General features: G+C 38.7%; 1 protein-coding gene across 14 annotated transcripts; it reads right to left on the reverse strand.

The window, feature by feature from the left end:
• Positions 1–4,461: 4,461 nt before the first annotated feature.
• Positions 4,462–82,420, reverse strand: MTX2 (metaxin 2). 14 transcript variants are annotated; one of them, XM_069577130.1, is made up of 15 exons: positions 82,008–82,242; positions 67,669–67,741; positions 64,833–64,916; positions 58,337–58,497; positions 57,049–57,110; positions 56,336–56,487; positions 49,091–49,138; positions 47,837–47,883; positions 19,914–19,986; positions 17,098–17,174; positions 15,374–15,466; positions 14,849–14,887; positions 14,353–14,478; positions 13,256–13,332; positions 4,462–4,923 (listed from the first exon to the last, which is right to left on the reverse strand). In XM_069577130.1, the coding sequence occupies exons 9-15, from the start codon at positions 19,972–19,974 to the stop codon at positions 4,749–4,751; spliced, it is 648 nt and encodes a 215-aa protein (XP_069433231.1). In that variant the 5' UTR covers positions 19,975–19,986; positions 47,837–47,883; positions 49,091–49,138; positions 56,336–56,487; positions 57,049–57,110; positions 58,337–58,497; positions 64,833–64,916; positions 67,669–67,741; positions 82,008–82,242; the 3' UTR covers positions 4,462–4,748. The 14 variants fall into 14 exon arrangements, with proteins under 14 accessions (XP_069433231.1, XP_069433233.1, XP_069433228.1 ...); XM_069577132.1 differs by lacking the exon at positions 57,049–57,110 and having other exon boundaries at positions 67,664–67,741; positions 82,008–82,240; XM_069577127.1 differs by lacking the exons at positions 64,833–64,916; positions 67,669–67,741 and having other exon boundaries at positions 82,008–82,265.
• Positions 82,421–144,179: the final 61,759 nt, after the last annotated feature.

Consider the following 144,179-nt stretch of genomic DNA (forward strand, 5'->3'; position numbering starts at 1 on the left):
TTTACAAAAACTAAACTGAATGTGCTTAGGAATTTCACAAAGTGTTCTTTTGGTGTTACTTTGACATATTGTTTTCTAAGGTCTCCCCCTCTGTTGATATAAGTAGGCAAGAACTTACAAGGGGAACACTAAAGTAAGTTCACAGAAATATTTTGCTTAACATCAGACAATGGGTAGGTATAGTTTTCAGTTACCTGCTCCGTGACACTGAGATATACCATAACCACACTGGTTCCCAAGACTGCATCCACTGGATTGATTAAAATACAGAAAAAAAAATCCAGCACAGGGACTTAGGAGTCACTCCCATGGAAAGGAAATAAGGCCGTATTTTGGAGTCCCATGAATGACAGGACTGTAACACTGAAGCCTGACTCATATATAATGATTGGGAAGGATGTTCTGCATAAACACAGGACAAAAAGCTCAAATCATGAAGGTAAAGATTGATCATCACTGACTATATAAAAATTAAGAACTTCTGTACATTAAAATACATCATAAAGGGAGTGAAAAGACAACAAGCTAGGAGATATCTGTAACATTTATAGTCAAGTAGACATTAATATCAATGATACAAATAGGATTCTGATAAGTTGTAAGAGTAGCAAACAACCCAACAGAAAAAGTCTCCAAAACTTTGGCTCCCTGATGCAAAGAGCCAACTCACTGGAAAAGACCCTGATGCCGGGAAGGATGGAGAGCAGAAGAAGGGGATGACAGACGATGAGCTGGTTGCATGGCACCACCGACTTGATGGGCATGAATTTGAGCAACCCTCAGAGAGATGGTGAAGGACAGGGAAGCCTGGCATGCTGCAGTCCATGGGGTCACAAAGAGTCAGACACGACTGGGTGACTGAACAGCAAGTAGTCACTTCAAAAAAAAAAAAAAAAGAAGAAGAAGAAAATGGCCAATAAACATAAATGTAGGGGCTTCACTGCTGGCTCAGGGGCAAAGAATCCACCTGCCAATGCAGGAGACACAGGTTCGTTCCCTGATCCAGGAAGATTCCACATGCCTCGTAACAACTAAGCCTGTGCACAACTACTGAGCCTGTGCTCTAAAGCCTGGGAGCAGCAACTGCTGAGCCCATGTGCCAAAATGACCACCGTCCGTGAGCCCTAGAGCCTGTGCTCCACGAAAGAGAAGCCACAGCAACAAGAAGCCCACACGCTGCAACTAGAGAGGAGCCCTCACGGCCAGGAAGACCCAGAACAGCTAAGAACAGATCAATAAACATAAACGTTTCAACTCATTGGCGTCACCTGGAAAATACTAATTAAAAACCAATGAGCGAAAAAAACTAATCATTCCAAATGTTTGCAAAGTAGCTAAGTGTAAGAGTGTAAACTGGCACAAATATTTAGGAAGACCATCTGGAATTACCTAGAGAAGTTAAACAGACACATACCTGACAACCCAGAGATTATACGCCGAAGTATATACCCTGGAAAACTTCATACATATTTATATCAGGACATACGTACAGAATTGTTTATAAGCAGCATTTTTTATATCAGCAAATTTCTGTAACAACCAAAATGTCTGACTAGAGTACAGAGAAAAGAAGTGCTATGTTTGCATATAAAAGAATACTACGTAAAAAAGTTGGCTTAAAGCTCAACATTCAGAAAACTAGGATCATGGCATCCAGCCCCATCAGTTCATGGCAAATAGGTGGGGAAACAGTGGAAACAGTGCCTGACTTTATTTTTGGAGGCTCCAAAATCACTGCAGATCGTGATTGCAGCCATGAAATTAAAAGACGCTTACTCCTTGGAAGGAAAGTTACGACTAACCTAGAAAGCATATTAGAAAGCAGAGACATTACTTTGCCAACAAAGGTTCGCCTAGTCAAGGCTATGGTTTTTCCAGTGGTCATGTATGGATGTGAGAGTAGGACTATAAAGAAAGCTGAGCGCAGAAGAATTGATGCTTTTGAACTGTGGTGTTGGAGAAGACTCTTGAGAGTCCTTTGGACAGCAAGGAGATCCAACCAGTCCACCCTAAAGGAGACCAGCCCCAGGTGTTCTTTGGAAGGAATGATGCTAAAGCTGAAACTCCAGTACTTTGGCCACCTCATGAGAAGAGCTGACTCATCTGAAAAGACCCTGATGCTGGGAAAGATTGAGGGCAGTAGGAGAAGGGGACAACAGAGGTTGAGATGGTTGGATGGCATCATCAACTCAATGGACATGGGTTTGGGTAGACTCTGGCAGTTGGTGATGGACAGGGAGGGCTGGCGTGCTGTGCTTCATCGGGTCGCAGAGTCAGACATGACTGAGCAACTGAACTGAACTGAACTGAACTGAACCATTGCTAGGTACAACAAAACGAATGAAATTCTTAAATGTAATATTGTGTGAAAGAAACAAAACAGAAGATGCATAGATTGTGATTCCATTTATATAAACATCAAAAGCAAAAAGGTAAATCATGGGAATGGTTAACACAAAATTCACTCTAATGGCAACTCCCAGTGGTAGAAAGGGACTGGGATTAGATGAAAATAGTGTGAAATAACAAGAAAATATTTTTAAGAATATGTTTCTATATTACATCTTCAAAAGCAGACTTATGTGAACTTTTATGCAACATATATTATAAAGCATATTGAAAAAAGGGGGGAGGGACAGACCTCCCTGAGTTGCTAACTGTTGAAATGAGGTAGGTTCATAGGTACATGGGAATTCTTTTTCTCTTCTTGTTTGAAATTTTTCATAAAGCCACTTTAAAAATTCAGCACTTTTAATTCTTAGTGAGCATTTCTTTACCTCAAGAATAAAAAGCAACCCAGATTCCCAGATTCCCCATTTCAGAATGTAAAGAAAAGCATTGCTCCCTATCTTGTAATAATGATAAACACCATACAAAATTCATTCTGGTTCTTGAACCCAGCTGAAAGCTGAGGTTGCAGGCCAAATCTAAGGAGAGAAGGGACATGAGCACCAGTTTACCTGAAAAAGATACTACTGGACAATAGTAAGAACTTAGCTAATATTTTAATGACTAAAGGTGGAGTGTGAGCTAACAAAAGACCATCAAAACCTTGGAGGCCACAAACCAAGAGGAATTCATATTTACTCACAGGATTTTCTCGAAGGACCTCACAGGAATTTCACCAAAAAAAAGGAAAAAGAAAACAAAAAACAGGGGACATGGGAGGAAACTTAGAAACTGTCCCTTATGGTTTCTTGAAGAGAACAGCAGAATTTACAAGAATGTATTAATTTCCTTTAATAATGGTATTATTAAAAGAAAAGAATCTTATCCAGTATCAAAAAAATATAAAAATACAGAGCCAAAAATACCTGTCATAAAAATTATACAAAAGCATACATAAATTGGAATTTTTAAAAATAATACAAATTACAAAATTAGTTCAGGAAAGCTATAACAAATAATACTAAAGTCAAAAGGAAGAACCCAATGTTTATGTGGGACTTGGGTTAAGGAGAACCTAAAAAGTATAAATTCCTTAAAAAGTATAAATCTATCATCTTAAAAAAATTATAGTGTTCTTTAAAAAAGCCAAACAGATGCCAAGACCGCCTGGGTTTGAATTCCAATTCTACCACTTACTAACTCCATGACTTTATTATTCTTTTTGTGTCTCTATTTCCTCTTGTGTGAACTGGGAATAATAACCTTCATGGTTTTTGTAAGGATTAAATGAGTTAATATGTCTGGTACATAAATAAACATAAAAGTACTACTATTCTAGACTATTTTAAGAAATTATTTTTACATCTGATTCTTATAGCATCCCTGGTTTTCCATAAAATATTCAAAAAACTGAAAGACAGCGTATAATCCTAGTGTCTAGGTATAAATAAATACTTCTGTGAAAACTATCCTGAGAAAATAAAAGCGTAAACAGTGTTAGTCTCTCAGTTGTGTCCAATTCTTTCCAACCAGATGGACTGTAGCCACCAGGCCCCTCTGTTCATGGAATTCTCCAGACAAGAATACTTCAGTGGGTTGCCACTTCCCACTGCAGGGGATCTTCCCGACCCAGAGATCAAATCTGGGTCTCCTGCATTGCAGGCAGACTCTTTACCATCTAAGCCTACAGGGAAGCCTCAACTTCCCCACAAAAGGAATAAAACAGCAATATTCTATTCCAAAAGAAATTTTTAAAAAGTTAAGTTCTTAAAACTATCTTTTTATCAAATGTAAATTATAGCTGCTCTGATGAAATGTTTTTAAGTTCAATAAAGTTGAGATCAGAAAAATGCTCTGAAATCTGTTCCAGGTTTTAAATGCTTTGTAATTATTTGCATTTTCTAAGTACACTGTTAAGAATGTATTTCCCATGACCAGGTTCATCATGTATCTAGTAATCTTGGGAGTATGGAACACAAATTACTGCCTTAGAGAAAACACTGCCTATTACACGTATAAAGCTCAAAGAGCAGCTTTCAGAAAGATGGAAAGTATTAATAAATACACCAGCCATTTAGTTGTTTGAGCTTTATTTTTATATGCATACATGTGCCAAAAAAACAAAAATTTCAAAGATATGGGGTACAACATACCAAATGAAATCATTTAAAATTATTTTAACGTATACACAAGTAACAGTATAAAGTACATGTATATGATACATTATATAATTTGTTCTGAGGTTTTGAAAAGCAGTATTTTGAGCTTTGAATTCTGATACTATTATCTATTACATCATTCAAGTAACACATATTTCAAAAGTTTAAATTTTTTAATAATAACTAAATTAACACATAATTCTAAGACAATCTGATAGATGAGCTGCCTTTGCCAAAATAGTGTTGTTCAATTCTTCTGCAGAAAGCAAGGAGGTTGCTGTAGTTTTTCACCTTCTCAGAAAGTTCATCATTGGTCATTTGCGTAGTAAGAATGGTATACAGATGGCCAAATACCAGTGCATCTAGTTCAGTAGGCCTAAGACAAAAGCAGAAACGAGAGCAACATGAACAGCATTTAACTTACAAGGTAGACTATACACAATAAAAAAAAAAAAAACACTTTATTATTCTATTTAAAAGGAAAAACTAACTTAAGACATAAATCCTACCCCAATCTGATAGAATTTATTCTATTTTACTGGAGTTTCTGTTAAAAAATATGAAAACTTTTGAACCATGATTTGCTAGTTATGTGACTTGCTTTCTTAAATAGTGTGTGTGTGTGCATGTGTTAGTTGCTCAGTTGTGTCCAACTCTGCGATCCCATGGACTGTAGCCCACCAGACTCCTCTGTCCATGAAATTCTCCAGGCAAGAACACTGCAGTGGGTTGCCATTCCCTTCTCCAGATCTTCCCAACCCAGTGATTGAACCCAGGTCTCCCATATTGTGGGAAGATTCTTTACCGTCTGAGCCACCAGGGAAGCCCAAAGTCACTCAGTCGTGTTCAACTCTTTACAACTTCATAGACTACACAATCCATGGAAATCTCTAGGCCAGAATACTGCAGTGGGTAGCCTTTTCCTTCTCCAGGGGATCTTCCCAACAAAGGGATCAAATCCAGGTCTCCCACACTGCAGGGGGTTCTTTACCAGCTGAGCCACAAGGGAAACCCAAGAATAATGGAGTGGGTAGCCTATCCCTTCTCCAGTGGATCTTCCTGACCCAGGAATCAAACTGGGGTCTCCCGTATTACAGGCAGATTCTTTACCAACTGAGCTATCAGGGAAGCCCTTCTTAAATAGTAGTATCACTTAAATGTGTTAAAATAATATTAGTGTAAATAATCACGTTCATTTTATTAAGTTATTCACTAAATATACAACAGGTCTCCAATGAGCCAGTAACTGTGCCAGATGCTAAAGATATAAAAGTAAGAAAGCAAGTTTACTTACCCTTTTTAAAGTAAACTTAGCTTTCTGAAGGATATACAAGAATGGCTTCAAGAAAAATTTTTCTAGAGTTTTTATTTTCCCCTTTAATTAAATATCACTAACAAAAAGATGAAATTTATCTACCTTGCTACCAATGGTCTATATATGGGATATCACGAATTTACATTATATTAAAATAATTACAATAGACCTGTGAACAACACTGGCTGGAATTGTTAAGGTCCACTTATATGCCAAGTTTTTTTTCAATAAACAGATACTACATTACTACACAATCCATGGTTGATTGAATCTGTTTGTGGATGCGGAGCCACAGACACAAAGGTCTGATTCTAAAGTTATACATGTATTTTCAACTGTAGCTGAGGGTCAGCACCCTGAACCCTCTCATTATACTGCATTAGCACAATACTTGGCTTCCCTGGTGGCTCAGATGGTAAAGAATCCGCCTGCAATGGGGAAGACATGGGTACAATCCCTGGATCAGGAAGATTTCCTGGAGGAGGGCATGGCAACCCACTCCAGTATTCTTGCCTGGAGAATCCCCATGGACAGAGGAGCCTGGAGGGCTACAGTCCATGGGGTTGCACAGAGTCAAACACAACTGAGTGACTAAGCACAGCACAATATTACTAAAAGGAGAAAATACATCATTATATGCCATCAGTAATTATTGCTGTCAATCCTACAGTGGTAGTCCTAAATTACAGAGAAAACATCTTAATCCACCTGAAATGTAAAAATATGTTGCAGTAACCTGGTTTGGCAAAATAGACCTTTTCAGTTCAGTTCAGTCGCTCAGTCATGTCCGACTCTTTGAGACCCAGTGGACTGCAGCACACTGGCCCTCCCTGTCCATCACCAACTCCTAGAGTTTACTCAAACTCATGTCCATTGAGTTGGTGATCCCAACTCTGCCGTCACCTTCTATCTTTTCGATCTTTCCCAGCATTAGGGTCGTTTCAAATGAGTCAATTCTTCACATCAGGTGGCCAAAGTATTGGAGTTTCAACTTCAGCATCAGTCGTCCCAGTTAATATTCAGGACTGATCTCCTTTAGGATGGATTAGTTGGATCTCCTTGCTGTCCAAGGGACTCTCAAGAGTCTTCTCCAACACCACAGCTCAAAAGCATCAATTCTTCAGTGCTCACCTTTCTTTATAGTCCAACTCTCACATCCATACATGACCACAGGAAAAACCATAGCCTTGACTAGACGGACCTTTGCTGGCAAAGTAACATCTCTGCTTTTTAATATGCTGTCTAGGTTGGTCATAACTTTTCTTCCAAGGAGCAAGCATCTTTTAATTTCATGGCTGCAGTCACCATCTGTAGTGATTTTGGAGTCCAAAAAAATAAAGTCTGTCACTGTCTCCACTGTTTCCCCATCTATTTCCCATGAAGTGATGGGACCGGATGCCATGATCTTCATTTTCTGAATGTTGAGTTTTAAGCCAACTTCCTCACTCTCCTCTTTCACTTTCATCAAGAGGCTCTTTAGTTCTTCTTCGCTTTCTGCCATAAGGGTTATGTCATCTGCATATCTGAGGTTATTGATATTTCTCCTGGCAATGGGGTTCTGTCAAATCCTAATTCTGCCACTAACTTACTAGCTATGCAGCCTTGATCGCCACTCATGAATGACCTCTTGTGGTTGCATGGCCTTATATGTCTTCATGTCACTAATTCCTAAGTATTTATCTCCAGCCTGAGTCTCTCCCCTGAAGTCCAGAATAATACGTTCAAATATCTCCACATGAATGTTCAATAAGGATCTCAAATCAGCTTGTCTCCTCATCTTCTCAAAACAAAAGTCTATATGCACCTATATGCACCACCTGTTCAAGCCAAAAATGTGAGTTCCGCCTGAGTCTTCTCTTATCCTCTCACATCTATTAGAAAGCCGGGTGAGACACAACCACCAAAATGTCCTGAATACCAGCACTTACCTGTTATTACCTCCTCATCTGAGCCACCATCATCTCACCAAGACCGCTGTACTGCCTTCCTACTGTATCTCCCTGCTTCTACTTAACTGCTCTGCTACTTTTTAAAAAATATCACCAGCTCACACCACGCCAAGCATAAAACATTCCAGTGAATTTCCATTCTACTTACACTAACATGCAAACTCCTTACCCAAAGCATACAAGTCTCAGATGATCTGGCTCTGGCTTACCTCTTCAGCCGTACCTCCTACCATTTTCAACACACAACCATAGATGGCTTTGCTTCTTCCATCTGAACATAAACTAGCCAATCTTAGGGCCTTGACCCAACTATTCCTGCTACCTGGAACACTCTTCTCTTGATTTTACATTGCTGGCTCCTCCTTGTCTTTCAGAATACAGCTTAAACGTCACATCTGAAAGTCTCCCCTGACCATGCCAACTAAAGTGGGCATATAGTTACTTACTGTGATGTGATCCTATTTTAATTCTCTATATGGCACTTAAAACTTTCTCATATTTATTTTTAATCGTCTGTCTCCTTCCACCAGGTCACTGTCTACTTGTTTCCTGTTATGTCCCCATTATCTAGAACAACCCTGGCCCAAAGTAAGTTCTCAATAAGTATGTGTTTAAATGAATCAATAAAAAGGTGAAGTACTTTTCATACCACATTATAACTATTTACTTAATGTTTCCCTCTTATACTCTAAGTTCTTTAAAGGTAACAAAGCATATATCTTTATACCCCCAGTTCTTAGCAAGGAATCTAAGGAACTGAATGGTTATATGTTGAATCAATAATGCAACAAAAAAGAAAGCATCCTAAGCTGTATAGGATATTTAATTTTTCAACAGTAGTTATTCACATTCTTCCAAAGCCTTCCCTCTTTTGACACATTCATGAACTATTAATCAAAGTCAAATGTGCAATTTATGGTCATGTTTAAGAAGCTAGTCAACAGGATAGTTTAAAAAAAAAAAATCACAAGTGTCCTGGGACTTAATAGCACTATGATCCTAGCATCACAGATTAAGAATTAATAACAAATGAACACCTGGAAAAAACCAAAGATGCAGAAGGTAGATAAACGTAGAGCTGAGGCACTCTATGAGAAGTAATACGAACATCAATCCTTCCAGATCCCTAAACATATTTCTTAAAACGTGTATCTTATCAATTTAGGATTTATTTTTCTAATCTTTACTTAGGATTAACCACCCTCTGTTTCTTGTACTAGAGCCTAAAAGAGGTGAATATATTCTGTGATGCAACTTCTAGTAGCAGGGCATCTTTTATCAATAAATGAAGGCTCTGAATGAGCTTGGGTATGAAGGCATGTTTAAACCAGAGTTGTGTAGTAGTACCCCTGAAGTGGTCAAAATGTTGTCTGCTGCAAATGTAATCTATATAACTCAAAAGGTGCTGAATTATATACAGGTAACAAGCATATAAAAATTGATCTGATGTTTCCTAAAGACAGCAACTTCATGACCAATTACTTTTAGAACATCTAACAAGAAGTAGGACACACTATACTAAATCAAAACACACAGATGACTTCCAATGCATATTTTCTGCAATCCTTCCGCAACTGCTTACATTAGCTGACTCTGACATATAAGTTATCAATTCCCACAATACTCTTTTTAAAAAGTACACTGTGTATGTGCTGTTACTCTTCTCTATTGTTTCTATTTCTCTCTCCTTTTATGACTGTATAATTGAAATATTGATATTGTTAAAAAATAGAATACACTGTGGTAGTGGGACACAACTATATACCACTGTTATAACTCACAAAACTGTATACACATAAAAGCGCCAATTTTACTTTTTGTAAATTATACCACAAACTTGACTTTTTTAAAAAAAGCAATATACTCAGAAAAATGTTTGCAACTCCTATAAGAGACCCAGTATTTCTATTGAATCATGTAATCAAGCCAAGATTTCATGTACCTCCAGCTTTAATTACCTTTTCTATATAATATGGAGAGAAAACCACCCTTCTGCCCACTAAGTAGTTTGTGGATTATAATTTGGATATAAATAGCAACTCCCCTCCTAAGATCTTTAACATCTTTCATAATGTTGCCTTCTCATCTTGCATTATCATTCTTTCTACTTTTCTGTTGGTTATCCATTATTCTTTTTTTCCAGTTTTATTGAAAAATAATTAACATACATCGCTGTGTAAGTTTAAAGTTTACAGCATAATAGCTTGACTTACATATATTATAAAATTGCTATCAATAGGTTCAGCTAACATCCATCAGTTACCTACTAGTCTTTCATTTGCATATAAAAACAGTACCATAAAACATGAATGTTTTCCTAACCTTTCCCATTAAAAATTTTTGCACTCATCCTTTTCATCTTCTTCAATTGTTATGGTTCCACATTTCTTTCTTTCTGATACCTTTCATGGCCTAGTTTCAAAAACATTAATTTTGTCTGAGTGTTCTTTAATTTTTCTTTCCAAAAACATTAATTTTGTCTAAGTATTCCCTTATTTTTCTTTCCTGTTATACTATTAATTTGTCATTTCTTCATACTAACAGAAATAATTTACATATCCTTTCTTTATATCAATCACTGATCTTTAGGACTATCACTCAAATTTGTAAATCAAGCTTCTTGCCATTAACTTTGCTATATTTTGCCTTTGAGTATTTTGCCTGTGGGTATTTTTGAGCAATTTCTCCTTAATTTTCTTAATTGGTGATTTCTTAATTTAAAAAAGCTCAATGAAATCCTACTCCCCCCTGAAATTTTTCTTAAGGTTCCCAAGTATAATTTTTACATTTCCAATCTGTATATGAAGGTATAATTTTCAAATTTTACCATTTACTTAATGGTTAACAGCAGTATTTTTTCTTTTCCAAATCTAACTCTTTTTTAATTTATCATTCAATTTAATCTAGTTTTAACCAACATCTACTGAGCTTCCTCTAACAGATTTTATTTGGAAACACTTAGACCTGCAAGGAGCTCATAAATGCTTTAGAGTAGTATAACTCTTACTATCCTGATTACATTTCTAAGAACTACTTTTTTTCTACTTCTTCCTCTTTATTAAAAAGTAACAGGAAAATATCACTTTAAGAAAATGTTTAGGTTTTTATTTCAAATCCACTCACCAGGTGAAAGGGAACAAATGACTCAGTCTTTGTATAGGTGTCTTAACAAGTATCACATCAGCAAGGTTACGTGTACACAACAGATAGCACAGATTTTGACTTTCATTTTAGAAATATGAATTTCCCTGGTGGCTCAGATGGTAAAGAATCTGCCTGCAATGCAGGAGACCTGGGTTCGATCTCTGGGTTGGGAAGATCCCCTGGAGGAGGGCATGGCAACCCATTCCAGTTTTCTTGCCTAGGGAATCGCCATGGACAAAGGGGCCTGCGGGGCTACAGTCCATGGGGTCCAAAGAGTCGGAAACACCAACACTATGCATCATGAAGGATAAAAAGGCCAACAATCATTAGTATCTACTTTGTATTATTTCTCATTTGTTTTCAAGTTCACTTTCCTTTTTCCTTTCCACCACTGAGCTTCTTTGTCTCCTTTTTCCCAATTACTATTCTTGCTGCAGGGCTTCCCTGGTAGGTCCACGGTAAAGAATCCGTCTGCAATGCATGAGACGCAGGTTCAGTCCCTGGGTCAGGAGGATCCCCTGGAGAAGGAAACGGCAACCCAGTCCAGTATTCTTGCCTGGAGAATCCCATGAACCAGAGGAGCCTGATGGGCTACAGTCCATGGGGTCGCAAGAATCAGATACAACCTAGCACTAAACAGCAACAACAAATTCTCACAAGAGCTCCCTCAACCCTCTTTCTCTTTCTTCTCAGGAGTGACTAAGTTTCTTTCATGAGGCCTCTCAACATGTCTAGTAAGTAAGCTAGAAGAAAAGCTGATTCTAAGTTTAGAGGGTAAGCAGAGGATTCACAGGGAAATAAATTTTAATATTATTAAACAATTGCATAAAATTAAATTAAACCTATTCTATACTTCAAAAACAAAAATGTTTAAGTCTCATATAAGATAAAATTATTTCAAAAACCTACATCTTAATACCAGTTAAACAGTTTCTCAGTTACAAACCTTATTTTTACACCTATTCTAAACTTTGAATTTTCAATTACAAGTTTAAAAATAATTACACGCAAGTAACACTCAAAATTCTCCAAGCCAGGATTCAACATTACGTGAACTGTGAACTTCCAGATGTTCAAGCTGGATTAATTAAATATACCCTTTTTGAGCTTTTCAGCTCCTATGAATTCCTATATCAGAAAGAAAAGGAACTACACAACAGAAACATTTTGATACATTTCTTCTGTATTAGAGACTAAACAACTAGCATCAGTGTAGCAAACATCACTAAAAGTAAGAACATATAGCTATAGAAGCTTCACCTACCAGGATTTCATGGTTTGAACTCTATGACATTTTCTGCTTCAAAGATCAACAGACTCCAATTTTATTTGAATATCAACTGTATAGCACATACATTAATATAACTTACATATTTCCAAGCTATCATCATTGTCATTTTTGCTACAAATATTAATATCTCTACCAAAAGATGTTTGATATAGCTACAGATGAATGCCTATGAAGATATAATAAATAATAGCAAATAAATCTTTTTTAAAATTATCAATCTAAAAGTCAAGAGATTTTTATTAAAGCTAAAAAAAGATTCGATTCCAAGCAAACCACTGAGGCTAAAATGCTTATTTAAACCCATCTTAAACTAGATCACAGGAAAATTGATTCTGATATAGTAAAATAGTAACTTCAAAAAAAAAAAAAAGGAAAAATTCATTCTTTGCCTACATTAGATATTATTTTCCAAATTACAAAAAATTCTATCTTAATGAAACATGAAATACTCAATTCACATATATACATACATATTTTGAATCTATATCCTTCACAATCATTTCTATGCTTTACAAATATTTTCATTAAATTTTAAAAAGAAAAGTTTCTAATAGTGCTTGTCCATCCAACAATATTTTTTACTGTTTAGTTTTATTCACTTTTCTAGTCCTCAGGGAATTAGCCTATACAGACAATGGCTACACTTCATGTTTTAATAGTACTTTGCAAGCTCAGAATTTTAAGATGTCATAGTTCCATATAAAGCATCTTGACGTATTTCTAGTAGAACCTCTATATCATAGTATAATGATGGGTTTACATGTCTGCCTTCAGGAGAAAATTCTTAATGGCTAGCACCAAATTTTAGAAATCTTAGTCTCCCAGAAGCTAGTGCTGTGCCTGATACCCAAGAAATTAAATGTTTAATGAATGCAAAAATAAATTTTAATGTAACTATTTTCATAAATACTTCTTGATAAAACAATTCCTCTATGACAAAATATTATATACATGATAAAATAACAATATAGAAAAGAAACTAATTCATTAAAATGAATAAAATCCTTACTGTTTATTGAAGAAATATGGTTGTGTTCCCAGTCTTTGAGAAAGAGCTTGACAGCACTGGTCTACATCTTCTAAGACCTAACACAAGCAACAGACCCCAAAGAAAAACATTTAAATTAGCAAGCAATACAATGTGTCTAAAACTTCATTTGCAACATAGCTTATAATAAATTTAGGTAACCTTTTAGGTTTGTAAATCAGACAAGAGACCACAGAGAGAGCATAAGTAATACTTTCTATATAAGAAATACGAAAATTTGAGAACAAATTTCCTTTAAATGCAAGTACATTTAAGTTACTCATAAGGATTATGATCAAGAAAGTTTTTATCTCAATACTCTACTCCCTATAAAAGTTTTCCTGAATCCGAATAATCAAATGATTTCACATATATTTAAAAATCTGCTTCATAAGGATGACACTACTGATCTACCATGAATAAGCAGCATTTGGATTGTTTTCCACTAGTGGAAACATTTTATTTACTCTGCTCCTTTCAATTACCCAATCCTCCTCATGGCCAGTGGTACAAATCAATGGTTGGCTTGCTAGGACTAGGGGTATCCTGCTTAATGATACTCAAACTCATATTTTTATAATTTTTCTACTTCAGTAATGTAAGACCAAAGAAAAGTAGGAATTTTAAGCACTGCATTTAACAGGGTTTTGTTTTTTTTTAAAGCCCTGATGCTGCAGATCTATATTTACTGGCACAAAAAATGCCCACAATGTATTGTTGAATGGAAAAAATATTAGGTTAGAGAGTGGCAAGTATAATACGATTCCACTTTTTAAAAATGTTATTAAGAGACATCTAGAAGAATGTTCTTCACATAGTTAACAGTGGCAATTTCTAGGTGGCAGGATCCAAGGCAATTTTTATTCCCTTTTTGAAGTTTTCTGTATTACATAATTTGTCTTACAATAAGCATGTGTGATTTTTATAAAACAGTAAACTACTTCATGTCAGAGAAAGTAAGAACAAATGTTTTGTTAATTTTATTATGTTGGGATTTTTTTTAAAGGACTATGAATTTAAAAATTCTTTTTCTTTATGCATTAAAGTTGAGGGTTTTATCAACTTCAACCTGAACTGACCTGGTCCAGAGTCTTGTTACCCCATCCAATAGCTTTCATCTTACGTTTGACTTCCCACTGTTTCTGATAGGCCAAAATATGATTCAGAGGCCAAGGGTAGGGAGATCCATACCTAGCATGAGTGATCTAAAGCAAAAAGATTATGTTAAAATTGAGATCCTAAAAATAAAGTATTTTCACAAATAGATTTCTAAAGGAAATATATTTTCAGAGAAACAAAAACATAGCATCTCAAAAACATAGCAATCTTAAAATTAAAATTTTAAATGATTCCCTTCATAAATATATAAACTTTTACGCACTTTGCAACCAGTTATATCAAACAACACATAGCTTCCCTAAAATGTATGTGCAAGCAAAATTAAAGTTAAGTGAAAAACTATATCACTAATGGTACAAACCACAATGTTTCATTTATGAGCAGGGACTTATGATTCTGAGCAAAAGTGTTTTTTCATTAAATTTTAATTAAGATAAATGCTGCAGAACCACTCACCTCTCCTACAGTAGCATCATCACACCACTGAAGATACAGCTAGGAAAAAAAAACAGTCACCAAAACTTCAGCATATCAAAGAGAAAATGGATAAAGTAAGTTATTTCTTGCCAGAGTAAGTTTTATAAACCAATATCATTGAAGTCACATATGTGAACATTTTTTCCCCCCTTGGCTAATGTTCTACATGGAATTATTAAGCTTAATGATGGTACCTAAAAAAATACTTTTTATTCATAAACTATATCTCTAAATGCCATTAGAGTATTTTACGGATATTATTTAAGAAAACTTCACAAGACCAAAATAAAATGATCACTCCTGTTTACAAAAAGAAAAAACTAGACATGAAAAAACAGGTAACTTATTCAAATATAATGATTAAATAATCTGGATAACCATACTAGCCCTAGAGTTTACTTGACTGTTTTCCTTTATTTCAGTAACTTTAAAATAAGCCACAAGAAAGATAATCTTTTATGAGAGAAAAAGCTTATTTTCAAGGACTATTATCTTCTGTTATACCTCTGCAGTCAACAGCATATTGTTGACTAATTCCATGTAGGCTTTCATTTCTGCTTTTTGGACTTCATCCAGCCCATCACTAAGAGAATGGCCCTAAAGGGAATTTAAAAAAATTTTAAAGAGCATCATATTAAACATACAAAAACTTTCAGTTATCTTACTACCAAGTAATACAACATCAATGTTTTACTGCAGATGTCCAAAGGATTAGTTTTCAAAATGTCCCTAAAACATAATTATTTTATGTGAAAATTATGAAAAAATAATACTTTGCTATGACTATAAAATATTATAAGAAGTATTTACTCATCATTATAAAAATGTATCATCCAAGAGATAAAATTTATTATTTCACCAAAGAAGAAAACAAGGATGGTCAGTAAACTGTGTTTTTTTAAGACACTAAACCTTAGTAATAAAATAAATTCCAAAAGATTGACATGTGTTACTTATAAAGTGGTCAAAGATTTTTTTGAAGTGTTATTAGTAAAGGATAGGGAAAAAGACACTAATTTTTAAATGCTAATACACTACAGTAATGAGTAGACTTATAAAATAGTATAAACTTTAGTTCAATCTGATGATCTGTTGTAAAATTTTTAAAATGTATACCCTATAACACTGTAATATCACTCTTAGGAATTTATGCTAAGGAGATAGTTTAACAAGTGTACAAAGGTGTACATAAAAGAATATTTATCTTAGCACTCAATAACAGCAAAAAGTTGCCAACAACTTATGTGTCCATCAATAAAGAATTAAGTAAAAAAATTCTAATACAAAAGATGCTTTTGAACTGCGGTGTTGGAGAAGACTCTTGAGAGTTCCTTGGACTGGAAGGAGATCCAACCAGTCCATCCTAAAGGAAATCAGTTATGAATATTCACTGGAAGGACTGATGCTGAAGCTGAAACTCCAATCCTTTGGCCACCTGATGGGAAGAAATGACTCACTGGAAAAGAACCTGACGCTGGAAAAGATTGAAGGCAGAGAAAAAGGGGACAACAGATGGTGATATGGTTGCATGGCATCACCAACTCAATGGACATGGATTTGAGCAGACTCCGGGAGTTGGTAATGGACACGGAGGCCTGATGTGCTGCGGTCTACGGGGTTGCAAAGAGTCAGACGCGACCGAGAGACTGAACTGAACTGAATACATAAGAATACTATACAACAATCTAAAAGGATAATACATATCTATAGTCATTAACATGGAAGAATTTCTAAACATATTGATGATTTTAAAAGGCAGGTTTCAAAATAAGACTAATAGTATTACTTATATTTTTCTACATATGCAAAAAAAATTCTGGATGGATGTCCCCCAAAATGTTAACGGAGGTTGTTCTTTGATAACTATTAAAATCTAAACTGAATAATGGGTAAAGGAGTACATTCAACCTGTAAACATTCTATAACTCCTTTCTCAAAAGTTAACCTGACATTTTACAACAACCTAATAGTTTTCATTTGTGACCAAAATTCTCATAACATGAATGAGAAAATTATCTCTCATATTGTAAAGATCAAATGGCCTCTTTTGCCATTGATTTACATTATAAAAGGAAAAAAAAACTCTTCAGAATATTTCTCCAATAGTTTATATCAGCATTGTATAAAACTAGGTTAAAATCAATGTAAATGCTACGACACACTAAAGAGGATGAATGACCTATTTAAGAGTAACTGTGATCAAATCCATTTAATATCTTCTTTATTACCTTGGCTTTAACGAATTGGACTATTGGACCAAGTTCTGATACTACTTGATTTCCTACATGAATAAAAGGTACTTTACCTGTGGAAGGGGAAAAACAATGTGAGAACATGACCAGTAAATTAAAATTTATGCTGAAAAGGAAATCAACACAATACTTGGTTATATCTGATTAATACAGAGTTTTGTAACATTATGACTTTTTAGAATTACAGTTAAGCATGTATATTAAATTCTAATAATTTTCTAACATCAATTGCTAATTTTAAAATAAAAGAAAGAGACAAGATTCATTTTGAGAGCTCTCACTCACATATAATAACGTAACGCTCCCTTTTCAGAGCTAACACTAACAAATCAGTATGCAGCAGTGAATACTAATTATTTGAACTGTATGAACGAAGCCTGGACATTGTTTCATGACTGACGGATTGTTAAACCTTTAACTAGGCCTTCCCTTCAGATTACAATAGATCAACCCATATTTAAACAATATTTACAAAGACTTTTTTTTTTTTTACATTACTACTTTCATATCTCAGACAACCATTGAGGTCAATTGTTTAGCACATAATGGTACATTAATAAATGTATCTGACTCAAAAAATATCAGGAATTAAGTGAATAATAATCTTTGAAAGTATGCTAGCTTATGAATTATATTACAAAGTTTGCTCCCAACACATGTGGGGAAAAAAAGAAGAAATAGTATGCTTATAAAAACTGGCTTCTCCACTGTTTACAATAGCCAGGACATGGAAGCAACCTAGATGTCCATTGGCAGACGAATGGATAAGAAAGCTGTGGTACATATACACAATGGAATATTATTCAGCTATTAAAAAGAATGCATTTGAATCAGTTCTAATGAGGTGGATGAAACTGGAGCCTATTATACAGAGTGAAGTAAGTCAAAAAGAAAAACACTAACATAGTATATTAACGCATATATATGGAATTTAGAAAGATGGTAGCAATGACCATATATGTGAGACAGCAAAAGAGACACAGATGTAAAGAACAGACTTTTGGACTCTGTGGGAGAAGGCAAGAGTGGGATGATTTGGGAGAAGAGCACTGAAACATGTATATTATCATATGTGAAACACATCGCCAGTCCAGGTTCGATGCTTGAGACAGGGTGCTCAGGGCTGGTACACTGGGATGACCCAGAGGGATGGGATGGGGAGGGAGGTGGGAGGGGGGTTCAGGATGGGGAAAACATGTACACCCATGGCTGATTCATGTCAATGTATGGCAAAAACCACCACAATATTGTAAAGTAATTAGCCTCCAATTAAAATAATTAATTTAACTTAGAGAAAAATTGGCGTCTCTAAGTAAATATCACATTAAAAAGTAATATTTTAATTTTATAAATACTAATAACTGGTGAAATTATCAGAGATGACAATCTCCAAACAGTAATAAAGTCTACCTAAAATGCTAGAGGATGAAACTCTGTCAGACCTAGTTCAAACAGAGTTCGCACTAACAGCAGGCTTCTTCATGGTCCTTTTCAATAGATTCACTCCTCTCCGGCTCAGACAGACTGAGGGTCATGGATGAGGTGCACTGCACCAACAAAAGCATCATCTGCATCCATAGGATAACAGTACAAAGGAAACGCAGGCCTTTTGGAATACAACTCAGCAAATGAATTTAGAAGACATTTCCATTTACCAATATAAAAACACTGAATTCTGCATTCTTTTTTTCTACTGCTTTATAAATCTTGCAAAAGAGAAAAAAAAATCTTATCTGCACAAGCATTAGATCACATTCTTTTTTTAACTTGGGATAAAATCTTTGCAACTACTATACTGCTAGAAATAGTACAGGTCCTCTGAGATAATATGATTACAGAATGAAAACTACCTGTGAATGAATGTGCAGACTGAAGAGTATTTTGGGGTGGCACATTTTGAGGGCAAAGTGTATTTCTCATTTCCAATATCCAGTTTGGAGTTCTTGGAACAAAGAGCTTATATATACCTCATCTTACTGCACTTTGCTTTATTGTGCTTTGCAAATATTGAGCACTGTTACAAACTGAAGGTTTGCGGCAACCCTGCATTGACTAAGTATATTGGTGCCATTTTTCCAACAGCATTTGCTTACTTTATGTCTCTGTATCATATTTTAGTAATTTTCACAATAATTCATTTTTACAATAACATTTTTATTATTATTCTGTTATAAAACCTTGAAGGATGAAGAGTTGCTGCTTATAGATGAGCAAAGAAAGTGGTTTCTTGAAATGGAATGTACTCTTAGTGAAGATGTTGTTTAGACTGTTGAAATGACAATAAAGGAGTAAGAATATTACATAAACTTAGTTTATAAAAGAACACCAGGATTTGAGAAGACTGACTCCAGTTCTGAAAGAAGCTCTACTGTGGGGTAAAATGCTATCAAATAGCACTACATGCTACAGAGAAATCATTTGTGAAAGGAAGAGTCAATCAATGAGGCAAACTTCAGTGTTATCTTACTTTAAGAAACGGACACAGCCACCCCAGCCTTCAGCAACCACCACCCTGATCAGTTAGCAGCCATCAACATGGAGGAAAGATCCTCCACCAGCAAAAAGGTTTTGACTCATGGAAGGCTCAGATAATGGTTAGCATTTTTTTCAGCAATAAAGTATTTCTAATTGAAATATGTATATTGTTTCTCTTAGCCACAATGCTATTATACGATTAATGGACTGCAGTATAATGTAGGCATTTTTTAAAAATCTAGGTACAAACTAGACTATCACTGCAATTCTATCAATGCAGAGTATTAAAAGAGGAGGGGGGAAAAAAAAACACTTACCAGATGGAGACATATATTCTGCATTTGCCCTGCAGACCACTTTGATAGGCAGATTACACATTTGCAAAAAGGCCTGTCAATCAAAAGAAATCTATAGTAAGTCTAATGAAAGTATATGCATATTAGAACACATTTTATTTCTTTTCTAAACTTATGTAAAGCTCAGGAAAAGGAAAAGAATAAATCAATTTAAAGTGAAAGATTTGTACTCTAAAACAAAAATAAAATGTCATTTCAATACTAACAGATCAATACATATGACTCAGACTCAAGTAAATGTATGAAGCTTAAAGCATTTATATACTCAAATGTAAGTTATCCACATTTTACTGCATTAGTTGAGTCAGCAATACTGTGTATTTCTTTAATTTTCTACAACAGATGACTGAAAGTCCAAACTTTATACGTTATCACTTAATTCCACTACTCTCAGGATTCTTATCTTCGTCTTAGGCGGAAACTCTCAAACTGTTTTTTTTTATTACTTCAAATTTCTCTCCAACAATACTCAACATCCTAACATGCAGCTTTTATGCTCACTAATTCACTTTTTAAAGATAGAGAATTGTTTATTTTTACTTTGTTTATAGCAACAAAAATTTTATAAGGGACTTTATTTTCTTGGGCTCCAAAATCACTGTGGAGAGTGACTGCCGCCATGAATGTAAAAGGTGCTTGCTCCTTGGAAGAAAAGTTATGACAAACCCAGACAGTGTATTAAAAAGCAGAGACATCACTTTGCAGACAAAGGTCCATAAAGTCAAAGCTATGGTTTTTCCAGTAGTCATGTACGGATGTGAGAGCTGGATCATAAAGAAGACTGAGCACCAAAGAATTGATGCCTTTGAACTGTGGTTCTGGAGAAGACTCTTGAGAGTCCCTTGGACTGCAAGGAGATCAAACCAGTCAATCCTAAGGGCAATCAAGCCTGAATACTCATTGCAAGGACTGATGCTGAAACTGACATCGACTCAGTGGACGTGAGTCTGAGCAAACTCCAGGAGACAGTGAAGGACAGGGAAGCCTGGCATGCTGCAGTCCATGGGGTTGCAAGGAGCAGGAGATATGACCGAGCAACTGAACAACAAAAATAGCCACAAAACTTTATAAGCAACTTAACTGTCTAACAATAGGGAACGGGTAAATCATTTATGGTAAACACAAACCACATAATGCTATACAATTTTTTAAATCACTAATTATATTTTCACACAAGGCTGCGTGAAGTAACAACTTTATTTCCAAAGCTTCCTTACAACTGGGTGTGACCAGTGTCTAAATTCTGGCTCATGGGACTTAAAGTTTGGGCAACTGCTTGTGAAGTGTCTTTAAAAAGAAGAGATAAGACCGCTCCTCTTTTTCCTTCATGCTGACTAGAATGTGAAAGGGCTGATTATATAGCTACAGTAGCCAAACTGAATCACACCAGAAGCTGAGTGTTGAAGGTGTTAGAGCAACAATTAGAGCAAAGAAGCTTAAGTCTTTGAAAATCATGCAGTCACCAAACCTGGATTAGTTGTATTAAAAAAGAGAGAGAAAGAGAAAGAAAGAAAGAATCCTCTTTTTTAAGCCATTGCTATTTGGGGTTTTCCAAAACTAACAGCCAAACCTAATCCTACCTAATTGACCAACAATAACTATTTACAGGTTTAAAGAACAACTCATTCAACCATAGACTCTCTATGTCTGTGTAAGTATACATTAACAGTCCTCTAAAAACTATAACCTACGCTCCCAATTTACAACAACAATAGTGAGTTTCTTGGTTAATCCACAAGTATGGACTGCAGGCAGTGGTTCTCAAGCTTCAGTGTGTATCAGAATCATGCGGAAGGCTTGTTAAAACACAGACTGCTAAGGAAAGAATTAAAATAAGTATAAAGAGATCTTTCGAGAAGACTGAGAAGAAAAGGGAGAAAGGAATTAAGAAGGATCAATTCTCTTCATTGCATATGTATCTGTACCCGATGATAAGAAAAAAGTTGAGCTCATTAAACCATATATAGTGGGAAAAAATAGTGGAAATAGGCTGAAATGACACGAACCAGGTAATAACTAATATACAAGTAACAGAAGATAAAAAGTAATGAATTAAGAGAATAGGTGGAAGCATATTTTTTTCCCCCTAGGAAACAGGACACTTTTTCAGTGTACTTGCAAGGGGTGGTCAGAATCAGTGATGATGACTATAAGCTGATAAGTGAGGATGGGAAAATGAGGGAGTGCCACATTCTGTGAAATGGGAGGAGAAACTGTCTGAGAATGAAGGACGTGGAGGGGTTTTAGGCTTCAGAAGAAAAAGAATTGGAAAGAACCGCTTGAAGTATCTTCTTGAAGATCATAATAAATACTCAGTTGTGACTGAAGTCATGAAAGGGAGACTTGCTCAGTCATGTCCGACTCCCTGCAACCCCATGGACTATACGGCCCATGGAGTTCTCCAGGCCAGAACACTGGAGTGGGTAGCCTTTCCCTTCTCCAGGGGATCTCCTCAACCCAGGCATCGAACCCAGGTCTCCTGCACTGCAGGCAGATTCTTTACCAGCTGAGCCACAAGCCACAGTCATAATACTACATAAAATAGCAAATACAATATATTTTGCTAACCTCCATGTATTATATTGGTAACTATACTAATCATTATTCCAAAAAGCTCTGTTTCACTAAAAAAGGTTAAGTAAAATTTTAATGCTCTACAATCAAAGCCATGTTTTCAGCTTTATGAAATTTTTACTTCTTTACTAAAAAAAAACTGACTTAATTTTGACCAATTTAACAATATTCAACTTACCACAGACCTCAACTGATGCCACAATTCTACTTAGCCAAAGATTAATGTTATAGCATTCAGTGCAATTATTCTTCATCCCTGATTCAAAAGAAATTTTCTGAATTAATCTGAATTAATCATAAAGACATCTGAGGTCACAAACACAGTATTTTCATCCAAACATTAAAAATGCAAAACAAAACATTGCCATGACTGTCTTTAAGAATATAAAAACTCTAAATCCAAACCAGACTTTAATTCTGCAGTATTTCTCCTTTCTCTTGTAGGCTAGGAGAAAAATCTCTGAGGTTTCAAAACAGTACTTTCACCTTTCACTTGCATTTTCAATCTCTTATCTGCATCTCAAATACTCCAAATAAAACAAGCATGATACACCAACCTAAAACACATTTTATTTTCAACTCTGAAATAGCAATCTGGATATTTTTATTCTTATGTAAATCCAAAGAAAAATGTAGTTCCAATAATAATAAGGAAAGTCAGGATAACTCAGTCAACTCCTATTCCTCTGTTGGATACATTATTCCAAACTAATTCAAGTGACTGACAACATAAAATAACTTAAATCAAAAAGTTAGCACATCCTATAAGAACAATGACTTATAACTGCTGTTTAATATGGAAGCCACTCGTCACCTGTGGCTATTTAACATAAATTTAAATTGACAAAAGTTGAAAAGTCTATTTCAGCTCCTCAACTGTACTAGCCATTTCATGTGCTCAACAGCCACATGTGGCTAGTGGCTATCACATTTATTGAACAGTATAAATAACAGAACATTTCCATCATCAGAGAAAGTTCTATTGGACAGCATGGGTCTTTTGCAACGGCAATCAGTGCATAAAAGACATCTAAGCAAAAGAGGCTGACATCATCTGAAAGAGATTAGGCTAAATATTATAAAAACAGCCTGCCTAGTATTACAGTGTCCACAAATCCTGCAAGTGATCAATCACCTTTTGATGACAGTGACACATTAAATACCATAATATTTTCAATTTCAGAAAGACCTAGGATAGGGTTTACTCATTTGCTGAGCAATCCGAATTGACAAAATGGTCAGGTAAGTTTATTAAAAAGTGAAAACTAAGACTTTAGAATTAATAAATTAAATAAAACCACAGCTATTAAATGTATTAATTCTTTGAATATAAATTCACTGACTGTCTAAATACATGACATGGTAGGAATTTTTTAACACACACACACACACACACACACAGAACATAATACCCAGCACCTAACTGCTGAGACCCTGAAATTTAATAAACTTGATGTAGTTTCAACATATTGAATGAATTAATTAAATTCATAGCACACAAAAAAATTCATTGAAGGGGTAGAGTGTTGGTATATTTTTTTTTTATTTCTGAAAAAAAACTCAAAGGAAAAAGTAACATTAGATCATCGACAACCAGTTAAATATGAAGGATTGAAGTTCTATATTTATATTTATATTTAAGTTTATATTTATCTCTGCAACCTTTCAAAAAAATCCAATGAAATAACAGTGAAGAAACAGAAAGCATATAAGCTCAGAAAAACACCAAGAATGGAAGAGGAGACCAAAGCAGACCAGAGGTGTCAGCCCGTTTTTCTAAGAAGAAAAGCAGACTTTGCAGGGCAGGGGAAGCTGAAACCCAAGAGCACAGAGAGGGGAAAAACAACCCATTTGCATCGCAGAAACTAGAAGACTCCAAAACTGGAGGCCAAGTACCACAGCGGGCAGAGGCGAGATAAAGCAGTGAAAACAGGAGAACTGCATGAAAGCCATCAGACAACCGGCCCATCCCCAACCTGGCAAAATTCACAGGTTCATCCTCCGGAAGAACCAAACCCGATGGCCCTCATGGAGAGTAACAATGAAAAGAAAGGGAAGGGAATGTATGTACGCTGAAGCGTCACTCTCTCTCAGCTCCCAAACACTGGCAGCCAAATTTAGTCCTTATAGACTCTCTTCCCATAGAAAACACCTGCCAATACTGATGGGTAGGTGGCCATTTAAGGTAATGGTCAAAAAAATAGTAGCAAACTGTGCAGTCAGTCTATAGTGGAGCCCACATGTCAAAAATCCCCCATCAGCTTTTTAGTGCCTCAGTCTTAAATATAAATTGCTAGCAGAGATCAAGAGATATTTGAGAATAGCCTCAAACACACAGAGCCAAAACAAACCACAATAAAAGGAGGGGAAAGGAAACAGAGAAGGCAGAAAGCAGAGAGCAACTTCAAAGAAAATTTATAATGGTTAATATTTATTGAGCACTTACTATGTCCCAGGTACTTACATAAAAGCTCTACTCTATGGGGTAGATACAAAAAAAAAAAAATCCCTATTTTAAGATAAGAAAACAGGAGTACAGAGAGATGAATGAATCTACTCAAGGCATATAGGTAGAAAGGAAAGGAGGGAGTGAGGGAAGAAAGAAGAAAAAAAGGAAAAGGAAAAAAGGAAACAAAGAAAAGGGGGGAAAAGAAAAAAAGCAAAGCATACAAGGGACTGAGATGACACTGAATATCTTAATAGCAATTCCAAATGCTAGCAGATGACAAAAGCCCTTCCAAATTCTAAGGGAAAATCTTGCCAACCTAAAATTCTCCATGTGGCTAAGGTATCAATCGAGTGTGGATAGAATAAAAACAACACAATACAAGCAAGGTCATTAAAAAGCCAAAATAAAAATAATAAATCAAGAAAAAACGAGCACAGAATGCAGAAAATTAGGGGCTCCAACATTAAAAAAAAGGAAAAGAGAATTCCCTGAATGATATTGAATAGCAGTCATAGGAAAACATTTCTGAAGCCTACCAAGAAAGGAACCATTCCATTTAAAGTACAAAGGCAATATTTCCAAGAAAGAAATAAATAAAAGACATGATGTGTTTGACTACTGTGAGGGAAAGTTTTACAGTTCAGAGTATAGAAGAGAAAATTACCCAAATGAATTAGATAAAGCAATTATTTACTCAAAGGAAAAAAAAATCATATAGAAAGAATATGTCCATTGCACACCAAGCCACTCAGCTAGGATCAATATTTACATTCTAATTATAATATAAACACTGAATATTAATTTAACCCCATAGTTAGAGAACTATGGGGAAGATGGGAAAGAGCTGTAAAGGGGAAATTAAATTTCACAGTGAAATTCAATAGATAAATTTAAATTAAAGAATGAAACAGGAACATGTCAGGGAATGTTTAACAGGAGGATTCCTAGGTGCTGTTTCTCATAAATCCTCTGTTCCTTATCAGTTTCTGTTGCCAGAAATGAGAGAACAGCAAGCCGCTCCCAGGACTGAGGTCACAGGATGAGACAGGCTTGAATCTCCTTCAGTAAACATTCTCCTTACGACAAAGCTGCTGAGTCTCGATCCCCTTTCTTGAGATATGGACTGTCTCCTGACCTTGTGACCATTATTAATCCCTTGTTCCCTTGGTAACGACTGCTACACCTTTGGTTTTCTGATCTTTATCATTGTCGAAAGAAATTTCTTGTACAACAGCCTATATATACTCACAGAAACATCATTAAAGCACCTTTGCTCCATCAGAGCTTGGGTCCCCGTGTCTGTCTTTCTTTCTTTCTCTCTCTCTTTCTCTTTCACTTTCTTATCGTCGACTCCAGACCACCAGGTTCTGATCCATTAAAGGACCCCAAGAAGTGGCGCCCGAACAGGAACAGATAAAAACCATTTAAAAAGGGACTGCCCGAAGAAGGCTAATAAAAAACCTACAAAAATCTGCCCTTGCTGCCATAGAGGAATGCACTGGGCCAAAGACTGTAAATTTAAATTTGATATTGAAAGAAAACCTATTCCAGGAAACTCCAAGCAGGGGGCCCCCCAAGTCTGCTTCAACAAAAACAAGGGGCAAATTCCATCTTTTCCTTCAAACCCTCAACATCCGGCAGTGCTGCTGTCAATACACCAGCCCTAAATGATTTTTTCCTTTACCCTCAAGCAGTCCCTTCTAAAATACCTACCGGACTTTTTGGTCCCCTGCCCCCACAAACCTCTAGTCTTTTACTTGGCCAATCTAGTTTGACTTCTAAAGGAATTACTCTTCACCCTGGAATAATTGATTCAAATTATAAAGGAGAGATTCAAATTATGATGTCATCTCAGATTCTATAACAATTCAAAAAGGGGGACAAAATTGCTCAATTACTTCTTTTACTTCTTATTAACTCCTTTAATAATGTATGGACAGGCGGACTCAGCAGTACAGATCAAAAACAATTCTTATGGACATCACTGGTATCTGAATATGCCCAGTTCAGTTCAGTCGCTCAGTCATGTCTGACTCTTTGCAACCCCAAGAATCGTAGCACGCCAGGCCTCCCTGTCCATCACCATCTCCAGGAGTTCACTCAGATTCACGTCCATCGAGTCAGTGATGCCATCCAGCCATCTCATCCTCTGTCGTCCACTTCTCCTCCTGCCCCCAATCCCTCCCAGCATCGGAGTCTTTTCCAATGAGTCAACTCTTCGCGTGAGGTGGCCAAAGTACTGGAGTTTCAGCTTTAGCATCATTCCTTCCAAAGAAATCCCAGCGTTGATCTCCTTCAGAATGGACTGGTTGGATCTCCTTGCAGTCCAAGGGACTCTCAAGAGTCTCCTCCAACACCACAGTTCAAAAGCATCAATTCTTCAGCGCTCAGCCTTCTTCACAGTCCAACTCTCACATCCATACATGACCACTGGAAAAACCATAGCCTTGACTAGACAGACCTTAGTCGGCAAAGTAATGTCTCTGCTTTTGAATATACTATCTAGATTGGTCATAACTTTTCTTCCAAGGAGTAAGCGTCTTTTAATTTCATGGCTGCAGTCACCATCTGCAGTGATTTTGGAGCCCCCCAAAATAAAGTCTGATACTGTTTCTACTGTTTCCCCATCTATTTCCCATGAAGTGACGGGACCGGATGCTATGATCTTCATTTTCTGAATGTTGAGCTTTAAGACAACTTTTTCACTCTCCTCTTTCACTTTCATCAAGAGGCTTTTTAGGTCCTCTTCACTTCCTGCCATAAAGCTGGTGTCATCTGCATATCTGAGGTTATTGATATTTCTCCCGGCAATCTTGATTCCAGCTTGTGTTTCTTCCAGTCCAGCATTTCTCATGATGTACTCTGCATAGAAGTTAAATAAGCAGGGTGACAATATGCAGCCTTGATGTACTCCTTTTCCTATTTGGAACCAGTCTGTTGTTCCATGTCCAGTTCTAACTGCTGCTTCCTGACCTGCATACAGATTTCTCAAGAGGCAGGTCAGGTGGTCTGGTATTCCCATCTCTTTCAGAATTTTCCACAGTTTATTGTGATCCATACAGTCAAAGGCTTTGGCATAGTCAATAAAGCAGAAATAGATGTTTTTCTGGAACTCTCTTGCTTTTTCCATGATCCAGCGGATGTTGGCAATTTGATCTCTAGTTCCTCTGCTTTTTCTAAAACCAGCTTGAACATCAAGGAGTTCACGGTTCACGTATTGCTGAAGCCTGGCTTGGAGAATTTTGAGCATTACTTTACTAGCATGTCAGATGAGTGCAACTGTGTGGTAGTTTGAGCATTCTTTGGCATTGCCTTTCTTTGGGATTGGAATGAAAACTGGCCTTTTCCAGTCCTGTGGCCACTGCTGACTTTTCCAAATTTGCTGGCATATTGAGTGCAGCACTTTCATAGCATCATCTTTCAGGATTTGAAACAGCTCAACTGGAATTCCATCACCTCCAGTAGCTTTCTTTGTAGTGATGCTTTCTAAGGCCCACTTAACTTCACCTTCCAAGATGTCTGGCTCTAGATTAGTGATCAAATCATCATGATTATCTGGGTCGTGAAGATCTTTTTTGTACAGTTCTTCTGTGTATTCTTGCCACCTCTTCTTAAATATAAATATCAAAATTAACGGTAAAAGATTTGCTGGTCTCCTCAACACTGGATCTAGTCTTAATATTACTATTATTTCCAAACACTTATGGCCCAAATCCTGGCCCATACAAAAAAGTCTCTTGCCAAATTGCAGGAATTTCTCAAACCAAAGTACAAGAAATTAATCAAAATGTTCAAATCTACCCATGTGAAGGGACCAAAAGGCAAGCCTGCAACATTAAGACCTTATGTGATAGATGCACCCCTTAATCTAATAGGAAAGGACTTACTTATGCAATGGCAAACTCATACATACATTTCACATTTTTCCTAAGGGCCACTGCTCATTTAACAAACAAAGCAATTATTAAAATAACTTTGAAGAACGACGAGCCTATTTGGACAAAGCAATGGCCCCTTATGAAAGAAAAATTATAGGCTACTAAAGAACTTACAGACACACAATTAGAATTAAAACATATTGAGGAAACTTGCTCTTCTTGAAACTCTATTTTTGTTATAAAAAAGAAATCTAACAAATGGCATCTCTTAACAGACCTTAGAAAAGTTAATGCAACTATGAAACCTATGGGTGCATTACAACCAGGGATCCCATCACCTACTACTATTCCTCAAAATTGGTACATTATTACTACTTATTTACAAGATTGCTTTTTTTAATATACCTTTACACCCTTTAGACCGGGAGAGATTCACTTTCTCTCTCCCTTAGTCTAATCATATCAGGCCTCATAAAAGATTTCAATAGACTGTGTTAGTCAAGGTATGCTGAACAGTCCTATTTGTCACAATTTTGTAGCCAAGGCTTTACATTTAATGTGACAGCAATTCCCGCATGCATATATCATTAATAATATACTGTAACTGCAAAAAAGAGAAATATTTTTGACACTGAATGGCCATGATATTCTTTAGACTCCAGAGAAAACTGATTAAAATAAAATATTTCTTGAAATTGCAAAACTAGATCTTCTTACACATGCAGTTAGGAAAAGGTTAACTTGTTAAAATACTTTTTTGGAGCTCCAATTCTGCCTGGGAAACAAAAACAGGCCTAAGAAAAAAACCTAAAGTTAACTCTTATCATGTGCTTGGGATACACAGCCCACTCTATCTGGGACTCCAGCCATACACAAATTGGTGGAACTCAGAAAAAAAAAATCTATGTGTGTGTATACACACACACACACACACACACACACACACACACACAAGATATTTTAAATTTCAAGCAGAAACCTGTATCTGTCTGTCTACCTAAAATTATCTATGTCTCAATGTATGTCTTTGTTTTTGGATAATATGAAGTCAATGAGCTCTATTGATAAATTCAAGTTCACATGCACTGAAAAATATTCAATATTAAACATAATGTTTATTTAAATATGAATAGAATTTAAATATAATTGTTTGCTAATCTAATTAACTCATGTCTTAAATCATCAACATTATATAATACTTTTATTGTACCTCAGTTCAGTTCAGTTCAGTTGCTCAGTCGTGTCCAACTCTTTGCAACCCCATGAATCGCAGCACACCAGGCCTCCCTGTCCATCACCAACTCCCAGAGTTCACTCAAACTCACGTCCATTGAGCTGGTGATGCCATCCAGCTATCTCATCCTCTGTCGTCCCCTTCTCCTCCTGCCCCTAGTCCCTCCCAGCATCAGAGTCTTTTCCAATGAGTCAACTCTTCGCATCAGGCGGCCAAAGTACTGGAGTTTCAGCTTTAGCATCATACCTTCCAAAGAAATCCCAGGGCTGATCTCCTTCAGGATGGACTGGTTGGATCTCCTTGCATTAGCCTAACTTGAATTTCTAGAATTGCACTAAACTAAATGATAAAAGTTTATTAAATAGCTAGGTCATTTCCAAATAAACTCAGATTTTAAAACATTAATTACTGAATACTAACTTCCTCTTACAAAAAGTTTTTCTTACAGAAAAACTAAAGAGATGTTAGACTATTAATAAATATATATATAATAAAACATATATAATATATAATGTAATATAATAAATATATTCACCAATCTATAAAATGCTAATATACAAGACACTTCATAGTTGCTAAAGAAAAGTAAGATACATGTTTTCAATAAAAAGATATAAGAAATAGCAAATAAAATGATGAATGCTATGCTAAGTCGCTTCAGTCATGTACGACTCTGTACGACCCCATAGACGGCAGCCCACCAGGCTCCCCCATCCCTGGGATTCTCCAGGCAAGAACACTGGAGTGGGTTGCCATTTCCTTCTCTGATGCATGAAAGTAAATGATGAATACAAAAATATAAAAAAGGCTTATGACAAATGAAAGAGAATTTTATGGCAAATTGATGTAACTCATTGCCCTGAACTTTCTTCCTCTTCCTTCTTATATGTCTCGATAGATAAAAATTCTTCTTTTATATGGGCCACACCTCTCCGAGGTAAAACTACACAATGTGTTATAACCCACCTGTTAGCTTACTTTACAATAATGAGAACACCTAATTCTATAAAAACAGACAATGGCCCTGCCTATATTTCTAAGCACTTCAAACAATTTTTACGTTCATTCTCTATTAAAGAGATTAAAGACATTGCTTACAATCCACAGACACAAGACATAACTAAACAAACACATTACACAGTGAAACTACAAATAAAAAATTAAATAAGGGAGAATACACAGGAACACTTTTATCTTCCTTATCCAGAGCAGACTTTACTAGATTCCAACGCAATATATTCTTTAAGCCTATAACTATTGTCAATATAGCTTCATTTGTTTTAAATTTTTTAAACTTACCGCAAGGAGATATTTTGACAAAAGCAGAAAAACATTTCGAGACATTGAAGGACACCTCCCTTCCTTTGCCTATTTGGTATCAAGACAGGTTAACTAATCAATGGAAATCTAGGAAACTAATCTTACAGGGAAAAGGGTATGCTTGTATTTCTCCAGATGGATCCAACGAACTCACACGGCTTCCTCTTCGGAAGATTCAACCTAAGGGGGCCCCCAGCATTCAAACTAGAGACGAAACAACAAAAACCCCAAGAGGAAGAAATTCCAATACAAGCCATGGCGGCTTTAAGAATTTCCAAAAAACACCGCACTCGACGTCATAGACCTTATGATCTCCCTACTTGGGGACAGATAAAAACCCTTACTAATCAAGCTGAAAATCTGATTTCTCAACAGGGAATGCCTCAGAATCCTGAAAATATTTTTTCGCTATGCTTGCTTTGCTTGCTTTTGCTTCCCCCACTCAGGCTGACTTGACTGATCACACTTATTGGGCTTATATACCTCACCCCTACCCCCTTTTACTGTAGGTTATGGAATGGACAGATATAGGACCAATCATATCCACTAATGACTCAACACATATGCCCCCTCCTTGGAGCCTGGAGGGGCCCTCTCATTTTGAGGAAGAAAGACTAATTAACATATCTCTAGGCTATGAAATCCTTCCTTTATGCATGGGCCCAACAAAATTATGTACTAATGTTAGTCGACAAACATGGGCTTTCATCCTGCCTCCAAAAAGGAACTTCCACACATTGCTTGGACTGTTTACTGCCCTGTCCTTTTATAAAAACCATGTCAATACTACCAAAACTCTAGGAAAAGGACAAAAGTTAAAATGTAAGAGGTTTACTTGAGAAAACTTTAAATATACTCCTGTTTATTGAGATAAATGTCAAGCTAAATTAGGAAATTAATGTTTATGGCCAATTACAACATTGTTGATTGGGGACCCATGGTATGTGGGTATCTAACTGCTCAGATGATATTAACAACACTATGTGTGACTATGCTACTCAAGTAGCATCAGTTAAGTTCAGTCGCTCAGTCGTATCCAAGCCTTTGTGACCCCATGCATCACAGCATGCCAGGCCTCCCTGTCCATCACCAACTCCCGGAGTTTACTCAAACTCATGTCCATAGAGTTGGTGATGCCACCCAGCCATCTCATCCTCTGTTGTCCCCTTCTCCTCCTGCCCCCATACCCTCCCAGCATCAGAGTCTTTTCCAATGAGTCAACTCTTCGCATGAGGTGGCCAAAGTACTAGAGCTTCAGCTTTAGTATCAGTCCTTCCAATGAACACCCAGGACCGATTTCCTTTAGAATGGACTGGTTGGATCTCCTTGCAGTCCAAGGGACTCTCAAGAGTCTCCTCCAACACCACAGTTCAAAAGCATCAACTCTTTGACGCTCAGCTTTCTTCACAGTCCAAGTCTCGCATCCATACATGGAAAAATCATAGCCTTGACTAGATGGACGTTTGTTGGCAAAGTAATGTCTCTGCTTTTCAGTATGCTCTCTAGGTTGGTCATAACTTTTCTTCTAAGGACTAAGCATCTTTTAATTTCATGGCTGCAGTCACCATCTGCAGTGATTTTGGAGCCCAAAAAGATAAAGTCTGACACTGTTTCCACTGTTTCCCCATCTATTTCCCATGAAGTGATGGGATCAGATGCCATGATCTTCGTTTTCTGAATGTTGAGCTTTAAGACAACTTTTCCACTCTCCTCTTTTACTTTCATCAAGAGGCTCTTTAGTTCCTCTTCACTTTCTGCCATAAGGGTGGTGTCATCTGCATATCTGAGGTTATTGATATTTCTCCCGGCAATCTTGATTCCAGCTTGTGCTTCCTCCAGCCCAGCGTTTCTCATGATGTACTCTGCATATCAGTTAAATAAGCACGGTGACAATATACAGCCTTGACGTACTCCTTTTCCTATTTGGAACCAGTCTGTTGTTCCATGTCCAGTTCTGTTGCTTCCTGACCTGTATATAGGTTTCTCAAGAGAAAGGTCAAGTAGCTTAGAAGGTTACTAACACTACAACAGACTGGTTCCAAAGAGGAAAAAGAGTACGTCAAGGCTATATATTGTCACCGTGCTTATTTAACTGATATGCAGAGTACATCATGAGAAACGCTGGACTGGAAGAAGCACAAGCTGGAATCAAGATTGCCGGGAGAAACATCAATAACCTCAGATATGCAGATGACACCACCCTTATGGCAGAAAGTGAAGAGGAACTAAAGAGCCTCTTGATGAAAGTGAAAGAGGAGAGTGAAAAAGTTGGCTTAAAGCTCAACATTCAGAAAATGAAGATCATGGCATCTGGTCCCATCACTTCATGGCAAATACATGGGGAAACAGTGTCAGACTTTATCTTTTTGGGCTCCAAAATCACTGCAGATGGTGATTGCAGCCATTAAATTAAAAGACGCTTACTCCTTGGAAGAAAAGTTATGACCAACCTAGAGAGCATACTGAAAAGCAGAGACATTACTTTGCCAACAAAGGTCCGTCTAGTCAAGGCTATGGTTTTTCCTGTGGTCATGTATGGATGTGAGAGTTGGACTGTGAAGAAAGCTGAGCGCCGAAGAATTGATGCTTTTGAACTGTGGTGTTGGAGAAGACTCTTGAGAGTCCCTTGGACTGCAAGGAGATCCAACCAGTCCATTCTGAAGGAGATCAGCCCTAGGATTTCTTTGGAGGAAAAGATGCTAAAGCTGAAACTCCAGTACTTTGGCCACCGCATGCGAAGAGTTGACTCACTGGAAAAGACTCTGATGCTGGGAGGGACTGGGGGCAGGAGGAGAAGGTGACGACAGAGGATGAGATGGCTGGATGGTATCACTGACTCGATGGACGTGAGTCTGAGTGAACTCTGGGAGTTGGTGATGGACAGGGAGGCCTGGAGTGCTGCGACTCATGGGGTTGCAAACAGTCAGACAGGACTGAGCGACTGAAGTGAACTGAACTGAACACTACAATAGAGCGTTACCATGACAAAGAGCTTCTTGGGTGGCTTGATGTTGGGTGGCTTCTTGGGTGGCCTTGTCCTGGAATCATCCTTGATAAAAAGATTGGGCCTGAACAATGGGACATCTGGAAACTTGCTGCGAGCACCAAAGAACTTGGGACTTGGACTGGACATTTCACAGGGACCAATCATAGTCATAGAAACTATTTTTTTCATTATGGCAAGAAACTATTTCTTTCTTTTGTTATAATCAATCATATTTCATACAAGCTTGTGTTCCCCTTCCTTTTGTTCTAGCTATAGGAAGTTTACAATTCAATAAGACTTTACGTTCTGTAACTCGTATATATTGCAAATTATATACTTGTCTAAACTCTTCTGTTTCCTTAAGAAATGAATCCCTTTTGATTCTTTGATCTCGACATAGTCTGTGATTACCAATAAATCTCCAGCGGCCCTGGAAAGAAGGTCCCATGGCTGGACTTGCTTCCCAGTTACTTACTAAATTCCTCTGGTGATCTAAATGATTCATTGGATGGGTGATTTTTGGCATTCTGGGATTAATAGCTATTTGCACCACTGCTGCTGTCACTGGTGTTGCTTTACAAACCTCAATTCAAACAGAATTTTATCCAAAATTGGACTAAAGATGCTCTTACTATGTGGGCCACTCAGGCTCAGATAGATGAGGATATTCAAGATGAAATACAGGAACTAAAGACAGCCATCAAATGGGCTGGAGATCAATTAATAGATGTACAAAAACAGGTGATGTTAAAATGTGATTGGAATTCTACTCAATTTTGTTACTCCTGTTCAATTCAATAATAGCGCCTACAACTGGGAACAAATCAAATTTCATTTACAAAACATACATGATAATGACTCATTATTACAGAAAGAAATCTTTGAAACCTCTTCTAGAAATCTGTCTTCTTCCACGAATTCGAAAACTTTAGCTGAACAACTAGCTGATTAATCTTCTGGGCTAGACCCACGCGGATGGTTTCAAAGCATTACTCACAGCATCGGGTCTGGAACTCTAATTTTGGTGATTGTCTTGACAATTATATTTGTCGTTTACTGTTGCCTTCATGCAAAAATTGTTAAAAGTAAACAAACTCAAAAGGTGAGAACCCTTTTTACAAATCTTATAAATAAATAAGGGGGAATTGTCAGGGAATGTTTAACAGGAGGATTCCTACGTGCTGTTTCTCATAAATCCTCTGTTCCTTATCTGTTTCTGTTGCCAGAAACCAGTGGAACGGCAAGCCGCTCCCAGGACTGAGGTCATAGGATGAGACAGGCTTGAATCTCCTTCAGTAAACATTCTCCTTACCACATAACTGCTTAGTCTCTTTCTTGAGGTATGGATTGTCTCCTGACCTTGTGACCATTAATCCCTTGTTCCCTTGGTAACAGCTGCTGTACGTTTGGTTTTCTCATCTTTATCATTGTCAAAAGAAATTTCTTGTACAACAGCCTATATATACTCACAGAAACATCATTAAAACACCTATGCTCCATCACAGCCTGGGTCCCCGTGTCTTTCCTTCTTTCCCTCTCTCTCTCTCTCTCCCTCTGGCTCTTTTACTTTCTTATTGTCGACTCCAGACCACCAGGTTCTGGTCCATTAAAGGACCCCAACAGGAACACAAACATCTTACTTCGAAATTATAGCAGTAAATACCCAAGGGAAAAAATGCAGCCAAAAGAACTAAAAGATATTGTCTCTGGGTATCAGGATTTGGGGTAAGGTGGGACAGTATACATTTTTTGTGTGATAGGCCTCCCATACATTGCTGGTGGGAGTATGAATGAGTCACTTTGATCTGTTTAGTAACACACTACTAAGCAGATGCCTACTCTGCTGCTGCTAAGTCACTTCAGTCATGTCCAACTCTGTGTGACCCCATAGACGGCAGCCCACCAGGATCCCCCGTCCCTGGGATTCTCCAGGCAAGAGCACTGGAGTGGGTTACGCCTACTCTATCAGCCAACAATCCCCCTTTCCAGAAATATACCAAAAAGAAAGGAGGCATAGAGCCACTAACATACAAGGATGCTCCTAGCAACTTCATCCATGTAATCAAATGATAGGAACTCAAATACCCACTAACATGAGCAGCAACTCCAAAATTTCTAATTCCAAGCTAAAAAGGATATATGTCATCAACTGCTATTACAAAAAAGGGAAAAGTAAAGATAAAAAGGTTATACATTTTTCTTAACTCTAAAATTTTTTAGAAATAGCATTCATTGGGAACTTAAGTAAGAGAAATTCTTGAAACTGTTCCAGAAGATGACACCTACGATATTCGATGAAGATTTTAAACTCTATTTCTTCAATAATTACTTCTGAATCATACCTTTTGGGAACTACAGCTCAGATACTTTATAAAAAAAATAACTCTGAGAAATAAAATATATTTCATTTACATACAATTAAAATTAAGGCCAAGAGTCTAAAGAAATAAGGACAATCTGTTACCAATCAATTTGACCCTTACAAGTATCTTAAATCCTATATTCAAAAGTTGCTATTGTAGATAACAATGCAACTGCTTTGATTAGATTATAAAACTAGCAGCTTACATGTTGGGGAAAAACCTAACACATGCTGTAGATAAAAGAATGGCAATAGAGGACAGATTGGAGAAGGCAATGGCAACCCACTCCAGTACTCTTGCCTGGAAAATCCCATGGATGGAGGACCCTGGTAGGCTGCAGTCCATGGGGTCTCAAAGAGTCGGACACAACTGAGCGATTTCACTTTCACTTTTCACTTTCATGCATTGGAGAAGGAAATACAACCCACTCCAGCGTTCCTGCCTGGAGAATCCCAGGGACAGGGGAGCCTGGTGGGCTGCCGTCTATGGGGTTGCACAGAGTCGGACACCACTGAAGCAACGCAGCAGCAGCAGCAGCAGAGGACAGATTTATGGTTGACAACGGGTTGGGGGCAAGGAGTGGGGAATTGATTAGGAGTTTGGGATTAACAGATGTAAACTATTATATACAGAATGGATAAACAATAAGGTCAAACAATAAGGTCCTACTGTGTAGCATAGGGAACTATATTCAATATCCTGTGATAAACCATAATGGAAAAAGAAAAAGAATATATACATATATACACATAACTGAATCACTCTGCTGTACAACAGAAGTGAACACATTGTAAATCAACTATGCCATGCCTTCATGCTTAGTTGTGTCTGATTCTCTGCAACCCTTTGGACTGTAGCCAGTCAGGCTCCTCTGGCCGTGGGGTTTTCCAGGCAAGAATACTGGAGCAGGCTGCCATTTCCTTCTCCAGGGGATCTTCCCGACCCAGGGATCGAACCTGTGTCTCCTGTGTCTCCTGTACCGCAGGAAGACTCTTTACCCACTGAGCCACTGGGGAAGCCCATAAATCAACCACACTTCAATAAAATAAATTTATTTTATTTTATTTATTTTTTATTTTTTAATTTTTATTTTTACTTTATTTTACTTTACAATACTGTATTAGTTTTGCCATACATTGACAAGCATCAGGAATACAGACGGATTCTATAACAGCAATCCTTCAGTAACATGGTGGCAAGGCATCTGGTAAGATAGTTAAAAATACTCAGTTTATGAAATGGTGAAAAGGGCTCAACCCTGGTCGCATGGAAACACAGCCAGCCAACAACAGGCCCACCCTTGTTGCTGCATCTGCACAGGGAAGATGCTCACTCATTGAGATGCTATCCTTATCATCATTTAAAGTACTCTGACTTGCTGTTGCTGACTCATAAGCCATAGCACTCTTATAACCGGGCTACTATCAGCACACTCCCACTCCTCTGTCACTGGTTAAGTGCCCCAGCAGAACCTAATGGATCCTAACATAGTAGAGATTTAAGAAGCAAGCTGTTTAAGTGGAAGACTAGAGTGTCTTAAAACAATGGAAACCTCTGCATTAGTCTTTTAAGAGTCTATACAGAACAATAAGAGGTAACAGAGCAGAAGCCTCCCAGTGAGCCATCTCAGAGTAGAATCTGGACACCTGTGTTAGTCTAAGAAAGTTTCTTTACCTCATAAGCTTCCCCATTTCTAAAAGGAAGACAATTTATTAGGCAGATGAACTGAGGGGTTGGATGTGAAACACTTTACACACCAGCTGGCACACAGGATTTTAATAAATATATTATTATTAAAATTAGTAGTAATAACATTAGTAAAATAAATTCTCATAGATCTATCTGTGGGAAAAAAAGACTTTTCAACCTTGGTGATTTCAAAAGAAAACTTTACCTATTAACATCTCCTTAAGAGAAGAGGGTAAATAAATAAAAATTATATACAGTAACTATTTATAATCAAAATAGAAAAACTGTATACTAAGATAAAAACCTCTAAGTAGATATAAACAGAATATAACTAAAAGCCTATACAATACACACTCGATTCAACAAAGCAAAAATAAGAATGAAGATATTTTAATACTGACATAAACTTCTACTTTACAAATAACTTTTCAAAGTCACACATGCTGATGAAACTGATAAAAGGCCTCCCCCTCCAGAACATTAGCTCCATTAGTGCAAACTGACCATGCCTACCCTGTTCACTACTTTAACCTCAGCACACCATAGATTCTCAACAAACATTTGCTTACTAAACAAGACACAGATATCCATAAAAATAAACCCAAGTTCACAGAAAACTAGTAAGCTACAACACAGATTAGCATTTCATGATTTTATGGTACCAAAGCTCACTGCATTAAAAAGATCAATGTAATTCCTATTAAATTCAGAGGTATTTAAACAAGTAATGTTTTAGAAAAACAGTAACAGGAATTCAACTTTTTAAAAAATTAGCTATCCAGAAATCATCAGAAACTACAATTCAATACACACAAAAACTTTTAAACAGAGAAACTTTGTTACCAAAAAACAAGAAATGCTACTGGGAGCACATATGAGACAGATCACATAAAAGAGAACCTTCCTAATTAACACAGCTCTCACCTGAATACCACTCTTGGAGTATCTGACTCAAGTTTAGATACATCCATACCTGACAGCTGTAAAAAAAAAAATCAAGTTCCAAAAGAAAGCAACAAAAAGACAACCATAACAGGAAAAGGTATAAACTTTCCCTGTCAGAACTGAATATAAGTAAACGTAAATTGTAGAGTCAAAATTTAAGTAAAAGAGTTATAAAGTAGTTAAAGACCCAGAAGCAAGTCCTGGAACCCAAGAACCTAATACAATACCTAGTCACATAACTGGCATTCAGCAAACAATCTGGGCCTAATGACAAGAAACTACTTTTTTCTAAGCTCCTATGAATGTTGTGAAGTTCCATGATTCACAAATAAAATAAATATTCCAACTGAGAGAAATAACAATAAAAACAACAACAACAAACCCACCAAATTTAAAATTCTTAGCATAAACTAAGTGGTAGATGGCAGCAATATAAAATGTATTCATTTCATTTTTTAACCTAATGATAAATTCAATAATGAATCATTTACCAATGAACAACACAATTAATTTCCTTCCTCTTCTTTAGCCCAAAAACAGAAGGAATATTTGCCTTATAAATTAAATACAAAACAATATTCTTTATTTGCACTTAAGCAAAAAAATCAACATTGCTTGCCAATAAAAACATTAAAATAACTCAAAATTTTAAAGAACTGTCTTTAATAAGTTTTTAAAACTTATTACACTGCTTTACACTGATTAACACTGTGGAATTTAAGGGATTATAAACATAGTTTCTAAATGTACATAAATTTAAAATTTACAAAATTATCCAAATTCTAATAGAGAAAATCCATTTTCAGTTCAGCCGTTATCAGTTATCCACAGATAGCAAACCTCAGGTTTTCCTCTTTAGGACAAAGCTTCTATTCATTTCATAATTAAATTTGAAATATTTTAGGTAAGAACTCACTAAGGACTCTTCTAAATCATGCAATGCCATTTTCAGGGCACAAAATTAAAATGATTCCAAATTTTAATTCATATCTTGTTTCAGCAGGACATACAGGAAAATCTACGACAACAACTGAAGAATTATTTTCCACCTTACTAAGAGACATGTTTTAAAATTAAAACCCAAGAACAAATTTTAAAATAATTCATTTTTTACATCAAACAGCTGTAGACCCTATAATTGAAATAATGTATCTAAAGGTTACAAATGAAAAGTGTTAGGTATCATTCTTAAAGTGACAGATTAAGTTCCTAATCCAGTTAAAGCAATAGCCACATTTGTAGTTTAACATAAATTAAGACCTTAATTATATTTGTGACTATTTTAGACAAAATAACAAATTCCTTTGTACCTGGGAATGTAATTTATAGCAAAGCCAGGTTCATTTTCCAAACCAATCTATTTCACACTGCAGAAATACTCTGGTATAATGGTATAATGTAATTCTTGTTGTAGAATGTTGAAAGAGTAGATTCACTAAAAGCACAGAAGAGGTTTGAAGATAAATGAAGATGCTATTCATTCAAGGGTAATTTCATCTTAGAACTATATGAAAGATGTTTCACTCACATGGGGTAGTGTATGACCTCAAATTTAAGTGTATTTTCAGCTCAAATATAATGCTGCTAGATTGATTATGTTGATACTGTATATCTAATAATGAAGAATTCTAGCCTTTTTCTGTTTAAGAAAATAGACTGTCATTTTTTTCATCTTACTGCTATGTCTTTATTGTTCTGTTTAACAGCAACAAATTTTAAAATTTGCTTGCTGTTTACTTCTTAAACAGAAAAAGTCGATGGCTGATATTCTAATTTGTAATCTCTCAAAACTACAGGAATGTAAATTTTTTGCTAAGTTAGGTAGATACTGATATTTGCAAACTATTACTCTGTATAACCATTTTACATTATTTCACTAATTACTAATAATGACAATCCTAATACCCATCTAATTCTGTTTTGAATATACTTCATTTTCACAAACTTTGTAAGACCAATTTAAATGTTTTACATATACCACACCATTTATGTGTTGAGGGATTAATACTGAGAATTTTTTTAATCTGCTAAATTCTGTGTGCAATTTAAGCTCACAGTTATCTTTTTTAAAGGTCACATTTTGTACATTTAAATCATTACAGGTGCTAAAAGCATATATCACCAAAATACTTTGTAATACTTCTGAGATTAAAAAGGTAACCTAATGTAACATTCAATCTGAAGAATTTAAATCAAGGAAACATCTGCAGCCTGCATTTTGCTCATTTTAGAGTACTGAAAAGGATGCACTGAATTCTCTCCACCCCTTAGCTTTCCTTCTCCTCATCCTGAAAGGGAACACAGGAGCCTCATGTTGCAGAAAATGATCAAAGTGGAAAGGATAAACATACCTTAGAAAACTAAAACTAATTTCCTTTATGAAATTTTAAGAAAGTTACATCAATTTTAAAATGTTTTACATAAAATAACATTCTATTACTTCTCTATTAAAATAATTGCACTGGTGAATTCCTACCTGTTATATTTATATCAGGTTTAAACTGACACTTAGAAACTGCATACAACCAGCAAACCAAAAAATGTATTAAACCAAACTGAAAATTCAAAATAATTTCCTCTAAAATTCTGCAGGTAAGTTGTCCACTGTGACCATCTGAATGATACAACAAGTTTACAGGGCTGTAAGTTCTTAACCACAGTTGTTTCCCCACACAACTGACCTGCAGTCTCAAAGAAAAGAGATACTCCTCTCTTCTGCTCTTCCCCAATCACAACATCAGGATATTACCATTTAACCTCAAATTAATACGTCCACCTAAAAGGCATCATTTGCAAAAAAGGAAAAAGCAAGTGTCCACTATTTATCAGCATATCTAACACATTAGTGTCTGTGGTCCAGTATTAATGCAGCCTATAAAAATGCTGACTTTTTAAATGACTAAAACACATTCAACAGAAAAAATACAGTGTTTTTCTGTTGTGTTCCCTTTCATTTTTAGAGATTAAGTATTTATTCACAAAGGATAGGAAAAAATAAGAATATTAAGTAAAATAGGGACATTTCCCTTAACCTGAGCTTAAATGTTATTCTTACTGGAAATAAGTAAAAACTAAACAAGTAAAAAGTAAGGCTACTTTTTCATGCAGCATTCTAATAATCAGTTTGAGACACTGTCTAAAAAATAAATTCAATAATTAAACTTTTACAGTATTCAGATTAAGCCATACAAAAAAGAGAAACAGTTTTCTTTTTAAATTGGCTTCATATATACTAAACAAAATCCTTTCTAGAATAGAATTTTGTAATCCTATTCTTTCTAATAAACTTACTAGAAATAAATTATACAGACATTCACAAAATATGCACAATCCTTGAAAAATAGGCACTAATTCAGCATTCAACATCATCTTGTAATTACACTGCTTTCATCTCTTTCAAAAGGATTTCCCATTTATTACCTAACTTGAACTTCATAATAACCCATAATATAGGTAAGACTACCTTCATCACATTTTAGAAATCCAAAAGCTGCAATATAGCTTTCACGTCTTAATGTAATCCATAAATTGTTATATATAATCTGCTAGGAAATGTCAGAACTGATTTTTGAATTAAGTTCAGTTCATCTACTTATTTCTAGATAAAACTCCAAAGATCTGTATCACACACTTAACTGGTATGCAGCGAAGTGTTAACAAGCATAGACTTGACCCAGACTCCCTGAGTTTGCACTCCAGCTCTGTTGAGTACTAATTATATAAGTTTGGGCCAACTGCTTAACTTTTCTGCCTCAACTTCCTAATCTGTAAAATGATAATAACAATGCTACTCACCTCATATGGTGGCTGCATATGAGGATTATCTATGATACCTAAAGTATATATAATAAGACCTGGCACATGGAGTAAGTACGGTGTAAATTTTAGCTACAGTTATTATTGTTCTATCAGTATTATCTGCAGAAGGGGGATTTTAACAGCACTGACTTCATATACTTATTATAAGGATTAAGTGAGTTCCTAAGAATTAAATGCTTAGCACAGTGATTAGCATGTAGCAGGCACTCAGCCAATGCTGCTGTGTCTTTTTACCTCCACAATTTATGGGTTCTATGACCTTAGCCAGACTTTTCCTGCACTTCGGTTTCCACATATTTAAAAATGAGCTTAATAACAAGTACCATACACTTGGGTCATGGTAATGATTGAATAAGATGTCTCTCAGAAAAGCTCTTTAAAAAGAGTGCCTTCAACAACAAAAGCATTCAATACTTAATTCTAAAACAGGCCTTATTTAGTAAATACTATTAAAATAATATTTTGTTTGAATTAAAGCAATCTACACTAACAAATTTTAGGCATACAATGAAAGAATGATTAGAAAATTATTAATGTTCATATAGATTTAAATACATCCAAAAATAATTCTTACACCTAACATTTGCTTTAATCACTTTAGGTATTACAAAGCCTCCAAGCTTCATTCCTGCTGCTGACACTGATAATGTGTACTTCTGTCAAAGAACCGGGAAAGAAAGAAAGAATCAATATTCACCACCATATGTTTGTAATATCCCAGGTGCTTTTCTAAGTGCTTTAATGTTTATACACATTTCATATATTTTTTTAACACATTCAACCTTCATGACATCCAGTAGGACAGCTTCTATTATATCTGCATTTTAAAGATGAGGAAACTTAAACAGTAATGTTTGAGATATCTGGAACAGAGATTATTTACTCATTTCACTTGTGGAATCTGCTAAAAAAGACGAGATACTGTATTCGTAAAGACATAAATTTCTTGAAGAAAAATCAAATAAAGTATTTTCTGCAGAAAACTTTGAAGTTCATATGTATTTGGTTATACAGTATTTCTAGACATGTGCTGTCCAATACAAGAGCTGTCAGCTACATATGGCTATCGAATACTTGAAATGTGGCTGGCACAAATTGAGATGTGTAAAATGCACAGCAGATTTTGACCTTAACATAAAAAAAAGGAAAAACATCCCGTTAATAAATTTTGTATTGATTATATTAAAATGATAATATTTGACAATATTAAATAAAATATATTTATTAAAATTGATTTCACATTTCTTTTTACTTCTTTTAGTGTGGCTACTAGAAAATTTTAAACTATTATACATATGTGAGTGGGCTTCCCTGGTGGCTTAGTGGTAAAGAATCCACTTGTAAAGCAGAAGACCACCTGCAACGCAGGAGAAGCTGGTTCAATCCCTGGGTCGGGAAGATCCCTTGGAGAGGGAAATAGCAACCCACTCCAATATTCTTGCCTGCCCATTCTTGCATGGACAGAGAAGACTAGCAGGCTACAGTCCATGGGGTCACAAGAGTCAGACATGACTTAGTGACTAAACAACGGCCACCACCTTACATGTAAGTGGGCAACATTATATACATTATGTATCGATCGGGCAGTTGGTTTAGGGGATAGAGGATAGTAACAGAGAATTGTATCAAAGTTCTTTTCCAATCAATACAAGCTTCAAAGTGGAAATAATACTATGAAATGGAAGATTTCTCTCCCTAATGTTTGTGTATGTATAACACTGTATGTCGGAGAAGGCAATGGCACCCCACTCCAATGCTCTTCCCTGGAAAATCCCATGGACGGAGAAGCCTGGTAGGCTGCAGTCCATGGGGTCGCTAAGAGTCGGACACGACTGGGCGAATTCACTCTCACTTTTCACTTTCATGGAGAAGGAAATGGTAACCCACTCCAGTGTTCTTGCCTGGAGAATCCCAGGGACAGGGGAGCCTGGTGGGCTGCCGTCTATGGGGTCACGCAGAGTCGGACACGACTGAAGCGACTTAGCAGCAGCAGCAACACTGTATGTACGTACTGCCATATATATATGTGTGTACACACACACACACACACACACACATAGTACTGCTTGTGAGAACCAGAGGGACACATTACTCTAATATTTCATAATATTCAACATACAAGATTATTTTATGACTAGGCAAACACTTCAGGTAACAACAATACTTCGTGGATGAAAGAAGGAAAGCAAATCTAAGACAAAAATAACAGCCATAGGGGAAATTTTTTTAAATTTTCTTTTAAACTGAAATCATAAAGAGGTTTCTTTAATCAAAAAAAAAAAAGTCTAACCATTTAGTCCCAGGAACATAATAAATGCAAAGCCTATGTGGTATGTAAAATTTAAATTTCCTGATGGCTTAGGTGGCTAACTACTAAAGTATCTAATGCTTAATATCTGGTATTTTCTAGGAAATATCCAGCTTATGGATACCTGTCACACTGTTAGATCAATTTTATACATTTAACTGATTCTTCCAAATGGATACTCATCCGCTATAGAGAAGAAAATTACTCCATAAAGTTTACATCAGATATCTGGAAAAGTCACATTTATAGTCATGGCTACTATCAGCTGTCAAGTCAAAGAATATTGAAGAAAACCAAGAATTTTTAATATATGCTGGTTAATTCATCATCTAAGTGACATGTGTAGGATAACAAAAAATTAAAACAGTTATGCAAAATTCTGCATTTTAAAAGATTCTTATTTTCTGGTTTTAGCTTTAATTGCAACTATGATTTGAGATGAATGTTGAGAAAACAAATCGATAAGAACCATAAAAACAGAATTACTAAAGAAAGTACACACTAAGATTTCTTTTTTCTTTCCTTCTCCAGATTATTTAAAATGTTAAATTTTTTTAACGGTAATATACTGATATCTTGGTTTATGCCAAAAACTAGCTAAGCCATCTATTCTAGGGTTTCTTAACACATTCACATTTAGGGTGGGATAATTCTTTCTGGGGCGGGGCTGTCTCGTGCAGTTTCACAGAATCCCTGGCATCTACCCAACAGATGCCAAAAACAGCCTCCCCAACAGCTGTGACCATCAGAAATGTCCAAACGCTGTCAGATGTTCTCTGGGGGTCTGAAACCCTCCCTCAGCTAAGAACCACTGGTCTACTCTTACCCAAAATAACATTCCTACCGGTGAAAATTACTGCAGTACTTCCTAAACTAATATTCTTTAGTTTTAGTGGCTTTTCATACAGGATACCCAGAGAGCTTCAGCTGGGAGATCAATAAACCTCCTGATACCATATGCAGAATTGCCCAGGTATGTCTGTATCTATGTGTGTGTTGCAATGTTTTCTGGAAAAATATCCCATAGCTTCATGAGACTGAAAGAATTATCCCCAAAATGGCGACTAAAACAGGGTTAAGAATTAGTGCTTCAACTAAAATAGTCACTGTGCCCTGAAGCTATCTTTTCAAAAATATAAAGACTGAAGACACTATTTCATACATAACAAATAATTTACTTGTGTTATCAGTTATCAAGCAAGACTGCTTCTACCCCACTTGTAAACCATTCATTCAACAAATATTTACTGAGCATACTTTATATGCTAGGCACTATTATTAGTATTTGAAAACTAAACAAACTCCAACTTCCTTATGCCCCTGCCAAAAAGGAAGTATAAAATACTCATTTATTAAATATAACCAACCGAGAATTTCTGCTTCTCAAAGATTAACATAAGAAAATACACTAGTTATAGTACTAGTGCCTAAAGATAAACGTAAGTAAATAAAATTTATATTCTTCGTAAAAATATACAAATCTTCTAAAAGAAGTAAAAAAACTTGAAAGAAACTTAAAAATACTCATTCTCATACAAATATTGTTCAAACACATTGCCTTCTATGTTTTCCTTCTTTCTCCGACTTAAAAGTAAAATGTACTGAATGACATACTGATCAATCATTAAGTCCAGAAGATACCAAGTTGTGTTTAAAAAAAAGAAAACACAAGACGACCAAGTGCCTAGCATCATGCCTAGAATGCAGCAGAAGCAGTCCCTCTTTCTTTTCTTTCTGTCCTCAAGCTCAGTCTCATTTCCAACAAATGGCTTGGCTTAAATTTCTAAGTTATCGTTTAGGTGCTACACGTTAAAACACTCTTTGTGATTCAAACTATGCAAGCTAACCAAACAAAGAACAGCTAAATATGTAAAATGTTTCAATATTTGTAATTCCATAATCTACATAAACCTTTCTCTTTTCTTTAAAAGCAATCAATCCCCAAGTATCCTGTTCTTCCTATAGTGCAGTTTAAAATTTACAGGGCCACAAATCTTGTGGATTACACAACTGTGATAAAAAACTCGAGGAGCTATTATATCCAATAAGTGGTCTGGGGATAATAGGCACTAATGTAATCAATAAATATATAAGGCGTCGCTGAAGAAAAATATGTCTGCTTCATAACCACCAAATGGATTAAGGCTAGAATGAGTACAATGAGAGAGTGACACTTAAATACGTAGTGAATAAATCTTTACAAGTAAGCTAGAAAATAGGTTTGTGCCTATAAATGAAGAAATCACCCCAAATAATCAATACTAGCATATTTGGCCAAAACCAAAAAGTAAAAAAATACTGCATTATTTACATATTTACCTGCACAGCAAGAGAAGCTGCATTGTCAGAAAGCAAAATTTGCTCCCCTGTAGAAATACAACAAAAGGTCTGAGTCAAAAGCATAACCATTAAACAAGTAAAATACACTTATAAATGCTTTTTACTTTAAAAAACTATTCTCATTTCTAAAAAGAAAGCGTAATCATGAAGTTCTATATCAATGTTACAAGATTATAATTTGGATTAAAGTATCATGATATGTAAATAACAATGAAGACTATTTCCTCTAAATCTATTTGATCACATTATATTTTATCAGCAATATGTACGTAAAACTGCTCACTTAAAAACTAAAGCTTTCTTCAAGTTTTTAAGAAATAATCCCTTTCATTAAAATTAAGTAAAATAGTATCTCTGTCAAACCGCTCTAGTTAAAAGTAAAAGCATTCAAACTCATATAAAACCAGCTTACAGTTAATATTGCACAGTGTGTCTAGATCTGTCACACAAAAGAAAGATGACAAGTTCACTGCAATAAAAATTCCATGCTTAGAAGACGAGGGCTGCTGCCTATTAGTCTTCATTACTTTGCAGTCTTCTGACAACTGTAGCAGGCTGCTGAGCCCCAAATGGGGTCCATAATGTGATCTGATGACATATGAAGAGCTGCTAAAGGGAGCCTGAACCATCCTAGCCTATACATTTTAACAGTTCCTTTTTACTGAGAGCCCACTTTACCACAGGACTTCAAATACCTGCTGTGTCAGCTCTTGGGCAGTAAGTCTGCCAACTGCTCCTGCAAGCACATCATAGTACACTGTCTACAGCAGCCAATATAATGAGTCAATAATAAACTAAGCACCTTACAGACCATGCATAGTTGGTTTGCACTGGCACATACAAGTTTAGGTAAAATCTAGACAAATTATACAAGGGAATTCCTTCTCTATGTTTCATGTTCTCTTTGCATTAAATTGCATTATCAATGGGTGTTTTTTGTAGTAAATATATTTTGATATATTTGATATGTACTTGATATATCTGGGCTTCCCAGGTGGTTCAGTGGTAAAGAATCCACCTGTCAATGCAGAAGTCACAGGAGATGCAGGTTTGATTCCTGAGTGGAGAAGATTCCCTGAAGGAGGAAATTAGCAACCCACTCCAGTATTCTTGCCTGTAGAATCCCATGGACAGAGGAGCCTTGGGCTATAGTCCATGGGGTCACAAAGAGTCAGACATGACTGAACACACATTTTGATATGAAGCCATTTTTAATGGAGAATAAGCACCTACCTTTCAGCTGCTGATACAGTGTAGCATTTTCAGGCCAAGGTTCTGCAGCTGTGGAAACAGGTACACAGGGCAAAAATATATCAATAACCAACCAAATTAATAAACACATACATTTGCCTAGAGCATTTAATGTCAAGCATAAATTGCCAAGGATTAAATTACCAAAGATACCTTAAATATGGCGACTAGTCACATTACTGTAGATTCTACGAGAACCTATACAAGCAAGTTAGATAATTTCATTTAAATGAATGTTTGGTGGCAGTTTAATTTTTTATGGGGAGGAAATGGAAGACATTTTGCCCAATCAAAAGTGAAAGTTAAAAAAATAAAACTGCCTACTCCTTTAGCCTCCTTCAAACACAGACATATCCAAAATTATATTCATACATATAGAAAGACACTGAATTTCAGCTCACTATCAAAAACAAAAATAGTGAAACAATATTTATATTTTACCGTAAACTTTTAACAAAGTAAATTTTCAGAAGACACTTTATGAAAGAATCAAATCTATGCATATCAGGCTGTGCATCTTTCCTTATAAGCTGGTAGTATTTAAACAGGGGAATCCTGTTGTCTACGTTTAATTGCCTTGAACCCAACAACATCATCTCACAAAAGCAGAGAATACAATGAAGCAGTAAGTACCTATCAAAACAATGTGAAATAAAGTTGGTGAAGCTCATTTTAGGCCTAAAGTCAGGCTTGATCTTGACTCTTAACCTCTCATCTAGCAATGACTCCAGCTACAAAGAGTATTAGCAACCTACCAGTACTTGGAAAAAGCCCAAGATTTGAATTTGTCTAATCAACTGCACATAAGAAGCAATGCCTCCACAGACAGAATATTCAGGATATTATTTGCTGAATTCTTTGTAAAATCCATAAAACATCAAAATCACCAATTCTAACACACTAACTATATTTGCTGTCAGCAAGAAAGTCAGTCAAATATATGAAATTTGATTAACTTTTCTTATGGTGTTTAAATTAATGCAGTCTCTGTGACATAGCAACAAATTATTTTTTAATATATACTTCTAGCTGGTTTTTTAAAAAAGAAATTTATACACATGAATCATTTTTTCTTTTAAGAATGATCATTTAAGATGTATTCACTTAAACAGTCTTAGGAGGGGATGGGAGGTGGACACCTTAATTTACTTTTACTTCCACTTTAGAATGAAAAGAAAAAGTTGTAGTAATTATTATAAACTGTAAAATTTGGTTTGGTCTGGGATACACAAAATCAAACTTATACTTAGGGACACCATGAAATCACCAAGCAAATAAATCATAGTTTTGTACAGTTATGCACAATATTACAGACCTTCCTCAACTTACCGTGGAGTTACAAACTGTAACTTGAAAATGCATTTAATATACCGCACCTACCAAACATTATTGCCTAGCCTCACCTACCTTAAATGTGCTCAGAACACTTACATTAGCTTACAGATGGGCGAAATCACCTAACACAAAGCCTGTTTTATAATAAAGTATTGATAATATCTCATGTCATTTATGGAATACTGTACTGAAAGTGAAAACAGAAAGATTTTATGGGTATAAAATTATTTTAAGTGCCCAGTTCTTCACCATTGCAATTTCTGGCTGACTGGAACTCCGGTTCCCTGCAGCTGCCCAGCATCAAGAGAGAGTATCTCACTACACATCACTAGCCCAGGCAAAGATCAAAATTCACAATTTGAAGTACAGTGTCTACTGAATGCATATCACTTTTGCACTACTGTAAAGTCAGAAAATTCTAAGTCAAACCGTTGTTAAGTTGGAGACTATCTTACTACGTTACTGTAGACCTTTTAACAAAGTTAAAATTTCAATAAGAATCCAATTAACCAGTGTTAACAGTTTTAAAAATAAAAGGCAGGGAAACAAAAACAAGAGGACATCTGCCAACTACTCAAAAATAACCTTTTAGGATAAACTGTATGGTCAGCATACCTATACCTATATGTTTACATTCATATGCGAACAATACTGTGAGGTTCATTTGTTATAAGAAACTACATCATCAAACATTCAATTATATGCATTTATTAATCTTATTAAAGCAATAAAGCAAAAGAATAAAATTTACAAAAGTTCCAAAGACACTGAAATTAAGTTCCTTGAGGGAGGGCAAAAATGTGCCACATGCATTGTGTATGCCACACTGTGCCAAGTTTTACATACAGCGGTGTTCACTAATCGTGCATGGAGAGAAAACGGATATTAAGCTTATCACTCAAGTCCCTAAACATTCTGGCTAATCAAAGTTTTACTGATCAATATGTTAAAGTACTGCTGCTGCTGCTAAGTCACTTCAGTTGTGTCCGACTCTGCGCAACCCCGGAGACAGCAGCCCACCAGGCTCCCCCGTCCCTGGGATTCTCCAGCCAGCAAGAACACTGGAGTGGGTTGCCATTTCCCTCTCCAATGCATGAAAGTGAAAAGTGAAAGGGAAGTCGCTCAGTCATGTCCAACCCTTAGCGACCCCATGGACTGCAGCCTACCAGGCTCCTCCGCCCATGGGATTTTCCAGGCAAGAGTACTGGAGTGGGCTGCCGTTGCCTTCTCCGGTTAAAGTACTGCTGCTGCTGCTGCTAAGTCGCTTCAGTCGTGTCCGACTCTGTGCGACCCCATAGACGGCAGCCCACCAGGCTCCCTCGTCCCTGGGATTCTCCAGGCAAGAACACTGGAGTGGAATGCCATTTCCTTCTTCCAATGCATGAAAGTGAAAAGAGAAAGTGAAGTCACTCAGTCGTGTCCAACCCTTAGCGACCCCATGGACTGCAGCCTACCAGGCTCCTCTGTCCATGGGAGTTTCCAGGCAAGAGTACTGGATTGGGTTGCCACTGCCTTCTCCAGTTAAAGTACTAGGGTGCTCTAATTAAATATTCTGATAATTTTAATTTTTGATTAGCTATTTTGTGTACATACGAGACCATGGATTACAAATTTTTAAAATAGAGTAACATACATTTAGCATTAAATATATGCTGAATATAAATGTTCTTTAATAAATCAGAAGCTAAAGTCACTACTCTGCAATATCAGAGGTCTCATAAGAATAGGAACTTATATGTTTAGCAAGTTCAGTTAAAAAATCATTTATCATCACCAGCCCCACTCCCATTCTCCTGATCTAATACAACCGGCATATTTAAAAGAAATCTTGAAAAAAAAAAAAAGACAAAAAAAAAAGAAAAGAAAAGAAATCTTGCAACATATTCAGTTCAGTTCAGTTCAGTTCAGTCGCTCAGTCGTGTCCGACTCTTTGCGACCCCATGAATTGCAGCACGCCAGACCTCCCTGTCCATCACCAACTCCCAGAGTTCACCCAGACTCATGTGTGTCGAGCTGGTGATGCCATCCAGCCATCTCATCCTCTGTCGTCCCCTTCTCTTCCTGCCCTCAATCCTTCCCAGCATCAGGGTCTTTTCCAATGAGTCAACTCTTCGCATGAGGTGGCCAAGGTATTTACTCAACCACAAATAAGAATAAAGGAGTTGAACTGGGCTTCCCTGGTAGCTCAGGGGTAAAGAATCTGCCTGCCAATGCAGGAGACATGGGTTCAATCCCTGGTTCGGGAAGATTCCACATACCACAGAGCAACTAAGCTCATATGCCACAACTACTCAGCCCAGGAACCACCACTACTCAGCCCATGCAGCACAACTACTGAAGCCAGCGTGCTACAGAGTTTCATGCTCCTCAAAATGAGAAGCCACCGCAAGGAGAAACCCGACAAAGGGCAGCCCCCGCTCACTGCAAGCAGGGAAAAGCCCACGCAGCAATGAAGACCCAGCAAATCTAAAGACAGAGAAAGAAAGGAAGAAAAGAAAATTATTTTTTTAAGTTGTTATTAAGAACCTAAAGCTGAAAATGGGGTTGGCAGAGTATATTTTCCTTTATCCAATTTCTGCTCTAACTCAGAAACTATTACTGAAAAGAAATTCGCAGAAAGTAACTCTGCCAAAACATTTAATGTTGTCGTCACAAACAGAAAAAAGAAAGAAGAGAAAGTGAAGTTGCTCAGTTGTGTCTGACTCTTTGCAACCCCGTGGACTGTAGCCTACCAGGCTCCTCCGTCCATGGGATTCTCCCGGCAAGAATACTGGAGTGGGTCACAAACAGAACATTTCATTTACAAAGGGAAGGCAAGCTGATATAAACTATATAACCATGCTATTTCAACAGCTTGGAATTCCAGTACACCCACAGACCAGAAGGCAAGAAATGGCAGAGTATGCAAGGAATGATCGCACCCATGAGCAGTTCAGAAAATACAAACATCATCTATTTAAGTGCATCACCTATGTGAATCAGCTCACATTTTAAGCGTTACATGGGAGAAGAAACGGCTGGTGTGTTATTCAATAGACAGACAAGAGCGAAAATCCTAAATTGTGTGGCATGGCATTGGATCTACAAACCAACCATGTAGCTATCTTTCTAGGAAATAAGCCTTCATAATAAGCAAGTCTAGGAATCATAAACATTATACACACATAACAAAGTACAAAGCCTATTTCTTGGTTTGAGTAACATTATATAAAGCCTTTTCATTGAGAATGCCTATTCTGGTGGCTCAGATGGTAAAGTGTCTATCCACAGTGCAGGAGACCCGGGTTCGATCCCTGGGTCAGGAAGATCCCCTGAAGAAGGAAATGGCAATCCACTCCAGTACTATTGCCTGGAAAATCCCATGGACAGAGGAGGCTGATAGGGTACAGTCTATGGGGTCGCAAAGAGTCGGACACGACTGAGCGACTTCATTTCATTTCATTATGTGAAAGACAAAGTCCAAAAATACGATTATTCCCCACTTCTCTTTCCAAAGTCAGGCAGGTCAATATCCACCCTTGCCCTTGATCATGTATAAAAGAGAGGGAGATGAAGAATTCAAAATCATAGTGCTGATAAAAGCCTTAAATATCTCAGCATTTAAAAACAAAAATCTTTTTAAAACAATATTAAAACATTTTCATCTCTTACTAGTTTTACCTCAGTCAACCTAAAATGTTTTAGACCACACTAATCCAACAGTGAATAAAACTTCATGACTCATCCTACTTTCAAGTTCTACCACCAAAAGCCCTCCCTGATATGAAGAGCCTTTTCAGACTTGCCTTAAGGAAGGACCAGCCTTAGAATAAATATAGAAGGTAGACTAAAAGTTTCTGAAAGGAGACTGATTAAAAAACAGGGACTGAGAGAGAACATTGTCCAAGGCTGTCAAGATACAAGATACTGGTATAATTAGCATATCAAAAGTAGACTTTATGCTTAATACACCTCAGTAGTCCTGTGGCTTTGGGAATAAAGATCAGCTCGAGCTTACACATCGCTCTCTCTCTCTGGCCTCATACTTCTTTTCCAACCACTCTGCACATCAGCCACACTGGCCTTCACCCAGTTTCTGAACACATCATGCTTTTTCCTGCACTGGAAATTCATTTAAGCTGTTTCCTTTGTTGTTGTTGTTGTGCAGCTGCTCAGTCGTGTCCAACTCTTTGCGGCCCCATGGACTGCAGCACGCTAGACCTCCCTGTCCTTCACCATCTCCTGGAGTTTGCCCAAGTTCATGTTCATTGCATTGGTGATGCTATCCAGCCACCTCATCCTCCAAAGCCCTCTACTCTTTCTGCCCTCAATCTTTCCCAGCATCAGGGACTTTTCCAATGAGTCGTCTGTTCACATCAGATGACCAAAATACTGGAGCTTCAGCTTCAGCATCAGTCCTTCCAGTGAATATTCAAGGTTGATCTCCCTTAAGATTGACTGGTTTGATCTCCTTGCTGTCCACAGGACTTTCAGGAGTCTTCTCCAGCACCACAGTTCAAAAGCATCAATTCTTTGGCTTTCTGCTTTTTTTAATGGTCCAGCTCTCACAACCACACATGACCACTAGGAAGACCATAGCCTCGACTATGTGAACCTTTGTCGGCAGAGTAATGTCTCTGCTTTTCAACACTGTCTACATTTGTGATGGCTTTCCTGCCAAGAAGCAATCATCTTCTCATTTCATGGCTGCAGTCACCATCCACAGTGATTTTGGAGCCCAAGAAGAGGAAATATGTCACCACTTCCACCTTTTCCCTGTCTATTTGCCATGCGGTAATGGGGCCAGGTGCCATGACCTTAGTTTTTTTTTAATATTTAGTCTTTAGCCAGCTCTTTCACTCTCCTCCTTCACCCTCATCAACACTCTGCTATTAGAGTGTTTCCTTTACCCTGGAGCAATCTTCCCCTCCCACCGTGTCCTTACATCTCAGCAAAAACATCACTTCCTTACGTTGGTCCAGCTTCATGGACATCCAACCTGAGCAGCTGCACAGGGCTGGTACTTGAAGGGTTCTGTTCTCAGTTTAACAGTCTACTATGGCAGTCCGAGAATTCTTTTAAACAAGGGGGCTCCACATTTTCATCTTGCACTGGGCCCTACAAATTATGTAGCTGGTCCTATCCTCAGGGACGACTTCAGTGACCTCTAGAATAGTTCAAAGCCTCTCTTTCCAACCTTAAATAGCATGTACACGCCTTTGTACCACTTACCAAAGTCAACATTTTCACAGGGATTTGAGGACTATTTGTTTATCTCCTCCACTTTAGAATGTAAGCCCCATGAATTCAGCGTTCAGTTCTGATTTTTGCTTACCACTTGGTTCCTAGAGGGCTTTCCTGGTGGCTCAGAGGGTAAAGCGTCTGCCTGCGATGTGGGAGACCAGGGTTCGATCCCTGGGTCGGGAAGATCCCCTGGAGAAGGAAATGGCAACCCACTCCAATATTCTTGCCTGGGAAATCCCACGGATGGAGGAGCCTGGTGGCCTACAGTCCACGGGGTAGCTAAGAGTTGGACACAACTGAGCGACTTCACTTTCACTTTCATTCCTAGAACCCAGTGCCAAATAGGCAATCAGTAAATGTCAGTTGAATAAATGTTTGTTTTTACTATTACTGCTATCATTATTGTTAATGATTCTGTACTGTTTAGGCTAAAAATGCAGCAGAGAAGACAAGAAAACTATACAAAATGGCCAAAAAAGGTCAATTTTTATCCCTGATGGCTCAGATGGTAAAGAATCTGCCTACAATGCAAGAGATCCAGATTTGATCCTTGGGTCAGGAAGATCCTCTAGAGAAGGAGGTCGCAAAGAGTCAGATATGACTGAGAGACTAACACCCACATTGGGGTCCTCCGGATGAAGTGAAAGTGAAAGTGTAAGTCGCTCTTACCTGACTCTACGATTGTAGACTGTAGGCTGTAGTTCTACAGTCCCCCACAGACTGTAGTTCACCAGGCTTCTCTGTCCATGGAATTCTTCAGGTAAGAATACTGGAATGGGTTGCCATTTCCTTCTGTAGAAGATCTCCCTGACCTGGGTCTCCTGTATTGCAGGCAGATTCTTTACCAACTGAGCCCCCAAGGAAGCCCCAGAGAACTCCAACTCTACAGCTAATAACAACTATAAAAATATTAAACAGCTCCCTGAAATAGCTGGCAGAATCTAATCCTGTAAACTTACCCTAAAACTGGAAATCTGTTTCTGTTTTATATCAAATACATAATGTCCATTGGATATTCCTGTTGCAAGACTCCTAAGACCATCACCAATGCCCTCAACCACCTGACAAGTCATCTCACTATTCCCCTGTCCATATTCTTTACCTCTAATCTAGGGATTACCACTTTTTAAAATCTCTTGTCCCCATCAATAAACTATTTGAGTATGCAGACCCATACTCAAATCACACACATCATAAAACACACTAAAAAAGAAAACAGTTAAAAAGTTGAAACCTAAATTCCAATATTTCTTTTCCGTACTTGAAAGGATTATCTAGCACAAAACCCCTGTATATACACCTAACCCCACTTTAGAAAACATGGTTCAAATTAAATAACTACTTATTTGAAATTTCATCGGGGAACTCAGCCATTCACATACCCTTGATCAAAGACAAGTCCTCTTCTATTCTAGTGAAATCATCTTTTTGACCACAAAAAAAGCTTGGAAAGAACACACACAAATTAATGTCGGGTGGGGGGAATACCTGACTACCCAACCATCTAAGAATAGGACCCTTGTATCCAACCAGAGTATTTAAGATTTCCCCCGTATACTTTATACTTTCTCACCTTAGTGACTTTGCTCAAACTGTTACCCTCTACCCAGAATATTTCTTCCCACTGCATGCCCAAATCCCACACCTTTTTCAAGACCAAGCTTAAATGCTACCTCCAGCAAGAAGGCTTCTGTAACTAGACAAACCTAATTTCTCCTTTATCTATAGTTCTCATAGCAGTTTGCACTTGTCTTATATATTGCTTTCTACTCTATTCTATTATTATGTCAATATCTTATCTTCCTTTCTAGGCAATAAGTTCCTAGAATGTGAAAATTCCCATGATCCTGAGAGTATTTATTAAAGACTCAGCTTCTCAACTGCCCCAAACTGAATACAATATTAATAACAAAATATACAATATATGGAAAAATATGAAATTCAAATTAAGCAATATTTAAATTATTTTGGTCTAAGTATCATTTTAAAACTAATCTTTATCACAGGAGTTCCAAAGTAAAATTACCCACCTTTTACAATCAGAAACTACTATCTCATTTTCATATCAGAGAAATAACTTACACTAAGACATTCTTAGTGACCTATATTAATTCCTTTTTAAACATTACAATGACGTCCCATTCCCTAGCAAAAGATCCATGAAAATGTTTATTTTTATAAAGAAGAAATATACTATTTTATAGGTATAAATTTAAAATATCTAGAAATAAAGCAAATATTGGAGCACCTCAACACTTCTTATTCAAATAACACTATTATAAGTCTTTTAACCCCTTTGTCCCTTACTGTTTTTCCAATTTTATCTAGGTAAAATTGTCTTGAGAATTTTACAGTAATGTCTATTTCACTAGGAGCAAAGGTGATTCTTCTTAAAGTTGCAACCTTTAGTGAGATAGAGGGCTTTTTTATGCAAATAAATTTCAGAGCTTTTCAAAGATAATTTCTATCTTCTATAAGTATTTAGCTTAATACATATTTGATTCTCATTTAATTCTCTTTAAGGTACCTACTACTTCTAAGTTTTATCAACCAATACAACAAAAACACCAACATTCTTTACTATTAATCCATTACAACTTTTAAAGAAATGACTACTGCCAACAAATTAACATATGTATATACCTAAGAGTCTTAAATACGCCATTTTACCTGCAGTAGTCTCTTAAGGATCAAGTTGGGTGATAAGCATTTCTGGTGCCAGAAGATCTGTCTATTCCACTCAATTTGGGGCACTCCACTCACTTCAGCATGAAAGTGCTATGACCTAATAAACAAGTCTAGTTCCAAAGTCCACCTCTTGATGATCTAATCTAGAAGGACAAGAGAAGGGCAGTGAAAAGAGATGCCCTCTGTTGTTGATTTTTTTTTTAAAGTTCTGCATTCTTAATGTACAACATGACTCCTCTGGCATATGAATATAGGTGAAGACATAATTTGCAGAATAATAGGCACTAATAATACATGCTGCTTCAGTACTGTCATATTTCCAATCCATCAAATTGATTAATGCTATAATAACTCTATACAAACCTATCATTTGTGTACTAATGAAGTCAAACCCAGTTTATCCTTAGGCAACTACACTCCAAAAGCTCATAGATGTCATCTCTTCAGTTTCCAAAGACTATTTAGACAGTGTAATACAAAAGGAGTAAGAAACACATGTAACCTGTCTCCAAATTTGGATGTCTTTCTGCCAAAGGTGTAAATGCAAACACTACTAACATAACAAAGTGCTCAAAGAACATTTAGCAGCTCTTAAACATGGACAATTTGCTGCAAGACACACAGAGAAAAGGAAATAAATTTACTAGTTTGACATAAATACTATACTGATGATCTCAGTGATATCAACATAGCCACTAAGTTCAAAACCTGGTAAGTTTTAGGAAGTTATGATATGAAGCCTTCATTTAAAACAGATTTGCAAGATATTTACACTTAAAATATAGTGACAAAACTAGAATTTTAAGAACTATTAAACCTGCAATTCAATTTTCAAATTATAGTACAATTCAAAGATAACACTGTATCCCAGATAATACTCATCATGAAATGATTAAATGACAATGTCCCTGAGGCACTGTCTCTTAGGGGATGTTTAATGATACTGCAGAGGATGTGTAAGCAGGAAGTGACTCTTCACGTTAATAGGAATTTAAAACCATTCTCCCATCACCTCAACAGTCAGAGATCAATGTTCAACATGTGGGAAAGTGGTCCATGTATTTCACAACTCCGGGAATAGAGCCAATACTTTATAATAATTATTAGTGGGGTACAACCTTTAAACATTGTGAATCACTATGTTGTACACCTGTAACTTATACAGTATTGTACATCAACTATGCTTCATTTTCAAGGAAATCTTGAAAAGAAAGTGGCTCCTGTTAGCAAATGGAGAGATGCAGTGTCATGCTGTCACTTCCGTAACCCTGAAGTACCGACAGGTAGTATCTGTAGCACAGTGGGAAGGTTACTCTTAGTCCATGTGGGCTACTATAACAAAATACCACAGACTGAGTGGCTCACAGCAACAGAAACTTATTTCTCACAGTTCTGGAAGCTCAAAGTCCAAAATCAGGGTGCCGGCACGGCTCAGTTCAGGTAAGAGACTTCCTCCAGGTCACTGACTACTGACTTCCTGCCAGGTCCTCACATGGTGGAAGGGGCGAGGGAGCTCTCTGGGATCTCTTTTATAATGGCACTAATTCCTAATCACCTCCCAATGGCCCCCATATTCTAATAACATCACCTTGGGGATTAGGATTTCAACACATGAGTAGGGGGAAGGAGGACACATTCATAGGAGCCACTTGAAAAATAAACTGCAAGAAAGCACAGATAAAAGATTAAAGACTACCTTAGACTGAAATAAGGGCCCTGAAGCAAGCAGCAGACATTCTAAGACAGACTGGAGAAGTGTAAGATAAATACAGAGGTACTGCTGCTGCTGCTGCTGCTAAGTCACTTCAGTCATGTCCGACTCTGTGCAACCCCATAGACGGCAGCCCACCAGGCTCCCCCGTCCCTGGGATTCTCCAGGCAAGAACACTGGAGTGGGTTGCCATTTCCAGCTCCAATGCATGCAGGTGAAAAGTGAAAGTGAAGTCGCTCAGTCGTGTCCGACTCTTAGCGACCCCATGGACTGCAGCCTACCAGGCTCCTCCGTCCATGGGACTTTTAAGGCAAGAGTACTGGAGTGGGTGCCATTGCCTTCTCCAATAAAGGGACTGCCAAACTCTAAAAGATCCACACTAGAACCATTTCCTTGGCTTGATCCATCAGTCCTTAAGGAGAAAAAACTTGTTGACTGACATCAAAATTCACTGAATATTCTTTATTGCTTGTCGTATATATGTAGTAAACTGTATGTAGCTTTTTAGCCACATTCTACAAATCTGTTTTATCAGTCATTCAACATATATTCACAGAACACACACATATATTTTATATATATACTTATATACATAAAAAATATACCCCCCCCCAAATATAATGTACCAGGCACCAGTCTAAGCACTGAAGGATAAAATTACAAAGAAAACCAAGTACCTGCCTTTAAGGTACTTGGACTTTAGTGGTACCATATGGCCCATCTCCATATTTTTTATAATACTCGAGCCCATCTGAAGATAACAATAAGGATTACCTGATACGGCTCAGTGGTAAAGAATACACCTGCTAATACAGGAGTTGCAGGAGACACGGGTTCGATCCCTGGGTTGGAAAGATTCCAACCTGAAGGAGGAAATGGCAACCCACTCCAGTATTCTTGCCAGGATAATCCCATGGACAGAGGAGCCTGGCAGGCTACAGTCCATGGGGTCACAGAGTCGAACACAACTGAGCAACCGAGCATGCATGCACACACGATATACTCGTAACAAGTCTTAATTCTATCAACATGTTACAGACAACTAAAAACTACATTCAACAGTGCACAATCTCCAGAGTGCCAAAGGAATGCCACTTTACTGAGCCCTCAGCAGATAAATCATCAGTCTCACCAACCCATGTCAATATCTCCAACCACCTAACTCATTTGTAACAAAGTGGCAAAAAAAAGACTAGAAACACTCAAAGTGAGGATACATGACGGAGTGATACATTAGATAAATGGGTTCTAATACCCTGCCATGCAGGAAGCAGAGGAAGAAAAGTAAAACTGATTAAAAATTCAGGGACACTAGTAAGGGGCAGAACTGCCTCCTTACAACCAAAGTGGGGGCCCAAATGAAACTAGAGAATAAAAATCTCCTTCTGGTCAAAATCTACCCAGAAAGAGAACAAGACGGCAGAGGAGTAGATGGACGTGGAGCACATCTCTCTCCACAGATACACGAGGAAAATGCCTTCAGACACAGAAGTGCATGCAGAACACCGGCTGAGAGCGGACAGGAGTACCTGACCAATAGAAAAGAATATATGGAACCACGCAAAACTCGGTAGGACTAAGGAACTAGGGGGAAAAACAGGAGAGTTAGTAGGACTGGACCTGCCCTCAGCCAGTGGGGGAACTGAAGCAGGGGTCCGATCCCCACATCGGGGCAATTGTCTAAGTCAGAGGAGAGACATGTGAGGCTGAAACAGCTGATCTCTGGCAGCCTAAATGGAATGAGAATCAGACAGTCCTTGCTGCAGCCATACATACCCCGGACAGGGACACAAGTCCTCTAGAAAGCACAGCAGCTGGGAGCTGGAGTTTAGGAACTGTGGAGCAATCCCAGGGTGAGGGCTGCTGTTGGCTGCGAAGAGACGTGATCGAGGGGATATGAGGGAGGAGATTATGGTGGGAAATGCCTGTGGAGGAAAGCCAGGCAGCCACAGAAGCAAGACAATACTGCTGAGTCACATGTAGGGGTTAAGCCATCACCATAGCCTCTCTCACCCCACACACCAGCATCAGCACCTGAACAACAGAGAGGCTGGCCCATCAAATGCCTGACACACTGAACTACAGTAGGGGAGGACCCCGCCCAGGATGCCCCTTTAAGTGCCTGACACACCCATCTACAGAGTAGGACCCCAACCAGGGGGGCCCTTCTATGAGCCCAATGCACCAAACAACAGAGAAGGACCCCAGGCAAGGGAACCCTCTAAGTACCTGAACAGGAAGAGCTACAGAGAAAGACTGGCCAAAGAGGCCTTCTGATCGCCAGCTACAAGAGGCTCAAAAAAAGACTCTGATAGGGCCATTAACTGCTGCAGCAGAGGCAGTCCGTGTCCCCGCACACTTGGCACCGCCAGAGTCCCCGCCAGCCAAGAGCTGTGCCGCCTTCACACTCAACTCTCACTGGGGCAGAGCTGCCACAGGCAAAAAAAAGTCTTGCATCTATGCACACAGGGTCGCTTTGGTAGTATCCGACTCTGCAACCCTGTAGACTGTGGCCTGCCAGGCTTCTCTGTCAGGGATCGGGGTTCTCCAGCCAAGAACACTGGAACATGTGGGCCAATACTGGTTGCCATTCCCTTCTAGAGCACTGTTATTTCCCTCTGCTCTAGCCACCAACTCCCCTGAGTACCTGGTGCTGTCAGAACCCCTGCAACCCAAGCAGTTGCACCACCTCAACTGGCCCTCACAGGGGCAAACCCAAGTCCTCCAGGGCAGCCCCAGTGGACAACCCACATGCAGAGGTGGAAATAAAACCACAATTGAAACCCAGGGGCAGTGTGGCTAAGGAAGAAGAACCAAAACCTTCCCAGCAGCTGGACAAGCTGCAGATTAAATCCACACGATCAACTAGGCAGACTCTGTGTCTACGGAATATATAAAAGGTCATTGAGAGCTCCCACAAAAGAGAACACACTAGTTCTGATAGCTGTGGACATTGGAGGCAAGAACAAATTGGAGTAGGACCAGATAAGAATCTGAGCTGCCCCCACAGTAGGTCCGGAGATAAGCATCCTAGGAGGGCATCCTAGGGAGGTGAGGTGGACTGTGACTTCCAGTGAAGGAAAGGACTCTGACTACAGTGACTCAAGAAAAACATTTATTGTTTTTATGTTTTGATTTGTTCTCTAGATTCTTTTGGATTTTTTTCCTTTTTTTTCGCCCACTTTGTTGTAGTTGTCGATTTTATTGGCATTATGAAATCTAATTAAGCTTTTGCGCTTTTTTTTGGTCACATTTTTTTATAGTTGTTATAAACCTTTGCCTCTCTGTTGAGCTTTTGCAGTTCTGCAGTTTTCCTTCTTTTCTCTTTTCTCTTTTTTTAATTTTTAAAACCTATTATGTTTTCTATATTTACTCCTTTGTTTGCTTTTCCTACTGTCCTTTTCCCCTTGCAGTTAATCTTTAATGTATATAAATCTTCTTTATCTATCTATATTTAACTTTGCATATCTATTCTTTCTTTCTTCAACATATTTGTTAGTTTTATTTTTATTGCTTTATTCCCCAATTGGCACCTTGCTTTAGTTTTGTTTTCCAGTTTGTGCTTTAGTTAGTTTTGTTCTGGTAGATATAATTTTGGGTTTCCTTTGTTCGCCAGGTCAATCTATTATACTTTATTTTTGTTGGACTGTTTTCATTTTGCTTATGGGTGCATATGTATATGCGAATATTCAGTCACACCTTTTACTGCTGTTATAAACCTTGCCTCTAAGCAGGCCTTTTGCAGTTCTGTGGAGTTTTCCTTTTTCTCCCTTTTTTCTTTCTTCTTCCATTTTCTTTTTATTTTCTCTTTTTTATAATTTTAATTATTAATTTTTAAACCTATTATATATTTTTTTACACTTATTCCCTTCTTTGCCTTTCCTACTGTTCTTTTCTCCTAGCAGTTAATCTTTAATGTATATAAACCTTTTTCATCTACCTCTATTTAACTTTGCATATCTATTCTTTCTTAGAAAACTTCTATCTTCCAAGACTGAACCAAGTTCAGTTCAGTTCAGTCGCTCAGTCGTATCTGACTCTTTGCGACCCCATGAACTGCAGCATGCCTCCCTGTCCATCACCAACATAGGCCTCCCTGTCCATCACCAACTCCCAGAATCCACCCAAACCCATGCCCACTGAGTCAGTGACACCATCCAACCATCTCATCCTCTTGTCATGCCCTTATCCTCCTGCCCTCAATCTTTCCCAGCATCAGGGTATTTTCAAATGAGTCAGCTCTTTGCATCAGGTGGCCAAAGTACTGGAGTTTCAGCTTCAACATTAGTCCCTCCAATGAACACCCAGGACTGATCTCCTTTAGGATGGGGATCTCCTTACAGTCCAAGGGACTCTCAAGAGCATTCTCCAACACCACAGTTCAAAAGCTTCAATTCTTCTGTGCTCAGCTTTCCCAAGCAGAAATAGAAATTATGAACACTCCAATTACAAGCACTGAAATTGAAGCTGTGATCAAAAATCTCCCAGAAAACAAATGCCCAGAACCAGATGGCTTCACAGGAAAATTCTATTAAACATTTAAAGAACTAATGCCTATCCTTCTAAAACTCTTTTTTAAAAATTACAGAGGAAGGAACACTTCCAAACTCATTCTACGAGGCCACTGTCACCCTGATACCAAAACCAGACAAAAACAACACAAAAAAAGAAAACTACAGGTCAATATCACTGATGAACATAGACACAAAAACCCTCAACGAAACTTTAGCAAACAGAGTTCAGCAACATATCACAAAGCTCACACACCATGATCAAGTTGCGTGTATTCCAGGGATGCAAGGCTTCTTCAACATACGCAAATCAATCAATGTGATACTCCATATCAACAAACTGAAAGATAAAAACCATATGATCATCTCAACAGACGCAGAAAAAGCCTCTGACAAAATTCAGCACCCATTTACGATTAAAACCCTTTAAAAAATGGGCATAGAAGGAACCTCTCAACATAGTAAAGGCCATATATGATATAGAGAAGGCAATGGCACCCCACTCCAGTACTCTTGTCTGGAAAATCCCATGGATGGAGGGGCCTGGTAGGCTGCGGTCCATGGGGTCGCAAAGAGTCGGACATGACTGAGCGACTTCACTTTGACTTTTCACTTTCATGCATTGGAGAAGGAAATGGCAACCCACTCCAGTGTTCTTGCCTAGAGAATCCCAGGGACGGGGGAGCCTGGTGGGCTGCCGTCTATGGGGTTGCACAGAGTCGGACATGACTGAAGCGACTTAGCAGCTTAGCAGCATATATGATAAGCCTACAGCAAACATTACTCTCAATGGTGAAAAACTGAAAGCATTCCCCCTAAGGTCAGGAACAAGACAAGGGTGTCCGTTTTCACCACTATTATTCAACATAGTTCTGGAAGTCCTAGCTATAGCAATCAGAGAAGAATAAGAAATAAAAAGGAATCCAGATCAGAAAAGAAGAAGTAAAGCTCTCACTGTTTGCAGGTGACATGATACTGTACATAGAAAACCCTAAAGATAGTATCAGAAAATTACTAGGGCTAATCAGTAAATTTAGCAAGGTTGGAGGATACAAAATCAACACACAGAAATCACTTGCATTTCTATACACTAACAATGAAAAATCAGAAGGGGAAATTAAGGAATCAATCCCATCTACCACTGCAACAAAAGGAATTAAATATCTAGGAATAAACTTATCTAAGGAGACAAAAGAACTGTACACAGAAAATTATAACATACTAATGGAAGAAATCAAAGACGACATAAACAGATGGAGAGATATTCCATGTTCCTGGGTAGGAAGAACCAATATTGTGAAAATGAGTATATTGCCAAACTCAATCAACAGATTCAATGTGATCCCTATCAAATTACCAATGGCATTTTTCACAGAACTAGAACAAAAGATTTCACAATTCATATGGAAACACAAAAGACCCCAAATAGCCAAAGAAGTCTTGAGAAAGAAGAACGGAGAAGGAGGAATCAACCTTCTGGACTTCAGATTATGCTACAAAGCTACAGTCATCATGACAGTATGGTACTAACACAGAAACAGAAATACAGACCAATGGAACAAGACAGAAAACCCAGAAATAAACCCATGCACCAATGGACACCTTATTTTTGACAAAGGAGACAAGAATATGCAATGGGGCAAAGACAGCCTCTTCAATAAATGGTGCTGGGAAAACTGGACAGCTACATGTAAAAGAATGAAATTAGAATACTTCCTAACACCATACACAAAGATAAACTCAAAATGGATTAAAGACCTAAATATAAGACCAGAAACTATAAAACTCTTAGAGGAAAACATAGGCAGAACACTCGATGACATAAATTAAAGCAAGATCCTCTACAACTCACCTCCTAGAGTAATGGAAATAAAAACAAAAGTAAACAAGTGGGACCTGATTAAACTTAAAAGGTTTTGCACAGCAAAGGAAACTATAAGCAATGTGAAAAGACAACCCTCAGAACTGGAGAAAACAACAGCAAATGAAACAACTGACAAAGGATTAATTTCCAAAATATACAAGCAGCCATACAACTCAATACCAGAAAATCAAACAACCCAATCAAAAAGTGGGAAAAAGACCTAACAGACATTTCTCCAAAGAAGACATCCAGACGGCTAACAAACACATGAAAAGATACTCAAAATCACTCATTATTAGAGAAATGCAAATCAAAAGTACAATGAGATATCACCTTACACCAGTCAGAATGGCCATCATCAAAAAGTCTACAAACAATAAATGCTGGGGAGGGTGTGGAGAAAAGGGAATGCTCTTACACTGCTGGTGGGAATGTAAATGGATACAGCCACTATGGAAGATGGTATGGAGATTCCCTAAAAAACTAGGAATAAAATCACTGTATGACCCAGCAATCTCACTCCTAGGCAAATACCCTAAGGAAACCAAAACTGAAAAACACACATATATCCCATTGTTCAGTGCAGCACTATTTACAATAGCTAGAACATGGAAGCAACCTACATGTCCATCAACAGATGAATGGATAAATAAGTTGTAGTACATACACACAGTGGAATATTAATCAGCCATAAAAAGGAATGCATTTGAGTCAGTTCTAATGAGGTGGATGAACCTAGAATCTATTATACAGAGTGAAATGAGTCAGAAAGAGAAAGATAAATATTGTATTCTAACACATATATACAGGATCTAGAATAGCTGGAGAAGGCAATGGCACCCCACTCCAGTACTCATGCCTAGAAAATCCCATGGACGGAGGAGCCTGGTAGGCTGCAGTCCATGGGGTCGCTAAGAGTTGGGCACGACTGAGCGACTTCACTTTCACTTTTCACGTTCAAAAACTGGAGAAGGAAATGGCAACCCACTCCAGTGTTCTTGCCTGGAGAATCCCAGGGACAGGGGAGCCTGGTGGGCTGCTGTCTCTGGGGTTGCACAGAGTTGGACACGACTGAAGCGACTTAGCAGCAGCAGCAGCAGCAGAATGGTACTGAACTTATTTATAAGGCAGCAATAGAGAAACAGACACAGAGACAGACTTAGGAACATGAGGACAGGAGAGGAGAGGGTGAGAGGTATGGAAAGAGTAACACGGAAACTTACATTACCGTATGTAAAATAGACAGCCAACAGGAACTTGCTCTATGGTTCAGGAAACTCAGACGGGGGCTCTGTTTCAACCTAGAGGGGTGGAATGGGAGGGAGATAGGAGGGAAATTCAAAGGAAGGGGATATATGTATACCTATGGCTAATTCATGTTGAGGTTTGACAGAAAACAACAAAATTCTGTAAAGCAATTATCCTTCAATAAAAAAATAAATTTAAAAAAAAATTAGACTTCTACTTTCACAGATGATGATGGCAGTGGTGGTGGCAGTGATGATGACAGCAGTTAAGATTCCTCAAGAATTTTACCGCTAATATCTAGCACATAGTTTAAAATGCTTATAACTCAGTAATAAAGATGACAACTCAGTCTTTTCAATGAGCATAGGATATGAATAGATATTTCTCTATGAATGGCCAACAAGCACATGAAAAAATGTTCAATATCATGAGTCACTAGGGAGACACAATTCAAAACCACAAGGAGATGCCACTTCAGAGCCACTAAAATGACTATAATTAACAAGACAGACAGTAACAAATATTTAAAGGCTATGGAGCATTTGGAATTCTCACACACTGCTGGTGGGGATATAAAATGTTTAGTGGTTTCTGGAAATTACCATTATGACTCAGCAATTCCACTCTTAGGATTTCACCCATGTGAAATGGGAAAACATGTTCACACACAGATTTGTACAAGAAAGTTCACAGCAGCATTATTCATAATAATCAAATGGTGGAAACAACCCAAATGACCATCAGCTGATGAGTAAACAAAATGTGGTATATCCATTCCATAGAACATTATTTGGCAATAAAAAAGAATCAAGTAGCATATCTGATGCAACACAGATGAATTTCAAAAGCATTATTCCCAGTGAAAAAAGCCAACCACTAAAGAATACACACTGCATGATTCCATTTATACAAGATATTCAGAAAAGGCAAATCTACAGACAGAAAGTAGGTTAGTGGTAGACTAGGCAGGCCTGGGAATAGAAACGATTGTATATAGGCAAGAAATTTCTTTTGGGGGTGAAGAAAATGTTTGTCCTACAACTGGATTATGGTAATAATCACATCTCTATAAATATACTATTTTTTTTAACTTTACACTTAAAAAGGTATATAACTTATAGATCATAAATAGATCTTAAAACACTTCTTGCATTTATTGTGCACTTAAGTGCCTGACATAGTAACTGTTTCACAACAACTTTATGAGGTGCATGTGTGCTAAGTTGCTTCAGTCATGCCTCACTCTTCGCGACCCTATGGACTACAACCCACCAGGCTCCTCAATCCATGGGTTTCTCCAGGCAAGAATACTGGAGTGGGTTGCTGTGCTCTCCTCCAGGGGATCTTCCCAACCCAAGGATTGAACCCATGTCTCTTATGTTTCCTGCACTGGCAGGCAGGTTCTTCAGCACTGACGCCACCTGGGAGGCCCTTGATGAGGCAGACACTACTATTATTATCCCTATTTTACAGTAAGAAAACTAAGGCACATCCATAAATAATTTTCCAAAGTCACAGTGCTAATCAGTGACAAGGGCTAGGGTTTGTCAGGTTGTGACTCCAGCGTCCATGAACACACAACTGTGTTAGCTAACCTCTTACAGAACCCACAAATAAACATACTTGGGTAATAATTATTATAACTAATTATAATTAAAGCAATTATCATCATTCTACAACAATGGTTCTCAACCCTTAATATACAAGAATCCCCTAAAAAACTTCGTAAAACTGTGTATTTCCATCAAACCCTAAACTCAGAGATTCTGATACTGTAGAAATGAAGGCGAAGAATCCAAATTTGCCACAGGCATGCCCAGTAAATCTGATGAAGATGGTCAGTGACCACAAAAAAAAAAAAGACTGTCCAGCGGGCATGGAGTACACCTGAAGGAAGAATAAGTTCTTTTCACCCCTTTCATTCATTTGCCTCATTAAAGAATGTGGCAGTAAGGATCTGTGTAGATTAATTTTATTCAGGAAGATTTTTGCCCATCTTATTCTACTGAAGTATTTGTGGATATGGCTTAAAGCCATGTTTTAAAACATACTTTAGTTAACATGTTGCAATTTTACAGTGTTCCAGAATAAGCTTTTAAGATTAATGAACTGAGGCCGCACTTGTTCTGGAAACAGAAAGTGGTTAAATGATAGTTTTTCCATTAAATGTAATCAATAAGGAAAGTAAAATTAAGTTAGTAGTTATGAGATTTGAACGTGAGCCATTTGAACCTATCTATTTGAAACTAGAGATCAATTTCAAAAAGTTACTCAAGGATCAATTTCAGAAAACAGACAAATTTCTGGAGGTTGACAAGGGTGAAGAAAACAAATTCATAGCATCATCAAGCCAATAACCCAGACGACACTGAATACAAGCTAAAACTGAAAACGTTCCATTCTTATTCAGTAAGGATTCATATGTCATCCTCTCAAAGGGTTATGTTTAGACTCTGTCTCATTATAAAAATGATCCATCATTTTTCATTAATTTCCAATAAAAAGCTGGCCAACTCCAAGTGACTATGAATGGATATGAACCTTGTAGCTAGGGCTCAAAATGCGAATTTTGTTTTTTTAAATGGTAATCTGGAATTCATAAAAAAGGAAACACTGACACCATGTCTGAGCTTTTCTCAGAAACAAAGATGAATATGTGATCAATAGCAGAGCTATACAAAAACAGCTGGTTTAGATTAAAAGTCCAATATCTGGCCAAAAAACTGAGAAAAGACAAACAGTCCCACACAAATATCAGACCTCAACATTGCTAACAATGTTAACCTTCAAGATTTAATGGTTTTCTAAATCTAATCCTGGTAAATGGAAAATAAATGTCCCTTCAGCTAAGAAACAATCCTCCCCACCACTCTAAGCTCATTACAGTCACTGTAATAATAGAATCTGTTATTTTAAATATCTACTATGTCCTAATACTAGACATAGAGTCACTTGCTCCTATCACGCTAGGTAACCAGAGAACTCTCTGTTCCTCCTGCCTCACTCCTCTCTGGTAGCCATGAGACAAATGATTCCCTACAGAGGATTTGATCTGTTGTTATATCTCCAGAAATCCTGGCAGAATTGCAAGATTCCCCAAGAACAACAACAAAAACAAAAAGACAAAATAAACAGGAAACAAGATAATACAGCCTAACCATCACAGAATCCCTTCATGAATAAGGAACACAGGGAAAGAAAATCCTCAGAGAGGCAGAAAAAAGTATATTAAAGCCTGTAACTGAACTACCACAGGTTATTAAACTTGCAAAATGTACCAAGGACATAAATAGACAAAGATTAATATAAAACTGCCACTGCTCTCTAGGATCTAATTTTGTTGAGTAGGTGGGGGGCACAGAATAGGGGGAGTGAGAAGAGGTAACTGAGATACACATAACCATTTAGAATACAATAAACCAATACAGGTGGGGCAGGGGGAAGACACAGGTCTCGAAGTGAGACATGGCTGGGTTCCCCTCCCCATTCTACAACTTATTGCCTAAGTGACCTAGGCCAAGTTGTGTAATCTTTCTTGCCTCATTTACTGCATCTGTAGAAAGCAGAAAATGACCCACCTTGTAAGGCTGTTGGAAGAATAAAACTAGATAAATTGTGTGAGTGCCATATACAATCTCTAAGCTCACAGAATGTATTCAATAACATCAATATAAGCATCAGACCGGAAGTCTGTATAAAGCAATAGAGGAATCTTCTTGAAGAAATAACAACCTGCTTGAGGAAGACAGGAAAGAATTCACAAGAGGAGATGAAATCTGAGCTGAGTAAAAACACAAATAATAATAATCACAAGCGCACCAGACAGAGGGTGAGCGTGCAGGGAGAGCAGTTCAGATGCTCACTAATTATCTAACACCCCTAATTCGGTTTGAGAGGAGAGAGGTAAAGGCTCAGTAAAGACTTCCTAAATTAGCATCTGTATTATAGGATATACCACTTTGTATTCAAATTATCTGTTTTGATGGATGTGTCCTATACAAGGATGTTAAGTTCATCAAAAGCAACGATTGTTACCCAGTTTTGTACCCCAGCACCTAGCAGAGCACCCAGCACAAATTAGATACTCACCCTAAAAATATATTCTATGGAAAATACAAGCAGCTCTTTTGCTCTCTAAAGCCTAAAAGATAACTGACAGCAAAAACCTGCTCTAAGTCTAGAAATAAAACCATCTAACCAAATTAACATCTCAGGTTAAGTCATGAAGTAACTTCTTTGGCTTATAAAATTTCTTAGAGATAAAAATATATAATCAGCACAAAAACAGATCTAAGTGTATAAGCATAATGAAATGCTTTTTATGGTTTCTATTTTGCTAAAGCAGTTACAGTTAATGGGAATTGCCATGAAAAAATGATTGTTTTTATGAAAAGAACCTTCTTTATTACTAACCAATCAAATTTCATTTTTATTACTGATGTAGAAAAGTTCAAAACCATGATTCATTTATAAAGTGTACAAAAATAAGAGAAGTGTTCAAGAACAGAGTACAGGATCATTTACAAAGCAATAAAAAATTAAACATGCATTTCTCTTACTGCCAAGGCAGATACTTCTACACATAAATGTCTGTAGCTGGATTTGCTGAATATAACTTCTGTCTTTGAACAAAAAATGAGAAGCCTGAATTTAATATCTCATTTCCAGTTGACATCTTCAGTCCATCTGATAACTGCTTATCAAGAAATATCAAAAATGTTTGAAAAATGTTAAGAAGTTTGATGATGTTTTCTTTCAATTTTCACTCAACTATGAAAGGCTTGAGCTAACATTAATAACTCAGAAGTTCTCACAGAAGAGAGACTGACAAATTTTATCGGGCACCAAAATCTTTTAAGCTAAAAATGAAAAGTCAAGTAATTTAAGAGTATAGATTGTTAATAAAGCATACAAAATTCATGTTATGCTTAATATGCACTATTACAACATCAAAAACAAGTCTCTCAGGTGGTCTTCACATCATACCAAAGTTTTCTAAAATGGCTCTAAGAATCTGGTTTCCAATCTATTCATGAATACAAACATGATAAAAGAAAATAAATCACACTGATGTCAATAAATTGTGTTTTGCCTCTAATCTGAAGTATAACCTATTTTGTCTTTGTTTTTGTATCTGCCCCTTCAATATTTACTTCACAGGTGCCAAGGTGATAAGCACTACAGCATGAGACTATTCCTACAATGAACACAAATGAAAAAGATTCTCTGCAATGTGACGGCCAATTCAATAGCTTATTAATCCTTCAGTGCCTTCCTCAATACTGGAAAAGCCTCCGAATGCAGATTACAAATAACTAACAAACCTTTATTTTCAATAACAAAGAAATTTAATGTATTTTTTCAAATATCTGTCACAATGATTATTAGATATTCGATATACAGATATAAGAGCCCTGACTATCATTTCTTTATTCTCAATAAACCTGTGACCAACAGCATCACTTCTATTATACAAAGGACTTTTAACCCATAGTTTCCACTTCACTGAGCCTCTAGAATCCTCCTGAAATGCTCTAAGTCCAGATTTCCCAGTATTCATGTGAAAGAAAGATGGAATAAAAAAGTTTATTACTAATATAAAAACAAAATTTTTAAACATGTCTGTACTTATTACACTTAACTTCATGTTTACATAAGGATGCCATGGAACGCTGTAAAACTACTTTCCGAGATGATACCATAAAGTAATGCTACTGCTAGAAGGAAATTATTAATACATTTAAATAATTAAACACCTGCATACCCACAATGAGATAAATGAAATATCCCAAGTCTTCTTTTTCATCCTTTACGTAGTTTACGGAGCTTCTAAATAAAGAACAGAACAGACATTGCCCTGATTTCAAAAGATTATTAACTGTGCTATGATGAAATTGACTAATATGTTTAAAATATATCAACACATTAGTGAAGTAATATTCACTAACTCAGAAAAGATGGTATAGTTAATAAAAATAAAGACACTTCGGATATTTTGGTGTCCAAAATATTACGAGGATATTACAATGGTAACATCCTCAAAGGCACCAGGAAAACAAAGCATAACAGAAACCACCATGTACTAAACATACCACGTACCACCCTAAATGAGGTGCCTTCCATACTTTATAAAATATACTGTCCCCCTTTCACAAATAAGGAAACTGGCCTACTAAGGTCTGCCCAAGATTATTAACAAAAGGCAGAACTGAGCTTAGAATCAGTTCTATCTTACTCCAGTAGCCTTGTTTTTATACAAGTTTCAATTTCCTTATCCATAAAATAAAAACAACACCTAAAAGGATCAAATTGTTAAATATCAGCAGCTATGTATTATCTAGCACAGTGGGTCAAAAATGGACACTTACTCTTATCATCAACCAGATACACAGCAACTAATTTTTTAAGGCTAAAACTTTTCAGCAAAACCTCATAAATAAACCACCACTGAAAAAGCCTCAGAGTATTTACATCTATTACCTATACTGAAGATTCAATTATATAATGAAGATAAATATGGCTGAAACTTATCAAAGGTATAATCTTGAAACAAATGGAATAATTTGTTATAGGAGTAACTTTAATAAATATAATAACTGTTTACACATATTTTATATTATTGATATAAATTATGTATTCTATCTAAAAGCAATTTTACAAGTTTTACCAAACTTGTATTGTTACATAAGAGGACAGAGGCAAAGTCCAGTGAGAAAGAAAAAGTGATAGTTAAATGAGCCAAAAATAACATTAATGAACACTTATTGAGCACCTACTATGTGCCAGACACAATGCCAAACATTTTCTATCTTTTCTTATCTACTCCTTAAATAATCTACAATTATCTTTACCAATTTGTAAATAAGAAACCTGAATCTTAAAAAGGCAAGTGACTTGCCTAAGGTCACACATTTAGCAAGTAGCTGAATAAGAACTCAGGTCTGACTCTTACTTCTAAGTCCACAGAAAAAAGCAAGGCGAAGGAAGTGATCAGCACTGTAGAAGATTCCTACAGTTTAAATTCAGCATTTCTCTAGCTTTTTGCATGTATCTGATGACAGTGTGGAACCCTAAAAGCTGGAGACACTCCTGGTACAGAGATACGCAAGTGAGTCACCCCTTTCCTGTCACAGTATTCCATCCCTTTGGCTACTACAGTGACCATGCCAAATGTGGTCACACAACCCAAATGCGAATACTGAATCATTCCCCAGGATATGTTCATACCCAACTATCTGTAAAAAATGATTTTTTAACCTGAAACTCAAGAAATGTATTGAAAATCTTGCCAGTTAAAAAAAAAGCAAGTGAAAATTTAAAATACACAGGCTGTTATAAAAGATTCTGAAAACCATTCAATATCCAGACTATTTATCCTCCTTTTACAGTTCTTAATCTAGCCATGTTGTTTTATAGAGACCATTCCTTTCCACGTCACTTAGTTAAAAGAAAAATTCAAAATTCTCTCCTTAAAAAATTTATCCAAATAAACTATTCAGTTAGATACACAAATATGTATTTGCAAGTACCATTTGTATCAGCAAATTCATATACACCTGTGATGGCTCTGAAGTCCATTAAACTGGTGAGACTAAACTACCTTTGCCAGAATACCCTTTCTACTGTGTCTTATCAGAGTGGGCTACAAGGGACATCCTCCAGCAGTGTTGGGAACACAGAGGGAAGACAGCCACTTTGTAGCAAACACCTCCCAGCTATTCAAATACTACTCTAGGCGAGCTGGGAAGGAATTTTGCTGACATAATTAAAGCAAGCCCCAATGAACTGACTTTATGTTAATCAAAAGGGAGATTATCCTGGGTGGGCCTAACTTACTAACAAACAAAGCTCAGGCTCCGCAAGCAGCTGCACATGCTCTCTCCTCCTGGAGCCCTTTCATGGCTATCTACCTTGTAGCCTTAGCGTCTGGTTGGCCAACCTCCACAAGAACGTAAGTGTCTGTGTGTGTCTGTGTCTGTCTGTGTGTGCGTGTGTGTGGGTCTCCCTATCCACAGTGATCGCTATCCATTATCAGGCCTCCCTGTCCATCACCAAATCCCAGAGTTCACCCAAACTCATGTCCATTGAGTCGGTGATGCCATCCAACCAAGTCATCCTCTGTTGTCCCCTTCTCTTCCTGTCTTCAATCTTTCCAAACATCAGGGTCCTTGCAAATGAGTCAGTTCTTCACATCAGGTGGCCAAAGGATTGGAGTTTCAGCTTCAGTATCAGTCCTTCCAATGAATATTCAGGACTGATTTCCTTTAGGATGGACTTGTTGGATCTCCTTGCTGTCCAAGGGACTCTCAAGAGTCTTCTCCAACACCACAGTTCAAAAGCATCAATTCTTCGGTGCTCAGCTTCCTTTATAGTCCAACTCTCACATCCATACATGACCACTGGAAAAACTGTAGCCATGACTAGACGGACCTTTGTTGGCAAAGTAATGTCTCCACTTTTTAATATACTGTCTAGGTTGGTCATAACTTTCCTTCCAAGGAGTGAGCGTCTTTTAATTTCATGGCGGCAGTCACCACGTGCAGTGATTTGGGAGCCCCGAAAAATAAAGTCTGACACTGTTTCCCCATCTATTTGCCATGGAATGATGGGACCGGATGCCATGATCTTAGTTTTCTGAATCTTGAGCTTTAAGCCAACTTTTTCACTCTCCTCTTTCACTTTCATCAAGAGGCTCTTTAGTTCCTCTTCACTTTCTGCCATAAGGCTGGTGTCATCTGCATATCTGACGTTATTGATATTTCTCCCGGCAATCTTGATTCCAGCTTGTGCTTCTTCCAGTCCAGCGTTTCTCATGAGGTACTCTGCATATCAGTTAAATAAGCAGGGTGACAATATACAGCCTTTACATACTCCTTTTCCTATTTGGAACCAGTCTGTTGTTCCATGTCCAGTTCTAACCGTTGCTTCTTGACCTACATACAGATTTCTCAAGAGGCCGGTCAGGTGGTCTGGTATGCCCATCTCTTGAAGAATTTTCCACAGTTTATTGTGATCCACACAGTCAAAGACTTTGGCATAGTCAATAAAGCAGATATAGATGTTTTTCTGGAACTCTTGCTTTTTTGATGATCCAGCAGATGTTGGCAATTTGACCTCTGGTTCCTCTGCCTTTTCTAAAACCAGCTTGAACATCTGGAAGTTCACGGTTCACATGAACTATTGTTGAAGCCTGGCTTGGAGAATTTTGAGCATTACTTTACTAGCGTGTGAGATGAGTGCAATGGTGTGGTAGTTTGAGCATTCTTTTGCATTGCCTTTCCTTGGGATTGGAATGAAAACTGACCTTTTCCAGTCCCATGGCCACTGCTGAGTTTTCCAAATTTGCTGGCATATTGAGTGCAGCACTTTCACAGCATCATCTTTTAGGACTTGAAATAGCTCAACTAGAATTCCATCACCTCCACTAGCTTTTTCGTAGTGATGCTTCCTAAGTGCCACTTGACTTCGCATTCCAGGATGACTGGCTCTAGGTGAATGATCAAACCATCATGATTATCTGGGTCGTGAAGATCTTTTTTGTATAGTTCTTCTGTGTATTCTTGCCATCTCTTCTTAATATCTTCTGCTTCCGTTAGGTCCATACCATTTCTGTCCTTTATTGACCCCATCTTTGCATGACATGTTCCCTTGGTATCTCTAATTTTCTTGAAAAGATCTCTAGTCTTTCCCATTCTGTTGTTTTCCTCTATTTCTTTGTACTGATCACTGAGGAAGGCTTTCTTATCTCTCCTTGCTATTCTTTGAAACTCTGCATTCAAATGGGTATATCTTTCCTTTTCTCCTTTGGTTTTCACTTCTCTTTTCACAGCTATTAGTGAAAATTTGGCCTTGGAGTACAGAATGAATGAAGCAGGGCAAAGGCTAATAGAGTTCTGCCAAGAGAACGCACTGGTCATAGCAAACACCGTCTTACAACAACACAAAAGAAGACTCTACATATGGACATCACCAGATGGCCAACACCGAAATCAGACTTCTTACATTCTTTGCAGCCAAAGATGGAGAAGCTCTATAAAGTCAGCAAAAACAAGACCGGGAGCTGACTATGGCTCAGATCATGAACTCCTTATTGCCAAATTCAGACTTAAATTGAAGAAAGCAGGGAAAACCACTACACCATTCAGGTATGATCTAAATCAATCCCTTACGATTATACAGTGTGAGAAACAGATTTAAGGGACTAGATCTGATAGACAAGAGTGCCTGATGAACTATGGACGAAGGTTCGTGACACTGTACAGGAAACAGGGATCAAGACCACCCCCAAGAAAAAGAAATGCAAAAAAAGCAAAATGGCTGCCTGAGGAGGCCTTACAAATAGCTGTGACAAGAAGCAGAATACTGTGAAATAGTTGCTGAATTTGAGTCACACTTACTAGTCAAATACAAGGTTTCATATAAATTATGTTAGCCATCATTTTTTTTGCTGTTGCCAAAATATAATCTTCCAAATTTTTATAATTATAAGCATTTACATTTAAAAGTAAAATATTCTCACTCCACCAACACACTATCCTTATTACTCTGAAATTACCAGTTAAAACTGAATATTCTCCTACATTTTTTTTGCTTACATATACCTGTTTACACAGGATTCATTTATTTAAATAGTTCATACTATATATATATATGTTATTCTATAACTTGTTTTTATTAATATTTAAGATAATCAGAGTCTTCAAGCCAATATGCTTAACAGCTATGTTGCTATTGTTGTTTAGTCACTAAGTCGTGTCTGACTGCAGCCCATCAGGTTCCTCTGTCCATGGGATTTCCCAGTCAAGGATACTGGAGTGGGTTGCCATTTCCTTCTCCAGGGGATTTTCCTAACCCAGGGATTGAATCCATGTCCCCAGCATTGGCAGGTAGATTCTTTACCAATGAGCCACCAGGAAAGCTTAACGGCTATACCTCTACATTTTTAGTATCTGTAATAATGTGGGCATGCCATAACCATACCCTCCCAGGTGGTGCAGTGATAAAGACTCTGCCTGCCAATTAGGGGACACAAGAAATCCAGGTTAGATCCCTGGATGAGGGAATTCCCCTGGAGTAGGAAATGGCAACCCACTCCAGTATTCCTGCCTGGAAAAGCTCATGAACAGACGAGTCTGGCAGGCTACAATCCATGAGGTCACAAAGAGTCAGACACAACTGACCACGCATGCTGTAACAATATATATTTAGGATGTCTCCGGGTTTTTGCTATTACAGATAATACTACAATTACTACAGTTGTATAAATACTGGCCCTTATATTTCTATCAGATAAATCCCATGAAGAATTTCTGAGTCAGTTCAGTTCAGTTCAGTCGCTCAGTCGTGTCCAACTCTTTGCGACCCCATGAATCACAGCACGCCAGGCCTCCCTGTCCATCACCAAACTCAAGTCCATAGTCAGTGATGCCATCCAGCCATCTTATCCTGTCGTCCCCTTCTCCTCCTGCCCCCAATCCCTCCCAGCATCAGGGTCTTTTCCAACGAGTCAACTCTGCATGAGGTGGCCAGAGTACTGGAGTTTCAGCTTTAGCATCAGTCCTTTCGATGAACACCCAGGACTGATCTCCTTTAGAATGGACTGGTTGGATCTCCTTGCAGTCCAAGGGACTCTCAAAAGTCTTCTCTAACACCACAGTTCAAAAGCATCAATTCTTCAGCGTTCAGCTTTCTTCACAGTCCAAGTCTCACATCCATACATGACCACTGGAAAAACCATAGCCTTGACTAGACGGACCTTTGTTGGCAAAGTAATGTCTCTGCTTTTTAATATGGTATCTAGGTTGGTCATAACTTTCCTTCCAAGGAGTAAGCGTCTTTTAATTTCACGGCTGCAATCACCATCTGCAGTAGCATTTAAATAAATATTGCTATGTTAAGTTCCCCAAAACCAGCTGTTTCTTACAGACTCCCCAATACTTTGAGGACAACTGTTTTCCCCATGCCAGAGTCAGTACTAAAATTTATCATATTCATTTCTGCCCATCTGACTGGGTGGAAATTAGTGATGGAGGGCATCTTTTCGTATGTTCACTGCTGATTTGCATTTCCCCTTTAGTAAACTGCCTGTTCTTATCCTTTATCTTTGATTCTGTTGGTCTGCCTTTTTCTTATTAATTTGTAGAAACTTATGTGCCTCATCATACGAAGCTTTTAAAATGTATCTGCAAAAATTCTGTTAATTTTTTCTTCCATGCACTCTGAACTCTGGGTCTTGCTTAGGCATTCTACACTGCTGCTGCTGCTGCTGCTAAGTTGCTTCAGTCGTGTCCGACTCTGTGCGACCCCATAGATGGCAGCCCACCAGGCTCCCCTGTCCCTGGGATTCTCCAGGCAAGAACACCGGAGTGGGTTGCCATTTCCTTCTCCAATGCATGAAAGTGAAAAGTGAAAGTGAAGTCGCTCAGTCGTGTCTGACTCTTTGCGACCCCATGGACTGCAGCCTACCAGGCTCCTCCATCCATGGGATTTTCCAGGCAAGAGTACTGGAGTGGGTTGCCATTGCCTTCTCCGCATCCTACACTATATCACCTATATTTTTCCTAATTATTTTATTACAATTTGGTTTTTGTTCTTATTTTACACTTAAATTTTTAATCCATCTAGAATTTATTCTTGCAGTGTCATAACTTAGGAGCTGTCCCAACACCACTTATTGAATTATCCATCTATAAATGCCTCCTCCTAGAGTGATCACCCCAAATAGCTAAGATGGCTGCTGCTGCTGCTGCTGCTAAGTTACTTCAGTCGTGTCTGACTCTGTGCGACCCCATCGACGGCAGCCCACCAGGCTCCCCCGTCCCTGGGATTCTCCAGGCAAGAACACTGGAGTGGCGTGCCATTTCCTTCTCCAATGCATGAAAGTGAAAAATGAAAGTGAAGTCACTCAGTCGTGTCTGACTCTTCGCGATCCCATGGACTACAGCCAACCAGGCTCCTCCATCCATGGGATTTTCCAGGCTAAGATGGCAGACTGATCAAATTCATAGAAACTCCTAAATTTCAGTAATTGAAGTAAAATTTCAGATTGATTAAAAGATATTCATTTCTTCCTTAAGAAATCACACATTAGGGAACATGCATACTGTATACCAGTATCAGCATACATTATGAAATATTTTAATATGGTATTAATATATTAAATATTATATATTTATTATATTAAATATTAAATATATGAAATATTTTAATATAGTCATCTACATTCATGATCTAACTTTTTAAAAAACATGAACAGTAAAAACAAATAATCATTGCTTGAAATCTCAAGATTGATTATTCATTGATTCAGGTCACTTCTTGAGCACCGACAGGTCCTCAAGATACTAGAAACAATGTAAGTATCATTTCTGCCTTCAAGAAGCTTGCAATCTAGTGGGAGCTTCCCTCACTTTTAGAAGACAATGTTTTTGAGCGAGAAAAAGAAAAAGGAAATGAATTTTAACAAAGATGTAATGAAAAACATTTTGGCAAATTCCATGACATTCAATACTTTCCATTTCAAAAATACTACCTTATTGCAAAGGTACCTAAGTATCCTGGGTAACTAAATATTTACTGTACTCAATGAAAATACTTCTAGGACGTTTAAGACTAACTCCATTTAAAGATTAACCCATCAACCTATACCTACAATAATCTCTCACTTTCTCAACAATATTTACTATCTTTCACTACAGTAAATAAGAACCTCGATAACAGAAATATATTCAATAACAGAAAATTTCAAAATATACTGTAACTCTATTTACAACAGTCATGTTCAGTCCGTCATGTCAAAGGTGTTTCAAAAAATTCATGCAGTCTTTAAAATGTGTCAGTGAATGCTGAAGACCTAGCAAATGGCAATACTGTGCTGCTCTGAGATGAAACTTCATTAACCTCTCAAATGACAATGGCGACTCATTAGTGACATGCACCTTGAACTTCAGGTCCCACACGGAGGCTGCCCCCATACTTAACTCTGAAGCTCTCGGATATGGCCACGCCCCTCACCTTAATTCCAGCCCACAGCGTTCTCCACTTATCCCAACACCTCCCGACCCAATGGGTAGCTGGACAAAGCACTGCCCAGGAAAAACGCATGGGATTTCCACTCCTCCAGGCTGACTTTAGCCACGTTTCTCCCCGTTTTCTCATCCAGGAGATGGTAGTCAGTGCCCGCCTCTATCCCGAAGCTTGGGTTCAGCGTCTAATGCTGCAAGGCTGGAGGAAAGCTGCAGTGCTTAAAGCCGCACTGCTCCCTACGACTACCCCACGCCGGCCCCCGCCTCCGTCCGGGTCCGCGGCCACACACGCTACCTGCGATCTGGGAGACTAAGGCTTCCGCAACTAGAGACATGTCGGCTGGGCGGCCCTGCGCCCGCAGTTCCTGCTCCCCGAGATCCTCAGCGAACTCCCGCGCAACCCCGGAGACTCCGGGCACCTAACAGGCCTGACTCCGGCTGACGCTCGGATTCCCAAAGCCCACCCCCGCGGCGACGGTGGCGGCAGCACCACAGGCTGAGACTCCAAGGTTACCGCCAGGCCTGGCCAGGAACTTCCGGCGCAGCTGACAGCGGCGCGCGAGCGCTTCCGCCGGCCCCGCCTCCGCCTTCTTTGGCATTTCCTGTCCCCGGGCTCCCGGCCGCTGGGGGCCACCCCGGGAAGGGTGAGGGAGAAGGGAAGAGTAGTTGATTCCCGACTCTGGCGTACAGCGTGGGCGGGTGTACCCCAGAAGTTTTCAGTTTCCTTTCCAAGCGAAATTTTTGTAAGCAAATAAGTTTTGGTTTTTTTTTAAGTGATTTCAAACAAGAGGCAGCTCATGATTCTATGTGCTCAATCACTTAGTCGTATCCGACTCTTTGCAACCCCATTAGCTGTAGCCCGCCAGGCTCCTTTGTCCATGGGATTTTCCAGACAAGAATACTGGAGTGGGTTGCCATTTCCTTTAAATTTTATGTTTGTACAATTTTTAAAGGTTAAACTCCATTTGCATTACAAAATATTACCTATATCCCTGTGTCCTGCTTATCCCCTGTAGCTTATCTTGCATCCAGTAGTTTGTACCTCCCACACTCCCACTCGTGTATTGCCCCTTCCTCCTCCTCACTTGTAACCATTAATTTGTTTTCTCTATTTGTCTTTTTGTTGTTGTTGTTGTTATATTCACTACTTTGTTGTATTTTTTAGATTCCACGTATTACTGTAGCATTCCTAAGCGTCCACTGAATACCAGACTTAAAATATATATACAGTATTCTATTTCATTTCATCCTCTAAACAACCCGGTGAGATCTTATTGCCCTTTTACAGGTAAAGAAACAGGCTCAGGAAGGTTAAACTGCCTTCCCAGGGAGTCCACTCAAGCCCAGATTTCAAATCCACATTAATTTCCTTTATTCAGCTACTGTTGATTGGTCCATGGACAGACATTGTTTAATTATTTCTTTACTCAACCATGCTTGCCAGAGAGAAAGTAGCTGAAGCAAATAAGAAAGTGAAAGTCACTCAGTCTTGTTGGACTCTTTGCGACCCGGTGGACTATACAGTCCATGGAATTCTCCAGCCCAGAATGCTCTAGAATGGCTCCAGCCATTCTCTTCTCCAAGGGATCTTCCCAACCCAGGGATCGAACCCGGGCCTCCAGCGTTGCAGGCGGATTCTTTACCAGCTGAGCCACCAGGGAAGCCTGAGGCTTAAAAACATAAGTGGTTTGCCCAAGGTCACAATATATAGGTACACTGTATATACATCCATACAAAGAGATATTATTCAGCCATAGAAAATAATGAAATACTGCCATTGCAACAACATAGATGGACCTTGAGGGCATTATCCTAACAAATAGGTCAGAGAAAGACAAATACCATGTGATCTCACTTATACATGAAAAAAAAAAACAGAAGAAATGAAAGCTTATAGTTACAAAGAACAGATTGGTGGGTGACAGAGGCAGGGTGTAAGAAATAAAAAGGTACAAACTTCTCTAGTTATAAAATAAGTCAAGAGTATATAATGTACAGCACAGCAATACATGATACAGTAATAATGTGCTGCATATTTAAAAGTTGCTAAGAGAATAAATCCTACAAGTTTACATCACAAGAAATACTTCTGTAACTATGTGAAGTGAAGTCGCTAAGTCGTGTCCAACTCTTTGGAGACCCCATGGACTGTAGCCTACAAGGCTTCTCTGTCCATGGAATTTTCCAGGCAAGAGTACTGGAGTAGGTTGCCATTTCCTTCTTCAGGGGATCTTCCCCCCCACACCCACGCCCCGGGGATCGAACCCAGGTCTCCCACATTGCAGGCAGATGCTTTACCGTCTGAGCCACCAGGGAAACCCACTGTAACTACGCAGAATAACAAATGTTAACTAGATGCATTGTGGTGATCATTTCACAATACATACAAATTTTGAATCTCTATGCTGTACATCTGAAACTAGTATAATGTTGCATGTCAATCATAGAGCTTGCTACGTAGCTAGGACGGTAAAGAATCTGCCTTCAATTCAGGAGACCAGGGTTTGCCCCTTGGGTTGGGAAGATGCTGTGGAGAAAGGAATGGCAACCCACTTCAGTATTCTTACCTGGAGAATCCCATGGACAGAGAAGCCTGGTGGGCTATAGTCCACGGGGTTGCAAAGAGTCAGACACAACTGATCAACTAACACTACTACTACGTCAATCATACCTCAATAAAAATAATCACGGTAAATTTAAAAGTCAGATAGCTTACTAAGTTTCTGCAAAGAAACATGATGTTCTGAGAATTACTGTCCATGACATTTAGAAAGCAATGTCTTCTTTCTTTATGCTTCTATAGCTCTATTACAGTTTTTGGTCCATAGTTCTACTTCTTTAACTAGTATATTAGCTTCATAACATGTAACCATAAATTGAGTGGCTAAAAACAATAGAAATTTATTCTCTCAAATATGTGGAGGCTAGAAGTCTGAAATCAGGGTGTCATCAGAACCATGCTTTCTCTCCAAGCTGCCGAGAAGAATTCTTCCCTGCTTCTTTGTAGCTTTTGGGGGTTGTCAGCTATCCTTGGCCTACTCTGGCTTGTAGACATATCACTCAAATCTCTGCCCCACATCATCATATGCATTTTTGCTGTGTGTCTCAGTTCAGTTCGGTAACACAGTCGTGTCCGACTCTGCGACCCCATGGACTGCAGCACACCAGGCTTCCCCGTCCATTACCACCTCCCAAAGCTTGCTCAAACTCATGTCCAACAAGTCAGTGATGCCATGCAACCACCTCATCCTCTGTCATCCCCTTCTCCTTCTGCCTTCAATATTTCCCAGCATCAGGGTCTTTTCAAATGAGTCAGTTCTTCGCATCAGGTGGCCAAAGGATTGGAGTTTCAGCTTCAGCATCAGTCCTTCCAATGAATATTTAGGACTAATTTCCTTTAGGATGGACTGGTTGGATCTCCTTGCAGTCCACGGGACTCTCAAGAGTCTTCTCCAACACCACAGTTCAAAAGCATCAATTCTTCTGCACTAAGCTTTCTTTATAGTCCAACTCTCACATCCATACATGACTACTGGAAAAACCATAGCTTTGACTAGACGGAATTTCTTGGCAAAGTAATGTCTCTGGTTTTTAATAGGCTGTCTAGGTTTGTCATAGCTTTTCTTCCAAGGAGAAAGCATCTTAATTTTATGGCTGCAGTCACCATCTGCAATGATTTTGGAGCCCAAGAAAATAAAGTGTGTCACTGTTTCCATTGTTCCCCCATCTATTTGTCATGAAGTGGTGGGACTGGATACCATGATCTTAGTTTTCTGAATGTTGAGTTTTAAGCCAGCTTTTTCACTCTCCTCTTTTACTTTTGTCAATAGACAAGAGGCTGTGTGTCTATGTGGGCATATTTCCCTCTTCTTATAAGGGCACCAGTCATTGGGTTAGGGCCCACCTCATTTAAGATGGCCTCATCTTAATTTGATTTCATCTGCAAAGACCGTATTTCCAAATAAGATCACCAGTACCAGGGATCAGAAATTTGTACCTATCTTATTGTGGGAGAGAAGAGACACAATTCTACTCACTACAGTAGATGATTTTCTTAAGGATAAAGCAACATTTGTGGGCTTTCCCCATGGCTCAGTGGTAAAGAATCCACCTGCAATGTAGGAGACGTAGGAGATGTGGGTTCAGTCCCTGGGTCAGGAAGATTCCCTGGAGGAAGGCATGAGAACCTCTCAAGTATTCTTGCCTGAAGAATCCCATGGACAGAGGAGCCTGGTGGCCTACAGTCCATAGCATCACAAAGAATCGAACATGACTGAAGCAACTGAGCGCACACATACACACACATCAGTATCACCCTCTGCAACCAGGAAACTTGCTAAACTGAATTTCAACTTACCAAAAACTCACGTGGACATAAACATAGCAGAGTTTAAGAAGCAACAGCATCTTGCTGGCTGAGATTCAGAATTGCCAAGAAGTAGAGATAATAGGTTTATCTCTTGGGCTTCCTGCATAGCTCAGTCGCTAAAGCATCTGCCCGCAGTGCGCAAGACCTGGGTTCAATTCCTGGGTTGGGAAGATCCCTTGGAAAAGGAAATGGCAACCCACTCCAGTATTCTTGCCTGGAGAATCCTGTGGACAGAGGAGCCTGGCGGGCTACAGTTTGTGGGATCGTAAGAGTCGGACAGGACTTAGCACTATCTTTTTCTTTCTTTCTTTCTTTCTCTTGTGCTGAGGGTGTTAACACTGATAATAAAGTGTATGCTATGCCCAGTTTCCTCCTCCTCATCCCATGAGTGACACTGACCAAGAGAAATGAACTGTTCCAGGTACTTAAGTGTCAACTGAAAGAAAATCTTTCAGTTCCTGTCTGTTCTCTGTACAGCAGAGAATTATATATAACTTTTAAAAGTGAAGAATATCCATCATCTATTCAAGTTCTATTACCAGGTTTAGTTTGTCACTTTAAAGCTGAAGATAAAATGTTTTGACTGCTTTTTGACACAATGATTTTTTTTTTTTTAAGATTTCTCCATATTATAGACCTTGTTTAGGAACCTGAAACAAAGCCCTGAGAAAGCACTAAGAATTTGGACAGGCAAAAATGAGTCCACAAGGCAGAAGTGAGCCCCGAAATGAAAGAGCATGGTGAGAGCCAGGGGCTGGGCATGCGTATAAGAGAAACAGAAATATTAGAGGAAGGATAACTCGCCCTTCAAATTTCAGTTAGGTGTCTATGACTAGATGCATGGTACATGGATGAGCAGGGCTAGCTAAAAGGCTTTGGATAGGGACTGACACCGATCTTGTTTTAGCAAGCCTTTGAGAAAAAAAAAAAAAAAGATCTGCTGGGGGAAACTGTCTATACTCAACTCTTTCTTCGCTGTAGCCAGAGAAACTGAATCATTGGCGCCATATGGATTCACTTTTTCTCCCTGACTGATGGTTCCTTGCTTCCCACACAGGCTAATTTGGGCTGGAAAGAATCTATAATGTGGGAGGTCTTTATTACTGAAAATTAAATCCAATAAAATGCAGATGTCCTGACAGTGCCCACAAACAAGTTGTCTTTGTAATAAATAGCCAACTGGATAAAATATATTTATGCATCTGTATTAGAACAACTAGCAGATTTAAAACTGAAGATCTGTTTAAGATCACCATGATTAAGAAAAATACAAGAAAACAAGCCACTGGAATTTTTAAGAATGAGGTTTAAAAAAAGTGCTAAGGAATTCATATGTTACTAAAAGGTTAATCACATAATTATTTAAAATAAAATATTAATGCATGACACTAACAGCCTTATTGTTTGCTCTAATAAAATCACTTTTCTTACAAAACTGTTCTGTCATGTAATTTTCATGTCTCTAATCTGAATTTTATATTACCATGTTAAATAAAAAATATATGGTAATTGTAGTGAATACATGCTTTATTAAGATTAAAGTACTAAAGCATTTATCCTCATTTTTATGAAATAGAATGTTAATATTTTAAATGTAAACATTTTCTTTTATCAAAAATGCCTGCAAGAGAAAATTTGGGGCTGAGATTTCTTCAGAATTATACTATTTACAATGATTTCATAAATTCAGGCCTTTTTCATCAAGTTAGTTCCCCCCAATCCCATCAACAGAATTAACTATGATTAATCAATCAACTAACCTTAATACAGTTAAAAAAAAACACTAAGGTAACCATGTTACACCCCAGAGCTTTTCTATTCATCTGTTAACAAATTCATTCTTTAAAAACAATGGAACTGTAGACCACTATAAGCAATCTGATATATTACAGAGACGTTTTTTAAAGGGTACAGAAATGTGACAGCCGTTGTTTTTTATCGTTCTCAACTCCTCTTTCCCCTACTTTGTTTAATTCCTAAGAAATCCAGTACTGTTAAATTCTTAACTGTTTCTCACTTTCTGATCCCACCCTTTTACATTTTAAGTTAGCACACTCTCATATGAACTGCAAGTGTGTCAAACTACACTTCGGGAAATAACTACATTATTAACTCTAATGGGCCTGGATTCTACAAACATTAACTGATTATCAAAAGAAATTAAAATGTTTAATTTCCAAAATATTCTGCAGAATATGTATGTTTCCTCACTTTCACGTGATCAGTCTTGTTGGACCCTTTTGGACCCAACAGACTGTAGCCCGCCAGGCTCCTCTGTCCATGGGACTTCACAGTCATGAATACTGGAGTTGGTTGCCATTTCCTCTTCCACAGGAACTTCCCAACCCAGGAATCGAACTCTTGTCTCGCTTCCTGCATTGGCAGGCAGATTCTTTACCACTGAGCCACCTGGGAAGCTCCTACCTCACTTTCATAGCTTTTCGTTATTATTGGGAGCTGAGTCTTTTAATCATATCTACTGAAGGTACTCTTATGGTGGATAAATGTCTTACCTATGGTTACAGAAACTGAGTTAGGACTTTTCTGGTTCTGAGTTATATAAACACAATTAAACCTAACATAAGAAAGATAAAACGTTTTGCTTCATAGTGGCAAAAAAGACACAAGGGTAATTCCCATAACTGGATGAAGAGCTATAGGAGCCAGGAACTTAGTGTTTCAGCTTTCTGTCTCACCACCCTTCATCTATGTTCAACTTAATTTTTTTAATTGAAGACACACCTCACAGATGGCAGGAAAAATAGCTGCCAGCAGCACTAACATGACATCTTCCTGGCTTGGCAGCTCCAACCTCCATATGTTAATCCCAGGAAAGAATGATAATTGTGTGTATGTTCTCTGATAGCTCAGTTGGTAAAGAATCTGCCTGGAATGCCAGAAACCCCGGTTCGATTCCTGGGTTGGGAAGGTCTGCTGAAGAAGGGATAGGCTACCCACTGCAGTGTTCGTGGGCTTCCCTGGTGGCTCGGCTGGTAAAGAATTCGCCTGCAGTGTGGGAGACCTGGGTTTGATCCCTGGGTTGAGAAGATCCCCTGGAAAAGGGAAAGGCTACTCGCTCCAGCATTCTGGCCTGGAGAATTTCATGGACTCTATAGTCCACGGGGTCGCAGAGTCAGACACGACTGAACGACTTGCACCAGCACTTTCTTCCTCATCTCTGGATTAAATGTTTGGTCCAGGTGAATGGGATCAGTGGCCAACCAGGCCAGGGAGAAATGGGACCTGGTACAAGAAGGAAAAATGGAACAGAAGATGCCAGGAGCCAAAATCATAGCACCACAGGCTACAGTAGGACCCAAGAGTCCTGTGCTGCGGCTGCACTGCTAGTGTTAAAACTAGAAAAGTCATTTAAGCTCTTTGGTAATTTTTATTTCCGCAAAGGGGATAATAAAATGTAATGATGCCTTAACTACAGCCTCTGAGGTGAGGGAAGGGGAGAGAAATTCAGATGATTGTGTTAACTAAAGGGAAGAGCTGAGGAAACTGTCAACAATTTATGTTTATTATTTATATGATTTATCATGACATTATTATATTTATGTGAAAGCAGTGACTACTTTCACATAAATGTAATAAGCTGACTCAGTCCTAAATCACTGTAGCTGTCAACTTCACTCACTTGCTCGCCAAGTCGCCTCAGTCCTGTCCAACTCTGTGTGCTTCTGTGGAATGTAGCCCGCCAGGCTCCTCTGTCCACGGGATTCTCCAGGCAAGAATACTCGAGTGGGTTGCGTTTCCTTCTCTAGGGGATTTTCCCCACCCAGGGGTAGAACCCAGCTCTCCCACACTGCAGGCAGCTTTACACTCTGAGCCACCAGGGAAGCCGCTTTTTGTGAATACCGCTATGTGAGAGAGGAGAGTGAAAAAGCTGGCTTAAAGCTCAACATTCAGAAAACGAAGATCATGGCAACTGGTCCCATCACTTCATGGCAAATAGATGGGGAAACAGTGGAAACAGTGTCAGACTTTATTTTGGGGGGCTCCAAAATCACTGCAAATGGTGAATGCAGCCATGAAATTAAAAGACGCTTACTCCTTGGAAGGAAAGTTATGACCAACCTAGACAGCATATTGAAAAGCAGAGACATTCCTTTGCCGACAAAGGTCCATCTAGTCAAGGCTGTGGTTTTTCCAGTGGTCATGTATGCGTGTGAGAGTTGGAGTGTGAAGAAAGCTGAGTGCCGAAGAATTGATGCTTTTGAACTGTGGTGTTGGAGAAGACTTTTGAGAGTCCCTTGGACTGCAAGGAGATCCAACCAGTCCATTCTAAAGGAGATCAGTCCCAGATGTTCTTTGGAAGGACTGATGCTAAAGCTGAAACTCCAGTACTTTGGCCACCTGATGCGAAGAGTTGACTCACTGGAAAAGACTCTGATGCTGGGAGGGATTGAGGGCAGGAGGAGAAGGGGACGACAGAGGATGAGATGGCTGGATGGCATCACCGACTTGATGGACGTGAGTCTGAGTGAACTCCGGGAGTTGGTGATGGACAGGGAGGCCTGGTGTGCTGCAATTCATGGGGTCGCAAAGAGTTGGACGCAACTGAGGAACTGAACTGAACTATGTAAAAATATGTACAGAAAAAAAAAAAAAAACTGGCTGGGATTTCTTAAATGTAATAAAACTGTCATAACAAAAGGATGGATTTTTTTTCTATACTTTTATGCCACTTTTACCACTTAGAAAAATAAGTACTTTATCACACTGAGTAGAACTTTTTTAAAGGTAGCTAATATGGCAAGCCCTCTGACTTGTCTACATCCAGGCCTCGCATGGCATAGGTCTCCACAGCCTTAATTATACTGTTGAGAACCTGCCTTGAACCAGCTCCTTTTTCCATAGCAGAGACTCACTCCTGTGGTAATGAGAGAAGAACACATGCAGACAGAATAATGTCCAAAATACATTATTGTTTGATTGTATGTCCTTAGTCAATGCTGTATACACCTGGGCAAGACATATCTCAATGTGTGACTCCTGTTGTCAAATACTGATTTATGTGTTGAACAGAGAAAAACTAGCAAACTTTGTAGACCAATTATAGACACTCTTGCTTTTGATGATGGTTTGACATTGATTTTAAACTTTATCTGAGTTATCATATTTTACCTTACAATCCTTAAACAAAGCTGAAGAGTTGATGATGGTGATTAAGGAGACTGAAGCCAGTGTGTCTACAACACGTGTGTCACCAACAACTGCTAAAGAGAGGGGCCTAAGACAGCAGACGGTTAAAAGGACCCCTGAACAGTTGGAGACACTTTGGAAAAAAGGTTTCCAAGGTGGAAAAATAGGTCACTTCTGATACATATTCGGCATCTATAAGATTATGTCAATCAACACAGCCACCACTCTTCTCCTTTGCCTTTTGGTCAAATCAGAATCTCTGTTACAGAGTGAGACTTAGTCACTCATTCATGAGATTTAGTCACTCATCAGGTAATTATTGGACCTTATTTTGTAATGTTGGGCCCCATGGAGATACCATGGTGAACAAGATTCAGAGTCTGCTCTGAATTACAGCCTAATTGAGATGGACCCAGCTGAGACAATGAACAAAGAAACAAGCCATTTCAACACAGTGTAATAAGCATTATGAATGTCCAAAGCCATTCAAAGTCTTAGGCAAGAAATGTTATCTAAGAAATGTTTTAACTCGCTGTGTTGCCATAGCTACCGCAACTCTTCAGGGTAAGTGAAATGATGCCCTTACCAGGATACTGAATGTCTTTCTGAAATTAGATGTCTAAAAAAAAAATAACTGCCCAGGCTGGTATAAAGTGCACCTTCAGTAATCTTAAAGCTTATCAAATAGCTTTTGCAGGGGTAATGAACAATCTTTATTTTGGCATATGCTTGAACTTCACAGTCTTTGGGGCACAACATGCTTCTCTTCATGGAAATTCATTATATTTTTTCCTTTCTAGATAAAGTGAAAACATTTCAAAATTAAAAGCAACCATGTTAAGCTGTTGGTTAATTCAAATTTCAGCACAAAATATTTGGCATCTTACCAGCTTCCCCTTTTTAAAAACAGTATTCCAGAAATAAAACACAGGAACTCAAAAGGAATAAAAGCAACTGATATTGGAAAGCAGCACTTCTCACCAATCACGGCAGTGCTTCCCATTTTCTCTCTGCAAAGTTTTTTTGAATATTTCTCTCTTTGCCACTGATCCCAGTTGTTCACATGAACCCACATGAACTTTGCTGAAATCTTCTATTTAGTTTTGTCTGTACTTTTTGCATTGCCTTCCTCCAGGGGATCTTCTTGACCCAGGGACTGAACCCGCACCTCTTATGTCTCCTGCAGGCAGGTTCAGGCGGGTTCGTTACCACTAGCACCATCTGGGACTTTATTCATTTCTATTATTAATTTAGTTCTAATGTTAATATCTTATGGTAAAAGATAATTTTGTATTTTATGTATATGCAAAATTATATTTGCAAATGTTATATATTTGCAAAATGTATGTGCATTTGTAAATGTAAAATAAAACATCATAAAATTACTGAAACCAAGAAATTAACACAGTGATGTGATACCATTAGTTAATCTACAGAGCTATACTAATTTCTCCAATTTTCCTACTAAACTCCTTTTTCTGGTCCAGGAACTCACGCTCATTTAGTTGTCATATCTCTAGCCTCCTCCAGTGTGTGACCTCTTCTCTGGTTTCTTTGTCTCCCATGCCATTGACACTTTCGAAAAATACTCATCAGTTATCTTGCAGAATGTCTCTCAATTTGAGTTTCTCTGATATTTCCATGATAAACTGAGGTTATGTGTTTTTGGCAAGAGTCGCCCAGAACTGATGCTGTGTCTTTTTCAGTACATCATATCAGGGGTACGTCTTATTACTGGTCATTTTCAGTTTGATCACTTGGTTAAGATGCCATCTGTGAGTTTTCTCCACTATACAGTTACATTTTTTGTAATTAATAAGTACATTGTGGAAGATACTTTGAGACTCTACAAAATTCTGTCTCAAATTTTGATATCTATTGATTGTTCTTGCCTGCAACAATTATTACTTTGATCTTTGCCTAGTAATGATTTGCTACTTTTATTTTTCCTCCCACATTTATAAATAGAATCCTACTTCAAGGAAGAGCTGTGGTAAGTCAGAAAGAGAAAGATAAATATTGTATTCTAACGCATATATAAGGGCTTCCCTTGTAGCTCACTCGGTAAAGAATCTGCCTGCAGTGCAGGAGACCTGGGTTCGATCCCTGGGTTGGGAAGATCCCCTGGAGAAGGAAATGGCAACCCACTCCAGTATCATTGCCTGGAAAATCTCATGGACAGAGGAGCCTGGTGAGCTGCAGTCCATGGGGTCGCAAAGAGTCAGGCACGACTGAGCGACTAACACTAACACTTATGCATATATACGGGATCTAGAAAAATGGTATTGAAGAATTTACTTACAAGGCAGGAATGGAGAAACAGACATAGACTTGTGGACATGGGGAGCGGGGAGAAGAGGGTGAGATGTATGGAGAGAGTAACAAGAAACTTACATTACTAAATATAAAATAGATAGTCAACGGGAACTTGCTGTATGGCTAAGAAACTCAAACAGGGACTCTGTATCAACCAAAAGGGGTGCGATGGAGAGGGTGATGGGAGGGAGGTTCAAAAGGGAGGGAATATATGTATACCGGCAATGGCAACCCACTCCAGTACTCTTGCCTGGAAAATCCCATGGACGGAGGAGCCTGGAAGGCTGCAGTCCATGGGGTCGCTAGGAGTCAGACACGACTGAGCGACTTCACTTTCACTTTTCACTTTCATGTATTGGAGAAGGAAATGGCAATATTCTTACCTGGAGAATCCCAGGGATAGGGGAGCCTGGCGGGCTGCTGTCTATGGGGTTGCACAGAGTGGAACACGACTGAAGCGACTTAGTAGCAGCAGCAGCAGCATGGTTGATTCAGGTTGAGGTTTGACAGAAAACAACAGAATTCTCTAAAGCAATTATCTTTCAATTAAAAAAAATTTTTTTAAGGAAAGTCAATAAACATTTTCATTTTCTAGAAAAAAAAAAGAAAGCTGTGCTTTCTCTCCTTTTACTTATTCAGTTTTTCATCTTTATCAGTATAGATTTGTGATATTAATTTTATTCTAAAATTAAAGCTATCATTGTTTTTTGTTGCTCAAATTTCCCCAGATTTGGCTGTTGGTAGATCTTTCAAGTTGATTCCTGTGTCTTTTTTCAAAATGTCTCTATCAATTTTTTCCCTTGTGACTTAGCTGGTAAAAAATCGACCCACAGTGTGGGAGATCTAGGTTCTATCCCTGGGTTGGGAAGATCTCCTGGAGAAGGGAAAGGCTACCCATTCCAGTATTCTGACCTGGAGAATTCCCTGACTGTATACTTCATGGGGTTGCATAGAGTTGGACACAACTGAGTGACTTTCACTTTCACTTACTATCAATGTTTGAACATTTCTTTATTTTCAAGAGCTAGAAGATGTTCCAGGCTCATTTTGCATTTTTCCTGCCCCAGTCATAGAATCAATAATTTCCTCAAGAAAACCTGACATCTGGTTGCTACGTATGCCCAATACTACTGAGCCATTATTGCTTTCAGACCCATTAGGTGAACAGAGACAGGAAATAATTATGTGTATAGTAATACACACACCTATATTTGTTTCTAAAACTATTCATTCATATATATATATAGACTATACTTAGTCACTCAGTCATGTCTGATTCTTTGCTACCCCATGGACTGTAGCCTACCAGGCTCCTCTGTCCATGGGACTCTCCAGATAAGAATACTGGGCATGGAGTGGTTTCCATGCCCTCCTCCAGCGGATCTTCCCAACCCAGGGATAGAGCCCAGGTCTCCTGCATTGCAGGTGGACTCTACCGTCTGAGCCACCAGGGAAGCCCATATGTAGTCTATCTATATATATCTAGTCAAAGCTATGGTTTTTCCAGTGGTCATGTATGGATGTGAAAGTTGGACCATAAAGAAGGCTGAGCGCTGAAGAATTGATGCTTTCGAACTGTGGTGTTGGAGAAGACTCTCGAGAGTCCCTTGGACTGCAAGGAGATCCAACCAGTCCATCCTAAAGGAGATCAGTCCTGTTTGTTCATTGGAAGGACTGATGCTGAAGCTGAAGCTGCAATACTTTCACCTGACTGGAAGAACTGACTCATTAGAAAACACTCTGATTCTGAGAAAGATTGAAGGCAGGAAGAGAAGGGGATGACAAAGGAAGAGACGGTTGGATGGCATCACCAACTCAATGAACATGAGTTTGAGCATGGAGATGGTGAAGGACAGGGAAGCCCAGCATGCTGCAGTCCATAGGGTCACAAAGAGTAGGACATGGCTGAGCGACAGAATAACAAAAGCAAATATATATATATTTTACCCTTAAAACAAAAGGGTTAGTGATTTAGCCAGCAAAGTCAAGTTTATCAAGGAACAGCAGAGGAACTGCATTCAGAACATGCAAACCATGGAGAACCATAGGCAAGTCTAGAGAACACAGTAGGAGCCATCTTCTTTTACAGTGAAAAGGGGGAGGTTAGGAGGGGTTGTCTGTCACACAGGTTTATTGGAGGAGAGCGGAAGTTCAGGGCGGTGGTAGCTTCTTCTTGGCTGGGGAAGAGAAAACTCTTTCCACCTTCTGCTGAGGTGTAAAGCAAGCTTCTTCTTGCTGGCATCTTTCAAGGAATGGCAAATGGTAGTGTGTGAGAGCTCCCTCACACCATTTAAAATAAGGTTTCCTTTATTTTCACAATGCATATGTGTATATATTATATATATATAAAACCATGAGTTCATACAGATGTGTTCAAGTTTAATCCAAATTTCATTTTAGCCTGTCACTCTTTCCTTATTTATTTATTTGGCCAAGCTCCACAATATGTGGGCTCTTAGGTCTCCAACCAGGGATCAAATCCACACTCTCTGCGCTGGAAGTGCAGAGTCTTAACCGCCAAGAGCACCAGGAAGGTTCCCCCAACCCCCACCCCATTCCCCACTTTCCTTATTTGTAACATCCTTATCTGATATCGAAAAGTCTGGCTCTCATTATCTACAATATATTTTCTTGTTTGTTCAATCATAGTGTATATATCCCTGGAGATGAGACTGGCAACCCACTCCAGTATTCTTGCCTGGAGAATTCCATGGACAGAAGAGCCTGGCTGGCTACAGTCCATGGGGTCTCAAACAGTCGGACACAACTAGTAACTAACAGACACACATACACAGTGTACATATAAAGTACTTTCAGAATTGCAAACCCATATCCCCATGGGAAATAAATTTACTAAGTTGAGTACAACATTGCTGTGCAGGACTTTTGGCTTAAGCATTATAGTTTATAGCCAAAAACTATTTTTCCAAGATTAGTTAGGTTAGTTCTTTACTTCTCCACACATTTCAGTGTGACTATGTTATTCATTAATACACTTAGTTTCATTTATTGCTCTTAGTGTTCTATTTGAGGTTATCCCCAAGTCTTGGCTTATTTCAATTATTTGTTTTGGGAAGGGATGAGCTTGTGAAACATTACCATGGTTATAAGAATCCAAGAAATATAAAAGGAAGTCACGGAGAAAGGTGAGCTCCGCTCATTCATAGTGAGCATGGTTTCCACTCACTTTCATCCTCTCCTCGTATCTCATTATTTCTGATTTATCCTTCCTATGTTTCTTTTCTACAAGTTAGCAGATAAATGTTTATTTTCTTAAAATCGCCTTCCTTTTTTACACAAAGTAGTTCATCTTCATCAATGTCTTTCTTTTCTCATAAATTTGGAATCTTACCCTGCACATTCTTTCATGCTTATTTTTCCACATGAACTTTAGTATCAACTTATATTGCTTCATTAAAAAAAGCTTGTTGGTATTTTTATTGGAATTGCATTAAATCTATAAATTGATTTAAGGAGAGCTGACATCTTTATAATGTTGAGTCATCCTGTCCAGGAACAGAGAATGTCTTTCCATTTGTTCAAGTCTACATTTTTGGCTTTCAGGTGTGTTTAAAATTTTTCACATCTAGGTTTTGCACATTTCTGATTATGTTTATTCTTGAGTATTTAATCTTATTTATTGCTATTAAAAATGGGATTTTTCTCTAAATTTATAGTCTATAACTGGTTATTATTTGTGTATATACACAGAAAGGGACTTGTATTATAGGAAGAGAAGTGGAGAAACATGTTGAATTTCAGGTGGTAGAACAATATTCAAGGGAAATATTCTGGAAGCATTTTGAGGTACAGGACTCAGGCTAAGAGAAATAATTAGGGACTGATTTTTATATCTATATGTGGGTGATGATTGTAATACAAGGAAATGTTTATAATGTAATATAAGTGCAATATGTTTAAATATAAGTATAAAATGTAAATATAAATATATAATGCAATAATAATTACATAATAAATATAAATTATTACCTAATAAATAGAAAATGTAAATATAAATAAATATAAAATAAGTACACAATAAATATAAATATAATATAAATATAAAATGTATATGTAATGTTTATAATGCAATATAAGGAAATTACAGAGGAAATGTAATAAAAGAGGAAGAGAGTTATTTAAAAGGAAAGGGTTGGGGAGAAGAAGAAAAAGAACTGAGAGCTGAAGCCTGAACCATGAAGAATATCCAGGCTTAGGACACAGAGTGGAGGTAGAAGGAACATCAGAATAATGGTAGTCGCAGAGGCCAAGAAAGAACAGTCCAGAGTAAAAGTGGGCCTCTCTGCAAAAGCTGTAAAGTTAATGAGACCTAAGCAAATGCCATTAGATGCAGGTAATTCTAATGTTTTCCAAAGCTGGGTTCCCAGCATTCTAGTTGCTTCAGGATAGGTATTATTCAAAAAACGTTATGGAGATCAAAACGTTTTGAAAAACATTGGATTAATGAAAATCAAATAGGACTTCTCAGAGCTGTTAGCATGCTGCCACGATTATGAATTCCCATAAGAGACAGCAGTATGCAGATTTCTACACTTTTTTTTCTAGCCAACTAAAGGTTAAAGAAGTTATAGCCACAGTGGAAGCCAGATAACAAAGAGCTGGATGGGTTTACCATAAATCTATTCATTGAGAAGTAGCATTCATTTCAACAGAACTTATACTATGTGCAAAAAGAAATATTTTACATAGTTTTATAGCAAATTAACCTAATCATGCCTTAACACATTTTTTTCCAAAGAAGATTCTCAGGACAATATATATCTTGGAATACACTTAGGAAATTTTAGACCATGCCATAAATCAGTTCTCTTCAGCCTGCTGTCTGCCTTCAAAGTCAAAAACAGAATGTAGGAATTTTATTTTTATTTTACAGGAAACAGAACTTTCCTACCCTGGAAGATTGCCACAGAGTACTGCCAGTATTGACACACCACAGCCCCAGCTAAACAGCATGCTGAGAATTACTCTGAAGCGGGCACCTGAGAGCTGGGGGGAACAGGAGGGTGCTTTGAGGAAGAGAGGGGCTCTGTGAGAGCAGAAAGAACACCAAATCAATGGAATCAAAAGGCCCAGGAGTATTTGGAAACTCACATGCAATCTGGTAGCACAGTTCCCAAGAGGTTTGATGCCAGAGAGCCAGAAAGACTTTGGTTCTCAGAAGCAGATCCTCAGTGCTGGGAGTCTGGCAGGTCCAGGCTTTCTCCAGAAGGGAGCAATTCCTGACACAGCCTGTCCAGGTGGAGCCTGTGGATGGGCACCAACATGGGAGGCAGTTAGGGTGGGGACAGGGCTGACTGGAATTTCCCCTTGCAAATAAAATATTCTAAACTCACTCATTTAAAATGTTATTTTAAATTTTCTAAAACAAAAAAATCACTCCTGAAAAGACACTTTATCATCAAAGGAAAAAACATTTCTCTAGTAAACACCAAAAGAGAAGTTCTAGAAACAGTGGAAGCCAGATAACAAAGAGTTGGATGAATTTATGATAAATCTGTTCATCAAGATGTTCCCTGCTGCTTAGTCACTAAGCCGTGTCCAACTCCTTTGCGACTCTGTGGACCGTAGCCCTCTAACCCCGGGATTTCCTGTAGCCTGTAGCCAGGCTCTGTCCATGGACTTTCTCAGGCAAGAATACTAGAATTCACTTAAACAGAGACTATATTGTGTGCAAAAGGAATATTTGTATATTTTTAGAAAATTAAAGAGGAAGACAATTGCTTTATTACCCAAAGCTAATGTAAGAATCTTCATTTTTTTAAATCCTAAGGACATTGGATAAGTGGGTATGGGATAAGGGCAAGAAATAAGAGAGTATATAAATACAATCAGACGGATTCGTGCCTGTCTCATGGAATTTCATTCAGTTTTAGGTCCTAAATTTGCTTAAGTTCTCAAGTCTTAACCAAGCCTGGCAGCATATTGGAAACCTCATTCCCATCAGTGTGTGGGGTCTGGAATCAGTCTTGCTGATCGAAGTCTGGTAGCCTGGGCACCAGTAGCCCAAATCCTGAATGTGTCGTGTCTCCCCTACCCCCTGTCTAGTTTGTGCACATCTACCCTGCATGATAGGACTTCTTTTCCAATTTGTTTCGTAACTCATTCCTCTCCTAGCATACACATCTACCCTAAACTCAAGCCCTCTTGACTAGCGTCTTGACAGTCACCCTCGTGTCCGCAGGTTGACACGCTCAGTCCTCTACCGCTCACTCTAATCCCTTAACCGCCACCATCACCACCACCACTATTCCTGTGCTCTGCCTGATGACTGGGGTCTGGCTCCCAGCTGGATAGAAATCCCACAACCACTATTCATTATTCGACTAAAATTAGCACTGCTTCATGGAGATCCCTACCACTAAGCCTCAGCCAAAATGTCTCACATGTTAAATATCAATGGTAAATAAATAGGATGGAACCTCACACCAGGACTTATGAAACAGACTCTTAACTGATTTTACCATTAGCAGTCTCCCTCAATTGCAAATCATGACACAGATAATCACCAGATTAATCCTCCTAAAAAGCTGCTCTTGTAGAGACATGCTTCTTACTTATCTCTCATACTTCCTTACACAACTTAGATATTTACTCACTAACCACTCTGTACTCCTTGTTAATTCTTGCTTTTGTTCATAATTTTATTCTCATCTAGAATGTCCTTCTGCCTTCTCCATTCCTTTTTAACCCCTGCCCATTTTTAAAGTTTCTGTTTAAACCTTTCATCTTGAAAAGTTCTCTCATCTACCCTGTGGAAATATCTTGCCCTTTTGAGCATTCCATTAATGTTTAGCAGCTGAAATACTCACTCATCATTTGTCACATATAATACAGAGAATCTCCAATTTACAAATAAGTTTGGAAAAGGTATAAGTGGTTGCTTAACAGTATTTTTTGAGTAGGTCTACTTTGTTGGTCATTGTTGAATAAAATTGAACATTTAGGTAACTTTTGGTAATGGGAAGGCAAAAATTAGATACTCTATTACTGCATGTTATTATGCAACTTAAAAAATGCTCAGTAATATTTGGTTGATTTTTGCATTATTGTGATTTAATTAAATACTAAAAAATAATAAAATGACTCTGAATACAATCTCCCTCAGAAGTCAGATTATAAATGATAGTTAGATTGCTTTTTACGTTCTATTTTACTGTGGAGTATAGTTGATGAACAATATTCTGTTAGTTTCAGATGTATAACAAAGTGATTCAGTTATACATATATATGTATCTATTGTTTTTCAAATTCTATTCCCATTTAGGTTGTTGCATAATATTGAGCAGAGTTACCCGTGCTTTGCCAAGGACCTTGTTACTTATGCATTTTAGATATAGCAGTGTATACATGTCCATCCCAAACTCCCTAGCTATTCCTCCCCTCCTCAACCCATCTTCCGCCTCCCCCAGTAACCATGTTTGTCCACTAAGTCTGTGAATCTGTTTCTGTTTTGTAAATAAGTTCATTTGTATCTGGTTAGATTCTGAAGCTAGCTCACAGAAATCTAAGGCCTTTAAGGAAACTGAACTCAAGTGCTCAGTACCAGTTCAGGAATCTGTGGGTCAAAATGTTATGCTGTCCAGAAAAAGCAAAAGTATAAATATTACAACTCCTTCCATTTGACAAAGCAATAATTTCTGCTCTTGGGCAACTTTCTACTTAATTTAACAAATATTTATGAGACAATTACTAAGTGACAAGTACTGTAGAAACACAGTGATTAAGACAAACATATCCTTTGGCCTCATAATGGATACTTTCCCTACCCCCTTTCTGTATGCCGTGCTCCTTCATCTCATCAACCATTCTTCCACAGGCCAAAATTTCAGACCTAGTGACTGTGTAATTGGAAGCAGTGCCATTCACCAAGGTGGGACTTGCCAGAGAAAAGATGAGTTTGGATGTATTTGGTTTGGAGTTTTTTGTTGGTTGTTTTTTTTATGATAGCATCAAACCTTGCTTCTATCACCAGTCCCAACCACAACTGGGTGTTGTTTTTGCTTTTGTGTTTTACTTAGAAGAAATGGAGTAGCCATCATAGCCAACAAAAGAATCCGATATGCAGTACTTGGAGGCACTCTCAAAAACGACAGAATGATCTCTGTTTGTTTCCAAGGCAAACCATTCAACATCTGAACATCCAATCCCAAACCATTCAAACACCTGAATTAACAGGCAAATTTGGCCTTGGAGTACAGAATGAAGCAGGGCAAAGGCTAATAGAGTTCTGCCAAGAGAATGCACTAGTCATAGCAAACACCCTCTTCCAACAACACAAGAGAAGACTCTACACATGGACATCACCAGATGGTCAACACCAAAAGCAGACTGATTATATTTTTTGCAGCCAAAGATGGAGAAGCTCTATAAAGTCAGCAAAAACAAGACTGGGAGCTGACTGTGGCTCAGATCATCAACTCTTTATTGCCAGATTCAGACTGAAACTGAAGAAAGTGGGGAAAACCACTAAACGATTCAGGTATGACCTAAATCAAATCCCTTATGAATATACAGTGGAAGTGAGAAATACTTAAGGGACTAGATCTGATAGACAGGGTGCCTGATGAACTGTGGACAAAGGTTTGTAACATTGTACAGGAGACAGGAATCAGGACCATCCCCAGGAAAAAGAAATGCAAAAAAGCAAAATGGCTGTCTGAGGAGGCCTTACAAATAGCTGTGAAAAGAAAAGAAGTGAAAAGCAAAGGAGAAAAGGAAAGATGTGCACATTTGAATGCAGAGTTTCAAAGAATAGCAAGGAGAGATAAGAAAGCCTTCCTCAGTGATCAATGCAAAGAAATAGAGGAAAAGAAAAGAATGGGAAAGACTAGAGATCTCTTCAAGAAAACTAGAGATACCAAGGGAACATTTCATTCAAAGATGGGCTCGATAAAGGACAGAAATGGTATGTACCTAACAGAAGCAGAAGATATTAAGAAGAGGTGGCAAGAATACGCAGAAGAACTGTACAAAAAAGATCTTCAAGACCCAGATAATCACAATGGTGTGATCACTCACCTAGAGTCAGACATCCTGGAATGTGAAGTCAAGTGGCCCTTAGGAAGCATCACTACAAACAAAGCTAGTAGAGGTGATAGAATTCCAGTTGAGCTATTTTAAATCCTAAAAGATGATGCTGTGAACATGCTGTACTCAATATGCCAGCAAATTTGGAAAACTCAGCAGTGGCCATGGGACTGGAAAAGGTCGGTTTTCATTCCAATCCCAAAGAAAGGCAATGCCAAAGAATGCTCAAACTACCACACAATTGCACTCATCTGACATGCTAGTAAAGTAATGCTCAAAATTCTCCAAGCCAGGATTCAGCAATATGTGAACCATGAACTTCCAGATGTTCAAGCTGGTTTTAGAACAGGCAGACCAGAGATCAAATTGTCAACATCCGCTGGACCATGGAGAAAGCAAGAGAGTTCCAGAAAAACATCGATTTCTGCTTTATTGACTATGCCAAAGTCTTTGACTGTGTGGATCACAATAAACTGTGGAAAATTCTGAAAGAGATGGGAATACCAGACCACCTGACCTCCCTCCTGTGCAACCTGTATGCAGGTCAGGAAGCAACAGTTAGAACTGGACATGGAACAACAGACTGGTTCCAAATAGGAAAAGGAGTACGTCAAGGCTGTATATTGTCGCCCTGCTTATTTAACCTATACGCAGAGTACCTCATGAGAAACGCTGGACTGGAAGAAGCGCAAGCTGGAATCAAGATTGCCGGGAGAAATATCAATAACCTCAGATAAGCAGATGACACCACCCTTATGGCAGAAAGTGAAGAGGAACTCAAAAGCCTCTTGATGAAAGTGAAAGAGAAGAGTGAAAAAGTTGGCTTAAAGCTCAAGATTCAGAAAACTAAGATCATGGCATCCGGTCCCATCACTTCATGGCAAATCGATGGGGAAACAGTGGAAACAGTGGCTGACTTTATTTTTGGGGGCTCCAAAATCACTGCAGATGGTGATTGCAGCCATGAAATTGAAAGACACTTACTCCCTGGAGGGAAAGTTATGACCAACCTAGACAGCATGGAAATCCAACCAGTCCATCCTAAAGGAGATCATTCCTGGGTGTTCATTGGAAGGTCTGATGTTGAAGCTGAAACTCCAATACTTTGGCCACCTGATGCGAAGAGCTGACTCATTTGAAAAGACCCTGATGCTGGGAAAGATTGAGGGCAGGAGGAGAAGGGGACAACAGAGGTGAGATGGTTGGATGGCATCACAGACTCAATGGACATGGGTTTGGGTAGACTCCAGGAGTTGGAGATGGACAGGGAGGCCTGGCGTGCTGCGGTTCATGGGGTCACAGAGTCGGACACGACTGAGCGACTGAACTGAACTGAACTTTTTATGATAGCAGAGGCCATGGAATTGGTTTCTGTTTTTGTTATATGTTGTTTAGAAGAGAGATTATACGCTGGGGAAAGAGGATTATGTATTCTATAGGAGCTTAAAATTTGGCATGCTTGCAAGATATCACTTAAAGATCTGCAAAGTGGAAAAAAAAAAAAAAAGGACATGCTGTTTCAGAGCTTATGAGGATAAGAAATGACTTGGAATTTCCTAGCAGTCCAGCGGTTAGGGCTCTGCTCTTGCACTTTCACTGCTAATGGCCCACGGTTCAATCCCTAGTCATGGAACTAAGACAAGCCACAAAATGAGGCCAAAAAAAAACAAAGTGACTTGGGCCACAGCTAGAGGTTTATTCTGATCAGTGTAGTAAGATAATCATTCTCAACATGGACATGCGTAAGATCATTTTTCTAAGTACAGTTGGCTTGAAGGTTTATTTTTTAAAAGTGTTAAACGGGCTGTATGGTCTTGGATTTCATTTTGCTTTTTCCTTGAGGACATTTTATAACAGCAACTAGTCTTCTTCATTAGGGCCAGAAACTGTGCAATCCAGCTTTACACCCCATAAAGACTTGCACACTCTATGGATTCAATAAGTATTTGTCAGTTGTTCCACTGTGTCCATGTTAGATTCTGAGACACATCAGTAATTTCCCTAGGGTTAATAAAAGTAATTGTGAACAGTTGGATAGTCTGATGCACCACAGACTGGCTAAATATAGCAATAATAGCTACCACATTTGCTAAAATAACAGCTAAGCTGCTATACACAATTTGGGATTAAAGACTCATTAAATAATAACACAATTCTTTCCAGTAAAACTGGCCTACACATTATTCCAAGACAGGCATTAAATATCCCTGCTCCCATGTTCCCAATTATTCTGTTTATCCCACCTAGAAAGACCTTATCACTACTTTCCGCAGCTCCACCCTCTTCTGCCTTGTTAACCTCTCTCCAGTCCCATCTGTGAAGGCCTTCCTTGACACTCTGGCCCTAGATCATCATTCCCAACCAGGACACATTATTCTATTCCCCTAATTCTATGCATGGAACCTCTCTTCCCAACCAGACTGAAGAGGAATCTTTCAAAAGTTTTAGGATCTTCCTTGCCTTGCCCAGTATGGTAAAATAATAGGCACCCCATAACACACTGTTGTTGAAGATGATTGAAGGATAAGCCCCAAATAAGTCATAGGCCCATGGACTGCTCGAGTTGGAAGGAAACTGAAAACCCCATGATCCTAGCCTAACGTCTAACAAACATTGTGCCTTAGTCCTCAGATTGACTGCATAAGTGAATTAGAGGTCCCAACTAGGACTCCTCTGACAACTGCTGAAATGAGATACTCCGATGATGAGGCAGGGCAGAAAAACTAGTCTAACTTAACTTTCTTATTTTTAAAATAGAGGCACATAGTTCCAAAGAGCTGACATTATTTTTCCCAGGTCGCATAACTAGCTAGTGTTAGAATTTAGAAACCTCATTTCCTGATCTGTACCTTGAAAGTTTTTGCCTAATGCCAAAGTACTTAGAGAATGGTACATTAGCTGTGTGATTTTTATAAAGAATATACCCCACAACTTTCCCCTTCTGCTTTCTATAATGATATTTTGAGTTCAAAATCTATTGAATAATTGAACGAGATAGTGACTGGATAAAAATTGTCCTTCGGGTTAACCAAAATAATTTTGCACTTAAAAAAAATGCTCTTTATGGTTATTATCACTGAGTTTCAACTCCAAATGGAGTTAAGTAGGAGAAAGCTTTCAGAATGAAACTGCTGCTACTATTTTATCCTTGCTACCAACTCCAACAAGGACAAGGGCCCTTACAAATTACTAAACCCTCCAAAATACTTCTATAATATAGGTATGACTTTTTGATGTTGTAAAATTACCATGCTTTATTTTGTTTTGAACATCTTAGATAAAATTTGCCTTAAAATACAGGAAGCTTTAAAAATAGAGAATACTATAATATGGTCAGTACCTCAGCAAGAGAACTTATTAAGTAAATGAACATATTTGGTTTCCACTGCTTCCTTTCAAAGCAGTGTAATAGGAATAATTGATGCCAAAATAAAACTATTCATTTCATATCAATAATATTAAGAATTTGCTTATAACTTTGATAAGAAAAAATATCATTTAATAGAGAAATTTGTTTTCTTATTTTTTCCCTTCCCCCACCTTTTAAACTACCAATAAAAAAAGAAATATGAATTTTACTTTTCAGACAATTTATTCAGTCTTGCTCTTGTTATATCTCTGGGGACTAGATTTACATTTTGAAAAAACACCACAATGCGCAAATGTGCATATCCTACTCAGCCAACATATAGATACTGTATAATAACATCTGGGAATATTAAACTTTGCCTTTACTGGCAACCCAATTGGCATTTTTAATTTACAGTGCAGATGTTTTATACTGATGTGTTTTGGAAATATTTGAAGTATTCTCAAGACAGTATTCTGAGGTTTCTTCAGTGGTCCACTTCAGTCTTTTGAAGTTCTCTATACAATAGGATACATACATAGCTTTTCCAAAACATGCTTTGGTGGGAAAAAGAAAAAAAATGTTCAAGTTTGCATTACACAAGGCTTCCCTGAGTGGTCTGTACCTAATTCCTTTTGGGCACTGTTGTTTTGGCAGTTCATGAGCTTTATGACACCCGTCTGATAAAACTATTCCTGTTCCAGACTGCTTTGTGGAATCCAAATCACTTTAATGCCTTGTATTTATGAAACACTCATATTTCTAAAGTACAGATATAAAATTTTAATTTTACCTCTGAGCACATCATGTTTTGGCTGTGCATTATCTGGGGCTGGGGGCTGGGGTGGGGGATTGCCCAGTGAGAGCAATTACTGCCTCTGTGTGCAAAGAGAGCTGAGAAATCCCATGTATGAGTGTGAGTCTGTCCACAGCCCTCCCACTGAGCAGTGTTCTTTCATTCAAGGCCTCAGTCACTTCTCCTGGAACTTGCTCTGGTTCAGAGAAGTGGCTTCTCAACTTAAGCGCAGTCTGGCTTCTGTCTAAAAGAAGTTGCCTTAACTGTCTATTGCTAGACAGTTAAGAACCCCCTCCCAGGGGTCCACTATTGTGTCATGTGCTTAAAACATGGACTTCAGAGCATTTTAAAAGCAGAATTGACATCTCCCCTGTTGCAGTGTGATGGGGCTAACAGGCAGGAAGCACATATGCTTTGGAGACACATTTGCTTAGATATAATCCCCAGCTCCATCGCTTACTAGCTACATGACTGGATGAGAATACTACTCTGGCCAGCAACAAGGACCTACAACATAGCACAGAGAAGAACTATATTCAATATCTTGTGATAACCTATAATGGGAAAGAATCTGAAAAAGAATATACATTCCTCTCAAAAAGAATGTATAAACAAAACCAAAGGCTTCCCTGGTGACTCAGATGATAAAGAATAGCCTGCATTGCAGGAGTTTTGGGTTCAATCCCTAGGTCCCAAGGTCCCCTGGAGACAGGAATGGCTACCTACTCCAGTGTTCTTCCTAGCATAATTCCATGGAAAGGAAAGCCTGGAGGGCTATAGTCCTGGGGGTCGCAAAGAGTCAGACATGACTGAGCAACCAAGCACACATATATAACCGAATCACTTTGCTGTACACGTGAAGCTAACACAACGTTATGAACCAACCAAAAAAAAAAAAAAAAGAGCTAAAGAAACACTCTTTTTCAGTTTTCCTTCTTTGATAATGGAAATAGCTATACTTCCCTGATGAGGTTGAGTGAAGATTAATTAAGAAAAACTGAATAGAACCCTTTCTACAGCATCAGATCCCTAATTAGGCTATGCCATTGGCATTGTGAACTCACTTGAAATAGCAAGTGTTAAAAAGCACACGGCTCCAATTTTGTATTGTGGTAAAAAAATACAATGTACCATTTTAACCATTTTAAAGTGTTCAATTCAGTGGTGTGAAGTACATTTATATTGTTGTTCAACCACCATCACCACCATCAATCTCCAGAATTTTTTCATCTTCCCCAACCAAAACTCTCTACCCATGAAACTCTAACTCCCCTCCCTCATCTCCTCCTTCAGCCCTTGGCAATCATCATTCTTTCTGTCCGTGTGACTTTGGCTACCCTAGGTATCTCATATAAGTGGAATCATACAGCATTTGTCGTTTTTCTTCAATTCTTACAGCTTAGCTACAATTTCAGTTCAGTTCAGTTGCTCAGTCGTGTCCGACTCTTTGTGACCCCATGAATCGCAGCACACCAGGCCTCCCTGTCCATCACCAATTCCCAGAGTATACTCAGACACACGTCCATCGAGTCAGTGATGCCATCCAGCCATCTCATTCTCTGTCGTCCCCTTCTCCTCTTGCCCCCAATCCCTCCCAGCATCAGAGTCTATTCCAATGAGTCAACTCTTCGCATGAGGTGGCCAAAGTACTGGAGTTTCAGCTTTAGCATCATTCCTTCCAAAGAAATCCCAGGGCTGATTTCCTTCAGAATGGACTTGTTGGATCTCCTTGCAGTCCAAGGGACTCTCAAGAGTCTTCTCCCAACACCACAGTTCAAAAGCATCAATTCTTCAGTGCTCAGCCTTCTTCACAATCCAACTCTCACATCCATACATGACCACAGGAAAAACCATGGCCTTGACTAGATGGACATTAGTCGGCAAAGTAATGTCTCTGCTTTCAATATGATACTCATAAATAGTTGTAGATGTTTTACTATAAAGAAAACCTAAGGAAAATTGTTTTTTTTTAAGTGAACCAGAACAAATCACTCTATTAAAAATAATCCATAAGAATAGCTGTAGCAAGATCAGACTGCTATCAAGAGTGTTTATAACTATTGATTTGTTGGCTAAAAATGTTCCAGGAAATCATAGTAAGCTCAAAACATATAAGTAGGAGCATTTTTTAAATTTCCAAGTAATTATATATCAGACAGTAATGATCAAATTATGGGTGGCTTTGGGAAAATTACATGAAGCTCAAATGTTAGAACTGTTTGGAAAATAAATTTGGTTTTCATCAAAAAAAAGTATTACTTTTCAATCTTTATGCAAAAACTCTTCACATTTGGATAAACTGAGATAATTAACAAGACTCCCTGAGGCATTAGATATAATGTGTGAGAAAAAGAGAAATGCCAATGGTGATACCAAAGTTTTAGCTTTGGACAAATGGAGCTGCTATTAATTAAGATAGAGAGGACTAAACAAGCATGTGGTGGCAGAAGGAAATATCTGGAGCCATGTTTGAACATTTTAAGTTTGGGATGCTCGGATGCTCACTAGACACCCAATGAGAGATGATAAATAGGTGAACTGGAGCCCAGGGGAGAGGTTCCTGCAACCTAAGATTCGTCAGCCTATAGATGGTATTTAAAATCATGAAGTTGAATAATATCATGTAAAGAATAAGTAGAGACAGGAAAAAGGAGAAGTCCAAAGATTGGGTATTCAAACACTACCAAAGGAAACTGAAATGAAAAGGCCAGAAAGTCAGAGGGAACATAAGCTAGAATGATTTCCTGGAAGACTGTAGAAAGTGTTCCAAGGAACAGAATCATCAGCTGTCAAATGATGCTGATTGGTCAAGGAAGGTGAGGACTGAGAAATGACTTCTGGTTTGGAAATATGAATGCCATTGGTGATGTTAAAAAAAGGAGCAGTTTTCACACAGTGCTGGGGTGAAAATCTGCCTAAAGTGGGTCCAAGAGAGAATTAGGGGAAAAAATTGGAGAGGGTTGATATAAACATCTAATTCAAGGAATTTTGCAAGAAAGGGACAGAGAGGTAAGTGTGTAGCTGGACAGGAAGGGAGAGCCAAGGGAGGTTTTCTAAATGGGAGCAATAATACTGTGATTGTATGCTGAAGGGAATGATGTATAGAGAGAGGGAGGCGCAACCATGATGCAGAAGAGAGGGAGAGAGTCCCCAGAGCAACATCCTTGAGTGAGAAAGCATGGCTTCAGGTATGGGTGAAAAGATTGGCCTTTCCGAGCAACATGGCAGCTCATCCTCGGTAACATGAGAAAGCACAGTGCATACGGACACAGATACAGGTAGATAACCAGATGTGATGGTGAGTTTGGAAATTCCCTTCTGATTCCTTCAAGTGTACTAGTGAATAAAAGTCATCAGTTGAGAGTTTAAACAGGCAAGGAGGTGCAGGCTGTTTGAGGAGAGAAGATACAAAATAATCTAGACATTTACAGTGAAAGTGAAAGTGAAGTCGCTCAGTCATGTCTGACTCTTTGCAAACCCATGGACTGTAGCCTGTCAGGCTGCTCCGTCCATGGGATTTTCCAGGCAAGAGTACTAGAGTAGATTGCCATAGTAGCACTACTCAAAGTGTAGTAAGAGACCAGTGCTTTCTTGCAAATTCTCTGCTACCTGTCCATGAAAGGATATGTACAGAAATTAATAGTGAGCATTTAGAATATTTTCTAACAATTTGAGAGTAATTTTTAGATTTAAATTTAATAATAAAAATTTGGGACATGCATTTTGCATGTTTTTGTTTTAATTTTTCTTGCAACTCATTTTAGTTATACTTTAAAAAGTCATGTCCAACTCTTTGTGACCCCATGGACTGTAGCCTGCCAGGCTCTTCTGTCCATGAAATTCTCCAGGCCAGAATACTGGAGTAGGTATCCATTCCCTTCTCCAGGGAATCATCTCAACCCAGGTCTCCCCCATTGCAAGGGGGTTCTTTACCATCTAAGCCACCAGGGAAGCCTATATTTTATAAAAGTAACATTCTAAGATAAATTTTAAATTATAAGAAACTGGCCCTTCACCACAGTTTGAATAACCCTTGTTTAAAATATGGGAGAGACTAAGTAAACAGTATAACTACTAGGAAGCATGAAGCATCCACTTGATGTTAGTAATCATGAATTTAAAATACACACAGTCAAAATAGTTTTTTCTATCCCATCTCATTCAACAGTAGAGATAAGCTTTTATTGGGTGGAGAGTTGGATTTAAGCAGAGTTTTCTCCAGCTGAGTACAATAAAGACAGAAGGGAAAAGAGAATTGGGATATAGCAAGGGATCAATTATAGAGTGACTATTTAGTCTGTCAAAACTCAACAAATGTAAACTTGAGATTTGGGCATTCCCTTATATGTAGATTTCACATCAAAAGAAGAAAACTGCAAACAAATGTTGAACTCAACTTAATGATATGCAAGCAGAAGAGCTTAGAAAGTAGGGATGTCTAATTTACTTTGAAATGCACTTATAAAAGGATAAACTGAGAGACGAACAGAGGAATGACTAAGTGGATAAATATGGATAAAATTTAATGGTAGAATTCAAGTGAAAGAGATATGACTGGTCACTGTAAAATTCTCCCCTTTTCACTATTTGTTTTACACTTTTCACTATAAATGTTGGGAAAATATGCCTTGAATTTTTTGTGATCATTTTCTCTTTCTACCCAGATTAGTTTAGTGGGCCCATGCTTTTTTTTCCCACAAATTGAGAAGCTGAGTGCTAAAGATGCTAATGATTTCATCAAAATCAGATGGCAAGTTAGAAGTATATTTGACTTCTACTTAGTGATTTCCAGTACACTAGAAGCAACTGAAATCCATAACTCATCCCAAGAGGACCCATGAAAGGGCTTCTGGAAAGCCCACGTTCTTGTTGTTGTTCAGTCGCTAAGTCGTGTCCAACTGTTTGTGACCCCAGCTCTCTGTGAACTGCAGCATGCCAGCCTTCTCTGTCCATCACTGTCTCCCTGAGTTTGTTCAAACTCGTGTCCATTGAGTCAGTGATGCCATCCAACCATCTCATCCTCTGTTCCCCTTCATCCTCTGTCACCCCCTTCTCCTCTTGCTGTCAATTTTTCCAGCATCAGGGTCTCTTCCAGTGAGTCAGCTCTTCACATCAGGTGGCCAAAGTACTGGAGCTTCAGCTTCAGCATCAGTTCTTCCAATGAATATTCAAGGTTGATTTCCTTTAGGATTGACTGGTTGGATCTTCTTGCAGTCCAAGGGTCTCTCAAGAGTCTTCTCCAGCACCACAGTTCGAAAGCGCCAGTTCTTCAGCCCTCAGCTTTCTTTACAGTCTAACTGACACATCTGTTCATAACTACTGGAAAAACTAGAGCTTTGACTAGATGGGCCTTTGTTGGCAAAGTGATGTCTCTGCTTTTTAATACACTGTCTAGGTTTGTTATAGCTGTTCTTCCAAGGAGCAAGCGTCTTTTAATTCCATGGCTGCAGTCACCATCTGCACTGATTTAGGAGCCCAAGAAAATGAAATCTGACACTGTTTCCACACTTTCCCCGTCTATTTGCCGTGAAGTGACAGGACTGGATGCCATGATCTTTGTTTTCTGAATGTTGAGTTTTAAGCCAGCTTTTTCACTCTCCTTTTTCATCTTCATCAAGAGGCTCCTTAGTTCCTCTTTACTTTCTGGAAAGCCCATAAAGCCCTCCAAAACAATGTAAAATTTGAAGTGTATATTCAGATGTGCAATTTCCTGAGGAGAAAATTCATAGCTTTCAAATGATCCTTAAGAGAGAGTACTGTCTCTTTAAAAAGTTACGAGGGCAAATTTCATCTCCCTTCCTCAGAAAAACTGAACACAGTGTTAAGTCATTCAAGAAATATTTTTAAACCAATAGTGTTTTATTGATGATCAGTGTTAAACTGATACTATTTTAAACTGATTGGTGATAATGATATTCAAGAAGGCTTTTTGTAGTTCCCAGATTGCAAGTATGCTTATAATGTAAGACACTCAAGCTTTTTATTGTTTTAAATTAGTGTTGAGCTTGTCTCTTAGAGACCCACATGAGGCTGACTAAGCTCTGAAAAAAGAATTGCTTTTCTTTTTCTTTTCTACTTATCTGGCATTCACAGATTACTGCGTTGTTTAGCAAAATCCATCCAAAGATTTCAGCTCTTAATTTCCAACAAAATACTTGATTATGAAACATCCTTCAAGTTCTGGCTGTAAGTTATCTTGTCTCTGTATATGGGGTGAGTATGGGATTGCCTGTCAACGTGCAATGGATTTGTGTGCTCTCATCTCTCCCATGAATTAGAGGAAAGCCATCTTCCTGAGCTTTAGGATTTTTTTTTTTTTTTGCCTATGAATTAATACTTCCTGAAGCAGGATACAATGTCTTGTCACTATTAAGTGAATTATTACTTTTAAAATAGTTTGAAGAACATGAAACAACAAATAAGATATTATATTTGGTCAAACCACTGGAGGAAAAGATATAGATATAAATACAGAGATAGAGATAGTTTGTATACTTTAAGAAACCCAAGAAATTGTAAATTATTGAAGAAATGAATGATTTGGCAGAGCTGCTTCTATTTTGTGGGGGAGCGGGGATGAGGGGAAATATTCCTCATCTCATATAAGTGACTATCGTCTACCTGTGCCTGTTTGCCCTTCCACTATTTTTCTTATTTGTCAACTCAGTCTATGCCTATGTTGATCTCCTAAAGGCCACACTTGTTAAGTAAATATCACAAAAGCTTATAAATGCTAACTATAACAGATTTCTCCTGAGTCTCCCGAGGATAAACTGAACAGATAGGCCAGCATAGCTAAAACTGTAAATCTGCTTGGGCTGTCAAAAGAAAGAGAAGAATTGTGCGGGAAGTGAAAGAGTCAATGAGACAAATTAAAGGAAATAAAGAATTCTAGTGTGGCATGAACTGACAAGCTCAAGAATAAAATGATAAAGACCTTTAATCATGTTGGAAAGTCTATAAAACTATGTAAGTACAAGAACTAGAAAACATTAATAATAAACCTTATCCTGTTACATAAAAGACAAAATGAAACTGCCAAAACTTGAGAAAGGTCAACTCTATCAGAGAGTATATCTGTACTGAATGCTCATATTGAAAACTAATTGGAAGCCTGATGAAGAATTTGCTAAGAAAGACTGATCTTTTTAGTGTCAGATGGTATCAAACACAGGAAGCTCTTGGACCATCCCACTGGGCTTACATTGTCCCACTGGAGGCCATCCTATGTCAGACAGCTGGTTGACCAACTGGTGCGAGAACCCTAGATGAGCCCAGAAAAATCAGCCAGCCAAAGCCCAGCTGCAATCAGTAGAATCGCCCAGCCAACCCCTGACTCAGTCCCCCTGGAAAATACCCTTTGTCGGGTGGGAGCAAGGGCAGAGTGCGGAGACCTACTGCAGTGCACTTTGCTGACAGCACCTCAACTGCCAGTCAAGGCTAACCTCACACAGAGACAACCGGGCATTGTACACCTTCTGAGGGGATGCAGTCAGTATACAACGTACTTATGAAGTAGTCTTCCCCAACAGTGGGAGCTGCTCTGACCAAGCATCCAGACCTACCTACCAATGTATAAGACATGCAGGGGACAGAAAAGATGCTAAACAATAATAGGGGCATGCAATCAGCAACATTCAGACTTTAAAAAACTCTATGGGACAAAGTACCTGGTTTCTTCCACAAATAAAGGGTGAGAAAAAACTAGAGATACAAGTCAACTGGAAAAAAAAATACATTCATGAGACAAACAGGGAAACTTTAAGAATAATTGGATATTTTACAATAATAGGGAATTCCTGAGAATTTTTTAGATAATACATTGTGGTTACTTTTTTTTAAAAGTCCTTGTAGGACTACATACTGAAATATTGATGGATGAAAAGATAGTATATTTGGCTTTGCTCCAAAATAATTCAGCTGGGAGAGGGGGTTATAAACAAAACAACGTTCTACATAAGTTGACCATTGCTGAAGTTGGGTGATGGATACTTGGAGCCTCATTTCTCTCTACCTTTGTATATATCTGAATTTTTCTTTTTAAAAAAATGTTTTACTAGTACAAGAGCGTATCATTTACGTATAACATATGACAAGAAAAGTTCATGGATACTGCCCTTCCTTAAAAGAAGCCTTTCTATTGTAAAAAGTTCCTCTCATTTGCAGATGCTTGTTCTTCTGGGGACCCCAATGACATTATTAATACAAAGAATCCCCCCAGGCTAGAGACTGACTGGAGCCAACCTAAAGGCATGAAGGCATACATGTAGAAACTTGTGCATTCCTTTTATGCCTGTCGACCGTATTTTAGTGTATACACACGGAAGGAATACTTCTGTTAATTAACCAGCTTTTAAATTATTAAAATAAAATCAAGTTTATGACAAAAACTCAAATAGCATAGAAGCTGGGGTAAAGGTAAAAAGTAAAATTCTTTCTCTCAACATCCAATCTCACTCCCAGAGGTGTGGAACCACAGAATTACATATTTTTGAATGTCCTTCCAGAAATATTCAATCCATAGTCAAGTGCGTGTGTGTGTTTAGAAAAGTTATTTTTAAGGGGTATTTGATGAAGCAAAAGGATAATCTGACTTTTGGTTAATTTTATTATAAAAATTATTAGTGAGTATATAATACATCTTTATTTTGCAGCAACACTTTAATATTCATAAAGCTCTATATCATACAACTTAATCGTTGCCTTCTTGTCACAAATGATTTCCGATATCATTCTAATATAGTTATTTATATTTTATAGATCATTTGAAAATAAAGCTGAGTTCTTCATCCTAATATAAAATGATACATTAAAGTGAAAACAAATTAATGGCTTATTTATCATTGTTTTTTTAAATCCTTCAAGTTGAAAATGTTAGATAGATTTTCCTTTGGGACTATTATGGTGTGGACTCTCATCAATAAAGTTACACAAAATTTTAATGCATGAAAAGAACAAGATTGCTTATTCTTAAATCACCTTGCTGAATTAGAAGTAAAAATGATTGTTATAGAGCCATGCAATGAATTTTTCAAAATATATTAAAATTGTGAGAGTACCTCATTAATACTGCTACCTTACAATTTAAAACATTAGTTCCTAAAAGTTGTAAGATTTGCAGCAATAAACAGCATTGTTTCAGACTTTAAACTTTTTTAATCCACTAATTTGCCACATAACTATGTAACTATTGCACTTCAGAGTCTCAACTGAACTTTGCTTTCATGTGCTCATTTTGCTTTGTGCCCTGGTGGATCAAATGGAAAAGAATTTGCCTGCAATACAGGAGACCCAGGTTCGACCCCTGGGTCAGGAAGATCCCCTGGAGAAGAGAATGGCTTTCCCGGTGAGCTACAGTCCAGACCCAACTGAGTGACTAACCCTTATGATTACTCATTTTTCAAATTACTGAAAAAGGGTAGTCACTTCTACTTTGGTTACACGCAGAGCTGGCTTCATGGCTGTGTACCTGGGCAATCACACAAGGCCCCACATTCAGAAGGGCCCCACACTTAGTTTAATGCTCTACTGTCATTATGCTGATATTCATATTAATTTTATCTTTGAACATGTGTTTTGTAAGTCAAGTCCAAAGGCACATCATAGCACAGCATGAGTAGATATGCACAATATGTGTACATCCATGGTTCCTGGCCAGCCTGTTTGCACATAGTACTCCTGGTGCTGCAGAGACAGAGTTCCAGTGGACCAAGCATGGAGGCTGAGCAGGACTCAGCAAATACAAGGTAAGCATTTTACAGAAGCCATTGGCTTCTGCGGAATGTTGATAGAATGTGTATGCATCGAGAAGTGAAATAAAACACAGTTTAAGTTGTTTTTTCCAGCATTTCCAGTGTTCTAGTAAGAACAAAATACATATGCACGTAATAGCTACAAAATACAAATTGTGTAATTTCGGTGATTCCACATGCAAGTTAAATGTTCTCATATTTATGTTTAAAACTAGAGTTCTACAATAAAAAGATGGATGATAAAAACCATGCCAGTAATTTAAAATGTCAAATTCATTTTTACTTAGAATAAAATTAAGTGACAATAAAAAGCAATATAACAAGTCAAGAGAGGTGGTAGAAGAAAGGAAAAGATTTTATATTTTAGTACTTTTAATGCCACTTTTTTCCTGACTTTTGGACAAAGTCTCCCCCACATTTTCCTTCTGCACTCGGCCTCACAAACTCTGCAGCCAGTTCTGGTTACATGTTCTTTGTCTACCCCAGGAATCCTCCTGCAGGAAGCATCTGTCTTCCATTCTGAAGTCATTAGTTCACTCTCACAGCTGAGGTTTGACTGGAAAAAGGACATCTTTATTTTGGCAAATGGGCAGAACTGGCAAACAGAAGTAGCAAAAGGAATAATCATGTGTCCTGAAATCTAGTATGGTAAAATGCTTAAGCTCTTATAGGTTAGGTTTTCTTTGCTTCATCGTAGTTTACAGCTGTGGATTTTTCACACCGAAGAGCAGTTGTCAAACAAATATTTTTCCTTCATCACTTCTTTACAAAAGCTCAAGACTTCCCAGGGCTGACTTGCTGTGAATTTTCTTTTATCTTGGAAGTACTAAAAATGACCGAAGACTAATCAAGAGTTGTGTTGTTAAATTTTATTGTGTGCTTTTCTGTCAGTATCTCTGATGAACCATCTTCAGACGATTTCAACAAATGTTTACAGAGAGCTAGGCTTGTGAGAGCCACTGTGCTAGGCACTTGGTATAGCAAGAAAAAGATTCCCCAGCCCCGAGAAAGTGTGATCTAAAAGTTCTCCAGAGGGAACAAGTGAGGCCAGATGTGATGGTGAGTGATCTGCTGATTCATAGGGAACGTTCTTTTGGGTTTCCTACACACACACACAAACTAGTGAACTCAATTTTGGGGGGGTACAGAAATCATTCCCTCATAACAGATTAAGTACATAAAGTTAACCTGAAGTACCCGGGATAAAGGGCTTCCCAGGTTACGCTAGTGGTAAAGAACCCACCTGTCAATGCAGGAGACATAAGAGATTCGGGTTCAGTCCCTGGGTCAGGAAGATCCCCAGGAGGAGGGCATGGCAACCCACGCCTGTATTCTTGCCTGGAGAATCCCCATGGACAGAGGAGCCTGGTGGGCTACAGTCCATAGCGTCTCAATTCCATTAGGTCTCAAAGAGACAGACATGACTGAAGCAACTTAGCACACCCGAACCCTGGATAAATATATTATTGCTTAGGGAAATAACAAGAAAGGACTGAAATTGACTCATTTGAGAGGAAAAGTGCTCCTTTGGGGTGGGGGGAGAAAACTGGTATCCTTTGGAGTTGAGATTTTAGTTTCTCTGATTTGAAAATCCAAGCACTAAATTGCTGCCTGGGAAAATCTGACCCAAGTAAAACTCCAAGTCCCAAATCTGACTTAGAGGTACTCCTATGACGATGATCAAAATCATTCCTCACATTGTGACAGGCTGCTGTTAAACTGCAGGGGTCTCTTCATCCAGTAGTCTCTGAGGTCTTTGTTTTCAACAGTGACTCACTCTTCTCCATACCTACATTAAGAGCTATAACTTGTGATGTGCTTCTACAAACGCTCCTGAGAGTTGTACTGTAGCTCCATGTTAAAGTGTTCCTGAAAATGGTTTAACGTCTATTTTAAATTATTTGCTTAATGTTGATAGCATCACTGGCACAGTGGACATGAGTCTGAGAAGTCTCTAGGAGATAGAGAAGGGCAGGGAAGCCTGGTGTGCTGCAGTTCATGGAGTCACAGAGTTTGACATGACCTGGTGACTGAACGACAATGCTGGAAGGCAAGTATTCTTTGGGAGATTTTTCATAAAATGCTCATGGATCCTTTTACCCCCAACAGTCCTCAGGTGTGTTGTTTTTATCTATTCCTCAACATCTTTCCTTCTTCCTTGCAATAGTACTGATTTTTAGCTGAGCATGTGGCCACCTGGTAAAAATCATTTCCCAGCTTCCCTAGCAGCTAAGTATGGCCATATGACTAAGTTATATCTAATGTGATAGAAATAAGATATATGTATGTAATAGCTTTATTTCCTGTTGGCTGAAATGTGACAGCTGGAACTTTAGCAGCCACTTTGGGCCAGAAATGGAGTACTAAAGACAGGCAAGCCAAAATACAGGCGGGGGGTGGGGGCTGAATCCCTGATGATTTCAAGGACTGCCTACAGAAGTAGACATTTAGAAATATTTCTACATGGAGAGAAATAAAGTTCCACAATGGTAAAGCTGTTATTATTTTGGGTTTCTGTTACTTGCTACAAGGTCTAATTGTCACGTATATTTTCTTATAGTGCACGCGTGCATGCTAAGTCACTTTAGTTGTCTGACTCTTTGTAACACCTGGACTGTAGCTCGCCAGGATCCTCTGTCTATGGGATTCTCCAGGCAACACTGGAGTGGGTTGCTAGGTCCTACTCATTTTCTGGTTTATTTCATCTTATGTTTATTTCATTTCGTCTGGTTTATTTCATCTTTATTTCATCTTCAGTCTTAATACTTAAACTTTTATCTTCACTTTGGAAATCATTGCTCCTTCTGTTAGAGACTTCTTAAGGAAAGTTATGTTTTTCACAGATCTAGTTAATTCATCCTAATTATAAAAAGGATTTAAACAGTGGAATAGCTACAAAGATTAAATAGTTGAAAATATCAGTTATCAGCTTTCTGTCATATTCTAATTCTGCTAAAGCATGCTATATTCTGTGTGTGTGTGTGTGTGTGTGTGTGTGTGTGTGTTAGTCACTCAGTCGTGTCCAACTCTTTGCAACCCCATGGACTGTGGCTCACCAGCCTCCTCTGTCCATAGGATTCTCCAGGCAAGCATACTGGAGTGGGTAGCCATTTCCTTTTCCAGGGGGTTCTTCCCAGCCCAGGGATTGAACCCATGTCTCCCACACTGTGGACAAATTCTTTACCATCTGAGCCATCAGGGAACCCCCAAATGCTATATTCTAATTCTATCTAAAGCATTCAGCTCTAATCCCAACTTTAAGCAGGTTTCTGATCCTATCCATCCTACCAGCTTCCACAATACAACATTTAATTAACATAATAATTTTTTTTAAAGAACAGAGCATCTGGCTTCAACCTCAAGCCTGGGAGAAGTCTGAAGGAAACATTATTTCCCTTGGGATGTGGGGGTTGGGAGAGCATTTTCTGTGGTAGCCACTGAAGTTATTGCTGGAATGGGGAAGTTAGGAAATACATAAGCTGTAAGCCAGAAGACAATGGAACACTTCCAATCCCAAGGTCAAGGTGAGAACTCGATAGATAAATGATCTATAAGGGGTAAATGAGCTATAGTCACCTGTGGAGAAAATCTCAGTGGGGTGGGGAAGCATCAGATTGGGTGTAGGAGAGTAGTTGAGGATTTAGCCTAGCAGCAGAGTAAAGCCCTGTAGACACTGAGAGAAGTTCCAATGGCCTCAAAATTTAATATAAAGCCTAATCTAGAAGACCTGAATAGGCATTCTTCCAAAGAAGACACACAGATGGCTAGCAGGCATATGAAAAAATGCTCAGCATCACTGTTTATCAGAGAAACGCAAATCAAAGCTATGAGACATCACCTCACACCAGAATAGAATAGCTATCATCAAACAGACCACAAATGACAAATGCTGGCCAGGATGTAGGGGGAAAGGGAACTCTCTTACATTGTTGATGGGAATGTAAATTGGTGCAGCCACTATGAAAAACAGTATGGAGGTTCCTCAAAAACCTAAAAATAGGACAATTATATGATACAGCAATTCTATTCTTGGGTATACATCTGGAGAAAATGAAAACACTAATGCAAAAAGATATATGCACTTCAATGTTTGTAGCAGCATTATTTACAATAGCCAAGATATGGAGGAAACCTAAATGCCTATCAACAAATGAATGGATAAAGAAAATATGGCATGTGTGTGTGTATATATATATTCATATATATATATGAATGTTATTCAGTCATAAAAAAGAATGAAGTTTTGCCATATCCAGAAGCATGGATGGATCTTGAAGGCATTTTGCTAAGTGAAATAAGTCAGACAGAGAAAGACAAACACCATGTTATCTCACATGTGAAATCTAAGAAAAGAAAAAGCCAAGCTCATAGAAAAGAGATCAGATTTGTGAGAGGAAATCAAAGGAAACTGGTCAAAAGATAAAAGCTTCCAGTTATAAGTACTAGGGAGGTAATGTACACTATAGCAAACCCTGCTGTGTGATATGTAAGCAAGTTAATCTTAAGAGTTCCATCTCAAGAAGAAAAAAAATTTTCCTTCTTGCTCTTCATTTTGTTTATATGAAAAGATGGATGTTAGCTGAACCTATTCACAATATATGAAAATCAAACTGGTTGCTGTATGCCTTAAACTTATACAGTGATATATGTCAATTATTTCTCAATAAAACTGGAAATACATACATACACACATACATAATAAAGCCCAAGGTCATGAACAAATTACTATAAATATAAGATACATATGTTTCCAGGTTAAATCACAGTCTTAAATAAAAATCACAACTGGTTAAGATGAATGAAAATTAAGGTATGTGAGTAATAACTTCATAAAAATAAAATTTTGTAGAATGTTATGAATGTAATTGTTACCATAACTGATTTAACTCTTTAATTTGAATTTTATTTGTCTTTAATTTGATCTAGATGGAAGGGGTATTATTAATACCAAATGATACTGACCAATATCTGCTGCTGCTAAGTCACTTCAGTTGTATCTGACTCTGTGTGACCTCATAGATGGCAGCCCACCAGGCTCCCCCGTCCCTTGGATTCTCCAGGCAAGAACACTGGAGTGGGTTGCCATTTCCTTCTCCAATCCATGAAAGCGAAAAGTGAAAGGGAAGTCACTGGAGAAGGGAAGTCACATGTCCGACTTTTAGTGACCCCATGGACTGCAGCCTACCAGGCTCCTCCGCCCATGGGATTTTCAAGACAAGAGTACTGGAGTGGGGTGCCATTGCCTTCTCTGGACCAATATCTACTGTCCATTTTAAACCACTCAGTTTGGAAAGAACCTTGCTTGCAAAGAACCATTTCCATCACGCAAATCCTGATGCATTTAACAAATTCATTTTAATTAAAAGTTTAAAATATCAAGAATGTTGGTTAGAAAATAAAGAATGTTGGAAATCAAATTAATAGTTGAAACAAACCATTCCCAAACAATCTTAGAATATGTTACTCAGAATAATTAGGCTTTAGTTCCTAAAAGAGCAACAGCAAAATATATCAAGCAGTGGCAATAAATATCCAGAATTAAAAAAAAAAAAAAAAATATATATATATATATATATATATATATATCCAGAATTTAGCCAGAAACCAAAGTAAAAGATAGTGGCTGCACTCCAGTTAGCCTCACATAGAGCCTTTCCTTTCCCCTTTCTTACAGTGAAGTCATTTGGAGAACAGCTTCTTATCCCTGACAGCTGCAACTGGTTTAGCTACAGAGTTTGTTGTCCTTTCCTCGTTCTTCTTTTCCTTACTGGAAAACAGTTCTTCCCACTGGGATAGGGAGGCTCATAAGTAAGGGAATTACCTGTGCCTCCAGGAAGAAGGCCTACAATGGGAGTTGGCCAAGTCCAGCAGATACCCAGAGTGGGCTAATCTCATTTGACACCTTTCCCAGAGTGTTCAGGGAGGGATGAGGAAGCATCAGTTCCCAGTCTCAGTCTGATTTCCTTCTTTGCCTGGAGGCCAGCTCTGATGCCTTTAGCAACAAAGCATACAGAATAACAAACTTTGAACTATTAGCAGGAAATATATTATATAAAGCAAAGTATTTACTGAATGTTACTATATACCTGATACTTGATGGATACAAAACAGTAGGTATATAAGTTTAAGCTTACAATAAATTTGTAAAACAAGGAACAAATGTGTTATTATCTATTCGTGTATCTGTGTCCTCCACTAGACTATGAATTCTAGGACAGTAGAGATGATATTCATTGTGTTCACAGCTGCCCATGATGGCCCAGTCTCTACCCACCCAATAAATATTGAATAAATAAATGAGCATATATCATCAAAATAACAACAAAAGGTAGCCTCTACACAGTTGGGTACCAAAGTGAAGGCTAGCAAGTAAAGTTTGAAGCAGTTAGAGAAGGGAAGTTAGCTAAATAATAGTCAATGGGTTTGGAGATGAGGTTAGAAATGGGCCTTCCCATTTCATGCAGAGTAAAAGAAGCTCTCCTAGCTAGAGCCTATCAGCTTTGGGGACCCTGTCCTATTCAAAGTGAAAGTGAAAGTTGCTCAGTCATGCCTGACTCTTTTCAACCACATGGACTATACACTCCATGGAATTCTCCAGGCCAGAATACTGGAGTGGGTAGCATTTCTCCAAGAGATTCTCCCAACCAAGGGATCGAACCCAGGTCTCCTGCATTGCGGGTGAATTCTTTACCAGCTAAGTCGCCAGAGAAGCCCAAGAATACTGGAGTGGATAGCCTATCCCTTCTTCAGGGGATCTTCCCAACCCAGGAATTGAACTGAGGTCTCCTGCATTGCAGGTGGATTCTTTACCAACTGAGCTATGAGGGAAGCCCATTGAGATATTCCTAAAAGAAGGCATAAGGGAGAAACTCCCATGTAAAACTGCCATCCCCATATGGGACAACAGTGGTGTTACGGTAGGAGTTCCCAGGACAGTCTCTTCTCTTGGGTCTAGAGACCACCAAACAAATGACTGTCTTTGGTCACTAGACTAGACTGTTCCTTAAAGTATCCAAAGCCTGAAAGTCTTAGATATAAAGCTTGATTATGATATTTTAATTTAGGTGTCAGTGATATGTCTGAAATGTAAGGATTCGGTTGCCTCTTAGCTTCATGACTTTTAAGAATAAGTAGATGCCTAGGCAACCCAGCCCCTGATTGCCAGGCCATTCTAGACAAGGCTGTCTCCAGAGGTGGGACCTCCTGGCCATCTCTCCATGACAGCCCAGAGCAACAGGACACCTCCTGATCCCAGGCCTCTCTTCTTGATCTGGTGAGACTCCACTGATGGAAATGTCATCTCACCTTTGACTGGAAGAGCAAGGATCCATAGCTATTGGAATAACTCTCCTCCCCTCCCTTTACCCTCTGCATGTACCAATCCCAGTCTGGAGTGGTAAGAAACTAGATCCCTCTTAGGCTAGGTCACCTCCTCTTTCCTCCCCAAAAGTTCTGGTTGGTAGCAATAAAACTCATGTATCAGTTAGAATCTCAGCCGAAAACTGATAATATGGAATAGTTGGAGGAAATTTTGGTAGAAGGACTATTTAAAAGGGTATGATCAGAGTATAAGGAATCAGCAAGAAATAGTACGATAGTGCCCCTGGGCTGTTTTCACCCTGCAGAAACAAGGTATAGAGGTTATTGAAACCTGAAGATTGAGAGGTTGTGCCCAGAGGGATGCCGAACAGGAGCCAGGACACAGCCAGCCTGATGAAAGCCCTCAGGGAGGAAACTGGAAGGATAATACTCTCATCCTCCAGTCTCTTTGGTCAAAGCCAACAGGAAGTTGGAGACCAAGAGAGAGCCCTTTAATGTAACCTCTGCCCGCCACTTCTGATGCAGGGAGCAAGATGGAGAAGGGCAGGCAGGGATCTCAGGGGACAAATGGCAGCTCTCTGGCTCAGCTGTGCTCTCTGTGAGTCTCCGTTCTCCATGAGTCTGTGCCTGTGTAAAGATTCACTAATTTCAAGTAAAAAGGACCTCTTCTTAAAATTAATCCTTAGTCAGTGAGCCAGAGGCAAATGGAATCATGGGATTGAGGGCCTAAATTCTAATCAGCCAATAAACGGCTGTGTGATATTGGAAAAAGTAAGTTTTTCTGTATTTGGCTTAATCACCCTTCACTGTCTCATGAGTGTACTGTGAAGATATTTGTAGGACTCAGTTGCTCAGTTGTGTCCAACCCTTTGCAACCCCATGGACTCTACCCCACCAGGCTCCTCTGTCCATGGGATTTTCCAGGTGAAAATACTGGACTGAGTTGCCGTTTCTTTCTCCAGGGGATCTTCCCAATCCAGGGATCAAACCCAGGTCTCCCACATTGCAGGCGGATTCTTTACCAACTAAGCCACCAGGGAAATGTGATTATTTTCTGATCCCTTCTTTTTCTACAATTGCTTTCCTTAATGACTTAATAACAAAGAACTTCCCTGGTTTTCTTTCTACTTATCTCTTCGAAATCAATCTGTTTCTCTCTCTCTAGCTCTCTCTATCTCTGTCTCCATCTTTATCTCTATCTCAGTCTTTTCCATTGCACTTCATCTGATATTGAAAGTTGCCTTGTGATATGGGCTTCCCTTGTGGCTCAGCTGGTAAAGAATCCACCTGCAATGCAAGAAATCCTGGTTCAATTCCTGGGTTGGGAAGATCCCCTGGAGAAGGGATAGGCTTCCCACTCCAGTATTCTTGGGCTTCCCTGGTGGCTCAGCTGGTAAAGAATACACCTGCAATGCAGGAGACCTAGGTTTGATCCCTGGGTTGGGAAGATCCCCTGGAGAAGGGAAAGGCTACCCATTTCAGTACTCTGGCCTGGAGAATTCCATGGACTGTATAGTCCGTGGGGTTGCAAAGAGTCCCGACTGAGCACCTTTCACTTTATGCTGTGAATACTGTTGTGGTTTAAGGTGATCCTTCAAGTTCAACAAGAATCACCCTACTGGCACCTTATGTAATCCTGATACTATCACAGTGGAAATATTGTTTAAAATCTCCTTACAATATGGCATATGACAGAAGTGGTAAAATGCCAGAAGCCACAATATTCAAAGAACAATTGATTCCATGCAATTATGAATATAATAATTTTAATGATAAATAACAGGCTTACATACTGCATGTTTACATATTATTAAATAAATAATGGATGTTTACTATGTGCCAGGCACCATACTAAGTATTTTATACCGATTATTACTAGGTATTATTAGGTGCCATTGTTATTGCCACTTTGGAGAAGAGGAACAAGAGATTTAACGAAATTAGGTAACTTCCCCAATGTTGCAAAATATTACTCAGATACGAGATTCAAATCTATGTACTTGACACTACACTATTATTGAATTTCAAAACAGGCATGTGATTCAAACCCTCTAACCCAGAGGTCCCCAGCCTTTTTGGCACCAGGGACTGGTTTCGCGGAAGACAATTTTCCCATGGGCTGGGAGTGAAAGTGATGGTTTCAGGATGATTGAAGCACATTACATTTATTGTGCACTTTATTTCTAATCTGATGCCACCACTGATCTGACAGGAGGTACCAGTCCACGACCCAGTGGTTGGGGACCCCTGCTCTAACCCCATAGTCACACCTACAGTAAATTCCTAATCCAGAAGAAAGATAATACCAATCTGGAGATAGATGGTAGTGACTGTTCCACAGCAATTTAAATGTACTTAATGCCTCAGAACTGTACACTTAAAAATTGTTAAAATAGTAATTTTGTGTTGTGTGTATTTGATCACAAAAAACAAAATCAAATAATTCAATAAGAATGACAAAAGCAGTATTTCAAACCAAAAAAAAGTGATTTTTGTAATACGCTGCTTTAAATGCTTGTGTTACAAAATTAATGAAAAAATTATATATTATAAACACACATTACCTATTTTGTTTTCATGTATAAAATTGTATATTCAATTTAGGTGAAAAATTTTTAAACCATCTTCTTAATGGAGAGATGAAATTTTTCTTGTTTGATATTACCATATATTTGTACATGGCAATTTTCAAACAAAAATCAATAGCCATCTAAATTAATATTTAATGAAGAGAAAAACAAAGATAGCTTTGGACATGAAGTGACAGAGAAATTTTGTCATCACCAACCACTAAGGTTTATCAAAGGATTTACTACCACAAATTGAGAACTGTACTAAGGAAGGCAATGGCATGGGGAAAATTTAAGTGGTGAAAAAAGAGAGGCAGTGCCACAGATACAAGATAATTGCTATGTTATTTTCAACTGCAAATAAAATAGGAAGTAATCAACATGCTCCCCAAAATGAGGAAATCAGCTAAGTTATTGCACTTCCACTTAAGAGAATATCATGCAGCCATTAAAAATTGTGAGTACCAAGATTTTTTACAGCTATATAGAAATACTTATGTTTTTATGTTTAATAAAAATAAAATGCAGAATTTTATTCAAATTATGCTTATCAGGGCTTCCCTGGTAGCTCACACAGTAAAGTGTCTGCCTGCAATGCGGGAGACCTGGGTTCAGTCCCCGGGTCAGGAAGATCCCCTGGAGAAGGAAATGGCAACCCACTCCAGTACTCTTGCCTGGAAAATTCCATGGATGGAGGAGCCTTGTAGGCTATAGCCCATGGGATCGCAAAGAGTCGGACACGACTGAGCAACTTAACTGGTTCACTGGGTGCTTATCAGCATTATAAATATATGTGTACATATGTATGCAGATTTAAATAAAACATGCAAAAATTAAAGGGATGGTTGTGATTGGGTGGTAGAATTATGGGTGATTATTTCCCTCCTTTATTGTCCAAACTGTAATGCCATGTCATTATTGCACTAGTTATCAACTGTTTTAGAACAAGATGCCCTAATATCTAGAGACTTAAGACATCAAGCACTTATTTTCCCAAAGTTTTTGTGGGTCATGGATTCAGGTTTGCTAGATGCTTCAGCCTCAAGGACAACAGTTGGCTCAAAGCTTGACCAAGAAAAGAGCCACTTCCAAGAGGATTCAGGTGGTCGCCATGAGATTCAGTTCCTCTATCAGTGAAACTGTGACATTTGAAGCAGGCTTGGGCCTGGGACCCGCTACTGGAGTATTTGCACTTGCGCCTGGACAAATGTCTCCTCAGACAATGGGCACACATGCACGGCTGGGGCAAATTACGAACCAAAGCTACAAGATGGCCACAGACCAACTGCCATTTCTGAGGAGACGGGGGCAAAAGCACAACACTGTGCACACATCCCCCTCAAGCCCAACCCACCAAGCTGCCCCTACCTTCACCCATTTAAGGAGCCAGCCTGCTCTCCTCGGAGGTGGAGCTGGGTACCTGATACTTGTTCTCTTTCTCTCCTTCATGCTGCAGCATGAGTCCCAGTAAAGCCTTGCCTGAATTCCTCACCTGGCCTCATCAATTTCTGTTGATTAAAGAGCCCAAGGACCCAGGTCACTATCACACTGGGGGCCAGTATTCTAATTCCATGGCTGCCACCCCACACCTACCTCAGTTCCTCATCACATGGCCTCTCCATAAAAGCACGGCAGCTGATTTTCATCAGAGCAAACATACAATGAGGACAAGCGTGATGGGAGCCAGAGTCATTTTGTAGCCTAGTCTCAGAGCCAAAATGTCATCACTTGTGCCATATTCTGTGGGTTGGAAGAAAGTCCCTATGTTCAGCCCAGACTCGAAGAATGGGAGATCATTGAGGCCATCTTAAAGGCTGCCTACCACAGTGGTCATTAACATCTAAAACCTATGAAATAAGTGTTCTTTTCTTTTCATCCAGCAGTCTAAAATCAGCCTGTGACCCATAAATTCTTGGGAAATAGGAACCAGCAACTTCTAGCAAAGTATCAGTAGGAGCAAATCAGAAGCTCCTAAGCACACTGAAAAGCTTATGCTTCTAGGAATGTAGGACCCCTTTGGGGCCAATTCAGAAAGGCACAGGGGTGGCATGAGGGTGAGGACTGAGGGGTGAAGGGGGACAGGAACAGTATACTATTGATATCTAAGAACTTTTCCTTTTACCACCCACCACCCAAATCCTAAAGAATTTTATTATGTTTCATCCTTGACCGACTTGTCTTCAAACTTCTGACTTCAGAAAGACCCTTTACAGCACATTTTTAAAGTCAGAGGAAGGATGCACCAGAGGAAAACCAAGCCAGATCGGGTGGTTTGTCTCAATTGCATAGGATTATGGTGTAAAAGCTTCACACTTTTCATAGAAAGGTGACTTCTACCCTTCCATCTGGAAGGCACTGGGTAACCCTCGCAGATCAAAGACACAAGCAGTAAGAAATGAGGGTTGGGAGGAAGAATAAGAAATAAAGACGACTCCACACCCCCATATTATTAGAAAGAAACAGAAAAAATTAATCGATTATGGAATGATAGTTGTGTCTAATCATGCCCCAGCTGCCATTAAAATCACTCTCTGATGTTATGGGGAGGGAGGTGGGAGGGGGGGGTCATTTTTGGGAACGCATGTACACCCTTGGTGGATTCATGTCAATGTATGGCAAAACCAATACAGTATTGTAAAGTAAAGTAAAAATAAAAATTTAATTTAAAAAATTGAAAAAAATAAAATAAAATCACTCTCTAATGTATGGCAAAACCAATACAGTATTGTAAAGTAAAGTAAAAATAAAAATTTAATTTAAAAAATTGAAAAAAATAAAATAAAATCACTCTCTGCAAAATTGCCCACCCTGGATTACCAATGCTATAGTCACACCTAAATTTTTTTTTTAAATTTTTATTGTAGTGTGTAGTTGCTTTGCAATGTTGTGTTAGTTTATTGCTTTACAGCAAAGTGAATCGGTTATGTACACACATATAGCCACTGTTTTTTAGATTTCCTTCCCGTTTAAGTCAGCACAGAGCACTGAGTAGAGTTCCCTGTGCTCTACGTAGGTTCTCATTAGTTATCTATTTTGTACATTGGGACTGTCAGTTCCAATCTCCCAGTTCATCCCACCCCTACATCCCCCGTTGGTAACCGTGAATTTTAGAACAGGAACTTCTAAGCTTTCAGAAAAGGAGAGACTTGCCCAGCTCTCTCAAACCAGTTCAGATTAGAATAATACATATTTAAACGGTTGCCTCCAGACACCTCTAAGAAAGTAATTGTTTACTCCAGTTTACTGTTTGAAACAGGAGGTGAAGCCCCCAGAAGACTCAGAACTTTATTTTAGCTGTGACTGTCACTAGTCTGGGAACTCCTCCAGCTCAACAAGACTCAGCTGGAGTTTATGATTCAAAAATAGTTGCTCCCGAGGCTCCAACCAAATGACAAATGTCTTCATCTGAGAAGAGGTTTTATTCTACTCTTCTGAAAAAGGGAAACATATTGCTTTTTTGGTTGTTGCCTGTTTTTATTTGTTTGGGGAGGAGGTTTTACGCAGCCTGTGGTAGGGAAAGTTATCTGTGTCCTAATCCCCAGAAACTGTGAATACGGTATGTTTCAGAGCAAGCAATGATACAGGTTACATACTGGGTTAAGGTTGCTGGTCAATGGACCTTAAGACAAGGAGACTATCCTGGGTTATCCAGTATTCACAAGGGTCCTTAAAAATGGAACAGGAAGCAGAAAGAAGAATCAGTGTCAGAGGGATGCGATGTGACTCACCTGACTATTACTGGCCTTGAACCGAGCGAGGATCCGGTGCCTCTGGAGACTGGACAGGCCAGGAAAGTTTCTCCCCTAAGGCGTCTATGAAGGAATATAGCCCTGCCAACACCTTGACTTTAGGCCAGTGAAACCCACATCAGAATTCTCCAGAACTATAAGATAATCAATTTAGATTGTTTTAAACCACTAAGCCTGTGCTACTCGGCTAAGGCAGCTACAGAAAACTAATACAAGCCGCAAGCCAAACGACAAATTGCCAAAGGACAGCTTTTTCAGTCTCATTTAGATTGAATGGTTATTTTACTAGGAAGAATTGCGCAGAGATATAAGGAATCTTTGGGGCCTGGCTTGTACGACTACTGTGCAGGCAGTCTAAGGCTGCCGCGGTAATCGTTATAAGTGGCGGCAGAAACAGCAGTCTTAAATTTCTCATTGACTTTTCACACTGAGTTGTGATAGTAACTTTCATCTACCACAGAAATTGATTCCAGTTAGTGAAGAAATTGGAAAATATAGGCTTGTTTATTTCAAGGGAAATGAATAGAAAAATAAAGACATTTAACTTCTCCTGATACTCTGTGAGCATAAAGCCTGTTTTCAGCTTTAAGTCTAAGAATTCAGAGACATTTGGACTAAAGTTAAAAAAAAATAAGTACTTTATTATCCACCTAAATCAGAGGGGCTTGGCATTTTGAACCTTGTCCTTCATGGAAGTGAGATGAAACCCATTATTCTATTCTGAAAAGATAAAGAACCAAGTCCATCCTTCAGAGATGGGAATGTGTGACTCCAAACAGTTCAACCATTCTAAAGCTAAGGCTGTGTTGTGGTGAACTGGAAGGGCAAAGAGATGGACTCCTCTTATGTGAAAATCCCATGGGATTTTCTTTCTTTTTTTCACCCCCCTTCAAGAGTCTGTGAATGGAGCTTGGGAGATGAATGTGGATGTTAAGAGGTAGATTCTTCAGAGGATGCACTTGCTGAGCTCCCCATTAACGCTTCAGGGAATTAAGTGCAGCTATCAGTGAGATAATATTTCCCTAATACTCCATGTTTAATTTTTTTTCAATTAACAATTATGTTCAGTCAATCCCCAGCAGGATTTGTTGGTGAGACTGCTGGTTTCTTAATGCAAGTTTCTTTTCAGTTAGCTGAGCTAATGTTGATGACCTGTTTTCACTTTGTGATGCACTGGTAGATACATCCAGTGCCTACCTAAATGTATTTGAGAATTAAATCTTGTCTGGGGAGGTTTGCTCATTCAGCCTAGGGATTAGAAATTATATTGACCCAAGGAGCAAGATGCACTATATTTAGTTTGGGACCAGGGCCATACATGCACCGCCAGACCAAGAAACTAGAGGGCTCTGATGTCATTTTTACTCCAGCATCTTACAAAACACTAAGGTTAGCAGTTAAGCTACATCATTTGAAAGTTACAATTCCCAGGTTCCAAATTATTTTAAATTTTTTGTTTGGAGCCTCATCTTCTGATCAAATATATTGAGTGTTTGAAGGGAAAGGTAGGGACTAGAAGGGGGAGTAATCGGCTTTTACTAAGGATCAACTGATATCTCTATTTACATTCTGAAATGAGGAAAGCAGTCTATGAAGAGGCTAGTTAAGTCAGTTACAGAAAGGTACAATCACACTGGCAGCAGGTTAGTATTCCAGCCCATACCTTCCTGACTCCAGACCCCCATGCTTTATTCTTGTTACTACCCATCCTATATTCGTATGAGAGACAAGAAATGTGTATGCTTCATCTCAGCTGGAGAAGTGAGAACATTCTAATAATGGAATGAGTTCAGAATCTCCCAAGAAAAGTTGAATGATAGCTTCTGACTCAAGCTTCCATTCCTTTTTTAGACGGTCATTTTCCTCCTCTTTTTCCTTTTCTTCCTAAAAAAAGCACAGAAGAAATTAAACATTAAAACTCCAGGAGGAAAAAAACTCTCCAGGAGGGCGCAGATTGTCATTTATCTTTGTATCTCTAGTGCCTTGTACATTACCTGGCCCAGATTAGGTGCTTGTCACTGACTTGTCATAGGAAAGAAAGAATTAATAAACCAATGAAGATCATTCTATTTATAATGCCTACTGGAACTGCTGTTTCACTTTCAAATGTTGAAAAGCATTTTGTTATTATTTTAAACCAGCTGTTTTGAATATGTTAAATATTCCAAGTTTCTGAAGTGGGTTGCTGAAGACTGATTCTGGACGTGAAACTATTTTTCCTCTCTCACTATACAGAGACACACATGGACATGCATATTTAGCATGATATTTTTACTGTGTTTTCCAAAATGATTTGAAATAGTTTAGGTTCAAAAGTGTAAGCACTCTGAGTTCCCAAGTAACATTCTCTGAAAGGACCTTTTTAAATGTCATTAATTAAAAATGAGCTCTCTAAAAATGAGAGCATTCATAAGTCTCTCTAAAATGTAGGTATTTGTTGGACAGGATTTATGTATCATCCAACTGTAATGCAAAATGGTTTCTAAAACCTGGGTAGATGTAGGTGATGCACCATTAACAAGGAATTAAGAAAAATCAATAGTTTAAATATTGAAAATCTGGCTGCATTGGAAGCAGTGGTAATAGCTGTATCTACACAAACCGAGACAGCAGTCATCCTTTCCAAAAATAATATGGAATGATTCTCTGAGAATTCTTCTCAAAATGTACACCTGATGTTTCCCACATTATAATTTTCTTTAGAAGAAAATATGGCATCTTAAGTGTCTTTCCAGCAAAATGCAAATACACTTTGGAATTTTTCTTACATAGCATTCCATGAAATGCCCATTTCCAAGTGAAAAAAAATGCTGTTTGTAATTAATTAAATATGCTTACTTCAGTAAAAAAAAAATCCAGAACTTGAAATAAAGTGATATATTTTCTCTGAAAGACTTTAGTTCATTCCTTAAGAACAGAGTTTTTTTCATAATACCACCTTTGCAGGATGTATTGGCATAATGAAATTGTCAATACACATAGGTCATATATGAGGCGTGTTTGGATTGATTATGTGTTCTAATAGCCTGAAATCTAAATGAAGAGGTTTTGTAATAAGAAGGTAATAGGACTATAGAGATCCTTGTGTGGTATAAAAATACATGGAGAGGTGTATTGAAAATGTGAATGAGACTAATTGATCATCTTATTGGAGAAACACTTATTTCAAGATGAAAAATGGCCATATTGTTGTTTGACATTTGGATTGTCGATGGCTTGACCGGAAGAAACCTTACTCAGACACTCCAGAGACATGAGCAGTTCAAGAGAGCAGTTGCCTGCCAAAGGTCACTGATAGAATAATAGGGCTTTTTCTTCACAGTCTTAAGAAAGTTATCTGATGCTGCTTATATCCCAGTGAGAGAGGAATAATGTGATGGCCAAAAGTCATGCTTTTATTAAAAATAATACTATTCATGTAACAACTAGTATGACAACTCCAAAATTTCTCTATAATAAGATCCCTAAATAGCATACTTAGGAATAATATTCTATTCTTGGCTCATCTGAAATACATCAAAAGCAAAACATTGAATCTTTTTTTAGAAAACATAACCTAATAATATATCCAAGCTGCTTCATTAGTTATCAAGCTTGGAAATCATCCTGGTGAATAGAATACTCAAGGTAAGTTTAGACTTCATATTTGTTCATAAATTTCCACAATAAAAAGAGACTTTAGGTAGGCTTAAAAGTACTTTTAAAAAGAAACAAAGGGAAAAAGATCCAGTGGGCCTCTCTTCTCTACTCCGGAGTTAAGGTTTTCGGGAAGAGGGGTTTGCGGATCTTCTTCACCATTCCATGCACCTCTGCCTACTTTAACAGTTGCTGTCCCCTGAAGCTGCTCACTTCAAGAGCTTTAATTTTTTAATTGTTTTTGATTTTAGAATCCACATTGGCAAATAGCACACAACTGAGTTAAGGCTACTGGTGGACATGGGCACTTTCAACCCTTGGACTCCTCACTCTTCAACAAGGAACAGATTTCGTAAAACTGCAAATTGTAACCAACGTAGTGCCACCCTGAGGGAGATACAAAAGCTAGAACCATGTTTGGGGAAGTTAAGATTTCCTCACTACCTCTGTATCCTAGAATTTTTGCACGATAGATTTCAAGTTAAAATACACAGTATGGGCAGATTTGAAAGCAAACAAAATGTGAAAGCAATGCAATATGAATAATAATATGTATAAATGCAATATGAATAATATGAAACCTGAATTGTGTGTAGGGCAAGGGGGACAGGCAGTTCCATTCCCTTTTACCTTGGTAAGAGTTGGCTGTACCTGAACTTCAGCCCTCCTAACTCAGCCCTCCTCCCACACAGCACATGGACACTTCATCTTTGCCTGTTTTGAACATTCTGGCAACAAAGAGCTCTCCAAGCAGTATTGCCCCAATTCATGCTACCCCCATGGACTGTTCTGAGAATTACCTGCAGGTGTTTGTGAGTAAATAAATGGCCACTGAACCATGAGAAATGGTTTTTGCCCACTCCATGAGAAATAAATTTTGAGCTTTCTTGGGTATAAACAGTCTCATCTTTTTGACTAATGCCGTAAGTTATCTGTAGGCTCTGACAAGTACAATACAGTGGGTAGAATCAAACTTGACCTAATAATCAAATCACTATGAGGTTAAAATTCTCACTAGCACTTCATCCATGGTGCCTAGGCCACCTCCATAGAGCCTGGAGAGCCTGGAAGAAGCCCCCAAAAAGCACTTTCCCTGTCCTCTTCAACTAGGAATCCACACTTACAAGGCCCAGAGGAAAGTATATGAATCTCTGAAATACCCTTTTCCAGGTGGCTACCAGTTCTATGAACTCAGTAAAATTAGCTTTTTGCCAACATTATTTTTGCAAGATTCTCTGCAGATCAAGGTATTGCTTGCAGCCAAAGATTGCCCATACCTCAGAAAAGGTGATGGCACCCCACTCCAGTACTCTTGCCTGGAAAATGCCATGGATGGAGGGGCCTGGTAGGCTGCAGTCCATGGGGTCGCTAAGAGTCAGACACGACTGAGCGACTTCACTTTCATTTTTCACTTTCATGCATTGGAGAAGGAAATGGCAACCCACTCCGGTGTTCTTGCCTGGAGAATCTCAAGGATGGCAGAGCCTGGTGGGCTGCCGTCTATGGGGTCGCACAGAGTCGGACACGACTGCAGCGACTTAGCAGCAGTAGCAGCACAGCTTCTTATGATCTATACATAGGAGATAACTCCAAGGTCCTCTGTGCTCCAGAAACAGCCCTGAGTTTGGAGCTCCAACTACCTTTGGAAAGCTGGCAGATTACTTGAAACCAAAGTGCCCTGAAAGGGCTTCCCTGGTGGTTCAGTGGTAAAGAATCTGCCTGTCAATTAATGCAGGAGACGCCGGTTCGATCCCTGATCCGAGAAGATCCCACAAGCTGCGGGACAACTAAGCCCGTGCGCCACGACTGTTGCGCCTGTGCTCAAGAGACCGTGAGCCACAACTGCTGAAGCCCGCGACCCAAGAGCCTGTGCTCCACAGCAAGAAAAGCCACCCCAGTGGGAAGTCTATGTACCGCAACTAGAGAGTAGCCCCCGCTTGCCACAACTAAAGAAAAAACCCGTGCAACAAGGAAGACCCAGGGGAAAAAAAAAAAAAAAAGAAGAAGAGCCAGAAAAGCCAAAAATAAAAAAAACAAGGGGTCGTGAAGGACCAAGCTGATCTGCTGCCTATAGAAGATGGTAGCATCCAATCTGCTATTTGGTTTTGAGGATGGGTTGTATCCTCATCAAGCCATTCAAGGGCTTAAACAGTTTTACCACCATCACTTCTGGATCATAAATTCTAAGCTGAAAATGGAGAACTGAGACTCCCAGAAGGCACTCTGTCCACCAGCGTGACCTTTGTCATTAACCTCTGTGATGTTGTCCACTGCCCTTTAGGAAGAAGTCCATGGAAGTAATTCCGAAATCCTTTTGCTGTTACCCTCTACTTATAAAGGAGCATAATTGTCACATTATTTAATAGTCAAGTCCTCAAATAATGAACATTTGTTTTCAGATGATCATGCTGCAGTCAGGTGAAAATTCTAAACCTACCATTTCCTAGCCAAGTGATCCTGGGAAAATGATTTACCCTCTCCTGACTTGTTCTTTTTCTTTCATCAGTAAAATGGAGCTAGTAACCCCTGTCTCACTGGGTATGTTGTAAGGATTAAATGATTATAAAGTAACTAGAATGTCCTACATGAATTCTAGCTGTTAGATTCCTTTTGAGAAAAATTTAAACTTACATAGAAACTTGCAAATGGATGTGTTTTTCTTTTGTCAGTAATGCCTTTAGTGTTAAATTATCTAGAATGATGGAATAACCAAGCTTTTTAAAAAATTGCACATTAAGGACTGACTTTAAATGTGTATGTGCATATAATATATATTCTCTTTCTATTGTTTAACTTTATATTTTAAATAAAGTTTCATGTATTTTCAGTCTTTATAATATTCATGTTGTGCATGCAAAATTTCCACAGAGTTGTATAAGACAATTATTTAGTTATATTATTAGATATACAATTTATTTCCAGTTCTTCAACATTATCCTCAATAATGTTGTATGGGAGAGGAAACTGTGCACAAGAGGTTTCTCTCATTTGTTGATGCTTCATTTCTTAGGACGCAGATCTAGAAATGGTATTACTGGGTCAAAGAGTATGACCATTTTTATGGTTTTGATCTATTTTATTCATTTTAAGTGCAGGAAAAGAAGAAACTACTTTGAGGTAAGGTTATCAGAAGTCTGAATATGGGGAAGTGGAAAATGGGAAAAGGAATATTTCAGGAAGAAAACAAATAGAAGTAAATAAAATCTTAACATGAATAATAGACAAAAGGCAATTAGTGTTACTGAAGTGAAGAGTTTTTTGGCTGTAGTAGAAAATCGGGCCGGATAAGTTAAGCAAATTCTTATTAGAGGCATCCTTGGAGAGTGGGATAAACTAGTTAAGCTTGCTGCAGTTTGCCTAGAGCTCAGGTCAGCGCATACAACGGAGAGAGAGAAAAAGAGTGAGGGGAAGAGAAAGAGGAAGGGAGGGAGAAAGAAAGGGAGAGGGAGGGAAGGAAAGAGATGGTTCGTCAGGGGCAGAAGGATTGAGGCTCAGCTGGATGGCAAGAACATGGGGGTCATGGAAAAGAGCTTGGTCAAAGCTTCCCATGAGATGTATAAGAAGAACACGGAAAGTGAATCCAAACACTTGAAGATAAAAATGAAAAAAGAGACTTAGACATTAGTTTAAGCCAGTGAAGGCAAGTGTAGTTCCCAAGTTCTCACCTGACTGAAAGTGAAGAGAGGTAGGTGTCCCCACATGGACAGCAGTCAGGTGACTGGGAAGGGGAATCCTGCAGCTTTGAGAAGGATATTGGGTGGGGGTATTGCTTTTGAGCTGGGAGTAGTATATTGAGGTGGAGAAGTCAAGTGTAGATAGCCCTCACATTCTTAGGGCCTTCAGTGGCTCAAGTTGTACATACGGAACTAGGAGCTCATATAGCACTACACGAAATCCTACCGGGCAATGGAGGAGGGACTGGGAACTTCGGAGGTGGTCTCATGAGTCAAGGCCTTGGACCAAAGCAGCAGTAACCCTGACTTACCAGCTTTTGCCTCCCAGACTACGACAGGAGCATTAGCATTTCAACAGAAACCCTGTCCCATTCTCTAGTTTCATGCCCAAATACATGGTAAAACACAATTGTGGTGAAACATCAGGAAAAATAATGAAATAAAATGTATAATTATTTCACTTAAGTTAGGTGCCAATGCTATTATAGACTCAATACATTTCATTTGGGGGCCGGTAACACTGTTCATGAACTATTAATTTTTACTTGAGAGAGTACCTGTGTCAAAAGGCTCTACTAAAATATATGGTTGCTAAGTTGCTTCAGTCGTGTCCGACTCTGTGCAACCGCATAGACGGCAGCCCACCAGGCTCTGCCGTCCCCGGGATTCTCCAGGCAAGAACACTGGAGTGGGTTGCCAATCCTTCTCCAATGCATGAAAGTGAAAAGTGAAAGTGAAGTCACTCAGTCGTGCCCAACTCTAGCGACCCCATGGACTGCAGCCTACCAGGCTCCTCCGTCCATGGGATTTTCCAGGCAAAAGTACTGGAGTGGGGTGCCATTGCCTTCTCCGAAAATATATGGTAGAGACCTCCAAATGCAGAAAATCTCAGAAGAGCCATAGCAATAGCTTTCAAGAAACTACACAATGGTGAAAATGTGGCTGGCCTCACACCTGACAAAACCTACAGATGGACTCCAACGTTCACTCCAGTCAGAATTCCAGATTCCTCTTTTAACTACAGAAAATTCCACACAAAGAATCTAATAATCCCCTGGGTCATCCAGAACCACTGAACACGTACCCCATATTCTAAATATAACCCTTTGCATTTTTCCTTGGAGGAATACTAATCACATGTGTGAGCCATATGTTGTGGTCTAATATCTCCCCAATCAGCATGGAATTTCCTTGGATTTTTTCACAGGATCCCTGAGGAACCAGAAATAGACAGCAGGCGAATCCAGTTCAAAATAATCATGGCACCAGGATCTGAAAAATGGGGGTGAATTACATATACCCGAATGTGTGTGTTTTATCTATTTTTAATTATCCGTTTTAAATGTATGGGGAAAATGTTTCTTTCAATTATTTTATAATTCATGAATCATAAATCAGATTGTTGGTGTAAGGTCATGGTTAGTCACCTCAAAAAATGCTCTGACTATCTTTGAGGTGAGTAGGGAATGCACCAGAGCAACTCACAGACAGTGGGACAGCTGGAGGCACGAGGGTCCCCAGGACGATCATCTGCTGAGCATTTCGGTCTGCAGAGGAGGAAGGCTCTGGAAAATTGCTGGTGGTGAGTCACCCTAAAGCCCTGTATCAGAATCAAACCAGGAGTGTGTTAGACACTTCTGTCTCCCAAGAGTTCTGAGCCATGGATCTCGGGCCTTCTGAGTGTACAAGAATGCTCTGGCCCAAGGGCCCCTGATTTCTCAAGGTCAGTGGAGCTAAAGCACACGGAGCTCAGCTCAGTGCTCTGTGATGAACTAGAGGAGTGGGATGGGGGTGCTGGGTGGCAGGGAGGCTCCAGAGGGAGGGGTATACATATAGCTGATTCACTTTGTTGTACAGCAGAAACTAACACAACATTGTAAAGCAATCATACGCCAATAATAAAATAAATAATAAAGTGAATGAGGAGAGAAGGGAACGAGAGGGAGAGTAACAACACAAGGAAGCCTTCTCTTACCCTCGCCTGGGGTTGTTTTAATTCCTTTAAATTGACAGAAGTTCACAAAATTACATATTTTTCCTTTTCTGTAACTCCAGTAAATATGTTCATTGCAATTAAGTAAGATTTTGCAGTCCATTACCCTGTAATGGATGCAGCCTTTGGGTGTTTTTGAAAACTAAAATTAAAAGAAAAATGAGCAAGTAAATGTGTTGATTAATGCATCTATGAGAATCTTTGTACTATCTTATAAACAGATGAATGAACTTTTTAAATCAAAATGATAACATGAAAATAAATCTATTATGTATTGGTAATGATAAACCTGTCCTTTCAAAAAACCGCCAATGAATTAATATTGTCAAACCCATTCTAGGGATAAGACGGTAAGACATGAAGAGACAGACCTCTGGTCACACACAGTAGGCTAGCAGGAACAACAGCAGCTATCTCAAACTGCTGTCCAGCCAGGCAACAGTGAGCACGAGGAATATTTGTCAAAAGCTTCAAAATGGTACTTACTTTGCTTCAAAGAGAAATTGTTTTATCAGGTACTAGTGTACTTCTGAGGTCTGTCTCTTCCTTCAGGGGCCAGTTCAGTTCAGTCACTCCATCGTGTCCGACTCTTTGCGACCCCATGAACCGCAGCACGCCAGGCCTCCCTGTCCATCACCAACTCCCAGAGTCCACCCAAACTCATGTCCATTGAGTCAGGGATGCCATCCAGCCATCTCTTCCTCTGTCATCCATTTCTCCTCCTTCCCTCAATCTTTCCCAGCATCAGTTCAGTTCAGTTCAGTCACTCAGTCATGTCCGACTCTTTGCAACTCCATGAACTGCAGCACACCAGGCCTCCCTGTCCATCACCAACTCCTGGAGTTCACTCAAACTCACATCCATCGAGTCGGTGATGCTATTCAGCCATCTCATCCTCTGTCGTCCCTTCTCCTCCTGCCCTCAATCCCTCCCAGCATCAGAGTCTTTTCCAATGAGTCAACACTTCGCATGAGGTGGCCAAAGGATTGGAGTTTCAGCTTCAACATCAGTCCCTCCAATGAACACCCAGGACTGATCTCCTTTAGGATGGACTGGTTAGATCTCCTTGCAGTCCAAGGGACTCTCAAGTGTCTTCTCCAACACCACAGTTCAGAAGCATCAATTCTTCGGTGCTCAGCTTTCTTCACAGTCCAACTCTCACATCCATACATGACTACTGGAAAAACCATAGCCTTGACTAGATGGACCTTTGTTGGCAAAGTAATGTCTCTGCTTTTCAATATGCTATCTAGGCTGGTCATAACTTTCCTTCCAAGGAGTAAGCATCTTTTAATTTCATGGCTGCAATCACCATCTGCAGTAATTTTGGAGCCCCAGAAAATAAAGTCTGACACTGTTTCCACTGTTTCCCCATCTATTTCCCATGAAGTGATGTGACCAGATGCCATGATCTTTGTTTTCTGAATGTTGAGCTTTAAGCCAACGTTTTTACTCTCCTCTTTCACTTTCATCAAGAGGCTTTTGAGTTCCTCTTCACTTTCTGCCATAAGGGTGGTGTCATCTGCATATCTGAGATTATTGATATTTCTCCCAGCAATCTTGATTCCAGCTTGTGCTTCTTCCAGCCCAGCATTTCTCATGATATACTCTGCATATAAGTTAAATAACCGGGGTGACAACATACAGCCTTGACTATTTGGAACCAGTCTGTTGTTCCATGTCCAGTTCTAACTGTTGCTTCCTAACCTGCATACAGGTTTCGCAGGAGGGAGGTCAGCTGGTCTGGTATTCCCATCTCTTTTAGAATTTCCCACAGTTTATTGTGATCCACACAGTCAAAGGCTTTGGCATAGTCAAGAAAGCAGAAATAGATGTTTTTCTGGAACTCTCCTGCTTTTTCCACGATCCAGCGGATGTTGACAATTTGATCTCTGGTTCCTCTGCCTGTTCTAAAACCAGCTTCAACATCTGGAAATTCACGATTCACATATTGCTGAAGCCTGGCTTGGAGAATTTTGAGCATTACTTTACTAGTGTGTCAGATGAGTGCAATTGTGCAATAGTTTGAGCATTCTTTGGCATTGCCTTTCTTTGGGATTGGAATGAAAACTGACCTTTTCCAGTCCCATGGCCACTGCTGAGTTTTCCAAGTTTAATATTTGTGTATTGAGTGCAGCACTTTCACAGCATCACCTTTTAGGATTTGAAATAGCTCAACTGGAATTCCATCACCTCCACTAGCTTTGTTTGTAGTAATGCTTCCTAAGGCCCACTTCACTTCACATTCCAGGATGTCTGGCTCTAGATAAGTGATCACACCATTGTGATTATCTGGGTTGTGAAGGTCTTTTTTGTATAGTTCTTCTGTGTTTTCTTGCCACCTCTTCTTAATATCTTCTGCTTCTGTTAGGTCCATATCATTTCTGTCCTTTATTGAGCTCATCTTTGCATGAAATGTTCCCTTAGTATCTCTAATATTCTTGAATAGATCTCTAGTCTTTCCCATTCTATTATTTTTCTCTATTTCTTTGTACTGATCACTGAGGAAGCCTTTCTTATATCTCCTTGCTATTCTTTGGAACTCTGCATTCAAATGTGCATATCTTTCCTTTTCTCCTTTGCTTTTCACTTCTCTTTTTTTCACAGTTATTTGTAAGGCCTCCTCAGACAGCCATGTTGCTTTTTTGCATTTCTTTTTCTTGGGGATGGTCTTGATTCCTGTCTCCTGTACAATGTCATAAACCTTTGTCCACAGTTCATCAGGCATTCTGTCTATCAGATCTAGTCCCTTAAATCTATTTCTCACTTCCACTGTATAATCATAAGGGATTTGATTTAGGTCACATCTGAATGGTCTAGTGGTTTTCCCCACTTTCTTTAATTTCAGTCTGAATTTGGCAATAAGCAGTTCAAAATCTGAGCCACAGTCAGCTCCCAGTCTTGTTTTTGCTGACTGTATAGAGCTTCCCCATCTTTGGCTATAAAGAATATAATCAATCTGATTTTGGTGTTGGCCATCTGGTGATGTCCATGTGTAGAGTCTTCTCTTGTGTTTTTGGAAGAGGGTGTTTGCTATGACCAGTGCGTTCTCTTGGCAGAACTTTATTAGCCTTTGCCCTGCTTCATTCTGTACTCCAAGGCCAAATTTGTCTGTTACTCCAGGTGTTTCTTGACTTCCTACTTTTGCATTCCAGTCCCCTATAATGAAAAGGATATCATTTTGGGTGTTAGTTCTAAAAGGTCTTGTAGGTCTTCATAGAACTGTTCAGCTTCAGCTTCTTCAGCGTTACTGGTCGGGGCATAGACTTGGATTACTGTGATATTCAATGGTTTGCCTTGGAAACAAACAGAGATCATTCTGTTGTTTTTGAGATTGCATCCAAGTACTGCATTTCAGACTCTTTTGTTGACCACGATGGCTACTCCATTTCTTCTAAGGGATCTCTGCCCATAGTAGTAGATATAACGGTCATCTGAGTTACATTCACCCATTCCGGTCCATTTTAGTTCGCTGATTCCTAGAATGTCGACGTTCACCCTTGCCATCTCCTGTTTGACCACTTCCAATTTGCCTTGATTCATGGACCTAACATTCCAGATTCCTATGCAATATTGCTCTTTACAGCATCAAACCTTGCTTCTATCACCAGTCACATCCACAACTGGGTGTTGTTTTTGCTTTGGCTCTGTCCCTTCATTCTTTCTGGACTTATTTCTCCACTGATCTCCAGTAACATATTGGGCACCTACTGACCTGGGGAATTCATCTTTCCGCGTCCTATCGTTTTGCCTTTTCATACTGTTCATGGGGTTCTCAAGGCAAGAATACTGAAGTGGTTTACCATTCCCTTCTCCAGTGGACCACACCTTGTCAGACCTCTCCACCATGACCCGTCCGTCTTGGGTGGCCCCACAGGGCATGGCTTAGTTTTATTGAGTTAGACAAGCTGTGGTCCGTGTGATCAGATTGGCCTGTTGTCTGTGATTGTGGTTTCAGTCTGTCTGCCCTCTGATGCCCTCTCTCAGTGCCTACTGTCTTACTGGGGTTTCTCTTACCTTGGACATGGGGTATCTCTTCATGGCTACTCCAGCAAAGTGCCTTCGGGGGCCACACCTTCCCAATTCAAGCTGACTTTTGGCCTCTGTTGAGGTGGAGAAAGGTGGATGAAGCTTGCTTTCCTGTCTTCCTGTCTCCCCACTCAGGGCCAGTTTAAGGCCTCGCTCCAGACCACCCCAGCTCCACATTTCTGCAGTTCCTCGTTAATTTATGACTGGCATTGGAGCTGAAGATGGGCATGGTAGCCAGACTCGGAGAGCCCCACCTCCTGGCCTTCATAGGTGACTGAAAGAACATTCCTCAGTGATGGCATGTCAGTTCAGAGGCTAGATCAGAAAGCCCTTGGCTTCTTGGGTTGCTTGTTTTGGAGGGAGGCAGTAGCCATGCCGGGAGGCTGCTCCAGCAGCCTCACAGAGTGGCCCACGTGAGAGGACAGAGCCACCAGCCACGTGAGAGAACCTCACTGGGAGTGAATCCTCCAGCTCACTCAGGCCCTCAGACTGAGGCAGTGCAGCAGACATCTGGCTGAAACCTGACTGGAGATCCTGAGCCAGAACCACCCAGTCATACCACTCCAGAATTCCTGACCCCAGGAACTGAGAGGTTTAATGAATGATTATTGTTGCTTTAAGCCACTAAGTCTGGGGTGATTTGTTACATCACAGTAGGTAACCAATACAGGAGGTTAATATATAACCTCTCTTGAGGGGCATTTATACTTTAACCAGA

Source organism: Ovis canadensis, chromosome 2 (assembly GCF_042477335.2).
Source record: "Ovis canadensis isolate MfBH-ARS-UI-01 breed Bighorn chromosome 2, ARS-UI_OviCan_v2, whole genome shotgun sequence".
Lineage (NCBI taxonomy): Eukaryota > Metazoa > Chordata > Mammalia > Artiodactyla > Bovidae > Ovis > Ovis canadensis.

Coding starts and splice junctions, on each gene's coding strand:
- MTX2 (XM_069577125.1), bottom strand. CDS start 82,047: ATGTCTCTAGTTGCGGAAGCCTTAGTCTCCCAGATCGCAG. Junction 17,175..19,913: donor AGAATATATGTCTCCATCTG/GTAAGTGTTTTT, acceptor CCCCTTCCACAG/GTAAAGTACCTTTTATTCAT. Junction 14,479..14,848: donor ATGATGCTACTGTAGGAGAG/GTGAGTGGTTCT, acceptor TTTTTGCTTTAG/ATCACTCATGCTAGGTATGG.